The sequence below is a fragment of the Saccopteryx bilineata genome, chromosome 3 (genome assembly GCF_036850765.1).
Source record: "Saccopteryx bilineata isolate mSacBil1 chromosome 3, mSacBil1_pri_phased_curated, whole genome shotgun sequence".
Classification (NCBI taxonomy): domain Eukaryota; kingdom Metazoa; phylum Chordata; class Mammalia; order Chiroptera; family Emballonuridae; genus Saccopteryx; species Saccopteryx bilineata.
In genome coordinates, this window is record NC_089492.1 from 193,360,290 (window position 1) to 193,504,468 (window position 144,179).

General features: G+C 37.2%; 1 non-coding gene and 1 pseudogene across 1 annotated transcript; both read left to right on the top strand.

Annotated features, from left to right (window-relative positions):
• The first annotated feature begins 6,871 nt into the window (after positions 1–6,871).
• Positions 6,872–117,948, top strand: LOC136329961 (small ribosomal subunit protein eS17-like; annotated as a pseudogene).
• Positions 56,850–56,925, top strand: TRNAP-GGG (transfer RNA proline (anticodon GGG)). The gene has a single exon. It is a non-coding gene; the product is annotated as a tRNA-Pro (tRNA).
• Positions 117,949–144,179: the final 26,231 nt, after the last annotated feature.

Consider the following 144,179-nt stretch of genomic DNA (forward strand, 5'->3'; position numbering starts at 1 on the left):
ATTCTTTGTCATTTAGCTCCAAGGCTTCCAATATGTTAAGTCTTTTCTCCATAGATTTTTCCACATCTATTTGTGTTACCTCTCTTTCTTTTGTATCCATAATATTTGATTTCCTCTTTCTTATCGGCATCTGAGGGTGGTCTTATTGATAGCACGCAGGCGCACTCCGTCGCGGCTTGAATGAGCATCACTGCGGTAGCTTCCTCCAGAGCCTCGTCTCTCAGATTCAAGTGATAACAGTCCTTTTGCTTTCAGTTTGTGTGGAACTCCGGAATGCTCTGAGGATAAATTTTTCTGTTTCTAGTTGATAAATTTGTTGTGATTTAGGGGAGAGCTGTCGGACGCGCTTCTCACTGCGCCATTTCCGTGACGTCTCTCAGGGCTGGTCTTAAAGACAGGTGTGGCTAAAGTTTTTGCCCCTGGGCTAGATTAGAAAGAAAACTTTTTTCATGGGCCAGACAAAATATTAAAATTAAAAAATGTTAGATACAAAAATTATTTGTTACAATGAACATGGGACTACATGTGTCTTTACGTATCAATGTTTCTGAGGTTTTGGGGTATATACCCAGTAGAGGGATTGCTGGGTCATAAGGTAATTCTATTTGCAGTTTTTTGAGGAACCACCATACTTTCCTCCATAATGGTTGTACTACTTTACAGTCCCACCAACAGTGGATGAGAGTTCCCTTTTCTCCGCAGCCTCTCCAACATTTGCTATTACCCGTCTTGTTGATAATAGCTAATCTAACAGGAGTGAGGTGGTATCTCATTGTAGTTTTGATTTGCATTTCTCTAATAACTAATGAAGCTGAGCATCTTTTCATATATCTGTTGGCCATTTGTATCTCTACCTGGGAGAAGTGTCTGTTCATATCCTCTTCCCATTTTTTTATTGGATTGTTGGTTTGTTTGTTGTTGAGTTTTATGAGTTCTTTGTAAATTTTGGATATTAGGCCCTTATCTGAGCTGTTGTTTGAAAATATCATTTCCCATTTAGTTGGCTGTCTGTTTATTTTGATATCAGTTTCTCTTGCTGAGCAAAAACTTTTTATTCTGATGTAGTCCCATTCATTTATCTTTGCCTTCACTTCTCTTGCCATTGGAGTCAAGTTCATAAAATGTTCTTTAAAACCCAGGTTCATGATTTTAGTACCTATGTCTTCTTCTATGTACTTTATTGTTTCAGGTCTTATATTTAGGTCTTTGATCCATTTTGAATTAATTTTAGTACACGGGGACAGGCTCATGTTCATTGCAGCACTGTTCACAGTGGCCAAGACATGGAAACAACCAAAAAGCCCTTCAATAGAAGACTGGATAAAGAAGATGTGGCACATATACACTATGGAATACTACTCAGCCATAAGAAATGATGACATCAGATCATTTACAGCAAAATGGTGGGATCTGGATAACATTATATGGAGTGAAATAAGTAAATCAGAAAAAAACAAGAACTACATGATTCCATACATTGGTGGAACATAAAAACGAGACTAAGAGACATGGACAAGAGTGTGGTGGTTACCCGGGGTGGGGGGAGGGAAGACATGGGAGGGAGGGAAGGAGAGAGTTAGGGGGAGGGGGAAGGGCACAGAGAACTAGATAGAGGGTGGCAGAGGTCAATCTGACTTTGGGCGAGGGGTATGCAACATAATTTAATGACAAAATAACCTAGACATGTTTTCTTTGAATATATGTACCCTGATTTATTAATGTCATCCCATTACCATTAATAAAAATTTATTATAAAAAAATGATTTGTTTAAGTAAACAAATTTTTATTATGTAATTTGTTTATGAATAAATGTGAGTGAAAAAAATTTTTATATACAATATTATTTTAATAAAAATATAATTACATATCGTATAATTGTCCAAACTGTATCACAATCAATCAAAACAATATTTAATTAATAGAATGAGCTTGAAGGGGTTATATTGCAAATAAAACAATTATTTTGTTATACAAACAGCCTAGACATGTTTTTAGTTATCAACTGTAGCTATTGTCTATGCTACAATGCCACTTGATTCAGCACACTTGACCACAAAAATAAATTTTTTTTGACCTTGGGTGCGCACAGGCAAACTCCACCTAAAAGAATGTGGGTTTCACATTGCCGCTAAACATCAAACAGTTTATATTGAGTACAGACAAATACAAAAGTTGTAAATCTTTATAATGGAATTTTTTTTAAAAATAAAGAAGTTTTGCGAATTCATTTGACCAATTATTGGAAGTAAACCCTTGATTAGTCACACACGGAATTCTTTTCCGCATATTACTATCTTCTTAAATATCTTTATTTTCGATAATCAAAGATGCTTCTGATTCTGAGTAGCTGAGATTTTAAAGTAGCGGAGAATATTAAAAATTTAATTGTGGGCCGCATAAACTCATTACACGGGCCAGATTCAGCCTGTGGGACGTATATTGGCCATGCTTGGTCTTAATGTGTCCTGATTTTCCTGAGGCTGCTTAGTTGTGCAGTTTTCCCTAAAGCCAGGGAGGATGTTTTTTTCAATTGACTGCTGGCCTAGTTAATTATTTCAGAATGTAGTGACCTTTCTTTGTTCCTAGAGGCTATGCACAGAGGGTCCTCATGTAATAGTCTCAAGCCAAAATTTTTCTATAAAATAGATAGGATCTTAGACCTCTCCTGAAAATCTAGAGAACCCTTTCTTGTCAATGGGCACAGAGGTGGCCAACTTTAGAGCCCAGGTTAAGGCTTCTCGGTCTGGTGATGAGTTCCTCCATGGTTTAGTGAAATTTGTACATACTCATAATTCTCTTTTTCTTAGTCTGTTGCCATAACCAGCTATTACTCTACAGCCCAGGCTGATATTTCTTCATCTGGTGATGCTGTGTAGCTTATTGTTGTGTTGATTCTTCTTCTTTATTCTAATTTAGGTTACATAAGTTCAAACCCCTTTTGATTTTGCCTTGATTATTTTTTATTGTTATTAATCACAACTTTCCCCCTAAAATTTATTCATGAGTAATTGCATCTCTGTATCTCACTTCCTGCACAGACACCTACTACATAAATAAATCCAACCAAAAACTGGAGACTTAGCAGATATATCTAATTCTTAAAAGCAAACATATTAAGGCAATCAAAATGGTGAAAAAAATAATCATGGCCTAAATAAAAGAAAAAAATAGAACAAAACTACAAAGAAAAGAAAAACTAAACAAAATGGAGATAAGCAATCTATCAAATGCTTTAAGCAATCTTCAAGACACTGTTTATAAGGATGTTCAATGAATGAAAGGGAAGAATACATGAGTTCAGTGTAAACGTTAACAAAGTGATAGGAAAAATAAAAATGAAGATAGAAAACATAGAAAAAGAACCAGTTATAAACAAATAATACAGTATCTGAAATAAAAAATATATTAAATGGCCCTTGTAGGATAACTTATTTGTTTAGAATGTCATCCTGATACACCTGTGTTCACTCCTTGGGCTGGGCACATACAAGAATCAACCAATCATAAATAAGTAAAACAACAAATCAAGGCTTCCCTCTCATTCTCATTCTCTCTTTATAATCAATAAATAAAAAATACATTAGATGGAATTAATAGTAGAGGAAATGAAACAAAGCCTGGAATCAGTGATTTGATGGAAAAGCAGCAGAAAACACTCATCAGAATAGAAAAAAGAAAAAAAAAACCCTCTCATCAAAATGAGTGTTTAAAGAGCCTTTGGAACATCAAACATATCAACATTCACATTGTAGGGGTACCAGAAGCAAAAGAGATAAAGCAATGAATTGAAAACCTATTTGAAGAAATAACAATAAAATTTTTTTTCTTATTTGGTGAGGAAAATAGATCTACAAATCAAGGAAGGTCAGAGATTCCCAAACATGATGAAACCAAAGATGTTTACACCACACTTTTATAAGATGCCAAAAGTTAAAGACAAGGAATCTTAAAATCAGCATGAGAAAAGCAGATAGGTATCTACAAGGGAGATCCTATAAGACTGTCAGTTGATTTCTCAACAGAAACTTTCTAGGCAAGAATGGATTAGCACAAATATTCAAAGTAATGTAAAGCAAGGACCCTACAACCAAGATAACTCTACCCAACAAGGCTATAATTCAAAATCAAAGGAAAAAAAGAGCTCCTATACAAGAAAAATCCAAAGGAGTCTGCCAAACCAGTATTACAAGAAATGTTAAAGGAACTTCTTTAAAAATAAAAAAAAGATTAAAAATATGAACAATAAAATGACAATAACTAAATTTCTTGTCTAGTTACTTTAAATATTTATATAAATGGATTAAATGCTCCTATCAAAAGATACAGGGTGACTGAATGGATAAGAGAACAAGATCCATACATATGGCCTATAACAGACTCACTTCACATTGAAAGACACATGCAGATTGAAAGGAAAGAGATGAACAATTTCATTCCATGATAATGAAAATTAAAAAAAAAAAGGCTGAGATAGCAATACTTATATCAGACAAAATGGACTTTTTAAAAATTCTATAACAAAAGACAAAGAAGTATCCAGCAATTCCATTTCTGGAAATACATCAGAAGAAACCCAAAACATTAATTTGAAACAACATATGTACCTGTGTTCATTGCAGGATTATTTACATAGAAACACCATAAGTGTCAATAAATACAGTGTTCCGTAAAGTCATGGTGCACTTTTGACTGGTCACAGGAAAGCAACAAATGATGATAGAAATGTGAAATCAGCACCAAATAAAAGGAAAACTCTCCCAGTTTCATACCTATTCAGTGCAGTTCAATGTGGGCTCATGCACAGATTTTTTAGGGCTCCTTAGGTAGCTATCCCGTATAGCCTCTACAGACTCATCACTGACTGATGGCCTACCAGAATGGGGTTTCTCCACCAAACTGCCAGTTTCCTTCAACTGCTTATCCCACTGAGTAATGTTATTCCTAGGTGGTGGCGCTTTGTTATATATGTGCCGATATTCATGTTGCACTTTGGTCATGGATTCAAATTTAGCAAGCCACAGAACACACTGAACTTTCCTCTGTACTGTCCACATCTCGACTGGCATGGCCATGGGCTGCTCCACTGTATACACAGTGTTATGTCATCATCTGCGCATGTGTACATGCTGCCACATCATCCTACAGAAACTGGGAGGGTTTTCCTTTTATTTGGTGCAGATTTCACATTTCTATCATCTTTTGTTGCTTTCCTGTGACCGGTCAAAAGTGCACCATAACTTTATGGAAACACTGTAAACAAATGGATAAAAAGAAGTGGTGCATATATAAAGTACAATGGAATATTTCTCAGCCATGAAAAAGAATAAAATTTTGCCATTTGCGACCAAATGGATGGACCTCAAATATATTATGCTAAGTGAAATAACTCAGACAGAGAAACACAAGTACAATACAATTTGACTTACATGTGGAATCTAAAAAGCAAACTAAATGTACAAACAAAGCAGAAACAAACTCAGAGATACAGAGAACATTCTGACAATTTCTAGATGGGAGGAGATGGCTAAAAAAGAGGACAAAATTAAGATATGTAAAATTCAAGTGATAAAAATGGTGAAAGAAATGTTAAGTACAACATAGGAAACTAGTCAGTAATATTGTAATAAATATGCATGATGTCAGGAGCATACTAGACTTCTAAGGGTTATTATTTCACAAGTTATATAAATGTTTAGTCACTATGTTTTACACCTGAAACTAATATATTATTGCATGACAACTAAAATTAAATTTTAAAACTATTTTAATATTTAAAAAATTAAAACACAATATCTAAAAATTAGTATTTTTATTTTTTTATTTATTTTTTATTTATTTATTCATTTTAGAGAGGAGAGGGAGAGACAGAGAGAGAGAGAGAGAGAGAGGAGAGACAGAGAGAGAGAAGGGGGGAAGAGCTGGAAGCATCAACTCCCATATGTGCCTTGACCAGGCAAGCCCAGGGTTTTGAACCAGCAACCTCAGCATTTCCAGGTCGACGCTTTATCCACTGCGCCACCACAGGTCAGGTAGTATTTTTATTTTTTAAATTTGTATTTATATTTATTGTGTTAACATGGATTCAAGTGTCCCACTCAGTATAACACTCTCAATCCCACCCCCATGTTCCCCATTACACCCCCTTTGAGCACCTCTGCCTAACTCTCTCCCCTGTTCTCCCTGGGATTTGCTGTCCTGTTATCTGTATCTATGTGTTATATATATATATGCTGCTCACAAAAATTAAGGGATATTTCAAAATAAATATGAAGCAATAAAAAAAAGGAATTTTTTTTTACTAAAAAAGAACATCAGAAAAGCAAGTTACAAGTCAAAGAAAGAGTTTGATTATGCACATGAGATGCAAACTCAATATGGTGATTGAATAGCAAGTGACCTATTGGTAGGGGTGAACAGAAGCATGTCAAACAATGAGAGTGCCACACATTGACTGTTCATAGGGTGTGTGGTCACCCAAGACTGCTAAAACACACTGGCAGTGATGGGGCATGGACAGGATATCATCCAGCAGTTCTTGTAAGATCCTCTGACACTCCTGCTCCAGGGCAACTTCCAGCTCAAGAAGTGTGTGGGAGGCATTGGACAGTTTGTCAGACATCGTCCCAGTGCATCCCAAGCATGTTCAATGGGATTCAGGTCTGGAGAATGTGAAGACCAGTCCATGCGTTCGATTCCTGCCTCCTGAAGCATGTTGTTGATTAGATGCACACGGTGGGGCCTTGCATTACAATCCATGAAAAAAAAGTTATTTTCAACTTTTACATCACAGGGCACTATTATTGGGTGCAGGGCCTCATCTCAATATCTGACGGCAGTCAGTGATCTATCTCTGATGATGTGGAGGTCAGTATGACCACCAACGCTGATGCCAACCCACACCATGACTCCAAACCCAGTGAAGGAGTTCATTTCTTGTATAAAATGTGGATTCTTCCATGTTCCTCATTCATGCCAGATCGGGACATGATTGTCAGGCTGCAGACTGAACTGTGACTCATCAGAGAAGAGGACAGTTGATCACTCATAATGGCAGAGGTGTATTAAGGTGGGTTTAGGCCCCTGGTGCAGAAGAAAACATTGGGTCATTGTTATTAGAAAAAAGTGTAAATCTGAGGTTTTGTGGGGCCCTTCAGAAGTTGGAGCTCAGGGCACGTACCTGGTGTGCCCACTGTTAAACCTGCCTCTGCATAACGGATCCAATTATGATGCTCATCTGCCTACCTTCTAGGTTTTCAGCAGATAACAAAATGTATATCATTGGTCTCTGTGCATGCAGTAAAACACAATGAAGCTGATTTTGTGAGCGCATATCTGTTGTCCAGTGGCAGCAAGAAAATGTCTCCACAGTTCTGTTGAATTGCTGTGCCTGTTGCTTCTTGTCAAGTAGCAGTCAGCTCTTGCTGTTGTTGCAGATAGGTGACACTGCCCTTGTCTTTATACTATGCCAGTCTCTTGAAAGTGATTCCACAGTCTGCTATTTACACTTTGGCATGTTACAAATGTTGCCACTGTCGTCTGTGTTTGACCAGCTTCAAGATGTCTTATGGCTCACATTCAGGCAAATCATGTTCCAGGGGAATTGCAAGGTCTGGGAAATTGCAGGATGTGCACTTTCAAGACCCGGCAACTGACAGATACTCCAGTACTTTCAGTCTTTTGTATAATGTCTTTTCACCAATAAAATAAAAGTTGGTTTTACATCTCATTTGCATAATCAAAAAACTTACTTTGACTTGATGTTTGCTTTTCTGATGTTCTTGTTTAATAAAAAAAATCTAATGCTACTTTTTTTTTATCAAGTCATACTCATTTTGAAAAATTCAGTAATTTTTGTTAGCAGAGTATAATTTCACTATTCTCTTCAATGTCTTTAACCCCATTCCTTCATGCCCCTTCCTTCTAACAGCTGTTCCTCTTTTCCCTGTGATCCCACCTCAGCCTCTATTCCATTCCTTAGTTCATTTTGTTCATTGGATTCCGCATATAAGTGAGATTATATGATATTTGTCTTTCTCTACCTGGTTTATTTCATTTAGCATAATAATCTCTAGGTTCATCCATGCTACTGCAAAAGGTAAGATTTTCTTTTTTTTCACAGCCATGTAGTATTCCATTGTGTATATGTACCACACCTTGTTAATCCACTCGTCCATTGATGGACACATGGGCTGTTTCTAGATCTTGGCTATTGTAATAGCTCCAATAACATGGGAGTGTATATCTTCTTTTGAATCAGTGATTTGGTATTCTAGGATATATTTCTAAAAGTGGGATAGTCGGGTCAAAAGGCAGTTCCGTTTTTAATTCTTTCAGGAAATGGCTTACTGTTCTCCACCATGGCTGCACCAGTCTGCATTCCCACCAGTAGTTCAGGAGAGTTTCCTTTTCTCCACACCCTCTCCAGCACTGATTGTGTGTTGATTTGTTAGTGAGAACCATTCTGACAAGTGTGAGGTGATATCTCATTGTGGTTTTAATTTGCATTTCTCAAATAATTAGTGACATTAAACATTTTTTCATATGCCTATGGACCATTTGTATATCCTCTTTGGAGAACTGTCTATTCAGTTCTTTTACCCATTTTTACCTGGATTGTTTACCTTCCTGGTTTTCAGTATTAGAAATACTTTATAAATTTTGGTTATTAACCCCTTATCAGATGTATTGGTGAATATATTCTCCTGTTGTATACATTGTTTCTTTATTTTGTTAATGTTTTCTTTTGCTGTACAAAAGTTTTTTGTTTAATATAGTCCCATTTATTTACCTTGTTCTTTATTTTACTTGCCCATGAAGATAAATCAGCAAAAATATTGCTATGAGAGATATCAGAGAATTTATTGCCTATGTTTTCTTCCAAGATGTTTATGGTTTCACAACTTACATTTAAGTCTTTTTTCCACCTTGAGTTTGTTTTTGTGAACAGTGTAAGTTGGTGGTCTACTTGCATTTATTTGCATGTACCTGTCCAATTTTCCCAACACTATTGATTTAAGAGACAGTCTTTATTCCATTGTATGCTCTTACCTCCTTTGTCAAATATCAATTGACTTTAAGTATGTGGGTTTATTTTGGGGTTCTCTGTTCATTGACTTTAATCTGTACACTTATTCTTGTGCCAGTATCAAGCTGTTTTAATTACAATGGTCTTGTAGTATAACTTGATATCAGGAAGTGTGATACCTCCCAATTTATTCTTCAGTTTCAAGATTGCTGAGGTTATTCATGTTTTTTTTCTTTTTGGTTCCATATAAATTTTTGGAATATTTGTTCTATATCTTTGAAGTGTTATTTTGGTACTTTAATAGGAATTGCATTGAATCTATAGATTGCTTTGGGTAATATAGACATTTTAATGTATTTGTTCTTCCCATCCATAAATGTGGTATATAATTCCAGTTGTTTGTATCTTCCTTGATTTCTTTTTTTTCAATGTAATATAATGTTCTGAGTACAAGACTTTTAACTCCTTGTTTAAATTTACACCTAAATATTTTATTTCTTTTGTTAAAATAGTAATGGGAATTGTTTCCTTAATTTCTTTTTTTAAAAATTTATTGTTGGTGTATAAAAATGCCACTTATTACTGAATATTATTTTTATACTCTGCCACCTTGCCAAATTCATTTGTCAGGTCTAGTAGTTTTTTGACTGACACTTAAGGTATTTCTTGTACAGTATCATGTCATCTAAAATAATGATAGTTTTATCTTTATTTTTTTTCAATTTGGATGCCTTTTATTTCTTCTTCTTGTCTGATTGCTGTGGCTAGGACTTCCAGAACTATGTTGAATAAGAATGGTGAAGGAAGGCACCCCTATCTTGTTCTGATCTTAAGGATTGCTCATAATTTTTGCCCATTGAGTATGATGTTGCCTGTGGGTTTGTCAGAGATGGCCTTTATTATATTGAGGTATGTTTCCTGCATTCCCACTTTGCTGAGAGTTTTGATTATAAATGGGTGCTGGATTTTAATAAATGTTTTTTGGGGGTTTTTTTTTGCATCCATGGATATAATCCTGTGATTTTTATCCTTCCTTTTTTTTATGTGACAAATGACATTGATTGATTTGCAAATGTTGTGTCAGTCTTACCTCCCCGGAATAAATCCCACTTGATTATGATGTATGTTTTTTTTAATGTGTTTCTAGATTAAGTTTACTGATATTTTGTTGAGAATTTTAGCATTTGTTTTTATCAGGGATATTGACGTATAGTTTTTTTTTTTCTTTTCTTCGTAATGTCTTTAGTTGATTCTGGAAAAAGAATAATGCTTGCCTCATAAAAGAAGTTTAGGAGTATTCCCTCTGTGGTTTTTTTGAAATAGCTTGAGAAGGATAGGTGTTACTTCTTCTTTGAATGTTTGGATGAATTCACCTGTGAAGCCATCCAGTCAAGGATTTTGGTTTCCTGGGAGGTTTTTGATAACTGTTTCAATTTCATTTGTTGTAATTAGTCTGTTTAGGTTTTCTGATTCTTCCAGATTGAGTCTTGGAAGATTGTATCTTTCTAGAAATTTATCCATTTCACCTATGTTGTCCAATTTTGTTTGCCACTATAGATCATCATAGTATTTTCTTACAATCCTTTGTATTTCTACAGTGTCAGTTGTTACTTCTCAACTTCATTTCTAAATTTATTTATTTGAGTTCTCTTTTTTCTTGATGAGTCTGGTGGAAGGCTCGTCAATCTTGTTTACCTTTTCAAAGAACCAGCTGTTGGTTTCATTGATCTTTTGTTTTATTAACCTCTATGTTATTTATTTCCTCTCTGACCTTTATTATTTCCCTCCTTCTACTTCCTCTGGGATTTATTTGTTGTTCCTTTTTCTAGTTCTTTTAGAGGCAGAATTAAGTTGTTTATTTGACTTTTTTTTTTTTTTACTTCTTAAAGGATGCCTGTAATGCTATAAACTTCCTTCTTAGAAATGCTTTTGCTGTGTCCCATAAAGTTTGAGTTGTATGTTCATTTTCATTTGTTTCAAGCAATTTTTTTATTTCTTCCTTGATCTCATTGTTAACTCATTCATTATTTAATAGCATGCTATTTAGTCTCCAAGTGTTTGAATGTTTTTCAGTTTTTCTATTGTCGTTGATGTCTAGTTTTATGTTATTGTGATCAGAAAAGATGCTTGATATGATTTCAATCTTCTTAAATGTATTGAGACTTGTTTTCTTTCCTAATGTGGTCTATTTTAGAGTATGTACCATGTGCACTTAAAAAGAATATATTATATATTCTGCTGCTTTGGGGTAAAAAGTTCTGAAGATACAAATTAAATCCTGTTGATCTAATGTGTCATTTAAGGTCACTGTTTCTATGTTAATTTTCTTTCTGGAGGATCTACCCACTGATGTTAGTCAGTTATTAAAAGCAACTACTATTATAATATTGCTGTCGGTCTCACCCTTTATGTCCATCAAAATCTGATTTATATACTTTGGTGCTCCTATATTAGGCACATAAATATTTACAATGATTATATCCTCCTATTGGATTGCTCTCTTTATCATTATGTAGTGACCTTATTTATCTCTTACTATAGAATTTGTTTTAAAGGCTATTTTGTCAGATATAAGTATTGTGACCCCAGCTTTTTTTTTTTCATTTCTATTTGCATGAAATAGTTTTTTTCATCTCTTCACTTTCAGCCTATATGTATTTTTTGTTCTGAGATGGGTCTCTTGTAGAGAGCATATATATATAGGTCCTGTTTTCTTATCTATGCAGTTAATATAAGTTTTGAATGGAGCATTTAATCCATTTACATTTAAGGTTATTTTTGATATGCATTTATTTATTGCCATTTTATTCTTTAAATCTACAATCCCCTGTCTCTTGATTTTTTTTCTTTGCTCTTTATATAACAGGCCCCTTAATATATCTTGCAGTACTGGTTTGTTTGTAACAAATTTCTTGAATCTTTTTTTATCTGATAAGTTTTTATTTCTCTTTTCATTTTAAATTATAGCCTGGCTGGATAAAGTAGTCTTGATTGTAGCTTCTTGTTTTGCAACACTTCGATTATATTTTATCAATCCCTTCTGGCCTCATGTGATTCAGTAGAGAAGTCAGATGTCATTCTTTTGGGGGGCTCCTCTGTAAATAATTAACTGCTTTTCTCTTAAAGCTTTTAGTATTCTTTCTTTGCCTCTTAACTTTTGCATTTTAATGATGATGTGTCTTGGTGTAGGCTTCTTTGGGCTCCTCTTTAATGGAACTTTCTGTGCTTCTTGAACTTCTGTGACATTTTTCTTCATCAATTTATTAAAATTTTCAACTACAATCTCTTCAAACAAATTATACTTTGTTTATTCTCTCCTCTTTAAGAATCCCTATGATGCAGATGTTGTTTCTATTCATGTTTTCATAGAGCTCTCTTAGAGTTTCCTCAGTCTCTTTCAGATTTTTATTTGTTTTGCTGCATTATTTATGTGCTTATGTTTATCTTGTCTTCTAAATCACTGATTAGATTTTCTGCTTCATCCAGTCTGCTGTTGATTCCTTCTAGTGCAGTTTCCTTTCTGATACTATATTTGTAATTTCTGATGGGCTCTTTTTTATGATTTCAATGTCCTTTTTGATACGTGATATCTCTTTATTTAGGTACTCATTATGTCCATCTATTGTTGCTCTAAGTTCCTTAAGCATCCTAAAAATCATTATTTTAAACTTTGCATCTGGTAGTTTGGTTACTTCCATTTCATTTAGTTCTTTTTCTGGGAATTTCTATCATTGATTCATTGGGTTTGCATTTCTTTGTCTGCTCATTTTGTCTGTGTATTAGGTATCACTATCTGACTTTATAATTTGTTGTGATGTCTTTATGAGGAAGATGGGCTTGATGGTACTGACCTGCAGGCCACCTTATTTCTGTACTCTAGGAAAGCTTTTTAGTTTGTTTTTTGTTTTTATATTTTTTTAAAGTGTGAAGCGTGGAGCCAGAGAAGACAGATTCCTTCATGCACCTGACTGTGATCCACCCAGCAAACCCACTAGGGGGTGATGCTCTGCCTATCTTGGGTGTAGCTCCTTTACAACCAAAGCTATTTTAGTGCCTGAGGTGGAGGCCATGGAGCCATCCTCAGCGCCCAGGCCAACTTTGTTCCAATGAAGCCTTGGGTGTGGGAGAAGAGAGAGATAGAGTAAAAAGAAAGGGGGAAGACTGAAAAAGTAGATGGGCACTTCTCCTGTGTGCCTTGGCCAGGAATTGAACCCAGGACTTCCGTACGCCAGGCCAATGTTCTACCACGGAGCCAACCAATCAGGGCCTAGGAATGCTTTTTGAGGGTAGTATATTCCCTCCTGTTGTATATGAGTAATGAATGCAGTTGGTCCTTTCACATGTATGGTTATTTCTTCAAGGTAGCTGGCTCTGAGAGTTAACCTTAATTGTGTGTATTATACACTGTGCAGTGTCTGTCTAATTGGGCATATTTATTCTCCACAGTGTCTAGTGCTTGCTAGACTCCTCCTTTGTGCATGCTGCTTGTATAGCTAGCTGAGTTCAGTGTTGGTTCTGTCTGTCACCTACACTATCAATTGTGTTAATTCTAGATCTTCTTGCATTGGCATCAGCCATTGTTTGTGACACACTGTGGACTACTTGTCTGTACCTACTGTTCTTTTCGCTTTTCATGTTTACAATTTCTGTGCCTGGTTAGTTTGGGAGGGGTCAACCATTGTATAAGGATTGGCTTACTCCTCCTTAGGGATGACAGCAGCTCCATAAAAGCCCCAAGCTCTGTAAGATTTGCCTCCAATATTCAGCTGTTCCACCTCCTCTTAAGCTCTCTGGTCTTCCCATAAGTCTTCAGTAGAAAGACTGTTGTGTTGGTTAGCCTCATCTAACCAACCCCTCTACATATTGCATGCTTGTTGGGTTAGGGAAGCTGAGGTTGGGAATACAATGTTAGTGGGACTCCATACGTCATGAGTCTCTTGATAAGGAGCTAAGTGCAGGAAATGTGGCCCCTACTCTAGAACCTAATCCCTCAGCCACTGATGAATACTCAGATTTTATTTCTCTCCAGCAAGGTGATCAGTAGGTTCACATCAAATGGGGCCTACAGTCCTCTGTACAAAACATATAGCTGATGTGACCCTGGTCTCAGGGAGTAAGACTGAGACAGTTCTCTTCTGGGGCTGACTGTACCGCCCCCCAGAAAGTGGCTAAGCCCCTTGACCAGATCCAACAATAGGCTCACATTGTAAATGTCCATGCTCCAAGCCTCTCTCCCTTCCTCCTGTGGAACCTAGCCCAGCATGGTAGGATACCTAGCACCCAGGCCAGCTGACTGTGAAGCTGTGAAGCTCCATACTATCTAATGCACATGAGCCACTGTGCTGGTGCTGATTACAAAGAGCAGAACTCGCCTCAGCTGAGGCAGGCATGAGGATCTCTTCCTTAGGATACCACTCTAGTAAGGGTTGTTAGGTCCTGAACCAATGCTTTCTGCAGCTGGCCACTGGATATGCCAGCCCTGGGCCTCCCTTTTAGGAACCCAGTGCAGACCAGTGGGAGACACTACCTGTGACTGGTCCTCAGCAACCTTCTTGGATCTACAAGCAATCCAGAGTTTGTGGCTGCCTCTGCTGGGCCCAGGTGCTCATGGAAATACCAAGCTGAACACCTAGGCTTTTACCCATGCTGAGCCTGGAGGAAGATCTGCTTAAAAGGCCATGATCCCCTGAGTTTCACCTCCTGCAGTCTCTGTTTGCTGGCTGCTTGTTGGGCTCAGCTACTGAAAAATTCTCTGGTAGAGTCTAGAGCTTACGGCTATTCAGGGATTAGGAAGGATGGTGGGTGGGTTTGGCTCTGCTCCTATGCCACAGGTGTCAGTCTGTCCAGAATTTTTCACAGACCTCAGTAGGGTGTGGCCTCAGGAGTCTAGTGGGTGTGGCCTCTGAGACTCAGAGATGTGACAGTTTCTACTGAGTATCCCATTAAGCGAGATTACCAGTCTTAGAATCAGGAGCATGTGGGGGAAATCTTGGCCTCAACACCAGAAAACTGAGTCAATGACATGCCCCCTGCTTCCTGGCTTTTTAGAACAACCCCATTTCTATGATTGGGACAGGAGAGACTCCCAAGGGTGGAGCAGTTGCTTTTCATCAGGCTGATGCTGCAGTCCCAAGAGTGATGGGACTCTACAGTACTGGAGAATGACCCAGCATAGGGTTTCCAGTGTTTGTCCCCCACAGTGTCTCTCCCTGGGCCTCCAAGTTTGCATGCTCCTCATGCAACTCCAGTCCTCTCAGCTCTCCCTCCACCAAAGCCCCAGGTAAGTGGCTATGAACCAGATTTTCTGTGCAGACCATTTAAGATGAAGTTGGCATTTTGTAGAGCTTCATCTCTTTATTGCATACAGAAACTTGTTATTTTCACCTACAAATGTTGTGTTGGTGCCTCTTCTAGGCTCTAGGGCTTTAGGCTGGGGCTCCAGGCCTGAGGCTGAGCAACCACACATTTTAGGGTGACCTTCTCTGCAGTGATAGTCCCTCCAGACCTTCAGCCACCTTTTGCTCCTGGGAATGGGATAGCCCTTTACGTTTCATCCCTTTCTACCAGTCTCGGTGTGGTTTCTTCTGTTATCCTTGGTCATAGACTCCTCTTTGTTTAATACAAAGTTATTTTTTCAAGATGATTGTTCTTAAATTAAGTTGTAACTCAGTTTGGTCCTGGGAGGTGACAGTTGTAATGTATATCTACTCCATTGCCATCTTGGAATCTCACCAGTATTTTTTAATATTATATGTCACTTGAATTTTTTCTTTTTGTTAGTTCATTATACTTTTATTAACAACTTCCAAGTTCCAGGAAGTTTTGAAATTTGAATACCTTATTATATTTATAAGCTTCACTTTAATTTTAATTTAATACATCATGTATTATAGTAAACTATTCCAGAAGGTAACCAGCTCAATTTGATACAATAGATAAATTTTATACTTGGTTAAAAGAACAAAGTTAAGTTTTAATTGTTTCATATGAGACAGGAAAACGGAGTGTAAGCTCTTCATTCCTGATCCCAACTAGTAAGGTTGTTGAGCGTGGCATTATCCCAGATCCCTTGGAAATGGCTAAGGGACTGAAAATATGTCAATGTGTTGCTTAATTACCTGCACCTGTCTATATAAGAATATCTTATGCAGTAATTATGGATCTGGTGCAAACCATCATGCATGGGGCTTTATTATGCTTCAATTTGCCTTCATATCTCAATATAGCCCCAAGGCTACCTTTTGGCTTATGAGCACCCCCATTCAACACAAAATAAATTGGTTCCACTCAAGAAGATTAGAAATGGTGGGAAGTATAATTTCTCCTATTCTTGGCAATAGTGTGTGTGTTATTCTGAACCAGCAGAATACACACAAAAGAAAGAATAAAAAAAGATTTTTTGTTCAACAGAGTTGAAACTCTATCAGCGAACTGGCCCAACACTTACTTCAAAACACATTGACACTCTTTTCTGATTTAGCTCTTCTGGAGTTTGAGAGGCAAAATTGAAGTTAGAATACAAGGAAAAGTTTGAGGTCCTCTCTTGGCAATAACTATATATGCATTTTCATTGCATAAAAAAAACATGCAAAATCAGGATCTCACAGGCTGTGTGAAAAAGGAAGGAAGAAGATGGTTCCAAGTGGAGTTGAAGCTTTTGCTTCTTAGCTTCCTCACATTGCTCCATCTGCCTCTTCTGAGAACTCCCATCTCCCACTGTGTACAGCTGAGTTTCAAGCACTCCTGGTGGCATAATGATTGAGACAAAGATATTTCCTCCAGTTGTCAGTGGTGCCTCTATCTTGAAACTGGCCCAGGAATCACATCCAAATCTCCTTCTTCCCCATTCTTGGTCTCTGTGAACAAGAGGAAGGATTCATCATGTTTTTCATTGATAATCATCTTAGTTCCAGGGCTGTATGTTTGTATATATAAAATATTATTTTTATTTTAAAATGTAAGATCTTTGAAAGATCTTTCTATCAAAGTATGTAACTATTCTTATAGCCAGAAAAGAAGATCACTACCCAGAGGAAGAGTCAGAGTGCTGTGCCTGAATACTTAAAAAGACATTTGGAGTGGGACAGCATCTGCAAATGTTGATGAAAATGGGTTTGGAACTTTTCCTTTGATCAGGAAATAGGTGGACAATAAAGTGTCTCATGTGTGATATTGCCTGCAGCAAACCCACATTCTGAGACCCAGTCATCTTATTACTCTATAAAACACCAACAGAAAAAGGAAGAAAGCTTAAAAGACACTACACTTTCCAATTGCACTTGATCTATAATTTTGAGTTAACCAAAAGTTATCATATTTTTACTTATGTAAAGTGACTGATCATTTATATTTTATATCTTGAACCAGAGACATTTTTGACCAGTGTTATAAAACACACACTGCTATTAAGAGATACAAGCAGATACACACTGCTTATGATCTATATTTTTTTTCTATAATTGTTTGTGAGTATTCAAAGGACAGGAGCCATGTATTTTATTTCTTTGCATATCAGATAGTTTCTTGCTTATAAGAGACACTCAACATGTTTCTTATTAAATAGTAAAGGTGGTATGAACACATCATCAATTACAGAGGCTTAGAGTTGAAAGAAATATTTTATCATCTACATTTGTACTGCTTAATTTCAACATTATCTACTCTAAGACCTATCCATACAAATAGAAAGACTTAAATTTGGTTAGTTTCAAGTCTGATATGTGAATTAGGTCTCTTGATTCTTTCACTAAAATATAATAAAAACAACAGCAACCAAACTTTATAATAAAGCAATATAACTCAATGGAGCAAGGTTCTGATTGAGTAGTAGCAATGTGATTTTGTGGACAGGCATTGCTTGAGTCAAGATGTCAAGGCTGTTTTCTTATTTCAGCCATGTGTACACTGAAGTGGAAAGGGATTCTCTCAGGAGTGAGGATAGTAACTACACATCACAAAATGACTGAGTCCTCAGCAGTTATAACTGTCATTGAGTGTCAGGACAGAGTTCTTTTCCTTAGGAAATCTAAATTTTTAGTAAAACCCTAGCTGATTAAAATGAGTTATTTTTCTTTTGTATTTACAAAGAAGCAAGCAAAATTATAACTGCCATTCTAATATGACTGTTGAATATTGTCTTGGTGGGATATGACACAATATTCTCAAGAGAAGTGTGCTAGATTATCTGTCAGTGGTTGATCCACTTTCCTGCTTATGTTAAGAATGTTTTTGGCGAGGAAAAAGATGGCAGCATAGTAGGCGGATGCACAGACGCCCAGCTCTCACCACCAAACTGGAATACAAATCAATTTAGGAAAAATCAGCATGAAAAACCAACTCTGAACTGCAAGAACAGCTCTCAAAAACCAAGGAGCAAAGAAGAAACCACAACAATCCTGGTAGGGAGTGCCTGAACCTCTTCTGCTTACTGGAACGGAGGGGGAGGGGGAGGCTGAGAGCCCAGAGAGGATCTCAGAGGGAAAAGAGCAGAAACTACTGCTCACAGCCACTTGCCTGGCGACCAGGGAGCGAGGTGCATTGAAAAGTCCAACTATCTACCAAGTGGAAAGGACAGGGAGAGGGACAAACTGTGAGGGGCTAAGGAATGCAGGAAACAAACTAAAGAAGCTGACTCATCCATGCTGGAGGCAGCCATAGCTGGGGGAGGGACTGAACCTTTCACAAACAGAGCTGAAGTGCTTCCGGATGAGAGTTCCAGACATCTATCCAGCTCCAATCAGCGCAACAAGACACAGCTGAAAACAAGAAGTGGGGAGGAGAGGCAGTAACTCAGGACTCCATGGAGATCTGAGATACACCTCCCCCTACTGAAGCTGAGAAAACACCCTGCCCCCAGTGAGATTAGCTGGCTAAAGAGGCCTTCAGAGTCTCAGGTTACATCCATCGCATTCCTGGATACAGTTTCAAGGAAGCCCACTCCTGAGATCAGTAAACAAGACTATCACCTGTTAAGAAAACAAACAAATCAAGGCTTCAAAGCTGCCCAAATTCGAAAGTGGATTACAGATAACAGCTGATACCAACCCAAGAAGACCTAGAAATAACACAATTGAAAACTGGAGGCAGAAAACACCAAACCTAGACTCAACCAACTCTATAAATAAAACACCCCAAAACAGACTATGAGAAGACAAAGGAGTGCAATCCAAATGAAACCACAAGAGACATCTTCAAGAGATGAACTGAGTGATATAGAAATAATCAAACTTCCAGATGCGGAGTTCAAAATAATGATTGTAAGGATGCTTAGGGATCTTAGAACAACAATGAAAACCTAAATAAAGAAATAGCAAGTATAAAAAAGAACCAGTTGGAGATGACAAATACAATATCAGAAATAAAGACGACAATGGAAAAAATTAAAAACAGGATACATAGAGCAGAGGATCGAATCAGCAAGTTAGAGGACAACTGGAATGAGGACATGAAAGCAGAGAAGAAAAGAAAAAAGAGACTCAAAAAGTCAGAGGAAACTCTTGGAGAGCTCTGTGACAACATGAAGAGAAATAACATCCGCATTATTGGGGTTCCTGAAGAAGAAGAAAAAGAACAAGGGATAGAGACTTCGTTCAATCATATCATAGCTGAAAACTTTCCTAAATTAATGCAAGAGAAACTCTCACAAATCCAAGAAACACAGAGGACTCCATTAAAGAGAAACCCAAAGAAACCTACACCAAGACACATCATAATTAAAATACCAAAGCTAAGCGATAAAGAGAAAATATTAAAAGCTGCAAGAGAAAAAAAAGTTGTCACCTACAAAGGAGCCCCCATAAGGATGATATCTGACTTCTCAACAGAAACACTTGAGGCCAGAAGGGAATGGCAAGAAATATTCAAAGTAATGCAGAACAAGAACCTACAACCAAGACTACTTTATCCAGCAAGCCTATCATTTAAAATTGAAGGAGAAATAAAAAGCTTTTCAGACAAAAAACAACTCAAGGAATTCATTACAACCAAACCAATGCTGTAGGAAATGTTAAGGGGCCTGTTGTAAACAGATCAAAGTCGGAAAAGAATATAGCAAAAAAAGGAATACACCTTTAAAGAAGAAAATGGCAATAAACAACTACATATCAATAATAACCTTAAATGTAAATGGATTAAATGATCCAATCAAAAGACATAAGGTAGCTGTGTGGATACGAAAACAGGACCCATACATAAGTTGTCTACAAGAGACACACCTTAGAACAAAAACACACATAGATTGAAGGTAAAAGAATGGAAAAAAATGTTTCATGCAAACGGAAATGAAAAAAAAGCTGGGGTAGCAATACTTATATCAGACAAATTGGACTTCAAAACAAAGGATATACTAAGAAATAAAGAAGGCCACTACATAATGATAAAGGGAGTAATCCAACAGGAAGATATAACTATTATAAATATCTATGCACCTAATATAGGAGAACCTAAATATATAAAGCAGACTTTGATGGATTTAAAGGGCGAGATCAACAGCAATACTATCATAGTAGGGGATTTCAATACCCCACTAACATCACTAGATAGATCTTCAAGAAAGAAAATTAACAAAGAAAGAGCAGACTTATTGGAAACACTAGATCAACTTGATTTAATAGATATCTTCAGAACCTTTTACCCTAAAGCAGCAGAATATACATTCTTTTCAGTGCTCATGGTACATTCTCTAGGATAGACCACATGTTAGGGCACAAAAGTGCTCTCAACAAATTTAAGAAGACTAAAATTGTATCAAGCACTTTCTCTGATCACAACGGCATGAAACTAGAAATGAATCACAACAGAAAAGCTCAAAAATTCTCATTCACATGGAAACTAAATAGCAGGTTGTTAAATAATGAATGGATTAAGAATGAGATCAAAGAAGAAATAAAAAAAATCCTAGAAACGAATGACAATGAGCATACAACAACTCAAAATTTATGGGACACAGCGAAAGCAGTGCTGAGAGAGAAGTTCATAGCACTACAGGCACACTTTCAGAAGCTAGAAAAAGCTCAAATAAACATCTTAACCCTGCATCTAAAAGAATTAGAAAAAGAACAGCAAGTAAAGCCCAAATTTAGTAGAAGGAAGGAAATAATAAAGACCAGAGCAGAAATAAATGACATAGAGGCTAAAGAAACAATACAGAAGATCAATGAAACTAGGAGATGATTCTTTGAAAAAGTAAACAAGATTGATGAACTCGACTCACCAAGAAAAAGAGAGAGAGGACTCAAATAAATAAAATTAGAAATGAGAGAGGAGAAATAACAACTGACACAACAGAAATACAAAATATTGTAAGAAAATACTATGAAGAACTGTATGCCAAAAAACTAGAAAACCTAGATGAAATGGACAAATTCCTTGAAACATACAATCTTCCAAAAATCAATCTGGAAGAATCAGAAAACCTAAACAGACCAATTACAACAAAGAAGATCGAAACAGTTATCAAAAAACTCCCAACAAAGAAAAGTCCAGGGCCCGATGGCTTCACAAGTGAATTCTACCAAATATTCAAAGAAGAACTAACTCCTATCCTTCTCAAACTATTTCAAAAAATTCAAGAGGAAGGAAGACTTCCAAGCTCCTTTTATGAGGCGAGCATAATTCTGATTCCAAAACCAGGCAAAGACAACACAAAGAAAGAAAATTATAGGCCAATATCTCTGATGAATATAGATGCTAAAATCTTCAACAAAATATTAGCAAACCGGATCCAATAATATATGGAAAAAAATCATACACCATGATCAAGTGGGATTTATTCTGGAGAGGCAAGGATGGTACAATATTTGTAAATCAATCCATGTGATTCATCACATAAACAAAAAGAAGGAGAAAAACCATATGATAATTTCAATAGATGCAGAAAAAGCATTAGATAAAATCCAGCACCCATTCATGATCAAAACTCTCAGCAAAGTGGGAATACAGGGAACATACCTCAACATGATAAAAGCCATCTACGAGAAAGCCATAGCCAACATCATACTCAATGGGAAAAAATTAAAAGCAATATCCTTAAGATCAGGAATAAGGCAGGGGTGCCCCCTTTCACCACTCTTATTTAACATGGTCCTGGAAGCCCTAGCCACAGCAATCAGACAAGAAGAAGAAATAAAAGGAAGTCAAGTTGGAAAAGAAGGTGTAAAACTATCATTATTTGCAGATGATATGATATTGTATATAGAAAACCCTAAAGTCTCACTCAAAAATCTACTGGACCTGATAAATGAATTCAACAAAGTGGCAGGATATAAAATCAATACTCAGAAATCAGAGGCATTTTTATACACCAACAATGAACAGTCAGAAAGAGAAATTAAGGAAACAATCCCCTTCACAATTACAACCAAAAAAATAAAGTACCTAGGAATAAACTTAACCAAGGAGACTAAAGACTTGTACTCAGAAAATTACAAAGCATTGATAAAAGAAATCAAGGAAGATACAAACAAGTGGAAGCATATACCGTGCTCATGGTTAGGAAGAATAAACATCATTAAAATATCTATATTACCCAAAGCAATCTATAAATTCAAAGCAATACCAATTAAAATACCAATGACATACTTCAAAGATATAGAACACATATTCCAAAAATTTATATGGAACCAAAAGAGAACACGAATAGCCTCAGCAATCTTAAAAAAGAAGAATAAAGTGGGAGGTATCACACTTCCTGATATCAAGTTATACTACAAGGCCATTGTACTCAAAACAGCCTGGTACTGGCATAAGAACAGGCATATAGATCAATGGAACAGAACAGAGAACCCAGAAATAAACCCACAGTTCTATGGACAACTGATATTTGACAAAGGAGGCAAGGAAATACAATGGAGTAAAGACAGCCTCTTTAACAAATGGTGTTGGGAAAATTGGACAGCTACCTGCAAAAAAATGAAACTAGATCACCAGCTTACACCACTCACAAAAATAAACTCAAAATGGATAAAAAACTTAAATGTAGGCCGTGAAACCATAAGCATCTTAGAAGAAAACATAGGCAGTAAGCTCTCCGATATCTCTAGGAGCAATATATTTACTGATTTATCTCCATGGGGAAGTGAAATAAAAGACAGGATAAACAAATGGGACTATATCAAACTAAAAAGCTTTAGCACAGCTAAAGACAACAAGAACAGAATAAAAAGACAAACTACACAATGGTAGAACATATTTGACAATACGTCTGATAAGGGGTTAATAACCAAAATTTATAAAGAACTCATAAATCTCAACACCAGGAAGACAAACAATCCAATCCAAAAATGGGCAAAAGAGATGAATAGACACTTCTCCAAAGAGGACATACAGATGGCCAACAGGCATATGAAAAAATGCTCAACATCACTAACCATTAGAGAAATGCAAATTAAAACCACAATGAGATATCCCCTCACACCAGTCAGAATGGCGCTCATCAACAAAACAACACAGAATAAGTGCTGGCAAGGATGTGGAGAAAAGGGAACCCTCCTACACTGCTGGTGGGAATGCAGACTGGTGCAACCTCTGTGGAAAACAGTATGGAGATTCCTCAAAAAAACTGAAAATCGAACTGCCTTTTGACCCAGCTATCCCACTTTTAGGAATATACCCCAAGGACACCATAGAACGGCTCGAAAATGAGAAATGCACCCCCATGTTTGTGGCAGCATTGTTCACAATAGCGAAGATTTGGAAACAGCCCAAGTGTCCGTCAGAGGATGAGTGGATTAAAAAGCTTTGGTACATATATACTATGGAATACTACTCAGCCATAAGAAATGATGACACCGGATCATTTACAATAACATGGATGGACCTTGATAACATTATACAAAGTGAAATAAATAAATCAGAAAAAAAAACTAAGAACTATATGAATCCATACATAGAAGGGACATAAAAATGAGACTCAGAGACATGAACAAGAATGTGATGGCAACATGGGTGGGGGGTGGGGGGAGGGGGGATGGTGTGAAGAAGGAGAGAGGGTTTGGGGGAGGGGAGGGGCACAAAGAAAACCAGATAGAAGGTGACAGAAGACAATTTAACTTTGGGGGAGTGGTATACAGCACAATCAAATGTCAAAATAATCTAGAAATGTTTTCTCTCAACATATGTACCCTGATTTATCAATGTCACTGCATTAAATTTAATAAATAAATTTTTTAAAAAAGAGAAGTGTGCTAATTTATGGGAATTTAAAAAAATCTTTTGAACTTTTTTGTAAAAGAAATTTTGGTGCAAACTTTAGAACCAGGCTATTGCACCATGGATAAAGCATTGGCCGGGGATACCGAGGATCCAGGTTTGAAATCCCGAAGTCATCAGTTTGAGTGTAGCAATATAGACACAACTCCATGGTTGCTGGCTTGAAGGTCAAGGTCACTGGCTTGAGCCCAAGGTCACTGGCTTGAACAAGCCATTTATGGCTTGACTGGAGCCCCCCAGCCAAGGCACATATGAGAAAGCAATGAACAACTGAGGTTTTGCAACTATGAGCTAATGCATCTTATTTCATTCCCTTCTTGTCTGTCTCTATCAGTCCCTCTTTCTCTCTTTCACTAAATAATATAAAATAACTAAAACAATTTAAAAATGAACAAAGATCTTATAGACAGGTTTTTCAAAGACGTACAATGACCAACAGGTACATAAAACGTTGTTAAACATCACTAATCACTGGGAAAATGCAAATCAAAATCACATGGGATATCACCTGCAGCTGACAAGACAAGAGACAGTAAGTGTTGGGGAAAAAAGAGAAAAAGAAACCCTTGTACAGTTGATGTTGAGTATATAGATTGGTACAGTAATGACATAAACTGGTATGGGGGTTTCTCAAAAAATTAAAAATTAAATTGCCATATGATCCAGCAATCTCACCTCTGAGTATATATCCAAAAGAATTGAAATAAGTATCTCAAAGAGATATCTGCAACACCATGTTGCATGTTGTGGAGCATTGTTTACAGTAGCCAATCTATGGAAATAACCTAAGTGTCCACTGAAGGATGAATAGATAAAGAATATATATTTCTTATTTTCTTATTACTGAATCATATTCAACCATGATAAAAATAAATCCTGCCATTTGCAACAACATGTTAACACTAGAGGAAATTATGTTAAGTGGAAATAGTCGGACACAGAAAATTCTGAATGGTCTCATTTATATATGAAATCTGATAAAGTTGAGCTCATTGGGGCAAACAGTAGATGTTGGCTGCCAGGAGCTGATAGGTGGTGAAAGGTTAGTCAAAGGGTACAAACTTTCAGTTAAAAGATGTTCTGCGGATATAATGTACAGCATGGTAACGAGATTTAATAACATTGCATTGTATACATCATAGCTGCTAAAAAGGTAGATTTGAGGTGTTGTCATCACCTTTCTCCCCCCCCAATGGTAATTATGTAAGATGTCAGATATGTTAATTAACTTGATTGTGGTGAACACATCACGATGTACACATATATTAAATCATCACATTATATACCTTAAGAATCAACAGGGCAAACAACAGAAAAAGGCCTTCCAATGTATATTACTGCAAACTACAAGCGGGTGTGCTGACTGTCTTCATAGAGCTAAGGAACATTTCAAGACATGCTTCAGTGGTAAGATGTGGTGCCATAGGGAAGCCCAGTGGGTCCTGCCATACATCTACCAATACCCTTAAGAGAGTAGAATCTTAGATAGATTATGTCAAGTCCAATTGGGCTCTCTTTAGCTCTGTTTTCCATCCTACCTTTTACCAGCCAGGTACATCACTTCTTTTAGAGGAACTTTATTTTTCAAATATATCTAGTTATATCATATCCAAATAACTTGTCTCAATGGTTTCTTATATGTGAATATAGAACACTTGAACTTAATGATTCTGAGGCCTTATTTATATGTCAATCATAATACTGTAAAATAAAAATGACAAAGGTGAGATAGTGGACAGTAATTTCCTGTTGCTATATTCATACTAGGAATGCATAGCATCCTCTCACTTATATTCATTATAAAATCCTTTTTGTTCCCCTTTTGTGGGAAAGTGTTGCTTTATATGTGTATGACTGGTGACCATCTGATATTTTTCATGTGTTAATTTTTATTTAATTTCTATCACTTTCAAAAGTATAATAATACAGAAGCTGGTTTGTTACATGCCGTAGTCTTTTCAAGAAGTAGAGGAAATAAAATGCATTACTGAGCTTAGGAATTTTAGCAGACTCATCCTACATTTCATTAGCATTAAAAAATAGAGCCACACATCACTGCATGATGAGACAGACAAGTTTGACTGCTTAAAACAATAATTCTAAAGAAATACTGCTTTATAAATGCTAACAGATTGAGAAAACTGAGGTTGCTCAGTATGTGTTGATAATATTAGATATCTCTGCATTCAGAGTAATAAGATTCAAGTTTCTAGAAAGGAAATAAAAATTTATATACCATTTTATGTGTTTATTATTCAAACAAGTTGATGATTTATATAATTTTCAAGGAAGTATGATTAAGATATAAACTTTCTAAGAATAAGAAACATAGAATATAGGATTTTTAACATGCAAACAACTGAAAAGAAACACATATATAATGTAATAATATAATCTCACATGTGTAAAAAAATGTAATAATATCATGTATCTTGTGTATATGAACATTTGTCTAAACCTGTATATTTTTATGACTAAGATGAGGGCTTGATACTTTTAAATATAACTTACAGCATGCCTAGGTCCATGTTATGTAGGTTTGCCCAGGAAAAAATGTAATATAGTTTGACCTCCATAAAGTGAGAACTGATTCACTTTACATACACTACATTTTCATTTATGTCTAAAACATTGATAACTGCAAGTTATTAGGAATGCAATAATCATTGTTCTTCTCATATTCTATCTCAGTCTACACTTACGAAGCACGCGCACACATGTGTGTGCATATATATATATATATATATATATATATATATATATGCAAGAGAGAGGGAGGAACAGACAGACAGGAAAGGAGAGAGATGAAAAGCATCAACTCATTGTTGCATCACTTTAGTTGTTCATTGATTTCTTTCTCATGTGTGCCTTGACCAGGGGAGAGGGCCTCCAGCTGAGCCAGTAACCTCTTGCTCTAACCAGTGACCATAAGGTCATGTCTATGATACCAGGCTCAAGCCAGCATCCCAGCACTCAAGCTGGTGAGCCTGAGCTCAAGTTTGCTACCTTGGGGTTTCAAACCTGGGTCCTCAGCGTCCCAGGCTAACACTCTATCCACTGTGCCACCACCTGGACAGGCCTTACCATAATTTTTAGGAATGGAGAAGCCTCTGAATAAAAATTGAGAAACAAGGAAAGGAAATGGAAAATAAAATAAATATTGTATTTTTGAGATAATAGTAGGGGAACTTGCGTGAAATGATATACACAAGTTGAGCCATCAACTATAGCTTGGAGCAATACACTTTGATATGTAGGCAGAGAGACACTCCAAAAACTAGATAAGTCAAAGAAAAAATATTGGTAAAGCCAGTAACAAAATATTATGTCTCTACAAAAGAATTGTTGCATTTAATAAAAATAAACACTGTTCTGATAAGATCTAGTGAGAAAACAAATGGAGACTATCTTCTGGCTACTATGTCTTCTGACTTGTATTAGACTAAATATCCCATTGAAAACAACTCTAAAAGCTACAAGTTTTATGACAACAGAAAGTAAAGAAGACAGACAACAGTTGAGAGCTCAATATTTAGGAGGGAGAAAAATGTGATTAAATGAACCCAAAATTCTCTGCCAAGTTTTCTCCTCAATTCATTTAGTAATTTCTCATATTAAGCATCTCAAATTCCACCAGAGAGTAAATAGGTGATAAATCTAAAGGACCATTGACTATATAAGAAATATTCATGAGTAGGTTGGCTTATAATTATCTTTCTTTTGCAATATTTTTATCGGTACTCAGTATTAAGGTAACACCACTCTCATTATTCAAAAGTATTCATAATATAGAGCTTCAATTGAGAGAACGTATTTCAAGAAATTTAGCCTTCTTACAAAAGGTATATACAAAAATAAAAAGTGATGGGTAAGAGAAAAGTTTTAAAACTTTTTGGATTTGAATCTTAGCTGTACAATTTACTATCTGTATAACTTAAGAACATTTGCTAAATCTGAGTCTTATTTTCTATATGTATACAATGAGGATACATATAAAGTTCTCATTAAAATTTACATTGAACGTTAATAGTTCAAATTGAAATTTTTTGTTAAGCAATTAGCTAAATGATTGGCATATATTTAGTAGTTAAAAAATATGAGGCTTTTTCCCCCATTTATCTTTCTTATATTCTTTTGTTCTCTTTCTCTAATGCTTTCAGGTTGAGGTTTCTAAATGCAGATGCTGAGCTGGAGTTTGGAATGTAGTGTCTGTATTAGAAACCTTCACCTGTAGAAGAAAGTGGGGATGCGGAGCAGGACTGGGCAAAGGGAGAAGTTGAACTGAGATGCAGTTATAAAAACTCCTCAGCCAACCCCATTAGTATCTCTAAAATGAATATATATATGTAATATAAAATTGGACTCATATTGGAACTAAGGGGCTCAACCCAGCCTTTAAACTTCTGCCTGGATTACTGATTGAACATGGGCTGTTTTAGGAAGTTTGCACCTTGGGCAAGAATATCCTTTGTGGTGGAAGAAAATCCTGCCCAGACAACTGACACAAGTCTCAGTTGAAGGCATTCAGGTAGACAGCTATGTCTATGTCCATCACATTATCATTTTCTTATCCCTTTCTCTATCTTTCCCATTTTCTCCTTTTTCCATTTCTTTTCTTTCTGTCTTCAGTATACCAAAAAAAAGCCACCAATTGCATTTTCTCCATATCATCAAGTATGAATACTGTATGGCAGGGTTTTTTCACAGTGGACACTCTACCTGAACTGTAGTCAAATTTGCTCATTATAAAATTATTGAGTAGAAAAAATAGGATTATTTATTCCAAATAGTAGTTACCATAATCTTAGAATGTGCCAATTACTTTATTAAAATTTATAGTTATAATCTTAGGCATTAATTGTTGATTTTAAAAATAGGAACCAAAATAAATATACTTTTATATCTTAATTTAATAGTATTAATTTTTATTAATATTAATGCATTAAATTGTGCATAAAATTAGTGCTAGGCTAAAATTTTTAATATGTATTTAATCTTTATAATAGCTATTAAAAGAAATGTAATTTTTTTAAAAAGTATATAGCTATGTTGTTCTCATTTACATAAGTAAAGTTAAATTTAAACAATTGCTGTTATAATTCTTTGAAAATAGTGTTAAAATATGGAAAGTTGAGACTTATTAGTTCTTTGAAATCTTTTAGACTATAAAGATTCTAATGCATTATACATTTTATAAAGTTTTTTGTTACCTAGATTTTTTTTCTGGTGGCTAACTATTAAAATTCACTTTCTCCTTGGTAAAGTGGGCTCAATTAGTTCTTTTCTTATCCCTTATCCCATAATTCAGCTGTGACATGAATTTCTTAAAAATTGATATTTTATGAGAGTAGGAAGAAAAGAACAGAAAGTAAATTTTTAAAAAGTGATAAAATATGGTGAAAAGAATGCAGCACAGCATTTTACATTTGTTCCCAACAAGGCCTCTGAATTAATTCTCCAAGAATTAGCTTATCTTGCATTTTCTCCAGGCCCAAACCCTAAACCCTTATTAATCTTTAAATTCAATCTTAGAGAAAGCTCTTAGGTGAAAATCATGTTGTTTAGGTTAGATGAAAATTTTTATTTATGACACAGATATAAGCATAGTAATAATAATTAGCAGATTTGATTTTGCACTATAAAATCATGTGCATCCAAACTGACAAGTTTGAGCTGAAGGAATGAGTACACACCTGTTTCTTATCTGCTTGAAATGACTCTAATTTAAGAGCTAAGACTAAACATGTGTAGAATATTGTGTGTAACAAGATCCTATATACCTAGGCCATAATGTCAACTGGAGAAATTTACTCTAAGGTAATAGAAAAATTACTGTTCATGTTTATTTCTGCTACTTATTGAGGATTATGTAATTTTTAATTATTTAATAGTTCCCTATAAGGAAAATTCTTAGATTAATCATTTTCTTTGACAAGGAGAAAATTTATTAAGCAATAGTTGGTCTCTATATGATCAGAAACATTAAAAAATATTATGGCTTCAAACTTATTACCAAAGTAATAAAATGCAGCCTCTTTATAGGGCATAAATCGTGTAATCTGTTTTACTTGTGCAAACCATTTAACAATATAGGTTTCTCTGACTCTGAAGTCCCAAGGACTTCGTACTAGCGACGTGAATTAGCCATGGAATCAGCAAAACAAACTTAAAATATAAACAATATACTTTATATTAGCATATTTAACATTATAGAAGAGGAAAGGCAACTTTTTATTATTCAGAGATATCTGTCTGCACTGCTTTGTTATCAGGAAATAGAATAAGAAAATCATCAACCAATGTGCGTTTTCTGAAAGCATCTGCAAAACTTTATTTATTTATTTAGTAAATATTTATTGAAAGTTACTATGGAGTGACGTCACGGAAATGGCGCCGTGAGAAGCGAGTCTGACAGCTCTCCCCTAAATCACAACAAATTTATCAACTAGAAACAGAAAAATTTATCCTCGGAGCATTTCGGAGTTCCACACAAACTGAAAGCAAAAGGACTGTTATCACTTGAATCTGAGAGACGAGGGTGTGGAGGAAGCTACCGCAGCGACGCTCATTCAAGCCGCCAGGGAGTGCGCCTGCGGTGAGTCAGCCCATATACTTGGGAACTGCAAGCCGCCGCGAGAGGCCGACTGCGAGCCGCCGTGAACCCCCGCGAGCTGCCGCGAACCCCCGCGAACCGCCACCGCGAGCGGCCGCCACGAGCCGCCGTGCGCGTGCCCGGTCCGGTTGAGCACCACTGACATTCCCAGTGGCCCGCACACTGCGAGTGGGGGTCGCCGGCGACCGGTGCCCAGAGCGCCCCATTCGCGCGCGTGCCTTGGGCATTCCACGCGCCCAGGGCGCCCTACTGGCCCGCACACCCAGGGGGCTCCATTATCCTGCACCTGGTGCGGTCCAGCCGCCAGCAGCGGGGCGAGCTGGAGAGGCTTGGGAGATTCTCTCCGTGGGCGGGGCACCTCACCCAGCCATTCAAGCTAACAATCAAGCGTTGGAGGAGGGGCGCGCGCAGGCAGCCTAAAATACCTTCGGAAACACAGCTGCGACCCAATCACTGAAATTAGCTTAACCCATAAAATCTGCGCACCCTCGGTTCTAATTGATAAGATCTCTCTCAGTTCAGCGATCCAAGACAAGAGGCGTGATATTTTTTAGTGCCTCTCGCTAAAGGGGCGGGGGCAACTTCTGATTGATAGAGCCTCCATATTCAGGGATAAACGCTAACAAGAAGGACTTGGCAGATAATAAGGTCTATACTACACTAGTCGTAAGCAGAGACTAGTGCCTCTTCTTCCCTGCAAAAACAGGCTACAAAGTGTGGAAAGCCTGGGTTGAGAGGTCCAACTAAATGATAGGCGCTGAACAGTCACCTTGACAACAATTGACTCCCACCCCCGCCTGATTACACTGGAGGCCCTGACTGTCAGAGCCTTTCCCAAAGCCTTGCACTGAGTGGGGATAGAGTGGGGATTTCCCAGCTCTTTGAGCCTCTTACTCCCCAGGCAGAAGCAGTTGCAGCCTTATAACTGGATCACCAGGCTGCTAATTCAGAAAGGGGGGACTAGGAGAGAGAATCCAGGAAAGCAAACTCTCTCATTGTTGGACCCTGCAAACGCCAACAAGCCTTTACTTCCAGCAAGACTAAAGCCAATTATATGACATTGCCATAGAATCCCATCAACTGCAAATCCCTACCTAAGAGTGACACAAGGGCAGAGCCTGGGGTACAGAGTCACTGACTAGGAAGAGGGAGAGAAAAGAAAAAGGAAGAAGTTAACCTCTCAAAATCAAGAAAAACCCACAGACTTTACAACTTGATCCACTAATTTTTTTTTTGTTGTTGTTTGTTTCTTCTATCTTTTTGCCTTTATTTCCTCCACCTCGGTCCTTCTATTCTCTGCCCATCTTATGCTTCCCCTTTCTTGAACTACACTACCCATGAGTGTTGCATTTTATTTTTCTTCTTCATCCTCACCCTCCTTTAAGGTTATACTCCAAAACACTTAACTCTCACTCTCTCCTCTTTTGTTTTTTTTTTTTTTGTCTTGCTTTATTTTGTTTTTTTTCTCCTCCTATTTTGTTTCTTCCTTTGTTTTTCTCTTTTTCTTATTTTTTCCTTTCTATTCGTTTTTTCTTTTCTCATTTTACTTTCCTCCCATTTAATCCTCAATCACGAACAAATTAGTTAATTTGGGACTCAAGGCTTTTTTTTGGCTTTATTTCTCTTTTTTGCTTTTGTTTTTATTTTTTTTTCTCTTGTTTGTTTATTTTTGTGGCATTTTGGGTCCTCCCAACCCAAGGTCTCCATTGTATTTAGTCTTCTCTCCACTTAATACAACAGATTTTTACTTATTATTTTTATTTTTTCTTCTTTATTATTCTTTTTTGGTCCTTTTTTCTGATTCCCTCTTATCCCTCTCATTATATCTCTTAGTTGACCATCACTTACAAGCAAATCATCTTATGCTTGTCTAAGATTTTCTTCCTTTTTTTTTTTTTTACATTTAGTAGGTACCGACTCCCTTTTTTTGCCCCTTGAACTCTTCACCCCAAATCAGGCCCTCCATTATAGGCATGATATTTCCCTGAGGAGGGGAGAGGAGGGAAAGAGAAGAGAGAAAAAAAGGGGGAAATAATAAATTATTACTGTTTTTTTTTTGTGGGGTGTTTTACCCTTTTTTTTTCTTTTTACTCTTTATTAATTCTAATTAGTGCTATCAATAAGACCACCCTCAGATGCCGATAAGAAAGAGGAAATCGAATATTATGGATACAAAAGAAAGAGAGGTAACACAAATAGATGTGGAAAAATCTATGGAGAAAAAACTTAACATATTGGAAGCCTTGGAGCTAAATGACAGAGAATTTAAAATAGAAATCTTAAAAATACTCAGAGATATACAAGAAAACACAGAAAGGCAATATAGGGAGATCAGAAAACAACTCAATGAACACAAAGAATATATTTCCAAGGAAATTGAAACTATAAAAACAAATCAAACAGAAATGAAAAACTCAATTCACGAGCTGAAAAACAAGGTAACAAGCTTAGCTAACAGAACAGCCCAGATTGAAGATAGGATTAGTGAAATAGAAGACAAACAACTTGAGGCACAACAGAGAGAAGAAGAAAGAGACTCAAAAATAATAAAAAATGAGAAAGCCCTACAGGAATTGTCTGACTCCATCAGAAAGAATAACATAAGAATAATAGGTATATCAGAGGGAGAAGAGAAAGAAAATGGAATGGAGAATATACTCAAACAAATAATAGACGAGAACTTCCCAAGCCTGTGGAAGGAACTAAAGCATCAAATTCAAGAAGCAAACAGAACACCAAGTTTTCTTAACCCCAACAAACCCACTCCAAGGCACATCATAATAAAGATGACACAAACCAATGACAAAGAAAAAATTCTCAAGGGAGCCAGGGAAAAGAAGAGTACAACATATAAAGGAAGGCCTATTAGATTATCATCAGATTTCTCAGCAGAAACTCTACAAGCTAGAAGAGAGTGGACCCCAATATTTAAAGCCCTGAAAGAGAGGAACTTTCAGCCAAGAATACTATATCCATCAAAGCTATCCTTCAAGTATGAAGGAGATATAAAAACATTCACAAATACAGAAAAGATGAGAGAATTTATCAACAGAAAGCCCCCACTCCAGGAAATACTAAGGGGGGTTTTCCAACCAGATTCAAAGAACAAAAGAAAACAACACCACAAGTAACAGCTCCACCAAGAACACAATAAAACCAAACTTAAACTGTGACAACAAAGGAAAAAAAGGGGGGAGAGGATGGAGATTAACAGTAGCAAAGGATGATGAAGTGCAGAAATACTTATAAGATAGGGTACTACAATGAATATGGTAGGTACCCTTTTCATTACTTAATGGTAACCACCCTTAAAAAAACCACCACAAAAACACTTGACTTAAAAAAGGTAGCAACAGAGGAAAGAAGTACGGAACACAAACAAACAAAAACAAATGATAGAAAAACAAAAGAGAAGAATCAAACTAGATACAAAACTAACAGAAAGCAATTTATAAAATGGCAGTAGGGAACCCACAAGTGTCAATAATTACACTAAATGTAAATGGATTAAACTTACCAATAAAAAGACACAGAGGAGCAGAATGGATTAAAAAAGAAAATCCAACTATATGCTGCCTACAAGAAACACATCTAAGCAACAAGGATAAAAAGAAATTCAAAGTGAAAGGCTGGAAAACAATACTCCAAGCAAACAACACCCAAAAAAAAGCAGGCGTAGCAATACTCATATTGGATAATGCTGACTACAAGACAGAAAAAGTACTCAGAGACAAAAATGGTCATTTCATAATGATTAAGGGGAAGTTGAATCAAGAAGACATAACAATCCTTAATATATATGCACCAAACCAAGGAGCACCAAAATATATAAGACAGCTACTTATTGACCTTAAAACAAAAACTAACAAAAATACAATCATACTTGGAGACCTCAATACACCGCTGATGGCTCTAGATCGGTCATCCAAACAGAGAATCAATAAAGATATAGTGGCCTTAAACGAAATACTAGAACACCTAGATATGATAGACATCTACAGGACACTTCATCCCAAAGCGACAGAGTATACATTTTTCTCTAGTGTACATGGAACATTCTCAAGAATTGACCATATGTTGGGCCACAAAGACAATATCAGCAAATTTAGAAAAATTGAAATTGTACCAAGCATATTTTCTGATCATAAAGCCTTGAAACTAGAATTCAACTGCAAAAAAGAGGGGGAAAAACCCACAAAAATGTGGAAACTAAACAACATACTTCTAAAAAATGAAAATGAATGGGTCAAAGAAGAAATAAGTGCAGAAATCAAAAGATATATACAGACTAATGAAAATGAAAATACGACATATCAGAATCTCTGGGATGCAGCAAAAGCAGTAATAAGAGGAAAGTTCATATCACTTCAGGCCTATATGAACAAACAAGAGAGAGCCGAAGTAAACCACTTAACTTCACACCTTAAGGAACTAGAAAAAGAAGAACAAAGACAACCCAAAACCAGCCGAAGAAAGGAGATAATAAAAATCAGAGCAGAAATAAATGAAATAGAGAACAGAAAAACTATAGAAAAAATCAATAAAACAAGGAGCTGGTTCTTGGAAAAGATCAACAAAATTGACAAACCCTTGGCAAGACTCACCAAGGAAAAAAGGCACAGGACTCAAATAAATAAAATCCAAAATGAAAGAGGAGAGATCACCACAGACATCATAGAAATACAAAGAATTATTGTAGAATACTATGAAAAATTATATGCCACCAAATACAACAATCTAGAAGAAATGGATAAATTCCTAGAACAATACAACCTTCCTAGACTGAGTCATGAAGAAGCAGAAAGCCTAAACAGACCAATCAGCAGGGAGGAAATAGAAAAAACTATTAAAAATCTCCCCAAAAATAAAAGTCCAGGCCCAGACGGTTATACTAGTGAATTCTATCAAACATTCAAAGAAGACTTGGTTCCTATTCTACTCAAAGTCTTCCAAAAAATTGAAGAAGAAGCAATACTTCCAAACACATTTTATGAGGCCAACATAACCCTCATACCAAAACCTGGCAAGGATGGCACAAAGAAAGAAAACTACAGACCAATATCTCTAATGAGTACAGATGCTAAAATACTAAACAAAATACTGGCAAACCGAATACAACAACATATTAAAAAATAATACATCATGATCAAGTGGGATTCATCCCAGAATCTCAAGGATGGTTCAACATACGCAAAACGGTTAACGTAATACACCATATCAACAAAACAAAGAAGAAAAACCACATGATCTTATCAATAGATGCAGAAAAGGCTTTTGATAAAATACAACACAATTTTATGTTTAAGACTCTCAACAAAATGGGTATAGAAGGAAAATATCTCAACATGATAAAGGCCATATATGATAAACCATCAGCCAACATCCTATTAAACGGCATAAAACTGAGGACTTTCTACCTTAAATGAGAAACAAGACAGGGTTGTCCACTCTCTCCACTCTTATTCAACGTGGTGCTAGAAATTCTGGCCAGAGCAATCAGACAAGACAAAGAAATAAAAGGCATCCATATCGGAAAAGAAGAAGTAAAGCTATCACTTTTTGCTGATGATATGATCCTATACATCGAAAACCCGAAGGACTCCACAAAAAGATTATTAGAAACAATAAACCAATACAGTAAGGTTGCAGGATACAAAATTAACATACAAAAGTCCATAGCCTTTCTATATGCCAACAATGAAATATTAGAAAACGAACTCAAAAAAATAATCCCCTTCACGATTGCATCAAAAAAAATAAAATACCTAGGAATAAACATAACAAAGAACGTAAAGGACCTATATAATGAAAATTACAAAGCATTGTTAAGGGAAATCGAAAAAGATACAATGAGATGGAAAAATATTCCTTGTTCTTGGATAGGAAGAATAAATATAATCAAAATGGCCATATTACCCAAAGCAATATACAAATTTAATGCAATTCCCATCAAAATCCCTATGAGATTTTTTAAAGAAATGGAACAAAAAATCATCAGATTTATATGGAACTATAAAAAACCCCGAATAGCCAAAACAATCCTAAGGAAAAAGAATGAAGCTGGGGGCATTACAATACCTGACTTTAAACTATATTATAGGGCCACGATAATCAAAACAGCATGGTATTGGCAAAAAAATAGACACTCAGACCAATGGAACAGAATAGAAAAGCCCAGAAATAAAACCACATATATATGGTCAAATAATCTTTGATAAAGGGGCCAACAACACACAATGGAGAAAAGAAAGCCTCTTCAACAAATGGTGTTGGGAAAACTGGAAAGCCACATGCAAAAGAATGAAACTCGACTACAGCCTGTCCCCGTGTACTAAAATTAATTCAAAATGGATCAAAGACCTAAATATAAGACCTGAAACAATAAAGTACATAGAAGAAGACATAGGTACTAAAATCATGGACCTGGGTTTTAAAGAACATTTTATGAACTTGACTCCAATGGCAAGAGAAGTGAAGGCAAAGATAAATGAATGGGACTACATCAGAATTAAAAGTTTTTGCTCAGCAAGAGAAACTGTTATCAAAATAAACAGACAGCCAACTATATGGGAACTGATATTTTCAAACGACAGCTCAGATAAGGGCCTAATATCCAAAATTTACAAAGAACTCATAAAACTCAACAACAAACAAACAAACAATCCAATAAAAAAATGGGAAGAGGACATGAACAGACACTTCTCCCAGGAAGAGATACAAATGGCCAACAGATATATGAAAAGATGCTCAGCTTCATTAGTTATTAGAGAAATGCAAATCAAAACTAAAATGAGATACCACCTCACTCCTGTTAGATTAGCTATTATCAACAAGATGGGTAATAGCAAATGTTGGAGAGGCTGTGGAGAAAAAGGAACCCTCATTCACTGTTGGTGGGACTGTAAAGTAGTACAACCATTATGGAGGAAAGTATGGTGGTTCCTCAAAAAACTGCAAATAGAACTACCTAATGACCCAGCAATCCCTCTACTGGGTATATACCCCAAAACCTCAGAAACCTTGATACGTGAAGACACATGTAGCCCCATGTTCATAGCAGCACTGTTCACAGTGGCCAAGACATGGAAACAACCAAAAAGCCCTTCAATAGAAGACTGGATAAAGAAGATGTGGCACATATACACTATGGAATACTACTCAGCCATAAGAAATGATGACATCAGATCATTTACAGCAAAATGGTGGGATCTTGATAACATTATAAGGAGTGAAATAAGTAAATCAGAAAAAAACAAGAACTACATGATTCCATACATTGGTGGAACATAAAAATGAGACTAAGAGACATGGACAAGAGTGTGGTGCTTACCAAGTGTGGAGGGGGAGGGAGGACATGGGAGGGAGGGAGGGAGAGTGTTAGGGGGAGGGGGAGGGGCACAGAGAACTAGATAGAGGGTGACGGAGGACAATCTGACTTTGGGCGAGGGGTTTGCAACATAATTTGATGACAAAATAACCTAGACATGTTTTCTTTGAATATATGTACCCTGATTTATTAATGTCATCCCATTACCATTAATAAAAATTTATAAAAAAAAAAAAAAAAAGAAAGTTACTATGATCCAGAGATTATTCTCAAGACTTAAAATTCACTGATGAACAGACAGATAAGCACCTGCCCTTTTGTAGTTTACACTCCAGTAGGAGACAAAGAAATAAAAAAGCAAACAAAGTCAAATAAACAAGTTAATGTAACATGTAATTTAGGTTATGATAAATGCTGTATCAGATTGATTTTAGTCAAAGTTCCAAAAGAACCATTATCTAAGACAAAAACATGGGTGATTGTGTCCTTTAAGAATTTAACTAGTACATGTTCAATATGAAAGAGTTTGGAGGATGTAAGAAATTCAGTGTACATGAACATAAAAAACATAACAGGACAGACATCAGTAAAGAAGAAATTATAAGGCCATGGGTAATTATTTTCTTTATATCTATAACATGACTTCTGAATATGATTCCAACCATTTCAATCACTAAAGGCAGTCAGAAATATTCTCTCCAGAAATATATTTAAGTATGACAGTTACCGAAAATGACCATATAAGTCATTGTATCACACAGTCAAATTAAAATTTTGAGGAATGATCAGACTGGAGAAGCAAGTTTCATTAAACAGAAGCCATGCTGGCTCCCTTACCCAGAAACAACCACATTATGCAATGGCATGCCAAAGGAATTAATAACTGATGGGTGATCAGATCTGCTCAAAGTAGTTGTAATCATTTGCTGCTTACAGTACTACATTTTTACAAATAAAAAGGCTTTGCTGTTGCCAAATTTGTAATTACTTTACTTAATAGTGATGACATGTGTGCCTGTTCTTCAAGATCTCATGCTGATGTTTTTGTTGTTGGCTAAAAACCAACCAGTACTTTGAATGTTTGATAAAATTCGCTGGTATAGCCGTCTGGGCCTGGAATTTTATTTTTGGGGAGGTTTTTAATGGTTTTTTCTATTTCTTCTCTACTGATAGGTCTGTTTAGGCTTTCTGCTTCTTCTTGACTCAGTCTAGGAAGGTTGTATTGTTCTAGGAATTTATCCATTTCTTCTAGGTAGTTGAATTTAGTGGCATAAAGTTTTTCATAGTATTCTACAATAATTCTTTGTATATCTACGGTGTCCGTGGTGATTTCTCCTCTTTCATTTTGGATTTTGTTTATATGAGTTCTTTCTCTTTTTTCCTTGGTAAGTCTTGCCAAGGGTTTGTCAATTTTGTTGATCTTTTCAAAGAACCAGGTCCTTGTCCTATTAATTTTTTCTATAGTTTTTCTGTTCTCTAATTCATTTATTTCTGCTCTGATTTTAATTATCTCCTTTTTTGGCTGGTTTTGGGTTGTCTTTGTTCTTCTTTTTCTAGTTCCTTAAGGTGGGAAGTTAAGTGGTTCACTTGGGCTCTCTCTTGTTTGTTCATATATGCCTGAAGTGACATGAACTTCCCTCTTATCACTGCTTTTGCTGCATCCCATAGATTCTGATATGTCGTATTGTCATTTTCATTAGTCTGTATATATCTTTTGATCTCTGCATTATTTCTTCTTTGACCCATTCATTTTTTAAAAGTATGTTGTTTAGTTTCCACATTTTTGTGGGATTTTTTTCCTCTTTTTTGCAGTTGAATTCTAGTTTCAAGGCTTTATGATCAGAAAATATGCTTGGTACAACTTCAATTTTTCTGAATTTGCTGATGTTGTTTTTGTGGCCCAACATATGGTCAATTCTTGAGAATGATCCATGTACACTGGAGAAAAATGTATACTCAGTCACTTTGGGATGAAATGTCCTGTAGATGTCTATCATATCCAGGTGCTCTAGTGTTTTGTTTAAGGCCACTATGTGTTTGTTGATTCTCTGTTTGGATGACCGATCTAGAGCCGTCAGTGGTGTATTGAGGTCTCCAAGTATGATCGTATTTTTGTCAGTTTTTGTTTTAAGATCGATAAGTAGCTGTCTTATATATTTTGGTGCTCCTTAGTTTGGTGCATATATATTAAGAATTGTTATGTCTTCTTGATTCAGTGTCCTCTTAGCCATTATGAAATGGCCATTTTTGTCTCTGAGTACTTTTCCTGTCTTGTAGTCAGCATTATCCGATATGAGTATTGCTACACCTGCTTTTTTTGGATGTTATTTGCTTGGAGTATTGTTTTCCAGCCTTTCACTTTGAATTTGTTTTTATCCTTGTTACTTAGATGAGTTTCCTGTAGGCAGCATACAGTTGGATTTTCTTTTTTAATCCATTCTGCTACTCTGTGCCTTTTTATTGGTGAGTTTAATCCATTTACATTGAGTGTAATTATTGATACTTGTGAGTTCCCTATTGCCATTTTATATCTTGCTTTCTGTTAGTTTTGTGTCTTGTTTGATCCTTCTCTTTCGTTTTTCTATCTTTTGTTTTTATTTGGTTGTATTCCATACATCTTTCCTCTGTTGCTATCTTTTTTATCTCATGTGCTTCTGTGGTGGTTTTTTTCAATGGTGGTTACCTTTGAGTAATGAAAAGGGTCCCTACCCTGTTCATTGTAGTGAACTATTTTGTGAGTACTTTTGCACTCCATCGTCCTTTGCTACTGTTAATCTCCATCTTCTCCCCCTCTTTCTTTTTGTTGTTGTCACAGTTTAAATTTGGTTTTATTGTGTTCTTCTTGGAGCTTTTACTTGTGGCTCTGTTTTTTTTGTTGTTCTTTGTATCTGATTGGAGAACCCCCTTTAGTAATTCCTGGAGTGTGGGATTTCTGATGATAAATTTCCTCATCTTTTCTGTATCTGTGAATGTTTTTATTTCTCCTTCATATTTGAAGGATAGCTTTGATGGGTATAGTATTTGTGGCTGAAAGTTCCTCTCTTTCAGGACTTTAAATATTGGGTTCCACTCTCTTCTAGCTTGTAGAGTTTCTGCTGAGAAATCTGATGATAATCTAATGGGCCTTCCTTTATATGTTGTATTCTTCTTTTCCCCGGCTGCCTTGAGAATTTTTTCTTTGCTGTTGGTTTGTGTCAATTTCATTATGATATGCCTTGGAGTAGGTTTGTTGGGGTTAAGAAAACTTGGAGTTCTGTTTGCTTCTTGAACTTGAGGCTTTAGTTCTTTCCACAGGCTTGGGAAGTTCTCATCTATTATTTGTTTGAGTATGTTCTCCATTCCATTTTCTCTCTCTTCTCCCTCTGATATACCTATTTTTCTTATGTTATTCTTTTTGATGGAGTCAGATAATTCTTGTAGGGCTATCTCATTTTTTTAAAATTTTTTAGTCTCTTTCTTCTTCTCTCTGTTGTGCCTCAAGTTGCTTGTCTTCTATTTCACTAATCCTCTCTTCTATCTGACCTGTTCTATTAGCTAAGCTTGTTACTTCATTTTTCAGCTCGTGAGTTGAGTTTTTCATCTCTGTTTGATTTGTTTTTATAGTTTCAATTTCCTTGGACATATATTCTTTGTGTTCATTGAGTTGCTTTCTGAGCTCCCTAAATTGCCTTTCTGTGTTTTCTTGTATATCTCAGAGGAATTTTAGGATTTCTATCTTGAATTCTCTGTCATTTAACTCCAAGGTTTCCAATATATTAAATTTTTTCTCCATAGATTTTTCCTCATCTAGCTGTGTTACCTCTCTTTCTTTTGTATCCATGATATTCGATTTTCTCTTCCTTAATGGCATCTGAGGGTGGTTTTGTTGATAGTGTTAATGAGATTTAATAAAGAATAAAAAGTTAAAAAAATAATAAAAAATAAAAAAATCGAAAAGAGTTGTTTTTTTAAAAAAAAATTAATAATGAAATAAAGAAAAAAAAATAAAAATTAAAAAAAAAGAAAATTATTTCCCCCCCTCCTTTTTTCCTCTCCTTTCCTCTTCCCTATTTCTTGAGAAAATCTTGTGGTGGACTGTGAATTATAACAAACAATGCCTGTGATGGAGGGCCTGAATTCGGGAAAAGTAATAAAGGGGCAAAAAAAAAAAAAAAAAAAAAAAGAGCGTATGGACCCACAAAAAGCAAATAAGGAAAAAATTTGGGGTCAAGAATAAAATGATTTGCTTTTAGGTGTTGGTTGTCTAAGAGTTATGATGAGAGGAATAAGAGGAAAATGGAAAAATGGGGGGACAAATTAAAAAATTACTATTGTATTTAGTGGAACAAGAACTAGATAATATGGAGAGCCAGGGCTGGGATCACTTCTAGTGAGTTAAAAAGGTGAAGTAAAAACCCAGCAAAATGCCACAAACATAAGTTTGAGTCCCAGATAAGATAATTTGTTTGTTATTGAGGTTTGAATGAGAGGAGATGTAAAGGAGAAAGGTAGAAACTAATATAGAGGGAGAAAAGAAAGAGAGAGAGAGAAAAAAAGAGGGAACCACTAAAAGAAGAAAAAAGAAAGGAGAGAGAGAGAAAGAGTTAAGGGTTTTGGAGTGCAACCCTCATAGAGAGAAAGGAAGAGAAGAGAAAAGATAATGGGAGATGTAACACTTATGGGTAGTGTAGTTCAAGGAGAGGAGAGAGTAAGACCGGTAGAGAGTTAATCGGCCAAATTGGAGGAGGAAAAAAAAGTATCAAGAATGAAGATAAGAGAAACAAACGAACAAATATAATAAAATGGGATAGGTTATAAAGTCTGCAGATTATTCTTGATTTTGAGAGGTTATCTTCTTGCTTTTTCTTTTCTCTCCCTCTTCCTGGTCGGTGACTCTGTACCCCGGGTTCTGCCCCTTTGGCACGCTCAGGTAGAAGTTTGCAGTTGATAAGTCTCTATGGCAATGTCATGTATTGTGCTTTAGTCTCGTTGGCAGTTGAAGCTCATTAGCATTTATAGGCTCCGACAGTGAGAGAGTCCGTGTTCCTGGAGCCTTTCTCCTAGTCTTTCCTTCCTCAATTAGTAGCCTGATAATCCAGCTATGGGGTTGCTGCTGCCTCTGCCTGGATAGTAAGAGGCTCAAAGAGCTGGCAACTCCCCACTCTATTTCCACTCAGCACAGGGTTCTGGGTAAGGCTCAGTCAGTCAGAGCTGCTAGCATAATCAGGCGGGCTTTCCACCCACTCAAAGACCTCTGGCTCTGCCACTCTGTCCGGTAACACAAGTGGGCACCCACTTCCGGGGCGCTTGGAGGAAACTCTCACTCTCTGTCTGCGACCAGGATATCCGGCCAGCAGTCTTATGCTCTGAGTGAAACCCCCAACCGCAGGGAAAAGTTGCAGCGTTGGAATTGAGTCTCGCTCCGTCCCCATGCGTGGCTTTTGCAAGGCGCTGGGGTGGCCCGAGATTCCGCTTTGGCCCACACAAAGGCCCCTGACTCTGCTCCTCTGTGCAATAACACAGGCGCGCACTGCTGAGGCACTCGGAGGAATCGCTCACTCCTTATCTGTGCGCGCAAACCAGGATATGAGGCCGGCCGTGTTTCCCTCTGAGTGAAACACCCTGCAGCACGAAAAATCTCCACCTTTGGAATTAGTTCTCACTCCCTCCCGTGCATGGCTTTCCCAGGGCGCTGGGGCTGCCCAGAGACTCTGCCCTCGGCCCACAGAAAGGCCTCTGACCCTGCCTCTCCGTGGGGCAACACAGGCACCCACTTCCGCGGCTTAGGAAGAAATCTCTCTTCCACTAACTGCGCACCGACCAGGAGACCGGGTAAAATGGCCGCTCCGCTTGTCTTTCTTTGTTTGGGTTTGGCGCGAGTGTTAGCTTGTATTGCCCGGGTTGCCACAGGATCAGATTTTCCTCGGCTTGGATCTCTGAGCCACAGCCTGGTTCGGCCGTTTTTGCTGTGGCGGCCTGGATCTATTCACCCCCTTTGCCCGCCTCAGTTTCTATATTCACAGTTACCAGAGAAAGCCGCCCTGTTTAGGTTAGTGAGGAAGGCGGAGCATTTCTTACTCCCTATTTCCTTCGGGGTTTGGTTATATATTTAGCCAATTTTTCACTCAACCATACCTTTGGGTGTATTGTGAAGCATCTGGAAGCTCCAAGTATAGGTTTTTCTGTTTCTGGTTGAAGATCTTGTTGAGTTTTGGGGGAGATTTATCGGTATCGCTTCCTACCCCACCATTACTCTGACTTCCCCACCCAGTAATTGAGATAACTTTATTTCTGTCTCTGTCCCTCTAAAGGATGAAGTTTTTAATTCCCTTTTGTTTTTGTCTTTGAAAAGTAAAAAATTTAAACCTTACATTTTTTGAAGGGCTTTGCTTGAATAACTTTACAATATCTTAAACACAGGTTTTTTTTTAAATTGTCTGTGGTTCCATGTGATTATTTTAGATAACAACCTTGAAATGACAGTCTACCACTATATGGAGATTAATGTGCATGTATATGTATATTCCTATGACAAAGTGCTTTTCCTGTAGAAAGTAGGGCCAAGTTTCCCCCAGTGACTTCATGATTTTCTGGTAGTAAGTTTCAATATTAGGCCAGTAATATAGGGCAACCATCCTGTAGTGGTGCCATAATGGGCTGAGTGAAAATTACTTCCATTATTGTCTATAATGAACAATAATGATTATAATTTGTAATTAAGTCTTTATTTTGGCTTTAAATAGTAAAAAATAATCCTATGAAGATAGTAAACATAGAGAAATATATATTATATATAATATTCCAATATTTACCACTTTCTGCATTCTTTATTATTACTTTTTAATCCAATTTTATCTGAATTATTTTCCTTTACTTGGAAGAATTTTATTAAACATTTATTATAGTATAGGTTTGCTACTAATTTTCTTAACTTCATGTGTGTTTTAATAATTCTTTATTTCATTTTTATTCTTTTAAAAAGGTTTTTAATTTATTGAATGTAGAGAGAGAAGAGATAATGATTTGTTGTTCTATTTATCTGTACATTCATGGGTTGATTCTTTTTTTTTTTTTTTTTTGTATTTTTCTGAAGCTGGAAATGGGGAGAGACAGTCAGACTGACTCCCGCACGCACCCGACTGGGATCCACCCAGCACGCCCACCAGGGGCGACGCTCGGCCTACCAGGGGGCGATGCTCTGCCCCTCCAGGGCATTGCTCTGTTGCGACCAGAGCCACTCTAGCGCCTGGGGCAGAGGCCAAGAAGCCATCCCCAGCGCCCGGGCCATCCTTGTTCCAATGGAGCCTTGGCTGCGGGAGGGGAAGAGAGAGACAGAGAGGAAGGAGGGGGAGGGGTGGAGAGGCAGATGGGCGCTTCTCCTGTGTGCCCTGGCTGGGAATCGAACCTGGGACTTCCACACGCCAGGCCGACGCTCTACCACTGAGCCAACTGGCCAGGGCCTCATGGGTTGATTCTTATATGTGCCTTGACCAGGGATCAAAACTGCAACCTTGGCATATCAGGACAATACTTTAACTAATTGAAATTCCTGTCCAGAGCTCGTTTTTATTCTTGAAGTTTATTTTTTCTGTTTACAGACTTATTTATAAAGTAATTTTGTTCTTTCGGTATTTTTTTCTTGTTATATCTTTGCATAATATCTGATAAGGACTCTGATGTCATTCTAAACTTTTTTTTAAATTTTATTTTTGTATTTTTCCAAAGTGAGAAGCGAGGGTGGGGGGGAGGGGAGGGGAGGCAGACAGACAGACTCCAGCATGTGGCCAAATGGGATCCACTCAGCATGCCCACCAGGGTGCGATGCTCAGACCCTTCTGGGGTGTTGCTCCACTGCAACCAGAGCCATTCTGTTGCCTGAGGTGCAGGCCATGGAGCCATCCATACTCAGCGTCCTGGCCAACTTTGCTCTAATGGAGCCTTGGCTGCAGGAAGAGAAGAGAGAGACAGAGAGAAAGAAGAGAGGGAGGGTGGAGAAGCAGAATGGTGCCTCTCATGTGTGCCCTGGCAGGGAATCGAACCCAGGTCTTCCACATGCCAGACTGATGCTCTACCACTGAGCAAACTGACCAGGGCTTCATTCTAATCTTCATTATACTATGTAGTAAGTTTTGTTTCTCTTTATCATTGGTTTTCAAAATTTGATTATAACGTGTCTTTATCTGGTTTTCTTATGTTCTTTTTGGAACTCTTTCAATTTCTTTAATATATAGGTGGATAAATTTCATAAAACTTGAAAATTTTTATTTTCTATTACTTTTTATCCTCTCTCTTCCTCAGTCAATTTTATGTTAAATATTTATTAATTTTAATTTATTGTGTTAACATGGATTCAAGTGTCCCCCTCAATATAACTCTCTCACCCCCACCCCCATGACTCCCATTACTACCCCCTTTACTCCCCTCCTCCTAAAGCCCGCCTCCCTTCCCTTTGGGATTTGCTGTCCTGTTATATGTATCTATGTGTTAGTATATATACTATAAATTCACTATCCCTTCACCTTTTCTAATTCTATCCCCTCAGCCCCCTTCCCTCTGACAGCTGTCCCTCTCCTCCCTATGACCTGCCTCTGCCTCTATTACTTTCCTCAGTTCACTTTGTTAATTTGGTTCCACATTTAAGTGAGATCATATGATATTTGTCTTTATCTGCCTGGCTTATTTCACTTAGCATAAAAATCTTCAGGTCCATCCATGCCATCAAAAAAGGTAAGATTTCCTTCTTTTTCAAGGCCACATAGTATTCCATTGTGTATATGCACCACTCCTTTCTAATTTCTCATTCACTGACAAGCACTTGGGCTGCTACAGATCTTGGCTATTGTAAACAATGCTACAATAAACATGGGGGTGCATTTCTTCTTTTGAATCATTGATTTTGTATTCTTAAAATAAAATCCTAAAAGTGGGATACCTAGGTCAAAAGGCAGTCCCATTTTTAATTTTTTCAGGAAATTCCATACAGTTCTCCATAGTTATATCTTTGGAGATATATGGGCTGCACCAGTCTGCATTCCCACCAGCAGTGCTTTTCTCCACACCCTTGCCAGCACTGATTTTTTGTTGATTTGTTAAGGAGCACCATTCTGACAGGTGTGAGGTGGTATCTCATTGAGGTTTTAATTTGCATTTCTCTGATGATTAATGATGTTGAACATTTTTTCATATTTCTATTGTTAATCTGTATGTCCTCTTTGGAGAAGTGGCTATTCAGTTCTCTTGCCCATTTTTAAAATGGATTGTTTACCTTTCTTGTGTTGAGTTTTAGAAGTTCTTTATAAATTTTGGTAATATTTACCCCTTATCAGAAGTATTGGCAAATATGTTGTTTTTCTATTTTGCTCATGGTGTCTTTTGCTGTGCAAAAGCTTTTTAGTTTGATATAGTCTCATTTGTTTATTTTGTCCTTAATTTCATTTGCCTATGGACATAAATTGACAAAATATTGCTATGAGAGATATCAGAGAGTTTACTGCCTATGTTTTCATCCAAGATGTTTATGGTTTTATGACTTACATTTAAGTTTCTATTCATTTTGAGTTCATTTTTGTGTACACTGTAAATTAGTGGTCTACTTACATTTTTTTTTGCATGTACCTGTCCTATTTTCCCAACACAATTTATTAAAGACACTCTTTTTACTCCACTGTATGCTCTTACCTCTTTTGTCAAATATCAACTGACCAAAAAGGTGTGGGTTTATTTCTGGGTTCTTTGTTCCTTTCCCATAATCTGTATGCTTATTCTCATGCCAATACCAAACTGTTTTGATTGCAATGGTCTTGTAGTATAACTTGATATCAAGAAGTGTGATAAACCTCCCACTTTATTTTTCATTTTTAAGATTGCTGAGGCTATTCATGTTTTGGTTTTTTTTTTTTTTTGTTTTTTTTTTGGTTCCATATAAATTTTTGGAATATTTGTTCTATATCTTTGAAATATGCCATTAGTATTTTGATAGGAATTGCATTGAATCTATAGATTGCTTTGAGTAATATAGAGATTTTAATGATGTTTATTTTTCCTATTCATGAAGACAGTATATGCCTCCACTTGTTTGTGTCTTCCTTGATTTCTTTTTTCAATGTCTTATAATTTTCCAAATACAAGTCTTTTACCTCCATGGTTAAATTTACTCCTAGGACTTTTTTTTTTTCTCTTGCAGTAATGAAAGGGATTGTTTCCTTAGTTTCTCTTTCAGAGAGTTTATTGTTGGTAAATGAAAATGCCACTGATTTTTTAATATTAATTTTATATCCTGCCACGTTGCTGAATTTATTTATTTGGTCTAGTTGTTTTTTGACTGAGACTTTAGGGTTTGCTATGTACAGTATCATGTCATTAGCAAATAATGATAGTTTATTTATTCTTTCCCAATTTGAATGCCTTTTATTTCTTCTTCTTGTCTGATTGCTGTAGCTAGGGCTTCCAGAACTATGTTGAATAAGAGTGGTGAAAGGGGGCACTCTTGCCTTGTTTCTGGACTTAAAGGGTTTGCTTTTAATTTTTGTCCATTGAGTATGATGTTGGCTGTGGGTTTCTCATAGATGGCCTTTACTATATTAAGGTATGTTCCCCATAATCCCAGTTTTTTGAGAGTTTTGATCATAAATAGTTACTAGATTTTTTTCAAATGCTTTTTCTGCATTTATTGATATTATCATGTGATTTTTATCTTTCCTTTTTTTATGTGATGAATCACATTGATTGAGTTGCAAATATTGTACAAGCCTTACCTTCCCAGAATAAATCCTATTTGATCATGATGTATGACTTTTTTAATATATTGCTGTTTCTGGTTTGCTAATATTTTGTTGAAAATTTTAGCATCTATGTTCATCAGAGATATTGGTCTATGGTTTTCTTTCTTTGTAGTGACTCTATCTGGTTTTGGAATGAGGATCATGCTTGCATATAAAAAAAGCTGAGAAGTCTTCTTTTCTCTTGCATTTTTGAAATAGCTTGAGAGGGATAAGTGTTAGTTCTTCTTTGACTGTTTGGTATAATTCGCCTGTGAAGCCATCTGGTTCAAGACTTTTGTTTGTTGGGAGTTTTTTTTTTATAACTGTTTTTCAATTTCATTTGTTGTAATCAGTCTGTTCTGGTTTTCTGATTCTTCCAGACTGACTCTTGGAAGATTGTATATTTCCAGGAATTGAATCCATTTCACCTAGCTTGTCAAATTTTTTGACATTTATATCTTCATAGTATGTTCTTACAATTTTTTTTATTTCTGCATTGTCAGTTTTTACTTCACCCATGTCATTCCTAATTTTATTTATTTGAGTCCTCTCTCTTTTTCTTGATGAGTCTTGTTAAAGGTTTGTCAATCCTGTTTACCTTTTCAAAGAACCAGTTCTTGGTTTCATTAATCTTTTGTATTTTTTTTAGCCTCTATGTCATTTATTTCTGCTCTGATTTTATTATGTCCTTCCTTCTACTTCCCCTGGGCTTTGTTGTTCTTTTTCTAGTACGTTTAGGTGTAGGGTTAAGTTATTTACTTGAGCTTTTTCTTGCTCATTAAGGTATACTTTTAATGCTATGAACTTCCCTCTCAGGACTTCTTTTGCTGTGTCCCATAAATTTTGAATTGTTATATGTTCATTTCCATTTGTTTCAAAAAAATCTTTTTATTTCTTCCTTGATCTCGTTGTGAACCCATTCATTATTTAATAACATGCTTTTTTAGCCTCCAAGTGTTTGAATGTTTTTTGGTGTCTCTATTGTAGTTGATTTCTAGTTTCATGCCATTGTATTCAGAGAAGGTACTTGATATGATTTGAATGTTCTTAAATTTATTGAGACTTGTGTTGTGTTCTAACATGTGGTTTACCCTAGAGAATGTACCATGAGCTCTTAAAAAGAATGTATATTCTGCTGCTTTGGGGTAAAAAGTTTTGAAGATACTAATTAAATCCTGTTGATCTAGTGTGTCATTTAAGGCTACTGTGTCTTTTAATTTTCTGTCAGGAGAATTTATCCATTGATGTTAGTGGGGTATAAAAATTCCCTACTATTTTAGTGCTGCTGTTGACCCAACCTTTATGTACATCAAAATCTGCTTTATATATTTAAGTACTCTTATATTAGTTGCATAAATATTTACAATGTTTATATCCTCCTGTTTAATTGCTCCTATATCATTATGTAATGACCTTCTTTATCCCTTACTATAGTCTTTGTTTCAAAGTCTATTTTGTCAGATATAAGTATTGCTACTCCAGCTTTTTTTTTTATTTCCATTTGTATGAAATAATTTTTTTCATCCCTTTACTTGCAGACTATGTGTATCTTTTGTTCTGAGGTGGGTTTTCTGTCAACAGCATATGTACAGGTCCTGTATTCTTATCCATGCTGCTATGCTATGTCTTTTGATTAAAACATTTAATCCATTTACATTTAAGGTTACTATTGATATGTATTTATTCATTGCCATTTTATTCTTTAAATCTAGAATCTTCTTTTATTCTTTAAATCTAGAATCCTCTTCTTCTAAATTTTTTTTTTGCTTTTTTTTTTTTTTAGAATAGGTCCCTTAATATTTCTTGCAGTGTGGGTTTGGTTGTAATTCTTTGAGGTTTATTTATTTATTTATTTATTTTTCTGGAAAACTTTTTATTTCTCCTTCAATTTTAAACATTGGCATTGCTAGATAAAGAAGTTTTGTTTGTAAGTTCTTGGTTTGCATCACCTTGAATATTTCTTGCCAATTTTTTCTGGCCTCAGTTGTTTCTGTTGAGAAGTCCAATGTCATTCTTATGGGGGCTCCTCTGTCAGTAATGAACTGCTTTTCTCTTGAAGATTTAATTTTCTTTTTTTTCTCTTAACTTTGGCACTTTAATTAATACTAGAAAGCCTGGCGGTCATACGAAATGACCGCTGTTCTAGATATTATAAATTGTAATTAAAATGATTTGTGCAAAAGTGTCTGCTAATTCAAACTGAATTACCCAGGGCAGGCGGCGAGGATGCCCCTTTGCTTACTGCCCCATGGGATTTCCCCCTTCTACTTGCTTAATTGCTTAAAGTAGAGTGCAATGAAGGAAACCATTGGTGGTACATTTCTTAAGAGCCACCGCTAGCTCAAATAAAGGTGATTTAAATAATAAAATGTTAATTCACATGTCAAAGATCTCTTTGTACACAACATTTCTTGTGTAGATCTTTCCATCATTTTTAAGCTCGCCTTGCAGAGGACCATCAATTATTTTTAATTTTACGTCCATTCTTTCACGAACTCTTGAACAGGCAACATAAAGTTGACCATGTCCAAATGCAGGCTCAGGTAAAAAAATGCCAACACGCTTAAGCGTTTGGCCCTGAGACTTATTGATGGTCATAGCAAAGGCAAGTTTTACAGGAAATTGTCTATGTCTCAATTGAAATGGCAACCCTGTTTGAGATGGAGCCAAATCAATTCTTGGAATGACATGTATTTTACCTTTAGAGGAGCCAGTCAAAGACTTAGCTATTATGACATTATTTTTCAATTGGAGAACCTCTAGTCTTGTACCATTGCAAAGACCCCTTCTAGTGTTAAGATTTCTTTTTTTTCATTTTTCTGAAGCTGGAAACAGGGAGAGACAGTCAGACAGACTCCCGCATGCGTTCGACCGGGATCCACCTGGCACGCCCACCAGGGGCGACGCTCTGCCCACCAGGGGGCGATGCTCTGCCCATCCTGGGCATTGCCATGTTGTGACCAGAGCCACTCTAGCACCTGAGGCAGAGGCCACAGAGCCAACCCCAGCACCCGGGCCATCTTTGCTCCAATGGAGCCTTGGCTGCGGGAGGGGAAGAGAGAGACAGAGAGGAAAGCATGGCGGAGGGGTGGAGAAGCAAATGGGCACTTCTCCTGTGTGCCCTGGCTGGGAATCAAACCCGGGTCCTCCGCATGCTAGGCCAATGCTCTACTGCTGAGCTAACCAGCCAGGGCCTGGTGTTAAGATTTCTTAACAGCATAATAATTGCTCCAATCTTTAACCTCAATTTGTGAGGTGGCATGCCAGAAGGTGGGACTATTTGAATGCCATGGCAACTTCACCCCATTGGGTAGTACAGTTACGCAAGCAACCAATAAGCTATCGGCGGCAGACACTTAAGCTGCATATAATAAAGATGATGTGTCTTGATGTAGCCCTCTTTGGGTTCCTCTTTAATGGGACTCTGTGCTTCTTGAACTTATATGACTTTTTTCTTTATCTGTTTAGGAAAGTTTTCAGCTATGATTTCTTCAAACATGTTCTCATCCCTTGTTTGTTCTTTTCTCATTCATGAACTTGTATGATATGGATGTTGTTTCTCCACATGTTTTCACCGAAGTCTCTTAGAATTGCCTCAGTCATTTTGAGCCTCTTCTTTTTGCTGCTCTGCTTCCATGCTTTCCCATATCTTGTCCTCTAAATTGTTGATTCAATCTTCTGCTTCATCCAGCCTGCTGTTGATTCCTTCTAGTGCAGTGTTCTTTTTGATATTGTATTTGTCATTTCTGACTGGTTCTTTTTTTATTATTTCAATGTCCTTTTTGATGCTTGCTTTATCTTTATTTATGTGCTCATTATGTCCATCCATTGTTGCTCTAAGTCCCTTGAGCATCCTAAAAGTCATTACTTTAAACTCTGCATCTGGTTGTCAGGTTACTTCCATCTCATTCAGTTCTTTTTCTGGAGATTTCTCTTGTTGATTCATTTTGGTCTTATTTCTCTGTCTGCTCATTTTTTTTCTGTGTCTTACATAGCACTGTCTGACTTTGAAATTTTTGTTTTGTCTTTATAAAGAAGATTGGCTCAGTAATACTGACCTCCAGGCCATCTGTTTTTCTTGTTCTAGGAATTCTTCTTAAGGGTACTATTTTTCCTTTTCTTGTATGTGTATTAGATGCAGTTAGTCCTTTTATGGGTACAGTTATCCCTTCAATCTAACTGGCTCTAAGGGTCAACCTTGATCATAAGTATAACACACTGTGTCATGTCAGTCCTGTTGGGCACATTTATTCTGCACAGTGTCTGGTGTCTGCTAGTCTCCTCCTTTGTGCATGCTGCTTATGTAGCTAGCTGAGTCTAGGGTTGTTGCTGTCTGCCACCCACTACCAGTGTGTTGGCTCTAGTTCTTCTCGGGTTGGTGTCAGCTGTTGTTTTAAACCTTCTGTGGGCTACCTGGCAGCAGATACTGCAATTTTTGCTGTTTGTGTCTGCATTTTCTATGCATGGGTATTATGGGAGGGGCCAACCTGTGTATAAGGATCAGCTTCCTCCTGCTTAGAGATTACAGCAGCTTTGTAAAAGCCCCAAGTTCTATATGATTTCTCTCTACTTTTCAGCTGTTCCTCCTCCTCCTCTTGCAGCTGCCTGTCTTTTCACAGAGTTTTCTGTAGTAAGACTATAGTGTAGACTTGGATTGGCCTTACCCAACCAACCTCTCTACATGTTGCACACTTGGTGGTTTAAGGCAGCTGCAGCTATGAATTCAACATTAATCGGACCCCCTTCTTCAGGGTTCTCTTTGTCAGTAGGTCAGTATAGCAAATGTGTCCCCTACACCAGAGCTTAATCCCTCATTCACTGCTGGATAGTCAAATTTTATTTCTCCCCAACATGGTAAGCAGCAGGTTCAGAACAAGTGTGGCTGACTGTTTCATATGCTGAAGTTCTTTCAGCTGATGGTCTCAGGGAGAAAGATTGAGAGAGTTTTTTCCTGGGTCTGACTGTGCCCCCTCTCCAAGGATGACTAAGCCCCTTGACCAGACCCAAAAATAGTCTTACAGGGACCCACACATTAAATGTACATGCTCCAAGCCTATCTTCCTTTCTCCTGTGTAATCTAGCCCAGCAGGGCAGGATATATAGAGCCCAGGTGGTCTGACTATAAATCTCCACCCTATCCAATACAGATGAGCTCCTGTGCCGGTGCTGATCACAGAGAGGGAAATTCGCTTCAGCTGGACCAGATATGAGGAGATTTTCCTTAAGATACCAATATAGCAAGGTTTGTTAGGTCCTGAACTGATGCTTTCTGCAGCTAGCTCTTGGATGTACCAGTCCTGGATTTCCCTGTCAAGAACCTGGTGTAGAACAGTGAAAGACTGCCCGTGACTGGCCCTCACCAACCTTCTTGAAGCTGCAAGCAATCCAGAGTTTGTGGCTGCCTCTATCAGGACCAGATGCACATGTATATACCAAGCTGCACACCTAGGCTGGCTTTTACCCACACTAGGCCTGAGGGAAGGTCAGCTTAATACTTCAAGTTTACCTGAATCCCACCTCCTGCAGCCTTTGTCTGTTGGCTGCTTATTGGGCTCAGCCACTGAAAAAACCTCTGATAGAGTCTAGTTCCTGTAGCAATTCTGGGATTAGGAAGTGTGGTGGGTGTGGCTCCCCCCCTTGGCCCCAGGTGTCAGTTTGTGCAGATTTTTTTCACAAACCTTAGTAAAGTGTGGCCCTAGGAGTTGTGTGAGTGTGACCTCTGAGACTCAGAGGTGTGGTCTGCCTCCTCTCTGTACAGTTTTCACTGAGTCTCCAGTAAGGTAGCAGTACCAGTTATAGACTTGAGAGAGTATCGGGGGGAGCTCCAGTCTCAACACCAGAAAACGGAGTCACTGATTCCCCCCACCCTGCTTCCTAGTCTCTCAGAACAGCTTGTCACCATGACTGGGGTATGAGAGACTCTGGAAGGTGAAGGCAGAGCAGTTGCTTTTCCCCAATCTGATGCCTCACCAAGAAGATGCTCTGATCAAGAAAGATGGTGACTGCAGCATTGGAGAATGACTCAGCACAGATGTTCCGGTGGCCTTCCCCCATAGTGTCTCTCCTTGGGCCTCCAATATTACACTCTTCTCACACAACTCCAATCTTCTCAGCTCTCCCTCCTTTGGAGCCAGGGTAACTGGCTGTGAATGAGATTTTTCTGTGTGGGCCCTTTAAGATGGAGCATTCATCTCCAAGAGCTCTCTCTCTCTTTCTCACAGACAGAAACACTGCCATTTTCACCACCAAATACTGTTTGGTTACCTCTTCTAGGCTCTGGGCCCCTAGGCTGGGGCTCCAGGCCTTGAGATGAGCACTTACATCTCTCAGGACAACACTTCCCATGGTGAGAATCCCTCTGAATTTTCAGCCACACTCACTACTGGGAGCAGGGATGCATTTTCCACATCTCAGTTCTTTCTACCCAGTCTCAGTGTGGCTTTTTCTGTGATCCTTGGTTATAGAATCCTCTTTATTTAGTTCAAAGTTGTTTTTTCAAGATGATTGTTCTTAAATTAAGTTATAATCCAATTTGGTTTTGGGAGGTGGCAGTTGGAATGTCTGTCTACTCTGTTGCCATCTTGGAATCCCTCATTCATTCTTTTTTTAAATTATTTTTATTTATTCATTTTAGAAAGGAGAGAGAGAGGGAGAGAGAGAGAAAGAAGAGAAAGAGACAGAGAGAGAGAAGGGGGGAGGAGCAGGAAGCATCAACTTCTTATGTGCCTTGACCAGGCAAGCCCAGGGTTTCAAACCGGCAACCTCAGCATTTCCAGGGCGACGCTTTATCCACTGCGCCACCACAAGTCATGCTCATTCATTCTTAACAAGACTCTAATGACATGATGTTAGTATATTATCCCCAAAAATCACTGATGTAAAGTTTATTTTTTTAGGAGATTTTTCTCTGTGTTCTTCATTTTTGATAGTTTCTATTGCTGTATGTTCAAGTTTGTTGATCTTTTTTATTGCAATATATAATCTGTTGATGGTCACATCTACTGTATTTTTTTCTAGATATACTATTTGTTCAAGCTCTTAAAGTTTCATGTAGAATTTTTAAAATACATTTTATTTATCTCTTTATATGTTCATGTTCTTCCATACCTTCTTTAATCTGTACTACATACTTATAATTTTTGAAAAACTGTCTTTATGACCTCATTCCAATATCTCTGTTATTTCTGTAAATTGACTTTTTTTCTCACTGTAGAATTATACTTTCTGCTTCTTTGGATGCTGCTTAGTTTTTATAGGATGCCAGACATAAAATTTGCATGGTTTTATGCTTTATTTAGTTATGTTTCTTTAAATAGTATTAAAGTATGGTCTTGCATAAAGTTAAATTATTTGGGGCCAGTTGAGTTTTTCCCAAGATTTTTCTGTTTTGCTTTTTTAGTGTTGTCCAGGGCAGCCTTTAGTCTAGGTTTGAGTAAACCCCAGTATAACAGTGAAACCATATGGTTAACACCATCTGATTGATGCTCCATGTATTTAATTTAGTCTCCTTTCTGGCTGTTGGAAACACTGAATATGCCCATTCTTCTAAGAGTACTAGAAATTTTTCAGCCTAGTGATTTGTTGTTGTTCTTTTCTCCATCCTTGGGTAGTTATTTCTTATGCATGATCTGTTTACTGTATCACTCAAAGACTTAATGGCATTCCAATAAGTGGGATCTTCAGAATCTTCAGAGTTCTCTGTGTGTAGCATCTTACTCCTCAGTATTTCATCATACAAAATTTATCTACCTTGGCCTTCCCAAACTCTAATTTCTCTCCTACATTCAGCAAGACTGTTGGCATCAGTTTTAGCTCCCTTTTCTTTCATTACAGCCTGTATTAAGTATCAAGGTAGAAAACTTGGGAATATATTTTATTTTTGTCTCAGTGGTGACAATCCTGCACCACCAGCTGTCCAATATTTAAAAATAGTTGTGGCCCTGGCTGGTTGGCTCAGTGGTAGAGCATCGGCCTGGGGTGCAGGAGTCCTGGGTTCGATTCCCACCCAGGGCACACAGGAGAAATGCCCATCTGCTTCTCCATCCCTCCCCCTCTCCTTCTTCTCTGTCTCTCTCTTCCCCTCCCACAGCCAAGGCTCCATTGGAGCAAAGTTGGCCCGGGCGCTGAGGATAGCTCTGTGGCCTCTGCCTCAGGCACTAGAATGGCTCTGGTTGCAACAGAGTGAAGCCCCAGATGGGCAGAGCATCGTCCCCTGGTGGGCATGCCAGGTGGATCCCAGTCAGGTGCATGTGGGAGTCTGTTTGACTGCCTCCCCATTTCCAACTTAAGAAAAATACAAAAAAAAAGTTGTTTTATACATTTCTTTATGGTTAAGTTATTAAAGAAACAATGATAAGACATGTTTAGTTAGCATAATTGGGAAGTCTCAAAATTATTTCTACATTATTTTCAGTGAAAAACTATCAGCAATAATTTGTTATATTTTATTTTTGCAGGTTCGCTATAAGAAATTTTATTTAAAAGTCTGAAGGAATAAAAATGAATATATGTCATTTTTAATAACTACCTTTTGTACTATTCATTAATTTTGGTGGTTAGTATTTCTAAGTGATACATAAGGGAATTGAAAGCATTGATAAATCCTTATCAAATCCAAAATAAAGCCAAAAAATAAGTTTCACAATAAAAATTAGCTACAGAGAATACAAGGGTATAACTTGTTTGCATTTAGCCAAGGAAACTTGAACACACCTTAAGGAAAGTGTGCTTTTTGAGATACACATTAAAGAAAGAAGAGATAAATATTTAACAAAGGGTATGAACAATTAGGTATGTGAAAGTTTGACAGAGGTGAAGCTATTTTAAAGGGGAGAAGTTACAGTTATTACAAAGAAACTGCCCTGTATGGCTTCCTCCTTGAAACTCTGGAATATTTTCAGTTGGAAAAAAACCCTTTGGGCTAGATCAAAACAACAAAAAAAAAATGTTTTCAAAGCTAACAGGAAAACAGGCATCCTGACCACAAAGACTGATGCTAATAGACTATCTGAAGATATTGAAACAAAATTAGTAACCACCTATGTATACTAAAGAGTAACTCAGTTAATTAGCACTAGCTCAGTGGTAGAGCGTCGGCCTGGCGTGCGGAAGTCCTGGGTTTGATTCCCGGCCAGGGCACACAGGAGAAGCGCCCATCTGCTTCTCCACCCCTCCCCCTCTCCTTCCTCTCTGTCTCTCTCTTCTCCTCCCACAGCAAGGCTCCACTGGAGCAAAGATGGCCCAGGCACTGGGGATGGCTCCATGGCCTCTGCCTCAGGCACTAGACTGGCTCTGGTTGCAACAGAGCAATGCCCTGGATGGGCAGAGCATCGCCCCCTGGTGGGCGTGCCAGGTGGATCCCGGTCGGGTGCATGCAGGAGTCTGACTGCTTCCCCGTTTCCAGCTTCAGAAAAATACAAAGAAAAAAAATTATTTCTATTATTTATGTAATTCTTCCCTTTTTTTCTCATAAAAATTCCTGCCCTCACCCTGCAATCAGGACAATATTTGTGTATCTGCTGGAATCTGTTTCACAAATTGCAATTCTTTTTGATCGCAAATAAACACTGTCACCTATCATTTTGTCTTTGTATTTTTAGGATAACAAGAAACACATTTCAAATTTATAAAACACAAAGGCCAGAAGGGGGACAAGATGGCCACAGAGTAGGCAGACACACCAACTCCCACTTCCTGGAACCAAGGTGGAATACAACTTAAATCTGAGAACACTCATCATGAAAGACATGTTTTGGACTGAACTTGGAAGATTTGATAGCCAAGGACCTCTGAAGAACTCACACTAAGTCTGGTAGGAAAAGTAAAGATGCTGGGAGCAGGGAGCAGTGCCTGGGAGGAACTTTTGCGATGGGGAGGGCTGTCCAGCAAGTTGCAGGTCCTTATCCTCCAAACTGAAATCCCAGCCTAGAGCCCTGGGGCCTGGAAGAGGCTTACAGATTATATTTGGCTGAGAAAAAAAAAGCCGAGACATGACACGGTTTGAGAGAAGGAGACAAGACTCTCAGACCCAGGCTCCGTATTAAAGGAACTGCACAGAGAGTCTTGCTCACAGCCACTTTCCCGGAGATCCAGGAGGACACCCTAACCCCTGGACTGAGTCACTCCCCAAATTTAAAGTGAACCAGCATCACCAGCAAATGAAAAAAAGTGCCTCATCCAAAGGAGGCTCCCCTACCCTAGCTAGAACAAAGGCGCTTAGAGCCAGGTACCATGTTAGGGACACAAACAGAAAGTGCAGAGGTCTATGTTACACCACCCATCGCACTGCTGAGTGATTGCCAGGGCAGACAGGACGGAGGCAGCAGGGCAGGCTGTGGAGGTTTGAGCGGGCATGCGCAAGCCAGCATGCAGAGCTGGAAACTGCCATTGCCACTGGGGAAACTGGGCTCACACACAGCTCTGCTTGCTGACTGGCCCACCCTTGGTGGGGCGTGGAGTCCAGAGAGTCAACAAAGGGAGAACTGCAAGTGCAGGTGAGCCCGCCAGTGATGGCAGAAGTTGCTTGGCTGCCACGGGGATTTGAGCAGCTGTGCAAACCTTCCTGGGGCTGGGCGTGCCCTCTGTGGTTATCCAAGCAGAGGCAGCGTGCCAAGCGGTAGCTGAGGGGAAAAGCACACGCATGCATGAGCCTCCCAGGGACAGCAGAAATCACTCCAGCTACTGCAGGAATCCAGGTGGTAAGGAAACCGACTGGGGGTGGACATGCCCTCAGCAGTAAACAGAGCACAGACAACCTTGGTGGTGATCTGAGAGGGTGCATGTGACCCCACCCCCCAGGCAGCTGCTGAGATCTGAGCCTACAAAGGAAGCCGGGTAAGTCCAAAAAGGCATGCGGGCACATGTGAGACTGACCAGGGTAGCGGTGGTCATGGAGGTGGGCTGGAGCAAGCAGCACCAAAGCCCAGAAGCCCCAAGCAGCAACAAAGGTGGTGGCCTGGTAGACAGACCACACAATGGGAGCTAAACTGTCTGGATAGAATGATACCTGTGGCTAAGAAGTAGGCCACATCTAATACCATTACTAATCACTGAATTACAGTACTGAGCCCAACAAGTAGCCAGCAATAAAATACAACAGAAAGTGGATTTTAGGGGAATTTGAACTTTTAAAGTAATGTCTCCCAGTCCAAGAGAAGATAAAATCAAGCCTAGGCATGCAGCTGATATTTACAGTAGCACCTGGACCCAGCAGAGGCAGCCTGAAGATCTGGATCACCTCTAGCCCCCAAAAGGTGAATAAGAAACAGAGTCAGTGTCCCCCACTGATCTGCCCCAGGCCAGAAGCAAGGAAAGTCCAGGGCAACACAGATAATATGGGAAACAGAGAAGTGCAATCCAAACATACCAACAAGGAAACACCAGAAAATGAGCTGAGTGAGATGAATATAAGCAAACTAACAGATGCAGAGTTTAAAATAATGAGTATCTGAATGCTAAAATATCTTAAAACAACCATGGATGGTCACAGTAAGCACATAAATAAAGAAATAACAAGTATTAAAAAGGATATTGAAATAATAAAGAAGAACCAGTCAGAAATAATAAATACAATATCTGAAATGAAGACTATACTAGAAGCAATTAAAAGCAGGCTAGATAAAGCAGAAGATTGAATCAGTGATTTAGAAGACAAGATAAATTAAAACACAGAAGTGGAGCAGCAAAAAGAAAAGAGAATGAGGAAACTCTAAGAGAACTCTGTGACAACCTAAAGAGAAACAACCTCCGCATCATAAAAGTTCCTGAAGAACAAGAAAAAGAGCAAGGGATAGAGACCTTATTCAATCAAATCATAGCTGAAAGCTTCCCTAAATTGATGCAGAAAAAAGTCACACAAGTTCAGGAAGCAGAGAGAATTCCATTAAAGAGAAACCCAAAAAAATCCATAGCAAGACACATCATAATTAAAATACCAAAGCTAAGTGATAAAGAGAAAATATTAAAAGCTGCTAGAGAAAAAAGGCTATCAACTACCAAGGAGGGCCCAAAAGGATGACACCCAACTTCTCAGAAGAAACACATAAAGCCAGAAGGGAATGGCAAGATATATTCAAAGTAATGCAGAACAAGAACCTACAACCAAGACTACTTTGTCCAGCAAGCTTATTGTTTAAAATTGAAGGAGAAATAAAAAGCTCAGACAAAAAAAAAAAGCTTGAGGAATTCATTACAACCAAACCAATGCTACAAGAAAAGTTAGGGGACCTGATATAAACAGTACAAAGGGGGAAAAGAATATAGCAAAAGAGGAAGATAGCTTTAAAGAATAAAATGGCAATAAACAACTACATATCAATAATAACCTTAAATGTAAATGGATTAAATGATCCAATCAAAAGACATAAAATGGCTGCATGGATAAGAAAACAGGACCCATACATATGCTGTCTATAAGAGACACCTCAAAACAAAAGATACACATAGACTAAATGTAGAAGGATGGGAATAATATTTCATGCATATGGAAATGAAAATAAAGCTGAGGTACCAATACTTATATCAGACAAAATGAACTTTAAAACAAAGGCCATAGTAAGAGAAAAAGAAGGTCACTACATAATGATAAAAGGAGTGATTCAACAGGAAGAGATAACCATTATAAATATCTATGCACCTATCATAAGAACATCAAAATATGTAAAGCAGACTTTGATGGATATAAAGAGTGAGATCAACCTCAATATTATAATAGTAGGGGATTTCAATACCTCACTAACATCACTAGATAGATCCTCAAGAAAGGAAATTAAGAAAGAAACAGCAGACTTAAAGGACACACTAGATCAACTGGATTTAATAGGTATCTTCAGAATCTTTCACCTTAAAGCAGCAGAATATACATTCTTTTCAAGTTCTCATAGTACATTCTGTAGGATAGACCACATGTTAGGGCACAAAAGCAGTCTCAACAAATTTAAGAAGATTGAAATCATATAAAGTACTTTTTCAGATCACAATGGAATGAAACTAGAAATCAACCACAACAGAAAAATTAAAAAATACTCAAACACATGGAAACTAAATAGCATGTTATGAAATAATGAATGGGTTAACAATGAAATAAAAAAAAATTAAAAAAATTTTAGACACGAATGATAGTGAGCATACAACAACTCAAAATTTATGGGACACAGCAAAAGCAGTACTGAGAGAAAAATTCATAGCGTTACAGGCATTCCTTAAGAAGCTAGAAAAAGCTCAAATAAACAACCTAACCTTGTATCTAAAAGAACTAGAAAAAGAATAGCAAGTAAAGTCCTGAGGTAGTATTAGGAAGGAAATAATAATTATCAAAGTGGAAATAAATGACATAGAGGCTAAAGAAACAATACCAAGAGCTGGTTTTATGAAAGGGTAAATAAGATTAATAAACCTTTAACAAGACTCACCAAGAAAAAAGAAAAAGGACTCAAATAAATAAAATTGGAAATGAGTGAGAAATAACAACTGACACAACAGAAATACAAAATATTGTAAGAAAATACCATGAAGAACTGTACGCCAAAAAATTACACAACCTAGGTAAAATGGACAAATTCCTTAAAACATATAATATTCCAAAAATCAATCTGGAAGAATCAGAAAACCAAAACTAACCAATGACAACACATTAGATAGAAACAGTTTTCAAAAAACTTTCAGCCCTGGCCGGTTGGCTCAGTGGTAGAGCATCGGCCTGGCGTGCAGTAGTCCTGGGTTCAATTCCCGGCCAGGGCACACAGGAGAAGTGCCCATCTGCTTCTCCACCCCTCCTCCTCTCCTTCCTCTCTGTCTCTCTCTTCCCCTCCCGCAGCGAGGCTCCATTGGAGCAAAGATGGCCTGGGTGCTGGGGATGGCTCCTCGGCCTCTGCCCCAGGTGCTACAGTGGCTCTGGTCGCAACAGAGCGACGCCCCGGAGGGGCAGAGCATCGCCCCCTGGTGGGCAGAACGTCGCCCCCTGGTGGGCGTGCCGGGTGGATCCCGGTCGGGCGCATGTGGGAGTCTGTCTGTCTCTCCCCGTTTCCAGCTTCAGAAAAATACAGGAAAAAAAAAAAAACCTTCCAAAAAACAAAACCCTGAGGCCTGATGGCTTCACTGGTGAATTCTACCAAATATTCAAAGAAGAATTAATTCCTATCCTTCTCAACCTATTTCAAAAAATTCAAGAGGAAAGAAAACTTTCAAGTTTCTTTTATGAGGTGAGTATAATTTTGATTCCAAAACCAGGCAAAGACAACACAAAGAAAGAAAATTATAGGCCAATATTATATTCCTGATGAATTTAGATGCTAAAATTCTCAACAAAATATTAGCAAACCAGATCCAGCAATACATGAAAAAAATCATACATTATGATCATGTGGGATTTAACCTGGGGAGGCAAGGATGGTACAACATTTGTAAATCAATCAGTGTGATTCACCACATAAACAAAAAAAGAGAGAAAAACCACATGATAATTTCAATAGATGCAGAAAAAGCATTTGATAAAATCCAGCACTAATTCATGATAAAAACTCTCAGCAAAGTGGGAATACAGGGAACATACCTCAACATGATAAGGGCCATCTATGACAAATCCACTGCCAACATCATAATCAATGGGCAAAGATTAAAAACAATCCCCTTAAGATAAAAAACAAGGCAGGGGTGCCACCTTTCACCACTCTTATTTAACATAGTATTGGAAGTCCTAGCTATAGCAATCATACAAGAAGAAGAAATAATAGGCTTCAAAATTGGAAAGGAAGAAGTAAAACTATCATTATTTGCAGATGATATGATACTGTATATATAAAACCCTAAAGTCTCAGTAAAAAAATTACTGGACTTGATAAATGAATTCAGCAATGTGGTAGGATATAAAATTAATACACAGAAATCAGAGGAATTTTTATACACCAACAATGAGATGTCAGAAAGAGAAATTAAGGAAACAATCCTCTTCATTATTGCAACAAAAAACAATAAAGTACCTAGGAGTAAATTTTACCAAGGAGGTTAAAGACTTGTACTCAGAAAATTATAAAACATTGATAAAAGAAATCAAGGAAGGTACAAACAAGTGGAAGCATATACTATGTTCATGATTAGGAAGAATAAACATCATTAAAATGTCTATATTACTCAAAGCAAGTTATAAATTCAATGCAATACCAATTAAAATACCAATGACATACTTCAAAGTATAGAACACATATTCCAAAAATTTATATGAAACCAAAAAAGAACACAAATAGCCTCAGCAATCTTGGAAAAAAAAGAATAAAGTGGGAGGTATCACATTTCCTGATATCAAGTTATTCTACAAGGTCATTGTACTCAAAACAGCTTGGTACTGGCATAAAAACAGGCATATAGATCAATGGAACAGAACAGGGAACCCAGAAAATAAACCCACATCTTTATGGACAATTGTTATTTGACAAAGGAAGTAAGAGTATACAATGAAGTAAAGACAAATGGTGTTGGGAAAAGTGGACAGCTACATGCAAAAAAATAAAACTATATCACCAACTTACACCATTCACAAAAATAAACTCAAAATGGATAAAAAACTTAAATGTATGTCTTGAAACCATAAGCATCTTAGAAGAAAACATAGGCAGTAAGCTTACCGACATCCATCGCAGAAATATACAGTGTGTCCGTAAAGTCATGGTGCACTTTTGACTGGTCACAGGAAAGCAACGAAAGACGATAGAAATGTGAAATATGCACCAAATAAAAGGAAAACTCTCCCAGTTTCATACCTATTCAGTGCAGTTCAATGTGAGCTCACGCACAAATTTTTTAGGGCTCCTTAGGTAGCTATCCCGTATAGCCTCTACAGACTCATCACTGACTGATGGCCTACCAGAATGGGGTTTCTCCACCAAACTGCTGGTTCCTTCAACAGCTTATCCCACCAAGTAATGTTATTCCTATGTGGTGGTGCTTCATTGTAAATGCGCTGATATTCACATTGCACTTTGGTCACGGATTCAAATTTAGGGTGCCACAGAACACACTAAACTTTCCTCTGTACCGTCCACATCTCGACTGGCATGGCGGTGGGCTGCTCCGCTGTATACATGGTGTTACGTCATCATCTGTGCATGCGCACATGCTGCCACATCATCCTACAGAAACTGGGAGGGTTTTTCTTTTATTTGGTCAGATTTCACATTCCTATCATCTTTTGTTGCTTTCCTGTGACCTGTCAAAAGTACACCATGACTTTACGGACACACTGTATTTGCTGATTTATCTTCACGGGCAAGTGAAATAAAAGACAGTATAAACAAATGGGATTATATCAAACTAAAAAGCTTTTGCACAGCTAAAACAATATGAACAGAATAAAAAGACAAACCACACAATGGAAGAACATATCTGACAATACATCTGATAAGGGGTTAACCAAAATTTATAAAGAACTTATAAAACTCAACAGCAGGAAGACAAACAATCCAATCAAAAAATGGGCAAAAGAAATGAATAGACACTTCTCCAAAGAGGACATACAGATGGCCAATAGATAGATGAAAAAATGTTCAACATCACGAATCATTAGAGAAATGCAAATTAAAACCACAATGTGATACCACCTCACACCAGTCAGAATGGTGCTTAATAACAAAACAACACATGATAGGTGCTGGCAAGGATGTGATGAAAGGGGAACCGTCCTGCACTGCTGGTGGGAATTCAAGCTGGTGCAGCCACTGTGAAAAACAGTATGGAGATTCCTCAAAATATTAAAAATGGAACTACTTTTTGACCCAGCCATCCCAGTTATATATATCCCAAGGACACCATACACTGACTCAAAAATAAAATGCACCCCCATGTTTATGGCAGCATTGTTCACAATAGCGAAGATCTGGAAACAGCCCAAGTGTCCATCATGGGACAAGTGGATTAAAAAGCAGTGGTACATATATACAATGGAATACTATGAGGCCATGAAAAAGAAGAAAATCTTATCTTTTGCAACAACATAGATGGACCTAGAAACTATTATCTTGAGTGAAATAAGCCAGGCAGAGTAGAAAATACATATGACCTCACTCATTTGAGGAATCCAAGGAACAATGTGAACTGAGGAATGGAATTAAACCTGAAGGGAAGGGGTGAGGGAGCAGTTAGGAGGGGGTAAGGTAGATGTTGAAGGGAATACAGGGAAGGGGGCATGCATTCGAGGAGACACTAGAATCTATGTAAACACAGTAAATAAATTTAAAAAAAACCCACAAAGGCAAAATATATAAAACTATGAAAGAAGATGATATATTTGTAAAACTGTCATAAATTTAGATTACTAAAAACCATTTGAGTCTGTAAAAGAAAAGTAGCAAGAATTCTTTCATCTTTATTCCTAAAATCTCTTTTTAATAATACTCAATCCAGCAATACTTACGTATACCAAACTAAATTATTTTCTAATTGTTTTACAAATAAAAATAAATCTTATACTTTCAACAACGTTTGACCTTCTTAATGGCTGGATCTGGATAATAACTGAAAAAGGTCCTTTTCATTCCTCTGTATTGAACAGAGTGACAAAGTAATCACAAAATAACGTATCCCTATTATGCCATATTATATTAATTGTATTTTTATTGTTTGTTTTTTTATATCACTGGGTGAAAAATAATTAAGCTTTCAAATGATATTTTGCTGGAAGTTTCAGAATTTAGACAAGGGCAAAAATATTGTACTGTGGCTTTTTTCCCAAAAAATTTAGGTAATGATTTTCTTTGATTTTTTTTAAGGCAACAACCATTCTTTTGAGATACAGAGGAATTCCTGATAAAATTTTATGGCATCTTTGTCTTTGATACCCTTCTTTCTGGTCCAAACAAACTAAATAAAGATAAAATATCTCAGAATTAGCTGTTAGAACAGGTGATATTTGTAAAGTTCTTAAGGCTTATGAATAATCCTATATCATATCAGTTTAATTTTTTCCTCAGATTCTTCTATTTCTTTTATATACTTCCTTGATCTTATTAGATCTAAGTCTAACATTCAGAACATGCTCCATATGCTGATTCTATCACTGAAATAAAGAAGTGTTTCCTGCATTTGGAGTGTTTAGGAATCCCTATGTTTTATTGATATGCTTTCTTTTTTTGTTTTGTCTTATAGCCCCAAGGATTAAGGCTCAGGGCTTTCTTTAGGTTAAATGTCTTCTTTTATACTCTAATGTGCAATTGCTTTAGGACCCAACTTTAAATTCCAGATGAGTATAAGCAAAGATTTTTTTATTACCTACGTTAGGAAACTTAATGGAGAAGTAAAGCAAAGAACAATATTTCTGAACCATCCCTGTAGTTTCATGGCAATGATTAATTTCACTAGCCTAGTAGCAGTTTAATTGTATTTTTTCCCTAGTCTGTGTAAATTCCCAACCACAATATGTCATCTGCTTTTTTAATTCTATTTCTATGTATTTTTAAGGTAATAATAATTTTAAAAAATTTCCTACCCTCTTCTTGCAAAGAGCTCTGAGCTACTCAGAACAAAAGAGCAAAGAAGCTATACTTGGTAATTTTATCGACATGCACACACATGCTAGTTGTGTCACCTCTGTCTGCAATTGTCACAGGTAAGTTATTTATTTCTCCAAACTTGTTTGCCCATCTGGCTTATTCTGCAATGAAAAAACATGTTTTAGATGGCTTAGCTAGAAGTTTTATCTTATTTTAAAGTGTTTATCCTTTTTTTCAGGTGCAGCACCTGCTATTGTTTATGTTGCCTGAGATTTTAATCATAAGGTTTAAGACAGAAACGCCTGTGAGATAGGGCACATAAGTTGTGGATTTTAAAATATGGTGCACCTCAGTATACAGATCAGATGCTAGCTACTGGGAAAGGCAGCTTATAAGGAACGTGATATTTTATTATAGATTTATAAATTCACAGTAAAAGATAGCTTAATTAAAACATTTAAGAGATAACTAGCATAATATTAGACTTTTAATGAGTATTGTTACAAAACTTAAAATAGTCTCAAAGAATACAGCTAACAATATCAGAATTCTGCAGAACACAGCTTTTAGTGAAAGTTTTTCCTCTGGTTTGGCTCTTTAGATTATAGCCAAAACACTATGCCTTTGAATTAAAATAATGCAATGTAATATTGTTTAATTTTGATTTCAATATATATTGTGACTGTTTTGATAATATGACAGAGTTGAACAGAGTGAGGAGGAAACCATTTTTGACTTAGGAAAACTGTACTGATAAATCCATCAATGGCTAGGTTTGATAAAATAGTTAAATATGTAAACATTTATGTAAATATAAAAGGTTGGCCCTGGCCAGTTGGCTCTGTGGTAGAGTGTCAGCCTGGCATGTGGAAGTCCTAGGCTCAATTCTTGGTCAGGGCACACAGAAGTGAACATCTGCTTCTCCCTCCTTTCCCCCCTCTCTCTCTCTCTCTCTCACTTTTGCAGCCATGGCTCAAATAGTTTGAGCATGTTGACCCTGGGTGCTGAGGATGGCTCTGTGGCCTCCAACTCCAGTGCCAAAATAGTTTGGTTGCCAAACAATGTAGCAGCAGCCCCAGATGGGCAGAGTATCGCCCTGTAGGGTGCTTGTCGGGTGAATCCCGGTTGGGGTGCATGCAGTACTCCGTCTCTCTGCCTCCCTGCCTCTCACTTAGAAAAAAGTGAAAATATTCTTATCACCAATTATGTTAATTTATCCACTCATTTATTTAATACCTACTGTATCCCAGGTACCCTTATAGTCTCTGAGGATATAGAGTTGAACAAAAGACACATTTCCTGCCATCATGAAGTTAAATTGTCATAGTTAAAAAAGTCAAACACTACAACAAAAACTAGTATATACATACATATACAAAGGCAGATAATGACAAATCTTTATGAGAAAGGAAGTATAATAAAAAAGGTGGAGGCTTTTAGGGAGGTAGTCAAGGCTATTTCAGGTGGATTAGAGAAAGTTCTCTAAGGAGATGCAGTTTCAGTGCTGATTTCCGGAACGGTGTGAAAAAGTCGTCTTCTTATCTATGGGAAGAAGTTCTCATGCAGAGACATTAGGAACTGTAGATGCACTAGGAGAAAATGTGCCCGGGATGATGTGAAGAGCAGTAAGAGTCCCATAAGACTGGAGCACCGTGAGCTGTGGAGCTGTAATGACAGAGGAGAGTGTTGCTGAAACCAGGGCAGTTGGTGAAGCACCCTGTAGTCCACAGATGAGACTTTCAAATTGGTGGTAACTATAGAGTTGAGTGGAGAGTGAGGAGACTTTAAAAATTTCATACAACAGTTAGTCAGAAGATAAACTTGTACATGGGAGACAAGAGTAGAAGCAGGGAGACCTACTAGGAAGCTAGTACTTTTGTAGCCCAGATGTGGATGACCCTGAAAATAGTAAACAGGATAACCCTGCATTACTACAGTACCTGTTTTACTAAGACTTAACATCTTGGGTCATATCCTATAAATAAAGCACATTAAGTTGGGGTTACAGAAAAGATGACCTCTTTCTTAGTACATATAACTTCTTAATATGTGTGTATATTTACACACTGAAATAACCCTTATGTCTTGGATAAACTGATAGACAATACATGTGCCTTGTAAAACACACACATACAAAAACATTAATATTTCTGTAGAAAAGTGTATGAATACTCTTATTCAATAGTATAAAAAAAGAAACATAAATTGTCTTGTGTCAGTTTAGGTTGTCTTCCCACAAAATGAGTAATGAGAGTACTTTAGATTTCCAGAAATTTTGGACTTTAAAATTTCAGATCTATCACTATGAACCTATTTAATGACTACTACACCTATTTATATAGAGTCACTGTCAATATTGCTCATAACACTACACAAATATAAGGTAACCTTTCATTAGGAAGGATTATCTTAATAAATATTTCAACTGACCAAAACATGAATCAAAATTAATAAAATAAAATAAATGCATATATCTATAAGAAGACCTTGCAAACCCTCACTTTCTCATGTGGACACTAAAGAGCAGCAGAATATGCCATCCCAACATGTGCTACTTCGATGTAGGCACTTTGAAAAAGAAGCAGATGCAGGGAGAGTCTTTTTCTAAACTCCTCTTATTGCCTAAAGATTGCCACTGAAAGTTACTCAATTGTTGGAGATCCCCTCCTTGGTAGTTTCTTCAGTCCAGGAAGATTAAGTCTTGTCACCAGAAGAATATATCAGGAGTTCACATCATTCTCAGGCAAACCTTGTCAGAAACTATCATACTTCCCTCTTATTCCTCAATTGGTTCATTCATCATTCCTAAAAAAAAAAAAAAAAGTCATTCATTCTCCTTTAAGAGGCCTATATTTTCCCTTCCCTTTTCCTGTTGAAATGGTATTTAATACTGAATTATGAAGCTTTGAATTATTCATGTTCCCTTGGATATATATACAAGAAGTAAACACATGTGCATCTATGTATGTATATATGTAATACATGTTAATCTATCTTATTACAGGGATCTCAGATAACTCATAAAAGTAGAGGAAAAATTATCTTCTCCTCTACAACCCCAAACTTATGAATTTAGTTATATTACATATTGTCAGTATGCCTGAAGCCCAGGAGGGAAACTTATCTTATTAGACTTTCCTTTATTTTCCCCTAGTATAAAAAATCAGGATTATTAGGCCATATCTTCCTTCTAAAATTCAAACTAAATCATTTACATGTTTGGTAACCAAATGATGAAGGATTTCAAAAAGTGGATAAAGACAAGGGTTTCAGTAAATGTAGAAGAGATATTTTTCAGTATAAAAACTTTCTGGAAATCATCTAAATTGTACACTTGGTAGGTTCTTATTTTATATGCAGGACAGGGCAGGAGACAATCTGGGCTCATTTCTGAAAGATATGTCTAATATAGAGCTTCTGGTAGGGAGTCTGGTTGGCAGATTACCCATTCTTTCCACTCTCAGAGCCTCAGACTTGATTGCTCTGAGTGACTAAGGACCTCCATAAACCCTTAGGGCAAGAACATGCTGATCTCCCCCAAAGACAAAGGCATTAGAATCTTGGCTTTTGCTGGCAGGGGTCTCGGAGTTAGGAGGTAGGAATGAGCAATCTATTTATATATAACTATGCCTACTCACTAGTCAATCTGATTAACAAAATTCAACAAACCAAACTATACCAATGGAAATGCTTTTTTGAACACATGAAATGTAGATACACTTCTGATTGGATTTTTAAACTGTCATTTAGTCATGTCAAAATTATTCAGTCAGAAGCACTTAAATCCTATTTTCTCCTGCTCTGGGATTTCATTTAGCACCTTTATCAGTCCAACATGAATAGTCTACAAGATCAATGCTCCTTTTTAGCATATGTCTCAACATTGTATATCTTATTTTATACATGATTCAAACTTTACTGATGGAAACACACTTACATAAACACAACTATACAATTATAAAATATCAAAAAACTACTCTTTCAAAATAATTCCAGGCCCTGGCCAGTTGTCTCAGTGGTAGAACGTCGGCCTGGCGTGCAGAACTCCGGGTTCGATTCCCAGCCAGGGCACACAGAAGAAGCGCCCATTTGCTTCTCCACCCCTCCCCCTCTCCTTCCTCTCTGTCTCTCTCTTCCCCTCCTGCAGCCAAGGCTCCATTGGAGCAAAGATGGCCAGGGCGCTGGGGATGGCTCCTTGGCCTCTGTCCCAGGCACTAGAGTGGCTCTGGTCGCAACAGAGCAACGCCCCAGAGGGGCAGAGCATCGCCCCCTGGTGGGCAGAGCTTCACCCCTGCTGGGCGTGCCCGGTGGATCCCGGTCGGGCTCATGTGGGAGTCTGTCTGACTGTCTCTCCCCGTTTCCAGCTTCAGAAAAATAAAAAAGTAAAAAAAAATAAAAATAAAAAAATTCCATAATACTTTTTTTTGGTCCTAAAAAAGTATGGCTAATGTTTACCAAACTGTGTCTGTGTCTACATACAAGTATGTGTGGTTAGGTCAGCTAATCTATTTTACAATTTTTTTCTGACTTGTTAGAACTTGTAACTTCTCCCAAAATTATTGTGTTTTTTAACGTTTTTTATTACAAGAACTTTAATAAGGCATCTGAAGCCTTTCAAGTTAGTTTTCTTACCTATATAAAAAATGCCTTGGGTGTGAAAAAACCAATTTATTGTCAACTCAGTCATCATCCAGAATAGAAACATTTATATTTTGATTCTTCTGTATCACAGTGCTTTCTCTCTATTGATGTAGACAAAAGTGTAGTACTGCTATGTTAATTTTTCAGAATCACCATGGTAAACTAGTGCTAGAGACACAATTCTCTATGGTTACAGAGTAGGAAGATAAAATTTTCTTAAGAAGGGGTTAGGAAATATTAAACTATATGCATCATTCACTAATCTGTAAAAGAAAAAAAGGATATTTTATTTGAAATTGTGAAATTACCTGACAATTCACATGCAAAAAAAATAGCAAAGGACTAGAAATAAAGAAAAGGAAAGAAATTTTAAAAGAAAACCGTTATGCAGTTAAATGCTGTTTTACTTTCTAGACCATTATGAAGAAACATTTTTAAGATTATGGACTTGTATGTTTTTGCAACACTTACTTCAGATTCTTCTAAAGAATTAATGTATTCCAACACCTTCTTTGGTATAATAATAATAATAATCCTTTGGTAAAGGGAATTTTATTAGTTTTGAAAATAAAAACTGACATCACATCACTAATGAGATGTGATGTCTGTAGTTTCTGTAGACAATTTTGGCTTCTTCATGGTGCTGGAGACATAATAGTTTGTGATAATCATTTTATATACATGCTTTCTCCTTACATGATTCAAAGCATTTTCTATTTTATAATAGAATTAATTTTTCTAAATTTTCCCAAGAAATGAGACCCAGGGCATGCATTACAAGTTTAAAAATAATTTCTTATTGCTATAATTAATGGGTTAATGGCTATATTGTGGTAATAAAAATTACCACATACTGGATGGCTTAAAAATCAGAAATTTAGTCTGACCTGTGATGGCATGGTGGGTAGTGTCAATCTGAAATGCTGAGGTCGCTGGTTCAAAACCCCAGACTTACCTGGTCAAGGCATGTATTAGAAGCAACTACTACGAGTTGATGCTTCCTGCTTCTCCCCCACTTCCTCTCTTTCCTCTCTCTAAAATCATTAAGTACATTCTTTTAAAAAATTAGAAATTTATTTTCTCACAGTTCTGATTGGATTTTCAAGATCAAATTAACATGATTAACCAACCATTCTGGGGCACCTCTCCTTGGCTTGCAGATGACCACCTTTTCCCTGTGTTTTTATATGTTCTTCCCACTTTTTGTGTTGGTGTTCTAATTTCTTTTTATAAAGATATTAGTGGTATTGTATTCAAATTCACACCAAATGACCTTATTTAACTTTAATTACCTTTTTAAAGAACTTATCTCCAAATAGAGTCACATTCTGATGCATTAGGGTTTAAGACTTCAACGTATAAATTTTTGGAGAACACAATTCAGCCAATAACTGGTGAAAAAAATGTGCTTATACAATGGAATATTACTCAGCCATAAGCATTGATGATATATTGCCATTTATGACAGACAACATGGATGGACCTTGAGAATATTATGCTAAGTGAAATAAGTTAATCAGAAAAAGATAAGAACTGTATGATTTCACAAATATAGTGGGATATAAAAGTAAGACTCGTGGACATAGATAAAAGTGAAGTGGTGACCAGAGGGCGGAGACTGGAGGGAGGGGAGTAAAGAGGGACAAATACACGGTGATAGAAAATGACTTGACTTTGGGTGATGGGCACACAATACAATCAACAGTTCTAATATTATGGAGTCATTTACCTGAAACCTATGTGCTTTTATAGACCAATGTCACTGCATTAAATTTAACTTCTAAAAAAAACTAAATAAGTTTGTACAAAAAATCAAAGAATTAACTAATCTTTGTGAATTTCATCACCTAAGTTTTCTGGAAAGAGTGCCATAAGTGTTTATGAAAATAGAATCCTCATATATGTTTGTGTGTCTGTCTGTATGTCTGTTTCATAAGCCTACAGCAGAGTACTTGAGCAAAAAAAGTGGAAAAATCAGTGATTTTATATGACTTATTGATACTTCTGAAAGACTTAGAGAGAAAGTTAAAGAATTAACTTTGAGTACATCCTAACATTTTCAATACTGGTCTGTCACTGCAATTAAAATAATTTAAGAACAATTAGACTGTGAACAGAGTATGAACAAGCAGTGCAAACAGACCAGCAGGTAAGGGTTCACTCTTTGCTTTTGTCTGCATATCAGACATACTGTCATAAAGTGAGAAGCAATACTACAAAAGTTACCATTTACAACTTATGGAAACAAAGACTCAGAGAAAACAAAAGCTTTGTTACTATAATTAACAGCAGAATCAAAACCAAAATCTAAGTCCCAGGACAACTATTTCTCTTGTCTCACCTTATTATGTTCTCTTTATTAAATTAACTCCAAATTCTTTCTTTCTTTAATGATTTGATTCCTTGGTTATCAAAATCCTTGTGCAATAAACATTTTTTTTTTATTCTTTACATACTTTCATACCTATCTTTGGCTTGAAAAATTACCCCCGCCCTGCACCAGATGGGGGTAGGGGATGTTTTTCAATCCAAGGGTCCTTTCGTTGTCCCTACAGAAATTGGCACCTTAGTCGGGATTTTTGATCAAAAGATTCCTGAGGTACTGGCTGATTTGCTCAGTGGTAGAGCATCAGCCCAGAATGTGGATTTCTAAGGTTCCATTCCCAGTCAGGGCACACAAGAGAAGCAACCATCTGTTTCTCTACCCCTACAGATTTATTTCAAGTGAGTGACTTGTTCTTGTTTTTGGTTTTGCTTTGTATAATTTCTAGGGGGAAAAAATGAAAGATCTAGTCTCAAGCTGCCATTATGTTTCTCTTTAATCCTTGGAATTTTTACAGTATTTTTCTTTTAACCTCAACATATCATTGTCTTCTTTCTCAACTCTGGTTCTCTCTGTAGTATATTATGAATAATTTCATCACCAATTTTCTACCTACATAAGCTATAGAAATCTGTTCCAGTCTCTATATATCAAAATAAATGATTTGTTTTGCTATTTACTCAAAAAGAAAAGAAAAGAAAAGAAAAGAAAACAATACCCAATATTCTTTCTGCCCTTTATCTCTGCATACCCCTAACTTGCACCTATTTGGAAAACTCTTCTAAGATCCTCTAGCACTCTGTGCGTGCTTTCTCTTCTCTGTCATTCTCTTTTGCTGAACATATTCAGAATGAAATGTCTCCTCTGGGGATCTTTTGTTGATTCATCACCAGTACCAGTGAAATTAGCTGTTTGCTCCTTTATTAGTCATTCTTTTATCACAGTACATAGCTGTTTTAATATCTAGAGAGCTTAGTACATTTGAATGTAATCCTTTCTGAATTCTTTGTTGTGCATTGCGACACCTTAGTTGTTCATTGATTGCTTTCTCATATGTGCCTTCACCGCGGGCCTTCAGTGGACCGAGTAACCCCTTGCTCAAACCAGCAACCTTGGGTCCAAGCTGGTGAGCTTTTGCTCAAACCAGATGAGCTCGAGCTCAAGCTGGCGACCTTGGGGTCTTGAACCTGGGTCCTTCCACATCCCAGTCCGACGCTCTATCCACTGCGCCACTGCCTGGTCAGGCCTTTCTGAATTCTTTATCCCTGATATAATGTTAGCTTTTTCATGGTGCATCATAAGTCTGCAGTGTAGCTAGTGTACAATTAAACTGACTTAACTTATGCCACTGAGTAAGATTATTTCTCTCCCTCTAGTTCTGCATCCAGAATATAATGTTGAGTAAAATTATTTCTTTTGTCTAGTTTCCCATCCAGAATAAAGGCTCTTTAAAATTTGGGATTTAATTACTTTTATTATATTATCCAAAGAGACTTGAATATCTCCTTTGGCATAGTATGCCCTCCAGATACCTCTGACTAGAGTTCTAATCATTTTTTTTTCCTCTGAAGTGAGAAGCAGGGAGTCAGAAAGACAGATTCCCACATGCTGCCGACCAGGATCCACCTGGCATGCCCACTAGACGGCAATGCTCTACCCATCTGCAGTGTTGCTGCTGCAGTTAGAGCCATTCTAGCACCTGAGACAGAGGCTATGGAGCCATTCTCAACACCTGGGTCAACTTTGCTCCAATGGTGCCTTGGCTGTGGGAGAGGAAGATAAATGTAAAGAGGTAAAGAGAAAGGAGAGGCAGAAGGGTGGAGAAGCAAATGGGTGCTTCTCCTGTGTGCCCTGACAGGGAATTGAACCCAGGACCCCAGGACATTGGGCTGATGCTCTACCATTTAGAGTTCTAATCTTTTATTGAAAGATGGAGAAACAGTGTATCACTGAGAGTAAATGACATAGACAGCAAACCTATGTTAGGGACAAATGTAGAAATATATTTCCTATCTTTTAAATCAGTGGCCCCCAACCTTTTTTGGGCCATGGACCAGTTTAATGTCAGAAAATATTTTCACGGACCAGCCTTTAGGATGGGATGGATAAATGCACAAAATAAAATTATGCAACTGGTGTAAAAACTGTTATTTTAAAATATAATTGTCGAACTTACAAGACAAGCATCAAGAGTGAGTCTTAGATAGATGTAATAGAGGGAATCTGGTCATTTTAAAAAAATAAAACATTGTTCAGACTTAAATATAAATAAAATGGAAATAATGTAAGTTATTTATTCTTTTTTAGTGGACAAGAATCAAATGGCCCATGGACCGGTACCAGTCCGCAGCCCAGGGGTTGGGGACCATTGTTTTAAATTACACCTACTCCCTGCTTTTATCTCCATTTTTGCCAGTCAAGAGCAAGGGTAGAATAAATATAGTGAATGTTTAAAGAAAAAAGGAAAGAGAAGGGGGGAAAGGAGAGCTTTTAAAATAAATTCTTTACTCAGAAACCTTCTGAGTATCAAAAAGAAAAGAGCTTCCATCCCATTCTCACATTTCTCTTAAGGTGTCTACCTTGTGTAATTTTTTCAGTAGAAAGGTATTTGCAATTGTTGACATTTTGAAGACATGCCTAAAAATTAATTACATTTAATTTTTCAGTTACCACTATTGCTACATAAAATGTTTCTATGATATATCATCATATGCATTCCTACTAATGCCACTTGAACTGAATTATGAATAGTCAATTTATTAGATGACCACAAATAAACAAAGATATAACAAGAAATATAAATTTGCACCTGTAACAGAGATTCTAAATGGAAAGTCTATCTTTAGTAGCTAAGAAGATGAATGAGTAAAAATATGAGAGATGCAAATAGTAAAGTTAATTACACAATAAGATGATCTTATCAGACATGTGATGAAGATAAATTCTATTGCATGTCAGGAATATCATGTTATTGCCTCTGATATAACATCTTGTTAATGTTATTTCTATGGAAGCAGTAAAAGAAATTGGACTACTAAAACCGGAAAATAGATTTAACAATTACATGTAACAAAAAAAATTAAGATTTCACTGAAATATGTGCTATATTTTAGCATCATGCTAATTACTGAGAGTTAGTGTTTAGATAATCTATAAAATGCAGATGAATAAACAAACCTTTAAAATAAAAATTTTATCATTATTATTATTACAAGTAATAAAAATAATGCATTTATATTGATATCTTCATAGAAAAATGTAAGTTAAGGCTTTCTGTTTTGTTTTGTTCTAGAAGATGCATTTCAATTTTGAATCAAGAGAGCCTCTTTATCTTCACAAATTTGTGTAAAAACATTAGCATTGATAGCTTATGCTTATGCAGGCTTTAATAATTTTAATGGCCTCCATTAACTGATGCAGATAGGCCAGATATTGTTTATGCCTACTTATTTGGATGTAAAATAGTTTTTAATGGGTATGTAAAGCTTGAGTCTTCTGTTTTGACTCTTCTCAAACAACTTCCAGAGAAGATGATGATACCCATACCTCATTATGTGTAAGTATGTCCGTGTTGGTGTCTATGCGCGCATGTGTATGGGAGGAAATATTGACAGTCCTCAATAGCTTCTTACTTCAACTAACAAAACCAATTTATGTCCCAAAGGGATCCAATTTTTTTCTCTTCTTACTCTTACTTTGTATGAATGGTAATAACTGAATAGAATTTTTCCTTCCACATTATTTTTCTATTTCTAAAATTATATAGAAAATAAAGTCAATTACCCATGTAGCTGTAATTATGAGTAAAATAAAATGTAAATCAACTTTAACTTTATTTATTCTGCTGTGAGTTGATGAAAAAGAAATTACAGAATCACACTTTTTATCTCTATTCATCTAATATGAAATAAAATCAGTTCAATGTCTTTTCAACATAGGACTGTAATCAGTTCTATTCTTTGATATTTAAAACAAAGTTTATGAAGCTCAGATAAAAGATGTTGAGAAATGTAAGTGACAAGAATTAATACCAATTTTTTGTGTGTGTCAGAGTGAGAGAGACAGAGAGAGGAACAGATAGGGATAGACAGGAAGGAAGAGAGATGAGAAGTATCAATTTTTTGTTGCAGCATCTTAGTTGTTCATTGATTGCTTTTTCATATGTGCCTTGACTAAGGAGCTACAGAAGACCAAGTGACCCCTTGCTCAAGCCAGTGACCTTGAGGTCAACCTGGTGAGCCTTGCTCAAACCAGATGAGCCCATCCGTGCTCAAGCTGGGGACCTCAGGGTTTCAAACATGTGTCCTCCACATCTCAGTCCTATGCTCTGTTCACTGCGCTACCACCTGGTCAGGCAATACCAATATATATATTTTTTTATTCCTGAAGACAACATGATAGAGTTTTCTAATATAAAGAAGAAATCATAAAAAAGACTTCACAAAATGGCTAGATTTTTAAATGTGAATTTGACTTAATAAGAACAGGTTAAAGTAAGTCTGTATGTCTGTTCTTCTGCCAATACCATGCTGTTTTGATTATTGTAACTCTGTAGTATAATTTGAAGTAAGGTAGTTTGATATCTCTGACTTTCTTTTTTCTCAAGATTGCTTTGGCTACTCAGGGTTATTCTGTGTCTTTTTCAATTTCTTTAATAATGCTTTATAGTTTTCAGAATATAGCTCCTTCCGATTCTTTGTTAAGTTTATTCCTAGGTATTTACTTTTTAGTGCAATTGTAAAAGAAATTGTTGAGTTCATTTTCCAAAGTTTCATTATTGGAGTATAGCAAAGCAACAGACTTTTATATATTAATTTTGTATCTTGTGACTTTACTGTATTGTTTTATTGTTTCTAATAGTTTTTTAGTGGAGTCTTTGGAGTTTTCTATATACAGGATCATGTCATCTGCAAAAAGTGATATCTTGAGAGACCTGAAGATGGCAGTGGAGTAGGCGGATGCACAGATGCCCAGCTCTCACCACCAAACTGGAATAGATATCAATTTAGGAAAAATCAGCATGAAAAACCAACTCTGGACTACAAGAACAGCTCTCAAAAACAAAGGAGCAAAGAAGAAGCCACAACAAACCTGGTAGAGAGCACCTGAATCACCCCTGCTTACAGGAATGGGAGGGTGAGGCTGAGAACCCAGAGGGGATCTCACTCCAGGGAAAAGAGCAGAAAGTACTGCTCACAGACACTTGCCTGGTGACCAGGGACTGAGGTGTGTTGAAAGGACCAGCTGTCTCCCAAGTGGAAAGGAAAGAGAGAGTAACAGATTGTGAGGGGCTAAGGAATGCAGGAGACAACCTAAAAAAAGCTGACTCATTTGTGCTGGAGGTGGCCATAACTGGAGGAGGGACTGATCCTTCCCCACAACACAGTACTGAATTGCTTCTGGATCAGAAGTCTCCAGACATCTCTCCAGCTCCAATTAGTGCAACAAGACACAGCTGAAAACAAGAAATCAGGAGGAGGGGCAGTAACTCAGGTCTCCATGGAGATTTGAGATACACCTCCCCCTACTGAAGCTGAGAAAACACCCTGCCCCCAGAGATATTAGTTGGTGGAAGAGGCCTTCAGAGTCTCAGGTCACAACCATCACATTCCTGGATACAGTTTCAAGGAAGCCCTCTGCTGAGAACAGTAAACAAGACTGTCACCTGTTAAGAAAGCAAACAAATCAAGACTTCAAAGCTGCCCAAATCTGAAAATAGCTTACAAATAATAGCTGTTACCAACCCAAGAAGACCTAGAAATAACACAACTGATAACTGGAGGCAGACAATACCAAGCCTAAACTCAACCAGCTCTATAAGCAAAACACCCAAACACAGACATAATGAAAAGACAAAAAAGTGCAATCCAAATAAAACCACAAGAGACACCTTCAGGAGATGAACTGAGTGATATGGAAATAATCAAACTTCCAGATGCGGAGTTAAAAATAATGATTGTAAGGATGCTTAGGGATCTTAGAACAACAATGGATGATCATTATAAACACCTAAATAAAGAAATAGCAAGTATAAAAAAGAATCAGTTGGAGATGACAAATACAATACAATATCAGAAATAAAGACCACAATGTAAGGAATTAAAAACAGGATAGATAGAGCTGAGGATCGAATCAGCAAGTTGGAGGACAACTGGAATGAGGAATGAAAGCAGAGAAGAAAAAAGAAAAGAAACTCAAAAAGTCTGAGAAAACTCTTAGAGAGCTCTGTGACAACATGAAGAGAAATAACATCCGCATCATAAGGGTTCCTGAAGAAGCAGAAAAAGAACAAGGGATAGAGACTTTATTCAATCATATCATAGCTGAAAACTTCCCTAAATTAATGCAGGAGAAAATCTCAAAAGTTCAAGAAACACAGAGGACTCCATTAAAGAGAAACCCAAGGAAACCTACACCAAGACACATCATAATTAAAATACCAAAGCTAAGCGATAAAGAGAAAATATTAAAAGCTGCAAGAGAAAAAAAAGCTATCACGTACAAAGGAGTCCCCATAAGGATGACATCTCAACAGAAATACTTGAGGCCAGAAGGGAATGGCAAGAAATATTCAAAGTAATGCAGAACAAGAACCTACAACCAAGACTACTTTATCCAGCAAAGTTATCATTTAAAATCAAAGGAGAAATAAAAAGCTTCCCAGAAAAAAACAAATCAAGGAATTCATTACAACTAAACCAATGCTGCAGGAAATGTTAAGGGGCCTATTGTAAACAGAACAAAGTGGGAAAAGAATATAGCAAAAAAGGAATACAGCTTTAAAGAATAAAATGGCAATAAACAACTACATATCAATAATAACCTTAAATGTAAATGGATTAAATGATCCAATCAAAAGACATAGGGTAGCTGCGTGGAAAAGAAAACAGAACCCATACATAAGTTGTCTTCAAGAGACACACCTTAGAACAAAAGATACACATAGATTGAAGGTAAAAGGATGGAGAAAAACATTTCATGCAAACAGAAATGAAAAAAAAGCTGGGGTAGAAATACTTATATCAGACAAATTGGACTTTAAAACAAAGGATATAGTAAGAAATAAAGAAGGCCACTACATAATGATAAAGGGAGTAATCCAACAGGAAGATATAACTATTATAAATATTTATGCACCCAATATAGGAGCACCTAAATATATAAAGCAGACTTAATGGATTTAAAGGGTGAGATCAACAGCAATACTATAATAGTAGGGGATTTCAATATCCCACTAACATCACTAGATAGATCTTCAAGAAAGAAAATTAACAAAGAAACAGCAGACTTATTGGAAATACTAGATCAACTTGATTTAATAGATGTCTTCAGAACCTTTCACCCTAAAGCAGCAGAATATACATTCTTTTCAAGTGCTCATGGTACATTCTCTAAGATAGACCACATGTTAGGGCACAAAAGTGCTCTCAACAAATTTAAGAAGACTGAAATCGTATCAAGCACTTTCTCTGATCACAACGGCACGAAACTAGAAATGAACCACAAAAGAAAAGCTCAAACATTCTCAAACACATGGAAACTAAATAGCAGGTGGTTAAATAACAAATGGATTAAGAATGAGATCAAAGAAGAAATAAAGAAATTTCTAGAAACAAATGACAATGAACATAGAACAACTCAAAATTTATGGGACACAGCAAAAGCAGTACTGAGAGGGAAGTTCATAGCACTACAGGCACACTTTAAGAAGCTAGAAAAAGCTCAAGTAAACAAAATAACCCTGCATCTAAAAGAACTAGAAAAAGAACAGCAAGTAAAGCTCAAATGAAGTAGAAGGAAGGAAATAATAAAGATCAGAGCAGAAGTAAATGACATAGAGGCTAAAGAAACAATACAGAGAATCAATGAAACTAGGAGCTTGTTCTTTGAAAAGGTAAACAAGATTGATGAACCTTTAACTAGAATCATCAAGAAAAAGAGAGAGAGGAGGCCTGACCTGTGGTGGCGCAGTGGATAAAGCGTCAACCTGGAAATGCTGAGGTTGCCGGTTCGAAACCCTGGGCTTGCCAGGTCAAAGCACTTATGGAAGTTGATGCTTACAGCTCCTCCCCCCTGTCTCTCTCTCCTCTGTCTCTCTGTCTCTCTCTCTCCTCTATAAAATGAATAAATAAAATAAAAATAATAAAAAAGAGAGAGAGGACTCAAATAAATAAAATTAGAAATGAGAGTGGAGAAATAACAACCAACACAACAGAAATACAAAATATTGTAAGAAAATACTATGAAGAACTGTATGCCAAAAAACTAGACAACCTAGATGAAATGGACAAATTCCTTGAAATATGCAATCTTCCAAAAATCATTCTGAAAGAATCAGAAAACCTAAACAGACCGATTACACAAAATGAGATCAAAACAGTTATCAATAAACTCCCAACAAAGAAAGTCCAGGCCTGATTGCTTCACAACTGAATTCTACCAAATATTCAAAGAAGAACTAACTCCTATCCTTCTCAAACTATTTCAAAAAATTAAAGACGAAGGAAGACTTTCAAGCTCCTTTTATGAGGCGAGCATAATTCTGATTCCAAAACCAGGCAAAGACAACACAAAGAAAGAAAATTATAGGCCAATATCTCTGATGAATATAGATGCTAAAATCTTCAACAAAATATTAGCAAAACAGATCCAACAATATATGGAAAAAATCATACAACCTGATCAAGTGGGATTTATTCTGGGGAGGCAAGGATGGTACAATATTCATAAATCAATCTATGTGATTCATCACATAAACAAAAAGAAGGAGAAAAACCATATGACAATTTCAATAGATGCAGAAAAACTTTTGATAAAATCCAGCATCGATTCATGATCAAAACTCTCAGCAAAGTGTGAATACAGGGAACATACCTCATCATGATAAAAGCTATCTATGAAAAACCCAAGCCAACATCATACTCAATGGGCAAAAATTAAAAGCAATCCCCTTAAGGTCAGGAACAAGGCAGGAGTGCCCCCTTTCACCAATCTTATTTAACATGGTCCTGGAAATCCTAGCCACAGCAATCAGACAAGAAGAAGAAATAAAAGGAAGTCAAGTTGGAAAAGAAGGTGTAAAACTATCATTATTTGCAGATGATATGATATTGTATATAGAAAACTCTAAAGTCTCAGTCAAAAAACTACTAGACCTGATAAATGAATTCAGCAAAGTGGCAGGATATAAAATCAATACTCAGAAATCAGAGGCATTTTTATATTCCAACAGTGAACAGTCAGAAAGAGAAATTAAGGAAACAATCCCCTTCACAATTACAACCGAAAAAATAAAGTACCTAGGAGTAAACTTAACCAAGGAGACTAAAGAATTGTACTTGGAAAATTACAAAGCATTGATAAAAGAAATCAAGGAAAATGCAAACAAGTGGAAGCATATATCGTGCTCATGGTTAGGAAGAATAAACATCATTAAAATGTCTATATTACCCAAAGCAATCTATAAATTCAATGCAATACCAATTAAAATACCAATGACATACTTTGAAGACATAGATTACGTATTCCAAAAATTTATATGGAACCAAAAAAGAACACAAATAGCCTCAGCAATCTTGAAAAAAAAAGAATAAAGTGGGAGGTATCACACTTCCTGATATCAAGTTATTCTACAAGGTCATTGTACTCAAAACAGCCTGGTGCTGGCATAAGAACAGGCATATAGATCAATGGAACAGAACAGAGAACCCAGAAATAAACCCACAGCTCTAGGGACAACTGATATTTGACAAAGGAGGTAAAAAAAATGCAATGGAGTAAAGACAGCCTCTTTAACAAATAGTGTTGGGAAAATTGGACAGCTACCTGCAAAAAAATGAAACTAGATCACCAGCTTACACCACTCACAAAAATAAACTGAAAATGGATAAAAGACTTAAATGTAGGCCGTAAAACCATAAGCATCTTAGAAGAAAACATAGACAGTAAGCTATCAGACATCTCTCGGAGCAATATATTTGCTGATTTATTAATATCTCCACGGGGAAGTGAAATAAAAGACAGGATAAACAAATGGGATTATATCAAACTAAAAAGCTTTTGCACAGCTAAAGACAACAAGAACAGAATAAAAAGACAAACTACACAATGGGAGAACATATTTGACAATACGTCTGATAAGGGGTTAATAACCAAAATTTATAAAGAACTTGTAAATCTCAACACCAGGAAGACTAACAATCCAATCAAAAAATGGGAAAAAGAAATAAATAGACACTTCTCCAAAGAGGACAGACAGATGGCCAATATGAAAAAATGCTCAACATCACTAATCATTAGAGATATGCAAATTAAAACCACAATGAAATATCACCTCACACCAGCCAGAATGGTGCTCATCAACAAAACAACACAGAATAAGTTCTGGTGAGGATGTGGAGAAAAGGGAACCCTCCTGCACTGCTGGTGGGAATGCAGACTGGTGCAGCCACTGTGGAAAACAGTATGGAGATTCCTCAAAATACTGAAAATTGAACTGCCTTTTGACCCAGCTATCCCACTTTTAGGAATATAACCCAAGAACACCATAGAACAGCTCCAAAAGGAGAAATGCACCCCCAATGCTGTTTGTGGCAGCATTGTTCACAAAAGCGAAGATCTGGAAACAGCCCAAGTGTCCGTCAGAGGATGAGTGGATTCAAAAGCTTTGGTACATATATACTATGGAATACTACTCAGCCCTAAGAAATGATGATATCGGATCATTTATAATAACATGGATGGACCTTGATAACATTATACGGAGTGAAATATGTAAATCAGAAAAAAACTAAGAACTGTATGAATCCATACATTGCTGGGACATAAAAATGAGACTCAGAGACATGAACAAGAATGTGATGGCAATGGGTGTAGGAGGGTGGGGGGGAGGGGGGATGGGGCGAGGAAGGAGAGAGGGGGTGGGGGAGGGGAGAGGCACAAAGAAAACCAGATAGAAGGTGACAGAAGACAATTTGACTTTGGGGAAGGGGTATACAGCACAATCAAATGTCAAAATAATCTGGAGATGTTTTCTCTCAACATATGTACCCTAATTTATCAATGTCACTGCATTAAATTTAATGATAATAATAATAAAGTGATATCTTTACTTCTTTTTTCCCAATATAAATGCCTTTTATTTCTTTCTCTTGCCTGATTAGTCTGGCTAAATCTTCTAGCACTATGTTGAATAAAGGTGGGATAGTGGGCAGCCTTGTCTTATTCCTAATTTTACAGAAAAAGTCTTCATTTTTTCACCATTTACCATGATATTAGTTGTTGGTTTGTCATAATGACCTTTATTATGTTGAGGTACTTTCCTTCTATACCCTTTTATTAAGTGTTTTAAGCATAAATGGATGTTTTAACTTATTAAATGCGTTTTCTGCATCTATTGATAGGATTATATGATTTTTGTTCTTTGTTTTGTTGATGTGGTTGGTGTATTATGTTGATCAATTTATGTATGTTGAAACATCCTTGTGTTCCTGGAATGAATCCCACTTGATCATGATATGTTATTTTTTAATGTATTGTTGTATGCAATTTGCTAGTATTTTGTTTAGGAATTTTGCATTGGTATTTATTAGAGATATTGGTCTGTAGATTTTGTTGGTTTGTTTTTTTTTTTCTTGACAGACTTTGGTATTAGGGTCATATTGGCCTTATAAAATGTGTTAGGAAGTATTGCTTCTTCTATTTTTGAAAGGTTTTCAGAAAAATAGGTATTGAATCCTATGTGAATGTTTAGTAAAATTCACTAGTGTAATCATCTGGTCCTGGACTTTCATATTTCGTGAGGTTTTTGATAACTCTTTCTATTTCCTCCCTGATTATGGTTCTATTTAGGTTTTCCTTCATGTCTCTCTAGGAAGATTGCATAGTTCTAGGAACTTATCCATTTCTTCTAGATTGTTAAATTTGGTGGCATATAATCTTCCACAGTATGCTTTTGTATAATTATGATATTTGTGGTGATTTCTCCTCTTTCATTTCAAATTTTGTTTATATGAGTTTTCTCTTTTTTCCTTAGTGAGTCTAGCTAAGGGTTTTTCAAATTTATTGATCTTTTCAATGAACCAACTTTTTGAGATCTTATTTTGTTCTATGGGTTTTTTTGTTGTTGCTGCTCTTGTTCTCTATTTCAATTAGTTCTGCTCTAATTTTCACTATTTTCTTTCTTCTTCTGACTTTGCATTGTCTTTGTTCTTTTTTTCTAATTCTTTAAAATGTGATGTTATGTTGTTTACTTGAGATGTCTCTTGCTTCTTGATATAAGCCTGTAATGATATAAACTTTTTTTATTACTGCTTTCACTGAATCCCAGAAATTTTGGTATATCTTGTTGTCATGCTTGTTTTCTGTATATATCTTTTGATCTCTGCTTTTATTTCTTATTTAACCCAGTCATTTTTTAGAATTATGTTGTTTAATTTCCACTTTTTTGGTGGGTCTCTTTACTTCCTTTTTGCAGTTGAATTCCAATTCCAAAGCCTTATGGCCAGAAAATATGCTTGATATAACTTAAATTTTCCTAACAAAAACTAACATCAACAAACTCATTTATTTTTATTTCATAGAAATAAACTGAGGTTCTAACTGATCTTTGCCCTTAACAATCTGTGTAGTTTGCTAAATAATATTACTTCTGTGAGTCTTGGATTTTCATCTAAAAATGAGGAGAATTCAAACATCTATAAGACCACTTCTAAACCTCAAATTTTTTTATTTTAAACAGTTGTCTCAACTCTATAACTATTGTTTCATGAACATATAGAACTCCATGATCTTTCATGCTTTTATATTTTGAAATTTTTAATGGGGCGACATCAATAAATCAGGATACATATATTCAAAGATAACAAGTACAGGTTATCTTGTCATTCAATTATGTTGCATACCCAAAACCCAAAGTCAGATTGTCCTCTGTCACCTTCTATCTAGTTTTCTTTGTGCCCTTCCCCCTCCCCCCTTCACTCTCCCTCTCCCCCCTCCCCCCATAACCACCACACTCTTATCCATGTCTCTTAGTTTCAATTTTATGTCCCATCTACGTATGGAATAATGCAGTTCCTGGTTTTTTCTGATTTACCTATTTCACTCCATATAATGTTATCAAGATCCCAACATTTTGCTGTAAATGATCCGATGTCATCATTTCTTATGGCTGAGTAGTATTCCATAGTGTATATGTGCCACATCTTCTTTATCCAGTCATCTATTGACAGGCTTTTTGGTTGTTTCCATTTCCTGGCCACTGTGAACAATGCTGCAATGAACATGGGGCTGCATGTGTCTTTACGTATCAATGTTTCTGAGTTTTGAGGGTATATACCCAGTAGAGGGATTGCTGGGTCATAAGGTAGTTCTATTTTCAGTTTTTTGAGGAACCACCAAAGTTTCTTCCATAATGGTTGTACTACTTTACATTCCCACCAACAGTGGATGAGGGTTCCTTTTTCTCCACAGCCTCTCCAATATTTGCTATTACCTGTCTTGTTAATAATAGCTAATCTAACAGGTGTGAGGTGGTATCTCATTGCAGTTTTGATTTGCATTTCTCTAATAACTAAAGAAGATGAGCATCTTTTCATATATCTGTTGGCCATTTGTATTTCTTCCTGGGAGAAGTGTCTGTTCTTGCCCTCTTCCCATTTTTTTATTGGATTTTTTGTTTGTTGCTGAGTTTTATGAGTTCTTTGTATATTTTGGATATTAGGCCCTTATCTGAGCTGTTGTTTGAAAATATCATTTCCCATTTAGTTGGCTTTCTGTTTATTTTGTTATCATTTTCTCCTGCTGAGCAAAAACTTCTTAGTCTTGTGTAATTTTTACCTTCACTTCTCTTGCCTTTGGAGTCAAATTCATAAAATACTCTTTAAAACCCAGGTCCATGAGTTTGGTACCTATGTCTTCTTCTATGTACTTAATTGTTTCAGGTCTTATGTTTAGAACTTTGATCCATTTTGAGTTAATTTTAGTACAGGGGGACAAACTAGTCCAGTTTCATTCTTCTGCATGTGGCTTTCCAGTTTTCCCAGCACCATTTATTGAAGAGGCTTTCTCTTCTCCATTGTGTGTTACTGGCCCCTTTATCAAAAATTATTTGATTATATATATGTGGTTTTATTTCTGGACTTTCTATTCTGTTCCATTGGTCTGAGGGTCTATTTTTCTGCCAATACCATGCTGTTTTGATTGTCATGGCCCTATAACATAGTTTGAAGTCAGGTATTGTAATGCCCCCAGCTTCATTCTTTTTCTTTAGGATTGCTTTGGCTATTCGGGGTTTTTTATAGTTCCATATAAATCTGATGATTTTTTGCTCTATTTCTTTAAAAAATGTCATTGGAAGTTTGATGGGAATTGCATTAAATTTGTATATTGCTTTGGGTAATATGGCCATCTTGATTATATTTATTCTTCCTAACCAAGAACAAGGTATGTTCTTCCATCTCATTATATCTTTTTTGATTTCCCTTAACAATGGTTTAGAGTTTTCATTATATAAGTCCTTTATATTCTTTGTTATGTTTATTCCTAAGTATTTTATTTTTTTTGTTGCAATCATGAAGGGGATTATTCTTTTGAGTTTGTTCTCAATTGTTTCATTGTTGGCATAGAGAAAGGCTATTGACTTCTGTATGTTAATTTTGTATCCTGCGACCTTACTGTCTTGGCTTATTGTTTCTAGTAGTCTTTTTGTGGATTCTTTTGGGTTTTCGATGTATGGGATCATATCATCTGTAAAAAGTGATACCTTTACTTCTTCTTTTCCAATTTGGATGCCTTTTATTTTTTTGTCTTGTCTGATTGCTCTGGCTAGAACCTCTAGTACCACATTAAATAAGAGTGGAGAGAGTGGACAACCCTGTCTTATTCCTGATTTAAGGGGGAAAGCCTTCAGTTGTGTGCCATTTAATATGATGTTGGCTGATGGTTTATCATATATGGCCTTTATCATGTTGAGATATTTTCCTTCTATACCCATTTTGTTGAGAGTCTTAAACATAAAATTGTGTTGTATTTTATCGAAAGCCTTTTGTGTGTCTATTGATAAGATCATGTGGTTTTTGTTCTTTGTTTTGTTGATATGGTGTGTTATGTTAACCATTTTACGTATTTTGAACCATCCTTGAGATTCTGGGATGAATCCCACTTTATCATGATGTATTATTTTTTTTAATATGTTGTTGTGTTCGATTTACTAGTATTTTGTTTAGTATATTAAGATCTGTATTCATTAGAGATATTGGTCTGTAGTTTTCTTTTTTTGTGCCATCTTTGCCTGGTTTTGGTATGAGGGTTATATTGGCCTCATAAAATGTGTTTGGAAGTATTGCTTCTTCTTCAATTTTTTGGAAGACTTTGAGTAGAATACGAACCAAGTTTTCTTTGAATGTTTGATAAAATTCACTGGTATAGCCGTCAGGGCCTGGACTTCTTTTTTGGAGAGGTTTTTAATGTTTTTTTCCATTTCTTCTCTACTGATAGGTCTGTTTAGGCTTTCTGCTTCTTCTTGACTCAGTCTAGGAAGGTTGTATTGTTCTAGGAATTTATCCATTTCTTCTAGGTTGTTGAATTTAGTGGCATAAAGTTTTTCATAGTATTCTACAATAATTCTTTGTATATCTACGGTGTCCGTGGTGATTTCTCCTCTTTCATTTTGGATTTTGTTTATATGAGTTCTTTCTCTTTTTTCCTTGGTAAGTCTTGCCAAGGGTTTGTCAATTTTGTTGATCTTTTCAAAGAACCAGCTCCTTGTTCTATTAATTTTTTCTATAGTTTTTCTGTTCTCTAATTCATTTACTTCTGCTCTGATTTTTATTATCTCCTTCCTTCGGCTGGTTTTGGCTTGTCTTTGTTCTTCTTTTTCTAGTTCCTTAAGGTGGGAAGTTAAGTGGTTCACTTGGGCTCTCTGTTGTTTGTTCATATATGCCTGAAGTGATATGAACTTCCCTCTTATCACTGCTTTTGCTGCATACCATAGATTCTGATCTGTAGTATTGTCATTTTCATTTGTCTGTATATACCTTTTGATCTCTGCATGTATTTCTTGTTTGACCCATTCATTTTTTAAAAGTATGTTGTTTAGTTTCCACATTTTTGTGGGATTTTTTTCCTCCTTTTTGCAGTTAAATTCTAGTTTCAAGGCTTTATGATCAGAAAATATGCTTGGTACAACTTCAATTTTTCTGAATTTGCTGATGTTGTTTTCGTGGCCCAACATATGGTCAGTTCTTGAGAATGATCCATATACACTGGAGAAAAAAGTATACTCAGTCACTTTGGGATGAAATGTCCTGTAGATGTCTATCATATCCAGGTGCTCTAGTGTTTTGTTTAAGGCCACTATGTCTTTGTTGATTCTCTGTTTGGATGACCAATCTAGAGCCGTCAGCAGTGTATTGAAGTCTCCAAGTATGATTATATTTTTGTCAGTTTTTGTTTTAAGGTCAATAAGTAGCTATCTTATATATTTTGGTGCTCCTTAGTTTGGTGCATATATATTAAGAATTGTTATGTCTTCTTGATTCAGTGTCCCCTTAGCCATTATGAAATGGCCTCTTTTGTCTCTGAGTACTTTTGCTGTCTTATAGTCAGCATTATCAGATATGAGTATTGCTACACCTGCTTTTATTTGGATGTTATTTCCTTAGAGTATCGTTTTTTAGCCTTTCACTTTGAATTTGTTTTTATCCTTGTTACTTAGATGAGTTTCCTGTAGGCAGCATACAGTTGGATTTTCTTTTTTAATCCATTCTGCTACTCTGTGCCTTTTTATTGGTGAGTTTAATCCATTTACATTTAGTGTAATTATTGACACTTGTGAGTTCCTTATTGCAATTTTATATATTGCTTTCTGTTAGTTTTTTGTGTCTTGTTTGATCCTTCTCTTTCATTTTTCTATCTTTTTTTTTTTATTTTGTTGTATTCCATACATCTTTCCTCTGTTGCTATCTTTTTTATCTCATGTGCTTCTGTGGTTGTTTTTTCAATGGTGGTTACCTTTACTTAATGAAAATGTTTTCTACCCTGTTCATTGTAGCACACTATTTTGTGAATACTTTTGCACTCCATCGTCCTTTGCTACTGGTAATCTCCATCCTCTCCCCCCCTTTCTTTTAGTTGTTATCACAGTTTAAATTTGGTTATATTGTGTTCTCCTTGGAGCTTTTACTTGTGGCTCTGTTTTTTTTTTGTTTTTGTTTTTTTTTGGTTCTTTGTTTCTGATTAGAGAACCCCCTTTAGTAATTCCTGGAGTGGGGGTTCTGATGATAAATTCCCTCATCTTTTCTGTATCTGTGAATGTTTTTATTTCTCCTTCATATTTGAAGGATGGCTTTGATGCGTATAGTATTCATGGCTAAATGTTCCTCTCTTTCAGGACTTTAAATATTGGGGTCCACTCTCTTCTAGCTTGTAGAGTTTCTGCTGAGAAATATGATGATAATCTAATGGGCCTTCCTTTATATGTTGTATTCTTCTTTTCCCTGGCTGCCTTGAGAATTTTTTCTTTGCCATTGGTTTGTGACAATTTCATTATGATGTGCCTTGGAGTAGGTTTGTTGGGGTTAAGAAAACTTGGAGTTCTGTTTCCTTCTAGAATTTGAGGCTTTAATTTTTTTCACAGGCTTGTGAAGTTCTCAGCTATTATTTGTTTGAGGATGTTCTCCATTCCATTTTCTCTCTCTTCTCCCTCTGATATACCTATTATTCTTATGTTATTCTTTTTGATGCAGTCAGGTAATTCTTATAGGGCTATCTTATTTATTTAATTTTTGTGTCTCTTTCTTTTTCTCTCTGTTGTGCCTCAAGTTACTTGTCTTCTATCTCACTAATCCTCTCTTCTATCTGGCCTGTTCTATTAGCTAAGCTTGTTACCTCGTTTTTCAGCTCGTGAATTGAGTTTTTCATCTCTGTTTGATTTGTTTTTATATTTTCAATTTCCTTGGAAATATATTCTTTGTGTTCATTGAGTTTTTTTCTGAGCTCCCTAAATTGCCTTTCTGTGTTTTCTTGTATATCTCGGAGGATTTTTAGAATTTTTATCTTGAATTCTCTGTCATTTAATTCCAAGGCTTCCAAAATATTAAATTTTTTCTCCATAGATTTTTTTTCTCATCTAGCTGTGTTACCTCTCTTTCTTTTGTATCCATGATATTCGATTTTCTCTTCCTTAATGGCATCTGAGGGTGTTTTTATTGATAGTATTAATGAGATTTAATAAAAAATAAAAAGTTAAAAAAATAAAAAATAAAAAAGTTGTTTTTTTTAAAAAAAATTAATAATGAAATAAAGAAAAATAAAATAAAAATTTTAAAAAAAGGAAATTTCCCCCCCCCCTCCTTTTTTCCTCTCCTCTCCTCTCCCCTCTTTCTTGAGAAAATCTTGTGGTGAAGTGTGAATTATACTGTATTAAATAGAACAAACAATGCTTGTATGAGAAGGCCTGAATTGGGGAAAAGTAATAAAGGGGCAAAAAAAAAAATTGGGCCTTAATTTTCATCATCATCAGTGTTAGTATTTTTCATAATAAACATCTATGTAAGCTCCTGGATATAGTGATATATATCTAAGGAAAAACAGAAGCGTCACTAGTCCCCTACCACAATAATTTATAACTTCTCTCTCTTTCAGGTTCTCTTCTCTCATCCAAGTCAGCAGTGATGGGTGATATGATTTTAATGACATTGTCTTACTCATCTAATATAGTAGAATCAGCATATAAGAAATTTCTGCTTAGATTTCTTTCTTTTTTTTTTTTTTTTTACAAAGACAGAGAGAGAGTCAGAAAGAGGGACAGACAGGAATGGGCAGACAGGAACGGAGAGAGATGAGAAGCATCAATCATCAGTTTTTTGTTGCGACACCTTAGTTGTTCATTGATTGCTTTTTCATATGTGCCTTGACTGTGGGCCTTCAGCAGACTGAGTATCCCCTTGCTCAAGCCAGTGACCTTGGGCCAAGCTGGTGAGCTTTGCTCAAACCAGATAAGCCTGTGCTCAAGCTGGCAACCTCAAGGTCTCAAACCTGGGTCCTCTGCATCCCAGTCTGACACTCTATCCACTGCGCCACTGCCTGGTCAGGCTCTGCTTAGATTTTTTGATGGCTGTAATAAAGTTATATTTATTTCAAAGATGTTTTGTCTTCTTTGACAGTATTATTATTGTCAATGAGAGTAATCAATGACAATTTACAAGTCTTATTATTCATATAAAAGATGTCTTCGAAGGTCTCAGAAGGAGGTGGTGTAGTGATCAGGTATAAGAATTTTAAAACTATACAGTTCCCTGTTAATCTGAACAAATGCTTTTATGCTTTTTTTCTTAACTTGAAATTCAGATAATAGTGTTTTTTCAATTGACTTATTGAAAATATAAAATACAAATTTGTGTGTAAAATTCTTAGAATACTGGTTATAAGTAACCACATTATAAATAACATACATTAAGGTTAGTTTTAATTATCTTAAATATTAGATTTATTAATAAGAATATTATTATTGTTCAACATTTTGTGATGGCTTAAAAATAATAAAAGGACTTGCTGATATAAATAGTAAATACTAGTAAGAATAGAGTGTTTAAGGAATACCTTATTCCATACTCAATACTATGGAAATACCACTTTATATAATTTCATAAATAAATAATTTGTGTGTATGTGTGTGACCGAGACAGTCAGAGAGAGGGGAAGATAGGGACAGACAGACAGGAAGGGAGAGAGATGAGAAACATCAATTCTTTGTTGTGGCTCCTTAGCTGTTCATTGATTGCTTTCTCATATGTGCCTTGATCATGGGGCTGCAGCAGACCAGTGACCCCTTGCTCATGTCAGTGACCTTGGGCTCAAGCTGGTGAGCCTTGCTCGAACCATATGATCCCATGCTCAAGCTGGCGACCTCGGGGTCTCAAACCTGGGTCCTCCGCATCCCAGTTCAACGTTCTATCCACTGTGCCACCACCTGGTCAGGCCCACTTCATATAATTTTATGTAATTTCTTTAGTCAAGGGGTTTCTTTTATGTCGAATGCACGTTTCCATTCAACCAATCCTCAAAATGAAGTTCTGGAAAAACAATATTTTAGCATTAGCCTTCAGGAAGTATTCTTTCACAAAGATTCATGGTACATTGCCTCCAGTGAAAATTTTCATCATTGACCTGTACAGTTTGCTGTATCATAGCCACATTTCTTTTACAGACTAGCACTTGAGAGCACATTCTAGGAGCAAATTTACATTGTGCATTTAATAAAATCTGCAATATGATGCCTCATTGCGTCAAATAATGTGCATCTTAGAAATTAAGCCCTGGATTTATAGCAAAGAGGTATAGGGCTAAAGTCACAATGCTGGCTTATTGTCCAGGGCCTGGACTATATCACATTAAGGAACTGCCAGCATCATTTGTAGTGATCCAGGAAGTTGGAAAGAAAGACATAATCTGCTCCTCTGGCCAACAGAGCTTTAATAGGCTGGCCTTTCATTAAGTGAATTCCTAAATGTTGACCAAATTCTTTTAGACAGAAGCAGCTAATGGCTTAGGGTGCATGTGATGCACTTGCTATTACATAGACAGTGATTAAGAAACAACAACAACAAAAAGCCTTCAGGCTTCTTTCCCAGAGTGTTCACATGCTGGAGGGGAGGCTGGGCAGAAACATTTCTTCAGTGGTTTCTTTCATGTCCCAAGAAGTATGGTCATGTGTTTTAGTTTAGCTGATACATTCCAGTAAAATAATTTTCAAAGAGACAGGACAAATAATAGGAGTTTTACATATGGTGGCTGTGCATGTCACATGGAGCTAATTTTCTCATACACAATATATTTGTTATTCCATAAGCTGAATATAATTCATTTAAGGTCCTCTTTATTTAATTTTACCTATTAAACTAATGAAATGGCCCAATGAAGTCTTTATGGTCAATATAATTTGGGTGAGTGACTTAGTCTACATTTCCTTTAGGATATTAAAGATGTATCATTACCCTACCAGTCTTTTTTTCTCTCACAAAGCTCAAGAAAAATAAAGTATCCCAAGTCTGGATAACATTATTATGTTTTTAAAAAAGCATTTTGATGTAAAAACTTAATAGAGAAAATAAGCTTTATTTTCTTTTTCTTGTGTACAAATATAATTACTAGCAAATAATTTTCTTTATTTATCATGGTGCTAATAGCAGTTGTCAGCTGCCATTTGTCTACCTGAAAATACTTAATAAACATGCATTTGAATGCAGAGTCGCTGCTGAGGAAATTTAACTGGCAGCTTAAGGAATGGCATACCCTGCAACAGCAGGAGATAAAGAGACACTGTCTGTTATATAGAATTTTTTTTAAGCAAAAGAGCAAGTTAATGTGTCTTTTTTTTCTGTTGGTAATTAATCAAAATATCAAGACGGCATTTTAACCATTTTTTTCAGATCCATAGCACTCTGACTCACAATGTGGTACAGTTTTCACCTGCTTTGCACTTGTAAGAGGTGGTCTGGCATAACTGCATGTGAATGATGTGTCTAAATGCCAAATGAAAAAACCAGGCATTTTTTTTTCTGTCAAGGCAATATAGTTTTGAGAAACAATATGATACAGTTATTAACCAGAGCTAGTACAACTCAAAGATGTACTAATAAGCAAAGCAGTCTCTTCAGCATTGCAGGAAATGCAGCCCAATTAACAAGGGTCAAAATGCAGGGCGTCAGCATCGTTATGAAAAATGCTAACACTGGCTGCAGCTAAGGCTGCAGAGAGACCAAGAGTAATGAAAGTAGGCCCTGGCCGGTTGGCTCAGTGGTAGAGCGTTGGCCTGGCGTGCGGGGGAGCCCGGGGTTCGATTCCCGGCCAGGGCACATAGGAGAAGCGCCCATTTGCTTCTCCACCCCCCCCTTCCTCTCTGTCAATCTCTTCCCCTCCCGCAGCCAAGGCTCCATTGGAGCAAAGATGGCCAGGGCGCTGGGGATGGCTCCTTGGCCTGTGCCCTAGGCGCTAGAGTGGCTCTGGTCGCGGCAGAGCGACGACCAGGGGGGGCAGAGCATAGCCCCCTGGTGGGCAGAGCGTTGCCCCTGTTGGGCATGCTGAGTGGATCCCGGTTGGGCACATGCGGGAGTCTGTCTGACTGTCTCTCCCCGTTTCCAACTTCAGAAAAATAGAAAAAATAAATAAATAAATAAAAATAAATTAAAAAAAAGAGTAATGAAAGCATCAGTCTGAAGTCCTATTGTCTTTCTGGAAGCCTTACATTTACATCCTCAGTTAAGCAAATAAGCAACTGAAACTTTCCAATCCTGACTCATCTGTGATTTCTTATGATTCCTAAACGGGGTAAAGCATTTCCTAGAACAGCGGTTCTCAACCTGTGGGTCGCGACCCCGGCCGGGGTTGAACGACCAAAACACAGGGGTCGCCTAAAGCCATCGGAAAATACATATTTATTAGACAGTACATTTTTAAATAAAATATGTATTTCCGATGGCTTTAGGCGACCCCTGTATTTTGGTCGTTCGACCCCCGCCGGGGTCGCGACCCACAGGTTGAGAACCGCTGTCCTAGAAGGAGGCACTCAATTAAATAGGTGACTATGGGCACTATCAAATGTTAACACATTTGAAATAATTTTCCCAGTCTTCAGTTTTTCTTTTCAAGAGTCATTAAAGTGAATGTTCATTAGCTTGACAAAAAGGGTCATGTGGGAAGGGCAAATATTTGCATTTCCAATTTAATGTGTTTTTCTAATTTTGAAGGCTTCTATTTATATAGAAACAACTTAAATCTACACAGGTTATCTATATTATCTGATTTGCTAAGTTTCAGTATAATATATTTTACTATCCAATTTTGAGAAAAATATTTTTATAATGAATTCAGTAACCATACAAGGCCTACTAATTTAGAGTGAGCTCAGAAGAAAACAAAAATAAAAAATGACTAATTTCTTTCTTTCTGCCTTGCATGCTGCAAATCCTCCTATAGTAACTCCAGTTTGTAAGATTAATGAGACTCCTCAGATAAGCACAGTGCAACGTTAAGAGCCTAGTTCTTTAATCAGGACACAAGTTCAGGAATGACAGCTGCCTTCTAGCTCAGTGCCTTTGGACAGGTCAATTTTTCACCTGCAAGACAGAGTATGAGCTAAATTATTTCTGTAAGCTTTTTTTCCCCAGCAAGGAAGAAGGAAGGGCAGAGCCACAAAGTGTGGAATAGCAAAAACTTTATTTAGTACAATGCTTCCCGGATGATGTTCTCTGGTCCAGGGGACAAGGCCAGAGGAGTTGCATGGAGGAAACTGCGTGGGGGAAATTTAAAGGGTCGTTAGGGTGGATGGGCTAATATAACGTGGTGAAATTTCATTGGCTGACTCTTTTCCAAAGGACTCCTGTAAGTTTGTTTTGGCGTGCATGGATGTGGGTGGTTCTAGCCAAAGTTCCTGGGTCTGGTTCATCACGTGACCTTCCCCCACTGCCAACCAACCTCACATTCCAACATTTTATGTTAGGTAGGGTGCCGTTGTTCATCTGGCTACTTCCTGCTGGTAAGGGTGCCATGGGGAGGGGAGGTTGGAATGTGTTGGCTTTGAAGGGATTCGTGAGGGACATCTGTTTGACCGTGATTAGAGAAACTTCGTGGATGCGTTCCTGTAAGAATTTAAAAAAGAGGAGTAAGTATGAGTAATATGTTGATAATTAGAAGAGGACTTAGGAAGAGGCAGCCCAGGTGAGGATGGGTGGCTGCCACCAGAAGTTAAGCGGGTTGTAGAAGGAGAGGTCCTTGTGCAGTTTTTCTTGCAGACAATGGAGGACCCCGATGCTTTCTTCCATTGGGCCAGTCTCATTGAACAGCATTGCTCCCTGCTTTAACTCACTCTGGTGGCAGGTTCCCGGTGGGAGGGACAGGAGCAACAGGGGGATTTGCAAGGCCCAACATTTTGGTGAGCTGGAGATTGGTAGGGCCCAGTGGTTCCAACTGCCAGCGGACCTGCATGGGGACAAGCTTGAGGTGAGAGACATGGTACCAAGGTGTTTGTCCCAGGAGTTTGGCTGCAGTAGGAGTAGTCAATATTACTATATGGTGTCCCATCCAAACTGCATGTCAGGGGTGGCATGCAAAGAGAAAAAGAAGGGGTCTCATCTGCTCCCATAACTGAGACCTGTGAGAGAACTAGAAGTCCAGAGTATGATGGCAAAATGGAGAACGTAGCCCTCGTGTCCATAAGAAATGAGGTGGACTTACCTGCTAGTTGCAGCATTACTCAGAGCTTGGTGAGGGTGATGGGGGTCTCCAAGTCTGGGCTGCGTCAGTCGTCCATGAGATGTAGGAGTTAGAGCGGTGGGCCCGCCTGGCTGGCTTGACCTCTCATTTGGGTGGCATGTCCTCCACGTAAAGGCACTGAGGAAAAGCCTGTTGCCCAAAAGGGGCAATCACTCCTCCAGTGACCGGGCTGCTTGCATTCAGGGCAGGGCTTACTGGGCAGCCACGGGCAGGGGCACTGTCAGGACCAGTGACCCTCCTTGCCACATTTAAAGCAAGCTTCTGGTGGGGTTCCTGTTTGCGGCCCGAACTTGGGTCAGGCACCTTCTATGCCTTGCCCCTGTTGCTCTGCCAGCCTCAGGGCTGTCACAAGAGCCTGGGTTTGAAGTGCTACCTTATGCTGCATGTGGGCCTGGCAAACAGCCTTGGCCTTTTTCACTAGCTGTGATCATTAAAAACTTTAAATGCCATATTCATAGGTCTTAGATAAGGATTTGGAGGTTGAAAATAAGAGGAGGGGGGTTTCTGGGGAGTCCAGCACCCAGATCCAGCCAGAAACACTGGAGCCAGAGGCAGGACAGGGCCAAGCCTTCCTGCAAGAAGATTGGGGCTGAGCCGTGGGGTCAGGAACCCTGCAGACCGGCATGAGGGTCAATGGCCAGTGGAGGAGGGCCTGACAGGGGAGGGGCTTCAGAACAGAGTGGAGAAGGAAGGGGCCCCTGGCCAGCAGGGAGGGGGCTTCCTGGAGGGAAGAGACTCGAATGGAAGAGGTCTGCGAAGGGACCAGAGAGGGGTCCCGAGAGAGGGGCACCCCCGGGGGTCAGACAGGAGGGGGAGAGAGTTGGGGGTTGTGCAGGAGAAAAGATCAGAAGTGGAAGGTTTAGATGAAGTTTCTCTAGCCAAAAAGGGCCTGTGCCGTGGAGCAGGCGGCACAGAGATTAAGACGGGAGTGCAAATACTAGAAGCTGTGAATGTAAGGGATCTCCAACCAGTTCCAGTTCTTTTGGCAATAGTTAAATTTGTCAGGATGTTAAAATTGAAATTTCTGTCAGGAGGTTACCTGGTTTGATTATCCAGTGGGTTCTGTGGCCTGGCCACAGTGGAGAAGAAGATCAGTTTCTTCTTCTTTAGGGAGAGAGAGATTTTAGATAAGGCACTCCAGGAGTGTTTTAGGTCAGGTTTGGATCCCTTTGCCTCTATGGTCACCCTCAGTTCTTGGAGTGGTCAGAGATGACAATTGGCATCCTGCGATTTAAGCTCTGGCCAACAGATGGTTAGGTGGAGTGGGAGTGTCCAGGATGTCTCCATGGGCACACATGCACTCGGAATGGATAAGAAGTTCCTGACACAGCTGTGATTTTGGACAGGGAGTCTTGGCAGAAAGAACTGAGGGGAGGCTGGAGGCAGGAGACTTACTGCACCATGTGCCAAAGTGGGTGGAAAGTCGGAGATCCTGGTTCTTCCTAGGAAGAAAAGGGGAGAGGAGCGGCCCCAGCAGGCTTCAACTCCTCCCTGGTTTCAGCACCAAATGTAAGATATTTTTCCCCACCGAGGAAGAAGGAAGGGCATAGCCACAAAGTGTGGAGCAGCAAAAGCTTTATTTAGCACATTCCGCCTGACGAGGTTCTCTGGTCTGGGGGCAAGGGGCCAGAGAAGTCACGTGGAGGAAATTTAAAGGGCGGTCAAGCTAATATGACGTGGTGAAATTTCATTGGCTGACAGATGGTTGCTCTTTTCCGAAGGACTCCTGGGAAGTTTCTTTTGGTGTGCATGGTTGTGGGCGGTTCCAGCTGAAGTTTCCTGGTCTGGTTCCTCATGTGACCTTCCTCCATTGCCCACCGACCTCACAATTTCTAATGTTCCTTTCCACTCTGAATTCCTACCATTTGATGATGTTACCATGAGCTTGAGAATCATAATAAGCCATAGTTTTTGTTTTTAACCTCACACATATTCTGTAGAGGTCAGTGGAGATAAGTAAAACTAGTCCTCTAGTAGGAGGCTCAGCATACTGGCAAGCAAAGGAGAATTCACTTCTCCACCAAATGAACAGGGCCCTGGAAACAAATCATTTTTAGGTCACCAAACACACTTTATATATATAAGTTGACAGTCTTAGAATGCCAAAAAATTCTATTAATAGACACAATCACTTTTATTGATAGTACTTATTAAAACAACAGTTTTTCAATATAGGTTATAGGCAGAAGTTAATATGATGTGTTATTTGATAAACCTTAATTTTAATTAGTTAACTTAATTAATTTTATTTCAGAACCTTTGATGTTTTTCTAATATATTTCCTAACTGTCATTATATAACAATAACTAGAAGAGCCATTTAATTCATGCATTCACTGTTATATGGCAGAACTAAAGATATATTTTTAAAATGTTTTTCAATTACAATCGACATGTAATGTGTTTCAGATCCAGCCCAAAAAAAGCAGCAAAACCAAACAAAGCAAAACTGTGGCTGACCTCAGGACCAGCTGCATTGACTAATGATCCCCTGCCTTGGCACTGACCGATCACTGAAGACCATGACCCTAAATGGACACATCTGGAGATCTGATGAATATTCTATTGAGATCTTTCTCTGGAATCCCAATTAAACTCCCTACCCTTAAAAGCCCTGAGGACCAAAAAGCTAGCAAGCTCTCCTGTCTAAGAGCACACTCACACTTTCTTCCTCCTCCTCTTCTTACTCCCAGGCATGATTTCCTTGCTTCTCTCTTTCTCCTAAACTCAAAGGGACTCCTCAAAACTTGTATCCAGGACAATAGTAGGCAATGATAGCTTGTCCTTGGCTAACTCCTTCATCCTGTCTCCAAGGTCCCCTTTTCTCTGACTTTCCAGTGACCCAAAGCAACCCCTCTAGGCCCATTTCTTTCCCATAAGAGTTCTAGAAAGCCAAAGCAGTCCACCTAGGATCTCTTCTGTTGCTTCTTTTATCCTAGGCCCTTCTTTGTTTCACTGTCCTTAGCTTTAATAAATGTCCTCTCAAAATAACCTAGACATGTGTTGTGAAATCTTTCCTGCATGATGCCAACAGCCCACATACTACTAGTCAGCCCTAGGCAGACCGTCTTTAAGCCAGGTCCCCTTTTTAGTAACAAACTGGAGGCCTTGTAAGGTATTATGCAAGTGAAATCTAGGTAAATATCTTTAAAATACCAATCTACCAAAATAGAATAAGATGATATCTTTAGAAGACTCAGAATATCTAAACTTTAGTACTAGATCTTCTATTTACAGCTATATAATCTAGAATAAATAGGTTATAATTATTGTTTATTGATTAACAGAATGAACATCAAATGGGAAAATACACATGACAGTACTTTGAAAATTATAACCTCCTTTACAAATAAAAGGCATTATATAGCTATATAAATGAATGCTTATTAATTAGGAAAAATACTTTATTCCAAGAATATTATATTCATCCAATCTGTATTTATTTGGATCACTAAAGAGAGCAACAGCAGTTTTTACAGTGTTACCTTCACAAGTTTATACTTATAATATCTTCCTTAAACTGTTACAGTCACAGGAAGACCCAGATCCATCTTATATATATTTGGCCAAACCCATCATCAGTGAAGGGGAAATAATTCATTTAATGATAATGGCCTTCTTCAGGTGACTCTATAGCAAAGTTCTCATGGCAGAGAGTGATAAAAAATATATAACAAGTATTATAATATGAAAATAATGTGTTATTTGTAATCATTTAATTAAGATTAACAACTCTAAATATACAAGGTTTTATCACTTTTTTCTATATTCAGAAAATTCTCTTAGATATTCTAGACAGTATTTTAGACAATGATTGGTAATTTTAGATATAAGAACAAAATCATTCAGGCCCATATTTCCTTTACAGACTTTAATGACCCAGATTAGTTGTAGAAATACATCAGATTTTTTAAAATTACAACTGTTTTTCCAGTTTGTCTAAAAGCAATCACAGCCTGCCTAAAGATTTTTTCTGCTTTTTTTTTTACAAAATATTTATATATATATAGATACATTTTCCCTTATCAAAATAATTATTCTTTTTGTTAAAGTAGTATCAAAATCTTAACTGAGTTGAACACATGTTATATAAATCTACCTGTAAGAATTTTGCCATAATTCTCTCAAAGTATTTGATTGCTCTCATATAGTCTCTTTCTAGAAAATAAAGTATAAGTCTTAATTTTTCTCTTGTTTTTGTGACAGAGACAGAAACAGATATGGACAGATAGACAGAAGAGAGAGAGATGAGAAGCATCAAATCTTCATTGCAGCTCCTTAGTTGTTCATTGATTGCTTTCTCATATATGCCTTGACCAGGGGTCTACAGCAGACTGAGTGACCCCTTGCTCAAGCCAGCGACCTTGGGCTCAAGTCAGTGACTGTGGAGTCATGTTTATGATTCCACACTTGAGACAGTGACCCTGTGCTCAAGTTGGTGAGCCTGGGCTCAAACTGGATGAGCCCACGCTAAAACCAGTGATCTCGGGGTTTTGAACTTGGGTCTTCTGTGTCCCAGTCCAATGCTCTATCCATTGCACCACTGCCTGGTCAGGCTATAAGTAGGTCTATAGTGTACTTATGAATAGAGCAATTAATTTTGGTTCAATAGCACTTTTTTTATGAAAAAGCAAAGTAAATACTCAAATTGGTAATTTTATCTACAGTTTATGTTTGTTTATATACCAGTTCTATATATGGTGGGATCCTAGTTTGATTGGATAGTCAAGATGTTCAATTACAATTCATCCTGAATTAGTATTTTTTAAAAGAATAGTTTCAGTTTACAGAAATAGGAGGAAAATGCACAGAGATTTTTTACATACTTCTCACACTCACAAATGCACAGCCTCCCTCTCTATCAAGATCCCTCACCCGAGTGAGTGGTACATTTTTATAATTGATGAAACTGCAATAAAATATCATTATCACTCATAGTCCATAGTTGACCTTAGGGTTCACTTGTTTTTTTCTTTCTTTTTTTTTTTTACAGGGACAGAAAGAAAGAGTCAGAGAGAAGGATAGACAGGGGCAGACAGACAGGAACAAGTTGAGAAGTTGAGATGAGAAGTATCAATCAATCATCAGTTTTTCGTTGTGACACCTTAGCTGTTCATTGATTGCTTTCTCATATGTACCTTGACCGTGGGCCTTCAGCAGACCGAGTAACCCCTTGCTCAAGCCAGCGACCTTGGGTCCAAGCTAGAGAGCTTTTTGCTCAAGCCAGATGAGGCCACACTCAAGCTGGTGACCTCAGGGTTTTGAACCTGGGTCCTCCATATCTCAGTCCAATGCTCTATCCACTGCGCCACCGCCTGGTCAGGTGGGTTCACTTTTGATGTTGTACATTCTATGAAATTAGACAAATACCTAATGGCATGTATCCAACATGACAGTAGCCTACAGAGTGTATTAAAGGTATTTTCATTGCCCAAAACATCTTTTGTGCTCTGCCTATTCATCCCTTCTTCCACCCCTCAAACCCTGGACACTACTGATCTTTTCCCCGTTGCCGCAATTTTGCCTTTTACATAATGCTATATAATTGGAATCATATAGTAATATAGCTTTTTCAGATTGACTTCTTCACATAGTAAAATTTATTGAAGTGTCCTCCATGTATTTTCATACTTGTTTTTTTTTTATTTTGGCACTGAGTAATATTCAATTTTCTAGATGTGCTACAGTCTATACATTCACCTACTGAAGGACATATTGGTTGTTTCCAAGTGTTGGCACAAACTAAGCTGCTATAAATATCTGTGTGCTGATTTTTGTATGGACATAAGCTTTCAATTCCTTTTGGTATGTGTGCCAAAGAGCACAATTGCTTGCTTATAGGGCAACAGTATGCTTTGTTTGGTAAAAAAACACTAAACTTTCTTCCAATGAGATTGCACCATTTTGCATTCCCACCAACAATGAATGAGAGCTTCTATTGCTCCACATCCTCCCCAGAGTTTGATGTTTCAGTGTTCTGTATGTTGGCCATTCTAATAGTTGTACAGCAAAATCTAATTGCTATTTTATTTTGAATTCCCTTGATGATATATGGTATGGAGTCACTTCTCATAGCTTATCTTTTGTATCTCTTCTTTAGTGAGATATGTGCTCAAAATTTTGACCATTTTTTAATTAAGTTTTTTTATTGCTGAGTTTTAAATGATTGTTTTTTAAAATTATTACTTGCCATCTTTGCATTGCAACTGATAGATTAAAAAATAATTTTTACCAATATGTATTTTGGAATATTCAAAGCACTAGGCATATCCCTATATGTTCATTGATTAACATGTATGAAGAACTCACAGTGTTTGCAAAGAAAATTGAGGTTATTTATTGTGTTAATTTTTGACGCCTCGATGCATTGCAGAGCAACCAAAGGACATTGCTGGGAAAATGAGGATTTGAGAAAAAATTCTTTACTCATGTTGAATTTAGCCTATCTTTCATAGAAAGACTTATAATTTCTGGGTTTACTATAGAAGCTCACAGTGCATAAAAGGCCCCCTATAGAAAAAAGCTTACCTTGCCAAGTTGATACAAGGATATAAAGTACTGTGCCAATCTTTTTGTGCCAAGGTATCTAAAGTACACTTACCTCCTACCGACCACAGTGTAGAACCCTGACAGGTTGTACACTGCGCCAGCTCTGGCTCAGCTATCTTTTAAGTTTCTTTTTTATAAAATAAAGAAAAGCAAAATCAGGTGCATGTGAGTTACAACTGCAATGAACTTACTTAACAGTTGTGTATTGTCAGGTAGATTTTTGCCCTTGAAGGGGTATCAAGCATTTTATATGTCCCTGGTTTCAAGGCAGAATCAATCCCAGATAAATGGGAAAGTGGATCAGTTTACTTTTGTGAACTTCTATTCAACCATTTTTGGCCCTTTTTTCTCAGAAACTTACTACCCTTAGGTACTTAATAAGCCTGACTAGGAAGGACACAGCTGAGTGAGCATCAGTCTGGGACGCTGAACACCAAGGTTCAACCCTGAGGTCACAGCTTGAGCGTGGGCTCATCCAGCTTAAGTGTGGGCTCACTAGAGTGTGAAATTGCTGGCTTGAGAATGGGATCACAGACATGACCCCAAGGTCACTGGCTTGAGCCTAAAGGTCTCTGGCCTGAAGCCCAAAGTTGCTGGCTTGAGCCCAAGGTCACGGGCTTGAGCATGGGGTCACTGGCTCTGCTGTAGCCCCCCAGTCCAGGCTCGTATGAGATTAAAAAATAGTTTTTACCAATATGTATTTTGGAATATTCAAAGCACTAGGCATATCCCTATATGTTCATTGATTAACATGAACATATATATATATATTTTTTTTTTCCTAAAGCCAGGATTGCAGAAAAGGATTTGAGACATCTGTGATGTCAGCCTAATCCTTATCTACATGAAAAGCTGCAGCAAGTTATTTAATACATTAGAGGTCAAACAGTCTCGTACAATTCCCTTCTGATCCAGGAGCTCACTCAGTTTCATCCCTGGCCTCAGTTAACTGTCTTTGTTAAACAGGAAAGTCCCAAAACATCAGTGATAAAGGTTCATTTCTGGTTTATAATAAAATATCAGCATTACATTGTAACATTTCAATCCTCATCAAAGAATTTCTTTAGCCTCAATATGTGCATGGATGCAGCATATTTTGGGGGAGAAAAAAATATAACATTAGTAGTTTGTAAATAAAATTTGAGTAAAATATACAGTAAAAATAAACAAGAATTTCATTCCTTTGTAAATGTTTATGAATCCCAGATATGTTTGACAAGTGATTTTCAGGGACGAGGACCTAACTTTAATTATATCTTTCTTTTTTTTTTTTTCAGAGACAGAGAGCGGGATAGATAGGAACAGACAGACAGAAATGGAGAGAGATGAGAAGCATCAATCATCAGTTTTTGTTGCGACTCCTTAGTTGTTCATTGGTTGCTTTCTCATATGTGCCTTGACCGTGGGGCTACAGCAGACCAAGTAATCTCTTGCTCGAGCCAGTGACCTTGGGTCCAAGCTGGTGAGTTTTGCTCAAACCAGACAAGCCCGCACTTAAGCTGGCAGCCTTGGATCTCGAACTTGGGTCCTCCGCATCCCAGGCTGATGCTCTATCCACTGTGCCACCACCTGGTCAGGCTAATTTTTTTTTTTTTGTATTTTTTTTCTGAAGTGAGAAACAGAGAAGTAGATAGACAGACTTCTGCATGCACCCTATTGGGATCCACCTGGCATGTTCACTAGGGGTTAATGTGCTGTCCATCTGGGGCATTGCTCCATTGCAACTGGAGCCATTTTAACACCTGAGTCAGAGGCCATGGAGCCGACCTCAGTGCCCAGGCCAACTTTGCTCCAATGGAACCTTGGCTGGGGAGGGAAAGAGAGAGATAGAGAGAAAGGACAGGGGCAAGGGTGGAGAAGCAGATGGGTGCTCCTCCTTTGTGCCCTGGCCAGGAATCGAAAACAGGACTTCCACACACTGGGCTGACGCTCTACCACTGAGCCAACAGACTAGGGCCTAATTGTATCTTTAATTTTTTGTTACTTTATTCAAGCAATATATATACATTTCTATTCTTTTTTAAAAAGTCCTGCTAACAACTTCTATTTCTATTTCTTTCCCTTAGAGATAACTACTGTTATGATTTGGCAAACACACTTCCAATTTTTTAGCATACATGTTGCAAATGGGGTGAAACAATTTTCATTCAGTGCTTTTTTTCTTTTACTCTGATCTGTACAAGACATTCAGAGTGTAACTTTAACTATGACAAAGTATTTTTAAACATAAAAGTAGTACTCTTGAAGTGAAGCAATGATATCTGATTCTTTCAAACTACAAACCCAATGAAAATAGAAAATAATGAAAAGGAGAGTCAAGGCCATATATTAAGTTGGAGCAATTTACATTTTTAATAACTTTGAAAGGTTAGGCTGTGTCATATTTTAACTGACTAGCAACCCCTCAGTGTCTGTTTCTTTCTTTATTTGCATAAGCAATTGACAGCTCATTAAGAGCTCATTAGGAAACAGTGAAGATGCTGTGATGGGGAAACACAAAAAATGCAGTACTGAGAAAAAAGTCATTTACGAATGTCCTCAACGTTTCACAAGAACAGCAAATATTTTTATATTTGATGGTGAAGGTAAGTAAGGTCTATATATTTATAAAGCACAAAAAGATGATAGTATTACCATCCATTATAATCTTAATCTCTTTACCATTTTTTTTTTATTCAGTGAGAAGAGGGGAGGCAGAAACAGACTTCCGCATGCAACCCAACTGGATGCACCCAGCAAGCCCACTAGGGGGCATTGCTCTGATGCTACAGAACTCCATGCTACATAGGCCATGGAGCCATCCTCAGCACCTGGGGCCAACTACCTCCAATTGAGTCATGACTGCAGGAGAGGAAGAGAGAGAGAGAGAGAGAGAGAGAGAGAGAGAGAGAGAGAGAGAGAGATGAGTAGAAGAGGTGGAAAAGCAAATGGGAGCTTCTCCAGTGTGCCCTGACTGGTAATTGACCTTGGGACATCCACATGCTGGGACGATGCCCTACCACTGAGCCAACTGGCCAGGGCTTGCCTCTTCACCTTAATAAGACGATATAGGTGATAAAATCTGTAATTATAATTTTATCATAAAATAAAAAGTATAAAAATTTAACATTCCCAAACTGAGTTTTCTTTTCCTTCTTTTCTTTTACCCAAATTTTATCTATCTGTCTAACCAACCACTTACCTATCTATCCTTAAAGTCTATCTTGGATAAATCAAATAATGTATTGTTAAGAATTGTCTATATGTGGAAGAAAACTTATATGCTTCTTCCAGGAAAAAAAAAGGTTTTAAATTAGTTCTTTTTACTTATTAATACTGTCTGAACCCAAACAAAGTAGGCAAAAATAAGATCTTCTTTGAATAAATGTTTGCCTGCTTGCTTCTAAATTTCTAGATACCAAAAACCTATTGCAAAGTGGAAGGCAAACACACACTGGTATGATGGCTATTCTTTAGCTTTTATATTGCATTTTGTAAAATGCATGAATGCAAAGCACTTTTAAACAATCAGGAATCAATGCTAAGGAAGTGGTGGGGACTCTGTTATTTCTGTTTTAATTTATTTCAGTGCTGCAGACTTCTGCTTGACCAGATGTTGTAGAGTTTCAAAGTCTAATCTGTTCATGCCGTAGCCATCTGATAAAGGGCACTTTACCAATGAACAGTAGTCACACCTTCAATCTACTTTTATAAATTTTAGATAACCACATTTTATAAGACAGTTCCATTTGAGAGAGAGACAACTAGGCATATTCATCCTCTTTCTTTCTATGTGACTTTGTTGCCATTGGAAGAAAAAAAAATTGAGAACTCCAGTTTGTACTTAGGCCATTTGTATGTTCTTTATTGAGGTACGTTTGAATGCCCAATTTGGTCTCAATGGCATGTCCTTTGTAACATAAAATAAAACATGATGCTCAAGAAAAGTAGCAACATACACATCCAAGTCCTTTCATAGCAGTTGGTAAAGCTGAAGCCTTGCCTGTCTGTGTGGCAGTTTCCCTTTTCTTTCTTTTCTTTCATTCTGACAAGTAGCCATTGTACCCTCAGTGAGATCTTCAATATTACTTTGACCTCAGCTCATCAATCTGCCTCAATTGGATAATGATCTGTAATCACTTTCTTTCAGGGGAGTCTATAAATTTGCCAGGGCCCCATTCTTTTCTGAAGGACTCCTTATGTTCATTCCCATTTGTGCAAATGCACCCTCCTTTACAGGGCTAAATAGCCATGTACATGGTCCATTCTGTGAAGAGGCACTGGGCGAGTCTCTGTTGATTTTCCATGCTCTCGTTTATTAAAGGAGACTAAATCTGACATGCTGGGATGCAGTGGGGGGTGACTAAGCTAGGCCACATCACAAGCTGCGCTTTTCTCATTAAAACTGACCCATCTTTAGGTCACTTTTTGCCATCCTTGTAATAAATGAGTTTAATGTTTACTGAAAAAAAATTATAAAGAAAGGAACTTGGAGATGGGTGGGTAAAGGAAAATGGTAGAAAGAAAAATTCACCACTTCTAAGTCTTAGGGATATACTTTGCTAGCAGAAAATAAAAATAACTCAAATATAATTGTTATCTCAAATAATCTCTTATGGTTCTTTTGGTTTCCCATAAAACAAAAAAATTCTTAGACCCTACTTTTCCCCAGTGTTCTCTCTACTCTTCTTATTAAGTAGAGTGAAAGGCTCTATAACTGAGACTAAACCTACATTTGCTGGGGGACCATGTGGTGAAGACAAAGGCAAAGTTCATGAGCATTTAAGTGACTTCAGAGTGTTTGAGGATTTGATTTAATATTATATGGACCCCAAAAGATTCATGACCACAGCCAAATGGAACAAATAAACACACACACACACCAAAAAAAATTAAATAAATAAAAAATAAGGAAAAAGAAAGAAGACACCTAGAACATAATCTAAACTGTTCCTCTGTTGAGGGAGGTATAAAACTCATTTTGGTCATTTTATTTCTAACACAAGATGAAAAGGTGTTCTATGAACAGTGAGAAGGGCAAAAATAAACACATTTTAATCAAAACAAATGTTAATATGAGCAAATGAACTAGATAAGCAGTAAGGTTCTATTCTTTAGATCACATATACTGGTAACAATGATTTTCAAAAAGACAAACAGTTTCCTGAATTTCTGTGCCAAATTTGTTTATAGTAAACCAATGAAGAATTTTTTATTAGGTTTAGGGAGAACAGTTTAGGAAAACAATCAGAGTTATCACAGGATTGGCAAGCGGATGGCAGAAAAAACAATTTTTAAAAATTTGTGATTTGTACCTTCCTGTAGGAAAAAAAATGCCCATTTATTCTTCACATTGCTGTACTTATTTGCCTTTTTGAACTTTAAAAATAAAGAAAAAACACTCATGTAACTACACTGTTTAAGAAATTGACATTTATGATATTAGAGTTGAATACTGAAGTATTCAAGTTCAGTGTTAATAAGAAAAATGAACTTTTTTAGTCTAGTAGGGTTTTATTATTTATCATGGATTTTTTTTTTATTTATTCATTTTTAGAGAGGAGAGAGAGAAGGCGCGCATGAGAGAGAGAGGAGAGACAGAGAGAGAGAAGGGGGGAGGAGCTGGAAGCATCAACTCCCATATGTGCCTTGACCAGGCAAGCCCAGGGTTTCGAACCGGCATTTCCAGGTCAACGCTTTATCCATTGTGCCACCACAGGTCAGGCTATTTATCATGGATTTTAAAAGGCCTGATGAAACCCTTTGAAGTCATATAGTCAACATGACTCTGTCATAAAAAAAGAGTCTAATACTGAAAGTGGTTAAATGCCATGTCTGATAGGGTTGCAGGTGGGGGCCATGACCCCCTCCTCCCTTAAGTGTACAAAGGGACACTGACAAACTGGATGTTCCAGGGAACTACCCCCTGGGCATCTGAGTGACTAACCTGGATGTGGAAAGTCCCCTGGCTTACTTATGGTTAATCTTACATAAATCGCTGAAAGCTACATTTTTCCTTAATGACTACCAGCCCTCACCCTCAAATCCCCTATTTCACCCTACCTGTTAGAGAACCGGTTGCTGATTTCCACCTTAGGAGTCAGACCGGCAGATGACCCCCTAATAAACTTTCTTTCCTGAACTCGGGGTCCTCCTTTGGACAACCTTGCAGTGTCTAGGGTTTTATAGTTCTCATAGGGGCTGGATCAAGACTGCATCCCATGGTGCTTAACTACTTTTCCATTGATTATTCTGTCTCATCAAGGTTGTCTTCTGGGGAAATCTATAAAATGTTTCTGCAACTCAAAAACCTTGTTAATTTACATACAAATAAATCTTGTGCCTAGGTTTTGCCATCATGTAGTGAAGGAAAACAAACTCTGTATTATAACTGAGCTCAATTTACCAGTGGAATATCACACACTGGAAAAACAGTTATTTTAATATTATTAAAAAATATTTTGTCATGCTTATAAAATGATCATGCATAAAACAATTTGACAATTTCAAGTACTGGACTCAAAAACACGCTTAAGCTATTTTATGTTACTAATAGCCAATGAGTAGCATTGCTTTGCATCAGTTATACGCCATTATTATTCAAATTATAAAATATGTCATGAAAGTCTAATTTTTTTCTACTGTGATTATTTAGCTAAACAGGTAATTAGGGAATTATGAAAACTATAAAACACACCACCTATAATAGTATACATATTTTGTAAGACTTTTCTAAAAAAAGTAAACTTGTTTCTTAACCTTATGTATTGTCTGGAAAAAGCCCCACACACATAGGTTAGTATCAGTTAGAAATTTTTTCAAAAAAATGATTGACTTAGAAAATGAGCAGAAATTTTGTAGTCCTCCTGTTACAAGACTCTTAAGATTTTCCTTCTTATTTTTATAGTAAAAATAATCACTGTCCCTGGTTGATGGCTCAATGTTTAGAGCGTCGACCTGGCGTATGGATATCCCAGGTTCTATTCCTGGTCAGGACACACAGGAAAAGCGACCATCTGCTTTTCCCCGCTTGGTCTCCCCTTCTCTCCCTCTTCCCTTCCCACAGCCAGTGCTTGATTTGTTAGAGCTTTGGTCCCAGGCACTGAGGACAGCTTCATTGGTCCCAGTGCATCAGCCTTCAGATGCTAACTATAGTTCTGTACTCAATCATTGTTTCCAGATGGGGGTTGCCAAGTGGATCCCAGTTGGGGAACGTGGAAATCTGTCTCACTATCTCCCTTCCTCTCACCTAAAAAAAAATAATAATCACCATTTTTATTAAAACTTTCTTAGGTGCAAATAGAAATCACAAAATATTCCTTTTATAAGAAAAAAAACAGGTCCATAGAGTTGATGCTTGCCTAAAGTCATATAGTTGTTAAATAAGAGCAGTAGAATTTGAACCTTGGTCAATCTAGCTCAAAGGCACATATATTTTCTACTATCTGTGGTACCTTCCTTATTAAATTTTTCAATATTAATTTGTTGCAAATATGCAAAATAAATATATATAAATTGAAATTTATTATTATTATTTTTTTTTGTATTTTTCTGAAGTTAGAAACAGGGAGGCAGTCAGACAGACTCCCGCATGTGCCCGACCAGGATCCACCCAGCATGCCCACCAGGGGGTGATGCTCTGCCCATCTGGGACGTTGCTCTGTTGCAACCAGAGCCATTCTAGCGCCTGAGGCAGAGGCCACAGAGCCATCCTCAGTGCCCAGGCCAACTTTGCTCCAATGGAGCCTCGGCTGAGGGAGGGGAAGAGAGAGACAGTGAGGAAGGAGAGGGGGAGAGATGGAGAAGCAGATGGGCACTTCTCCTCTGTGCCCTGGCCGGGAATCAAACCAGGGACTCCTGCATGCCAGGCTGACACTCTACCACTGAGCCAACCGGCCAGGGCCTTATTGTTTTATTTATTCACAGTTATAGACAATATGGACACAAAAATGATACAATAGAAATTTTTGTCTTAAAAATAACTCAGAACTGTTCTCTACTTCATTTAATAGTTCATCAAAGGCTTCTCAATATTTTATGCATTTTTTATTATTTTAAATAGTTGTTAACTTATTACTTAGAGCAGGGGTCCCCAAACTTTTTACACAGGGTGCCAGTTCACTGTCCCTCAGACCGTTGGAGGGCCGGACTATAAAAAAAACTATGAACAAATTCCTATGCACACTGCACATATCTTATTTTAAAGTAAAAAAACAAAACGGGAACAAATATAATATTTAAAATAAAGAACAAGTAAATTTAAATCAACAAACTGAACAATATTTCAATGGGAACTATGCTCCTCTCACTGACCACCAATGAAAGAGGTGCCCTTCCAGAAGTGCAGTGGGGGCTGGATAAATGGCCTCAGGGGGCCGCATGTGGCCCGCGGGCCATAGTTTGGGGACCCCTGACTTAGAGAGTTCCTCATACTCTTTTTACCACAAAACTCTTTTTTAAAGATATATTAGTAAACTGGAAAGTATGTGATTAGAGGCCATGTTTCATAATTCTTTTTATCCCCAGTCTTGTTTCAGTATGCATGTATCTTATGTTGTTTTTGTTTTTGTTTGTAACCTCAAACAATGGCTATAGGCTTTCCAGTAGTCTGTTTGCTATCAAAATGCCCTGGGAGCCAGATTGCTGTAAATGTTTACATTTCGACTGTGAATTATTTAATCATACCTTTATCTGTCCTAATATCTCTTCCAATCCATCTATTGCTCTCCAGAGTTACTCTTCTAGACTATTGTTGGGTCCGATCTTTACCTCTACCGTAAAACAGTTTTCTTTCCTATCAAGAAGCAAAGTTGTCCCCTCCTCTTCTAACTTAAGCTAATACATAGGAACTTAAAATATTTCTTGCTTTATACATAACTGCCTTGCACTTTCTGAGAGCATTTTTGCACAACTATGCCATTTGTTCTCACCTTCCTATTTTGTTCATTTGCATATTATTTTGTTTGTTTGTGTCTAATGTGGTTTAAGTGAAACATCCCAGTAAACACAGTTTTCAGTAGCTACTATAGAATTGGTTTTGTTTCATAGCCTTCTTTAGGTTCTTTGTTTCCTGATTCAGAGAGAAGAATGGCGCTAAATTAATTTTGAGATTATTCAGTTCCTCCTTGCCACTGTTTTTACTTTTTTTTTTTTTTTTTTTTTTTTACAGGGACAGAGAGAGAGTTTGAGAAAGGGATAGGGACAGGAAGCGAGAAAGATAAGAAGCATCAATCATTGAGTTTTTGTTGTCACACCTTAGTTGTTCACTGATTGCTTTCTCACATGTGCCTTGACCATGGGCCTTCAGCAGACCGAATAACCCCTTGCTCGAGCCAGCGACCTTGGGTCCAAGCTGGTGAGCTTTTTGCTCAAACCAGATGAGCCCGCGCTCAAGCTGGCGACCTTGGGGTCTCAAACCTGGGTCCTCCGCATCCCAGTCCAACGCTCTATCCGCTGCGCTACTGCCTGGTCAGACCTTGCTACTGTTTTTGTTTCCATAATGAGGCTAGGAGAGGTTGAGTGATGTGTTTGTAGTATTACATTAGATCCTGGACCAGGTACCTCTCCATGTTATATGAGCAGAGTACAGTGCTTAGAAGAGTGCTTTCTACTAACCACTGTTATTTCTGACTATTAGCCAAATTCCTTCGCTACTTTTTTTATTGTTATTTGTATTTCTTTAAATTTCATAAGTAATATATGTTTTATTTTCCTCTTTGAAAATGTTTGCCATAGTCATCTCCAATGTTCTTTTCTTCATGGTATTCAGGGGTATTTTTAGGTTCCCAGTTAATTGTTCTTTTCAGAAAACTTTCTGTTAATTAATCCTAGCTCCTAAATAATGAATATAAAGTCACAAATATAAAGACCACAGCTTCCATTAATAGCACAGTTGGGATTTTTTTTACTTTGAGCAAATGAGCAGATTGGATAAGAAGAAAACTCCTGCATCCTTCCAAGATGATTTTTAAGCAACAGTAAAATAATATGGACAGCTGGAGAAAAAAGCAAAGCTTTGCCTCATCCATGTGGCATTGGTTAGCCTCTTTTAGTTATGCCTTAGATTTTTGTTTGATGTCTCATTTGTTGCTGTTATTTTAATTAACTGAGATTGGCTTGAGTAATAGGCTTCCAAAACAAATGACCAATTAGCTGCTGTGGCAACAAGAGGGCAGTATTCTCTATGTGCATTGGTTTGGTCTAGACAAGTCACTGAACCCAGGTCTGAATATTAGTTTTTTCTCTAACAATCTATGTGGATATCAACAAGCTAATGCCAGTTTCTGAATTTTCTTTACAGTAGATCCTAAACAGGGATAATACTATCAATGTCACTAGCTGAAGTACAAATAAATGAAATACAGTAGATTGAAACATTTCTCCAGTATCTGGCATAGCATTTCCATGTCATGAATATTGACTGTGACTGGTATTTTTACACTTCTTTATAGAGTACTATGTGAAAAGTTTGCTAATTATACACTTGTGTGAATATTATATAGTTGTTTCTACAGTAATCTTTGTTCTTCCTCTGAGCCATTGCACCTCACTCCTTATTGATATAAAAGCTTAGAAAAACCTGTAGTAGTATATGCTCTGCTAGACTTGATAGCCATTGAGAATGTGGGAACATATGTTAGGTGATAACACCTGGCATATAATAATGACAACAAATACTTGTTGAATGAATGACTAAATACATTCAATTGTATTCTGTTCATGCATAGATGTACAAGAGCTTTCTTGCCCTTGCTATAAAAAAAATAAAACTCTTTTTTTACATATTCAAAAGAGCCTCTTCTTTAATCCATAACTTAGAAGCATTTTTTATTATCTTAAACCTCAGAAAATTATTTTTTACAATCAACTTTAAAATGTTGGTTAATGATGGCATATGAATGTAGAAGTGGTGTGATATATTAGAATGAAAAGAGAAGGGATAAAGAGAGAAAGAGAACTGATTCCAAGTTATGTTGCTGTTTTCTCGCATTTAAAAATAATGTGTGCTACCTTTAATGTTCAGAATGGCGAGAGCAAGAGAAGTTATTGAGGAAGATGCCTTGGTTCTTGGACTGTCATTTGGACTTGTCTTTTTAACAAGATGGACTGTGCACTAACTAGTTTAATGTATATTTAAACTGGAAATATTATCTATATTTGTCCCTTAAAATATTAATTTGAATATTTTGAGAATTTTGGAGTTGCTTGTAGGAAAGGAACTAGATTTGGAAGGTAATGTTCAAAGTCTTCTAAAAGACTTCACCAACAGCTATTTCTATAGCTATAAATAACTCTATATGAGAATTCTATAGTAATTGTATCAGTATAATGCATTTTCAAAGGAGGCTCCTTTTTGTGTCTCTGTTTCTCTCTCTTAATTTCCTCACTTTCCTCTTAAAGAAGACTCACTCAGATTGACTTGATTCAAAACAGAGCTCTTGGACAATTCCATTCTAGCTAGTGGTCAGTGTCCTAAAAATATATATACATTTTCTTTGTGTGTCTCATATTTATTCTTCTAAGTGATTAATGACTAAAAGCTTGTTTGTTTCACTTTATAGAAATTTTATTATTTAAATGTTTATTTAAAGTTAATTTTTAATTAATATTTGTTAAATGTTTAATGACATTGAGAAAAGATAGCTGGGACAGTTGAGTAGAAAAGTCAGTTTCTTTCAATCTTTTAATATTTTATCTGTGACAAGAGATGACTAGTGAAGCCCGCCCAGGGGTAGTTTCTAAACTTGGTACTCCTAGTTCATAGAACTCCAGCAGCTCATCTGTGTCACAGGTGCATAGGAGGGACAGCTATCTTAAAAGTCCTGGGAAGAACCTATGTCATATTTTTTCAATATCAACACTTAATACAATTTCAAGATAGGCAGAACTGTTGAAGAATAAAAAATAAAGACTTCATCTGAGAAAAAGTTAGGACACAGGCTCATATAGAGTTTTACATTGAGAAAGACTCAAGAGAAAGTTAACGCCCTCTTTGAGAATCCCAGATGGCAACAGGTTAGCTGGATGGACATTCCACTCACCTCCTCCCAGAACCAAACGGGAGTTATAGCTAAATTTAAGAACAAACATCCTGAAAAACCAACTCAGTACAAAATGAAGAGGAGTTCATAACCAAGGAGCCACGGAAGCCACACTGAGCTTGATAGAAAAGGTGGAGATGTGAAAAGGCCTACCCAGCTCCCAGGAGCAAGCAGCAGCTGAGGTTCCAGAGGCACTCTGAGCTGTGAGGGAAGTTTTCAAAATCTGCCATAAACTTTTAGTATAAGCAGTCAAAGATTAGTAAAAGTATAGAAGATCATGATTAAGGAACCTTATTTTTTACTGGGTTGCCACCAACTTGTGCAACATTCACACCAAGACCATGGAGAAGGTGGGCAGGGTCATCACCAAGAAGTACTACACGCACTTGGGCAATGACTTCCACACCAACAAGTCTGTGTGCAAGGAGATCACTTTTATATCCAGAAAAAAAAAATGCAGAATCCGAGAGATCCCGTGAGAGGTGGCTCCAACATGCTACAGGAAGAGGAGACAGAAAGGTGTGATAATTATGTTCCTGAGGTCTGAACTATGGACGATGAAGAAATCATTGAATTTGATCCTTGACGCTGAGGAAATGCAGAAGCTCTTAGATTTTGTCAGACTTTCTAACCTGTAGGTCACTCAGCCTATAGTTGAAAAGAATTTCAGAACACCATGTTTAAGTATCTGCTGTGATATAATATTTTTAATAATATATGGGCAAAAAGAAACAAAAGAAATCAAAAACTTGATCTAAGTAACATATCTAGAACCCTGTACCAAACAGAAAAAAGTTTCTATTTGAAGATTACATAGATCTCACAAAGACTGATCACATACAGTGGACTCCTCATTGCCTTTTTAATGACTGAAACCAGTTAGAGAATATTTTCTGACCACAGTGGAGATAAGCTAGAAATCAATAACAAAAATAATTTTTTAAAAAATATTCAGCTATTTGGAAATGAAGCAATATCCTATGTGTAAAAGTATAAATGACCACAAAACAAAACAAAATATTTTAAACTGAGGGCATAATAAGCAATTTTAATATCATGTGTTTACAAATGTAGAAGAAATTAAAATATTCCTACATAAAAAGCAAGTTTCTGAAAGAACTGTGAGAAAAAAATGGAGAATTTGAATTATTCAAATCAGTTATAGCAATTAAAACTATAATTGAAAACCCTCCCACAAAGCCAATCCTAAACTCAGATCACTTCAGTAGCTAATTCTCAAAATACTCAAAGTACCACTATTCAAAGCATTTTATGAGGTCAGCACAACCTTGACATGAAAATCCAAAAAAAGATTATAATAAACAAAAGTCTTAAATTTAATTGTCTAAATAAAAAAAAGTCACAGACCAATCTCTTTCATTATCATAGATATATAAAACTAAACAAAATGTCAGAAGACCAAATTCAAAGATACATAAAAATTACAATACATCATGACCAATTTAGGAGTGGTTTTTTTTTTCTCTTAGAAGGCATTTGACTTAACAATTGATGAATTACTATAATGTATCACATAAATAGGAAACAGAAAAATTATATATGGTCTTTAAAATAGATGCAAAAATAGATTAAATTTAACATTCACAATACCAATTTTTAGAAAGTAGAGATTGAAAAAATTTTATAATCTCATAAATTTATTCACAATAAACTTATATGGAGAATGTTTAGAGGACAGCTGTGATTGGCTCCAGCCACCCAAAACCATGAACATGAGCAGTAGGAAATGAATGGATTATAATACATGAGAATGTTTTATATTTTTAACATTATTATTTTTTTATTAAAGATTTATCTGCGAGCCAGATGCAGCTGAGGAGCCACGGTGCCACTTCACCCACAAGTGTTGTAAGGTCCCAAAACTACAGAATTAATATTAATATTTTAAGAGGCTTGAAGAACAATTTATTAATTTGGGTTAAGGTGTGCAGAGAAACTGTGAGAATAGTCTCTGTACTGTGTGATTGGCATAACCAGGATGCCCTTGGCATTGTATTGTAAATGTAAAGGGGAGGAAAACATGGATTCCCAGACATTCCACCACACCTGTGGGGAAAGGGGTGAATGGCTAGCCAGGTGCAGGGAAAGAAAAGCCAAAACAAATCTTTTCTTATAGTAAAGAGCCATTTGCGGACATTTGTCCCCACGGAAACTACCTCTCCTATGTAAATGCATGTGGTTAGTACATGTGACTCTGGACAGAGAGATGGTGGATAAACACTAAGAAATATAAGAATGCCTTTTAATATGTAAAGAGACATCTCTCTACCATTGTGTTGACTTATAAATTTTGTTTTCTCCAAAATGATGTATGGCTTGCAAATTGAACATGGTCCTATCATGTTAAAGAACATATGACTATAACCAATAGTGATAAAGGGCTCCTAATTGCAATTTTTTCTTCTGTACTTCCCACTTACAAAACTATAAAAACTAAATAGAACAAAGGGCCAGAGCGCTCTCCCTCAGACTTCTGTCAGAGTTGCTGCTGCTCGGCCAAGCTAGACAATAAAGCTTTGGTGTGTAATCGACGGATTTTGTTCATGTCTTCAATGTTTCGAGTCCCTCCGGATTAGGCTTAACACAGCCATCAAAAAGCCACATCTGGCTCGCCTGCCATAGGTTCCCAACCCCTGGTCTGCTGGTTTCTAGATATATTTACTATGTGATAATTTATCTATCTGTACAGTTCTTTTCAAACTCCAAAACACCAGCTTTCTTTTTTATTGCTCCAAAGTAAATGCCTCTAAATGCTGCAACATAAAAAAAAATCATCAATGTAAAACATAATCCTGATCTTGGAGTGTGTGTGAGTTAATGTGGGGGTTGGGCAAGGAGTTAAGGTGGTGTTAGGGTTGAGCAAGATCATAGAATCAAGGGAAAGCAGGAAGGTTATTAGAGTATTGGTTTACTTTATTATACATAATATCAATACCTAATTTTAATGTATAAGTAACTAAAAAGGAGCATGAATTTAATAACCTAATACTTTCCATCCTGATTGTGGGTATATGATTCAAAATCATCTAGTTATTAAGCAATAAAATTTGGTTTTAGGTAATAATGAAAAGCAAGAATGGTTGAAGTCAGCTAACATTTTATGTTTAACTATGTTCCTTTGGTGCTCATTGCTTAAGAAGCCAATATACATCCTAAAGAATATGTATTTGTAAGAACTAAAGTATTTTTAATGAATAAATCCCAAATTATTCTTACATTCTGTGTTGGGTTTTAGACCTAGGGTTACGTATATTTTTCTTTGTTGAATAAAAGCGATAAATAGAACAATGAGTCCTGGGTTAGGTGAAGAAAACTTATAAATTGAGAGCAGCTTTGGTTTTTAAAGTTCTTATCCTATTTTTTAATTTATGAAATGTTAAAGGCTGTTTATTTTTTTAAAAAATGGAGATATAAATTTATTGTAAGTGGTGACTATAATGACAATAGGGATATATTTTCAAAATAGTCTCTCATACTAATTGAAATGGCATTTAATTATTAAATTTAATTATTTTTATTTATTCAGAAATAGTACCAAAAAATTAGAATACATAGTAAGGTGTCATTCCACAAATCATACTCCTATAATCCAAAGTTACTTGGGAAAAGAATTTAAAGCATAAAGAATAGAATCTACATTGCTTACCCAACACAATATGTTACTTTTCAATCCATAGTTACCTTCCTTGATATATGATGTGTCAAGCCTCATAATACAAATAGCACTTTTAAATACTGTATCATAGCAAAAAATTTTACTGACCAAATCACTTATCTCAGAAGATTACAAAAGAAGCACAAATTTGAAGGTGTTGACTGTAAATATTCAGAGATTCAAGAAAATACTTGAAACTTCTTTGTCCTATTATACTTAGTCTTTTTTATTTTTCAAAGGCAAGCTGCTTGCTCCATTACAATTTTGCATCCTGTCAAAACTTTTTATTTGTCTGGAAGCTGTCAACTTCCTATGTAAAAGAACAGTATGATGTTCTCTTTTTACCACCTAATTATTATTATGTTAGACAATGTCTTTATTCCTAAGTGGTTTGGGGTAATTGATTAGGTTGTTTCATGTCAGGAAAAGCACAGATGTAAGACCAGTGGAGACAGTGCTGAGACAAAGGCTTCCCTCCACTCTCCAGGAGGCAAGAGGCTTACAGTGAGGCTGTGCCGGCAAAACAAAGCCTTCTTGTGGTGGGTGGTCCATTGGGAGGTAATTGGAGATCTGCAATATGTCCACTACAATCAACAAAAAGATACAATAGCTTCTCTGTAGGGAATTGGGGGTGAAGAATTTGTTTAAATAAAATTGCAAAGTTGTCAGAATGTAAAAGCTATTCTCAAATGTTCTGTGCATTGTCTAAGAGAACAGAGAATGGGAATAATTTACTCTCAGGCCAAAGCCCTGATAAAAAGAAAAGTTTCACTTAAACAGTATAATATAAAATAAAATCACACACATCGGCAACTGTCAACATTTCAGTGGCATGCAGCAAATACTTCCATGAGGTACTTCAAAGTAGTTTACAACTCTAAAGTTTCATTCTTATGCTATTGCCCCAACAAAAGAATTAGATAATAAAACAGTTAATAGCCTTTTATTTATTTTATATTTCAGTGCTAGATCTGATTATTAAAAGTAAAAATATCCATTGGAAGGAATAGTTATGGAATAAAAATGTCAGTGGTACTTATTCTAAAGTTTCATTAATAGGGTATGTTAGTTGGTTATCCTTGCATTTTTTTTTATAAACCAACAACATAGTGATATGTGGATATGGAAATTATTGGAGGTCCTTGGGCACAAGCCTCTAAAAAATTAAGTCAGGGCTAAACCAAATCCTGTTCAGAGAAAGTAAGAATGGATATTGTGGTCCTAGGCAAAGTCTCCAAGTCTTTAGGTGAATGGTGCTCACTGACACCCAGGGATTCTTCATTTGGGCAGTAAGAAGAGCAGCCAGGGCTACTAACTGCACGACAGGCAAGAACAGAAGTTTTGAGAATACAACACTATTTTTCCTACCACAACAAAATCAATCCCTTAATCTAAAACCATTTCCTTTGACATTCTTTTCTTTCCTCTTTGGTGCTAGGGTTTGCAGAGTGTTTATAGTTTTATAGGATAACAGGACCATTTCCTGTTGTGTTCTTTAAGTCTGCAATGAAAAAAAAAAAACTAAAAGTAATGAACAAATGGAAACAGGCTAAGGAAACTTTTTAGTATTCCCTATCTCTTATTTCTGTTGGTACAATAAATCTTGTTTTGAAAAATATATCTAAAGGAAAGCGTTCTCTATTTTGCTTTGAAGTAAGGTGGTCTTCCATTAGGTAGTGTAAATAGGATGCTGTAAACTCATGCCAGCCCATGGGGTCACAGGAATATTTGTTCTGGATGCAATTACATGATCAAGTTGCTTTCCTCAAGTCAACATGTTGATCCATACAAGAAATAATACAACCAGGAAAAAATTGTTTTTGCAAACATCTATATGTAAAAGAGCTTATGGAAAAGTTCAGAGTAGAAAAGTTGCCGTCTTTCCAATGTTGAGCAGAATCCAGTTCATAATAACTTTCCCTATGCACAGATCTCTTTTGTTGTAAAAGAAGAACAAGCACCATATGAAGGTGTCCCTTACATATGACTGGCAATGTCATTCCTCTTCCAAAACTGAATGTCCCCTAAGCAGAATAGAACAGCTCCTCGAACTGTGAACAAACACTGCCCATTGAGCTGGGGGATACTGGGTGATTTATCAATGATAATTTTAAGCACAGATTCTCCTTATATATGATTTCAATCAAGAACTGACTTTTATACTTGTTGTATAAGCTTTTTTATTGATAATAAGATGTATTTTTTCTAATAGTGGGAAAGAGAAAAGCTTCCCATCGCTCATCCCATCATATCCAGAGTACTGAATTATAGATTATCTAAGATGAACATTTAATAAATGGTATATGTTAACTATTAGTTTTAGGAAATACTAAAGTACCAATTTAAGCCAGCAATAATTCTTTTTCTAATTACAGAAAACCACTGATATATATCATGAATATGAAAAATATAAGAGTGTAAAATAAGGAAAACTAAGGAAAATGTAAGAATAAATTGACATTTAAAATATATTTTAAAGCTCTAGTCATTAAAATTTCAAATTTCAAATTATTGAAAAGAAATAAGTTTGTAGCTAAATTCAAAAGTGGTACAGAACTGGCCAGCTGGCTCAGTGGTAGAACATCGGCAGCCCAGTGTGTGAAAGTCCTGGGTTTGATTCCCTGCCAGGGCACATGGGAGAGGCGCCCATCTGCTTCTCCACCCTTCCCTCTCTCCTTTCTCTCTGTCTCTCTCTTCCCCTCCCACAGCCAAGGTTTCATTGGAGCAAAGTTGGTCCTGGCGTTGAGGATGGTTCTGTGGCCTCCAACTCAGGCACTAGAATGGCTCTGGTTGCAGCAGAGCAAAGCCCCAGATGGGTAGAATATCACCCCCTGGTGGGCATGCTGGGTGAATCCTGGTTGGGCCATGCGGGAGTCTATCTCTCCGCCTCCCCACTTCTCACCTCAGAAATATACAAAAAAAATAGTGGTTAAAATCTCCATTTTGAAATAAGGATATGCCAATAAGCTAATGTCATCCCCAAGCCCCATACTTGCTCAATATATATTGATGTTAATTACAGACTTAGTTCATGGAATAGGAAAATGACTTAAAAATTAACAAAATTCTTCTAGCCTCTATTTCACTTATATTTCTTTAGCAAAGTACCTCTAGATATAATCCTCTGCTTGTAGTTTTGGAATATTAGCTTTCAATTTAATTCTGTAACTTCATGTACAGTAATTTCCTTACAACACACTTTGTATTTTAGGCAGCAATTTTGATGAATAAGAATTGTTTGCCTTCCTTATAAGAAGACTTCATACAGAGTCCCACGTGACACAGAAAGATAATGTTTTCTAGGGAGATATTTTCAAACTGCAATGCCTTAGGCAAAGTTGCCTGGAGTCTTCTTGAGATCTTGATGGAAGAGATAACTCCAGGGAGGGAATGCCTCTTCAGTGAGGCAAGATGCCAACATGAAGAAGAGGAAAACACAGCATCTCCTGTGAATTTAATCTCAGAGCTGCTGAATAAGAGGTTACCAGACTATTATCATGTTCAAATCTAGCAAGGTCGCTCACTGTTCTTTTGGTAAAATACTACTGCTCAGTTTGTGGCTGGGACACATGCGTTGCTTTGAAAGCCATGGAGTTGGAAAACAAAGACTTAAAAGCATCAACCATTTCTGTTGCAGCTTCCACTCTAAGAATGTCTGTGGAACAATGGAGAGAAGGCAGCTCAGTACCCAAGCTGCATTTTGATGTGGGCTTCTGCTGCTGATTACTCATGTGGGGAGCCCTGCTCGCCTGGTCGTGACTCACTAGTGCCCTTTGATTAAACACAGACATGGATTCAGTTACCACAACATGCACGGGCTTTGCTGTGCTTCTTCCTTGTCTCACTTCCTGCTTCAGAAATGAATTCCCACAGTCCATAGTCATTCTATCAGTCCCATGATGAATGCTTAACTGAATTGAGCAAGGAGGGTTGTGCTTTCTGATACAGTTGGGCGGCTTGGAAATGGAACTTGGAGCTCTTGATCCTAAGGCTGATCTTGTCAGCACTCAGGTTTGACAAGCACAACCAACCACAGACAATGAAGATGAGAACAGCTGATGAAGGGATCTCAAATATGTCAAAGCCTCCTTTGATTAAAATTTCACCTCCCCTTTGTAGTCCTGAAATGTCTTAATTTATAATTTTTTTAGACATTTATATGTATATATAGTCTGAGTCTGCCAGCTTCGTTGTCTGCAACTATCTCTTGCTGTTCAGTGTGTTTCACAAGATCAGAACCACATTTGACTTGGTCAAAACCCCCAAAGTGCTAAATGAGTACAGGTTAAATCATTTCAGAAATTTACCTGTGTACAGGCCTCTCTACTTTCTTTAAAAATCTTTTGTTAAAAAGATTTTATTTTTCTTTTTTAGAAAAAGTGATTAAAGGACATCTGCTTTAAGGATGTCTTCTACCATAAAATCATAGAATTTCAGTCAAAAGGCAACCTAGATGTCGTCTGTTTAATTTCCTGCCCATTGCTAAAATCTCTTCCAGCGTAGATAATAGTCAGCAACTTCTATAGTGGTTGGAAACTTTTATTTTATTTTATGGAATTTAAGTCTACTTCTTTATAATTTCTACTCATTGATCTTAATTTTGGTAAAGGAACAGTAACAATAAAAAAGGTCCTGCATAGTGTTCCCTTCCCCTTTGTTAGATTACACAAAGCACTGGTGGAATGTTCCTGAAATGTCCTTTGTTAATTTGTGTGGGAGAAGCTGAGAGTCCTTTTCTTTAGGACACACAGTGATATCACAGTGACACGTCAATCATGAGTCCTGTCCCCACCAGGACTTGGTGGAGAGAAGGAAGAGCACAAATTATGCAAAACTAATTAGTTACTGATGTCTAACTATAAAATTTGTTTGTTGAAAACTACCAGATTTATTATACTTATCACAAATCATAATACTTTAAGAGAGTTTAGGAATTTTTAAATAAAATATTAAGGTGTCTGTCATTTTGATTACTCAGCATTTATTACATATTTCCTTTATTGTGACAGAATGCTGATTGGGGAGCTATTAGGTTTCTCTAGTCTGCTATAGTTTGTCCCCTTTGGTTTAGAGTCAGGTAACCTGAGTTCAAATTCTCATTTTGCTATTCAATTATGTAACCACAATTAAGTTAATTTACTGGTCTGAAACTTAATATCTTTATCCGTAAAGTAGAAAAGTGTCTAACTTAGAGCATTAATATGAGAACGTTATAAGGCAAATACCATACAGTGCCTAGTACCACATCTGGCATTATTAAATATTAATTCAGTTCATTCACATTTTAGTATAGCTGAAATGTCCCTATCCAAGACTGTTTTTAATAAGTGGAAAGATATTCCTATATAATACTTCTATACATTTCTATTAAACTCAATTCAATTTAACCAAAGTCTACTTAGCTCCTACTATATGTCAGACTCACTGATACAGTGATTATAACAAGATTTAAATTATTCTGAGTATTTATTGTGCTTCAGGCACTGTGTTAAGAGTCTCATTGTCTCACATACTTGATTCTCACAGTAACTATGGGTAAATAAGGATTTTATTCAAAATACTTAATAAGTCACATCATTTTGTAAGAGTGCAATAATCAGAGCTCAGGGAACCCATTTCACAGAAGAGAAAATTAAGAATGTGAAATATTAAATTAACAAGTGGCAAAACTTTCAGGGCTGTCTCACTGGAGTGTAATGAATGTATTAATTTTGTTAATTATGATAAATTCTTCCCATCACTGTGGTGTCCAGTCCTTATCTTTCTCTTATTTTTGTGTTCTGATCCATAGCACATTCACAGACCAGAGCATCCAGAAAGCTTTGGGTCAAGTGTTCAAAGCAACCAGTTTCTTTCTTCTTTCTCTCTTTCTTTCTCTCTTTCTCTTTACCTTCTCCTTCCTTCCTTCCTTCCTTCCTTCCTTCCTTCCTTCCTTCCTTCCTTCCTTCCTTCCTTCCTTCCTTCCTTCCTTCCTTCCTCCCTCCCTCCCTCCCTCCCTCCTTCCCTTCCCTTCCCTTCCCTTCCTTCCTTCCTTCCTTCCTTCCTTCCTTCCTTCCTTCCTTCCTTCCTTCCTTCCTTCCTTCCTTCCTTCCTTCCTTCCTTCCTTCCTTCCTTCTTTCCTTCCTTCCCTCCGTTTCTTTTCTATTTTTAAGTCAAAAACTTCCATTGCCTCCTTTTGTCATGCCGTTAAAGGTTTAAGCATCTTTTAGCACCTGTTGTTATTAGAAGGAATTCAGCAGTCCCAAAAATAAAGCTCCCACACTGGGCAGTGGCGATCTCAGACCGCTGCGGCAAGACCCTCGCCGTTCTGCTGAGATCCTGCCGCTACCTCGAGTGCTTCTTATGTTCATTCTTTCTTCGCTCACGTTGTGTGTGCTTGAACGTCTTTTCCAGGTCAGAGCTGGGCTTATAGAGTATAGAACGAAGGTCCAGGATATGACTTTATTTCTACCACTTATATCTGAGAACACAGGTATACAGGACAGTCTGACACAAATCTTGGGTGTACCCAACCCTTAATTAAGGACTATTAATCAGCTTCACATTTTCTCAAATTTACATCTCCATTCCAAATATTAGCCTGGCATTGGTCATTGCAAATAAAAATGGCTTGTTTACAGGGAAGAAAAAAAGAGTGGAAGAATGAATTTTATGGGTTAGGAAATTGCATTAATAATAAGCTGAAAAATGTTTGACTTGTATGATAAATATTCAGATAGAATTTGGACATTGAGAATCATGTGTTCATTTGCCTATAAAAATTAATATCAAAGGATAATATTATTGCCTAATTCTTCCCAGACATGATCCCTATAGCATCATATGCATCTCAGAATATGAGTTCTCTCATGTGTCTACAAATGACTAAAAACCTCAAGATCAGTTATGTTGTTCACTTTAGTATGCCTATCAATCCACAAGAGAAACATTCTGTTGTCTGATCAAATGGTGCCAATTTAGTTTGTCCTCCTTGAAATGTGACATGACCCTCAAAGCAGTGACATGTTTTAGAGGCCATCAGAAGGATCAAAACATATTCAAGAGTTAAAACATCACAGGGATTATAAACACATTGTAAAAAGTCAGAGAACAAGAGTGTCTGGAAAAAGGAGCTGAAGCAACCCAAAAGTCACTACTTTAATCTTATTGTTAAGTCAGCTTTACTTATATATTTTTTCTGTATAGTTAGGAGTAGCCATCTCTTAAAAATATGAGCATTTCATAATAAGCTATTCTAATCATGATGCTAAAGAATTTCAGTAGAGAAAAAATGAGAATTACATCTTGACCAATTAGATACTGGGTCAAAAATGAAAGTTCATTATATAACAGCATTATCACCATCCAGTGTCTCTCGCTTACAGTGTATTGCAACAAAGTGAAATCTATTTCAGCTGTTACTTGGCAATGGCTGTTATTTATGAAACATAAAAAGATACTGAAATACAAAAGGGCTTGAAAAGACCAGGGTAAGATCAGATAAAAAAAATGAGAATGAAACAGGCATCCTGGGACGGTAACCACTCTGCCATATACTGACAGGGAGGTTGTATATTTTTAGAATATAGTGAAAGGAAGGGTGCTTTTACTTAGATTTTTATGGTTTACCACGAGATGCAATTTTCTGGCCTTATATGCAGTTGTAACAAAAGTCAGAGACGTTTTATGATAGCTGCCACAGTTCATAAATGATGGGATACACTAAAATATTTATAGAACTGTAAAATCTTGATTTCTCTCTGGTTTAGCAGATGGGGTCCTAAAACCAGTTCCCAGACTGTCACATTTCTTCACTTTTTGATGACAAAGAAGCCTGTTATCAGTTTTCTTTTCTGGAGATCAAATTTACTAGTGTGAACAAGGTCACACTTTCAGCCAATTATCTGTATTTAAAAAATAGCAATTAAGAAAGCTATGAACAGAAGCTGTAATTATTCCATACATAGTTCTTGGTAGGAGGCACTGGGACAGTGTAGAGAAGATACCCTCTGGAGTACTTTTCAGCTGTTTTGTTGTCTTCATTCCTGGGAAAATTCACTTTTAAAACTGTATCACTCATAGTGATAAGACTCATGTCAACATTATGATGAGTTTATTTTACTTATTGTTGTGATTACATCATAAGGTATATAAATGTTGAATCACTATGTTGTATACTTGAAACTAATATAATACCATGTGTTACCTATACTTTAATAAAAAAAAGAAAACACTAGTCTATTTAGAATTAAATTTCTGCTATCGTGTGTGTGTGTGTGTGTGTGTGTGTGTGTGTGTGTGTGTGTGTGTGTCGGTGCTTCCTTTTGGGACTGTATATTCTAGGATAAAAGCATTTGTCTGTGTAAGGTCACCAAATTCAAGTACTCGTTATAATGCAGAGAAACACATGCAAACTGAACATTGGTCATGATAATAAATTCACAATGAAAAATTGCTGATGCTATTTTTCTAATTTTAGGAGATGGACCAATCAAAGAGATGGAAATACTCATACAAATAAGTTTACATGAAATTTACTTAAGAAGAATTATAGGAAAAATGTCCAAATCCAATTTCAGGCAAATAGATGAGATAGAAAGGTAGAAAGAATAGATAGATAGATACATAAGATAAAAACATAATTGTGCCTGATCAGGCGGTGGCACAGTGGATAGAACGTCGGACTGGGATGTGGAAGAACCAGATTCAAAACCCCGAGGTTGTAACTAGAGACCATGAGCTCATTTGGCTTGAGCATGCACGGGCTTACAGCTTGAGCGAGGGGTTGCTGGCTTGAATGTGGGATCATAGACATAATCACATGGTCGCTGGCTTGAGCCAATGGTGGTTTGAGCCCAAAGGTCGCTGATTTGAAGCCCAAGGTTACTAGTTGAGCCCAAGGTCACTGGCTTGAGCAAGGGGTCACTCACTCTGCTGTAGCCCCCTCCCCCCCTGGTCAAAGCACATATGAGAAAGCAATCAATGAACAACTAAGGTGCCCCAACAAAGAATTGATGTTTCTCATCTCTTTCTTTCTGTCTTTCCCTGTCTGTCCCTCTCTTTGACTCTCTCTCTGTCAAAAAAAAATTGTATAAGTGCAGTTTGTAGTCAAAATTTGCAAATTTTTAATTTTCTCTTAAGAAATATTACTAAAATTGATTATACAAATCCCCTAATTAAGATCTGTACACTAATAGTAATCCTTTTGTTTATAAAAGTAATCATACATCTCTCCTAATGTCTCCATTTTCCATCAAATAAAGTATATACCCAAAGAATAAAATCTTTTGAAATAAAAACCCTTATACATGTGTTCATAGATGGAAATAATGATAAAATTAATCTACTAGTGGTGCCCAGCATTAACAAAGAGCATGGAAACTTTTAGACCTACTGAATCCAAATTTCAAGATAGTCAGAGATGAGAAAATTGCATCATACAACTCAGTCCCAGAATGATGAAAATGACTAAGTTCGTAGATCAAAGACTTATCTCATTTCTTTGATGCTCGATGAGGTTGCAGCTTAGTAATTAATTATGTGTAGATGAGCTGGATATTTTATTTTTTATCTATATTTTTATAATCTTCCTTAATGTGATAATACATAATGACTTCAACATAACAATTTTTATTTAACAATATGACTTGGTGCTATTATTTAAGTATGGAAAATAGTAATATGCCAATATCTACCATTACAACCAAGATATTAGGTATTTCTATAGAGCTTATTTGAAAGAATTTACTAGAAGGAATGAAAACAGTGTGAGAAAATGTTTAGGGATCTACCATCTAAAATCAACAACATAAAGAAAATAATGGAAATAAGTAACAGTCCTATTGCTGAAGGAACATTTTGAAAAGACATTGGTTAACTCCTGGAAGGAAATGTTTAGGTCCCTACATTGGAGGTCTTTAATTCAATGAAATTCTGTTTTGATATAACTTGGGAAAATAGAAATACCTGCCGAATAAAAAACACAGTGTGCACTGTAGAAAAACAAAAAAGGTAAATGGTAACTTCCAAGCATATTTATTTGGTGTTAGTCAATCCCAAGGGGGGCGGTTAGGCTAAAAATTCCATTAGCAGAGAGATGAGCTGAAAGGGTTTAAAGCTGTAATTCACTGTGAAGGGTGCTTGTCAGAAACCCACAGAGAGTTAAGTAATTATCTTAAATGATGTTGCTCTGATCACAGGATAGAAAGTTTTGGTAGAATGAACATGAAAAAACTGTTTAAGTGAATTCAAAAATGGGTTTTCAAGATCATGTTCCTAAATGAAGATTAACACAGTGACCTTGATAGCTAGGAACATTAATCATTTATGTATCTATGACCTGATTTGCCCACAGAAATGCTTTTGAGGAAATGACGTGGGAAGTTCAAACCATTGCCTCAGTTTTTTTTCAGTTTGCTATCACTACTCAAACTTGTAGCATAGTGCTCATTTTCTCCTTGTTAGTGGCTATGGACACACAGTAAAGGGTTAGAGGCCAAATTGTAACCCCAATTATTCAATGTATCACTGATTAGTCATGATGCCTCAGAATAAGCAGTCAGCCTATCGGTCTTCCTGATTTCATCTACATAGGGAAAGCAAGTAGATAACTACTCTTTGATGAGTGTACCCATGGGTCTGACCAACTTGGCAGGTTTAAAACTAACATGGGCTGTCATATAAATATTAACACAATTATGCAAAGAATGCATGGTAGTTTGTATGTGACCTTTCTTCATTACTGTAACATCTGCCACACTTTACAGAAGCTACCCTGAAGATAAACCTGAAATATTATACTTATCCATGAAGAAATGCAAACAGATTACAGACTAGAACAATCAAGAAAAGAAATAACAATTTCTTAATAAGACACTAGCTTTCTAGTAATTTAAATTTTAAATAAAAAATGTTCTCCATAAAACTCAAATGTCATTACTTAGTTTTGATCAAGAAAATGATGCCCCTTCCACAAATCACACACAAAAATGTTGCACCTCTAACATTAAATATATTGAATATTTTACATTTCTGTTTCTCTTTGCTCTATAAAAATCAATGATTATATTTAGTTTTTTGATTTATATAGTTTATATTTGACACAATAGTCCTTTCTCTTAGAAATATAAAAATAAATATTTTTATTTTTTTATAGCCTAGGTAGGAGAACAGTGGTAAACAGAATTCTCAGATGGCACCCCAGATTCCCACCTGCTGGTGTACATGCCTGTGGAGTCATCTCTCCTTCAGCACATGTGATTACCAGGTTACCTTACATGAGCAAGGTGGTGAGATAGTCACTTTCATGACAACATTGTGTTACATAAGACTCAGAGCAGACAAGGGAGAATTTCTGCTTCTTGTCTTGAAGAAGAAAGAGAAGTCATGGTTCAAAGGAATGCTGATAATTCTTAGAAGCTAAAAGAAACCTTTAGGTTAATAGCAGGCAAAAAGTAGGCACTATAATCTTACAACTGCAAGTCTTCTTATTGTCTGAGTGGCCTTAGAAGAGGGTTCTGGCCTGACCTGTGGTGGCGCAGTGGATAAAGCGTCGACCTGGAAATGCTGAGGTCGCCGGTTCGAAACCCTGGGCTTGCCTGGTCAAGGCACATATGGGAGTTGATGCTTCCAGCTCCTCCCCCCTTCTCTCTCTCTCTCTCTCTCCCTCTCTCTCTCTCTCCTTCTCTCTCTCCTCTCTAAAAATGAAAAAATAAAAAGAAATTAAAAAAAAAAAGAAGAGGGTTCTGAGCTCAGGTTAGATGATAACACTATTGGACACCCTTATTTTAGCCAGAAAAGATTCTGGATAGAGGCCTACCTAACCCATACTAAACTCCTGACCTCGTAAAATTGTGAGGTGATAAATTTGCACATTTTAATTTTATTTTTTTAATACTTTATTCATTTTAGAGGGGGGGGAGTAGGAAGCTTCAACTCTCATATGTGTCTTGAAGAGGCCAGCCCAGGGTTTTGAACCGGCGACCTCAGCATTCCAGGTGGACACTTGATGCACTGCACAACCACAGGTCAGGCTTTATATATTTTTAAATTTTTTTAAGACTATTTATTTTAGAGAAGAGAGAGAGAGAGGGAGTTAAACCTCTAGGTGTGTGGCTCTTTATCATGCAGTGATAGAATGCTAATACAATGCTAAGCATTTGTTGAATAAAGTTACTTCTTTCTTTTGTTCTACTTTCCTTGAAACCACTGTGGATGAGAAATGCGTAGGGCAGAGGAAGATGGGGGAGCAATGTGTTGGAACTCCTAGAGCAGAAAGAATCTGCTCTTAAGCATAAAAGATCAAAAGAGGGGAAAAGTACAACTTTGCATATTAAAATTACATTTGGAAAAAAAAAAGTATATCAGCTCAAGAAGATACTCAGTTTTAATTATGTTAAAACAATGCTGCAGTTGTGCCATATAAACTTCAATTTATTATTTAATGATACATATAACAGTAGTAGACTAAACACAATTTTGATAAAAGCTGTAAAAATCGACAGTTATAAAGAAACTACTACTTTTCCTGCCATTTGTGTGTTTTTAGACATAGGCATGCATAATGTAGCAAAATATACCTTTCCTGTTGCATTTTATTCTTAGTAGTTACAGCACCAGTATTTTTCCCCAGTTGTTACCCATTTTTCAAAATTAGTACTGTTAAGCCTAATCTGGAGTGACTCGAAACATTGAAGACAGGAACAAAATCCGTCGATTACACACCAAAGCTTTATTGTCTAGCTTGGCCAAGCAGCGGCAACTCTGACAGAAATTTGAGGGAAGCACGCTAGCCCTTTGTTCTACTTAGTTTTTATAGTTTTGCAAGCTGGAAGTATAGAAGCAAAAATTGCAGTTAGGTCCCCTTTATCACTATTGGGTATAGTCATATGCCCTTTAACATGATAGGACCATGTTTATTTGCAAACCATACATCATTTTGAAGAAAACAAAATTTACAAGTCAACACAATAATAGAAAGATGTCTCTTTACATATTAAGAGACATTCCTATATTTTCTAATGTATATGCACCATCTTTTTGTCCAGAGTCACAAACATTAACTATATGCATTTATATGGGAGAGGTAGTTTCCACGGGGACAAATGCCTGCAAATGGCTCATTACTATAAGAAAAGGTTTATTTTGGCTTTTCTCTCCCTGCACCTGGCTAGCCATTCACCCCTTTCCCCAGGTGTGGTGGAATGTCAGGGAATCCATATTTTCCTTCCCTTTGCATTTACAATACAATGCCAAGGGCCATCCTGGTTTTATGCCAATCACACAGTACAGAGATTATTCACAAAAATTCTCTGCACACCTTAACCCAAATTAATAAAATGTTCTTTAAGCTTCTTAAAATATTTTTTTTCTTTTTTTTATAAATTTTTATTAATGTTAATGGGATGACATTAATAATTCAGGGTACATATATTCAAAGAAAACATGTCTAGGTTATCTTGTCATTAAATTATGTTGCATACCCCTCACCCAGAGTCAGATTGTCCTCCATCACCCTCTGTCTAGTTTTCTCTGTGCCCCTCCCCCTCCCCCTAACTCTCTCCCTCCCTCCCTCCTGCGTCCTCCCTCCTCCCACCCCTGGTAACCACCACTCTCTTATCCATGTCTCTTAGTCTCGTTTTTATGTTCCACCAATGTATGGAATCATGTAGTTCTTGTTTTTTTTCTGATTTACTTATTTCACTCCATATAATGTTATCAAGATTCCACCATTTTGCTGTAAATGATCTGATGTCATCATTTCTTATGGCTGAGTAGTATTCCATAGTGTATATGTGCCACATCTTCTTTATCCAGTCTTCTATTGAAGGGCTTTTTGGTTGTTTCCATGTCTTGGCCACTGTGAACAGTGCTGCAATGAACATGGGGCTACATGCGTCTTTACGTATCAATGATTCTGAGGTTTTGGGGTATATATCCAGTAGAGGGATTGCTGGGTCATAAGGTAGAAGCCTCTTAAAATATTAATATCGATTCTGTAGCTTTTTGTACTTTACAACACCTGCTGGTGAGGTGGCTCAGTGGCTCCTCAGGGCTCCTCAGTACTTTTATTATTTATTTATTTATTTTTATTTAGTGAGAGGAAGGGGAGGCAGAGACAGACTCTTCCATGTACCCCAACCAGATGCAGGTGACAAACCCACTAGTGGGCAATGCTCTGCCCATCTAGGGTTGTTGCTCTTTGCAACCAAAGCCATTTTTCTAGCACCTGAGGTGGAGGTCATGTAGCCATCTTCAGCACCTAGGGCCAACTCGCTCCAATAGAGCCATGGCTGCAGGAAGGGGAGGGGGAGAGAGAGACAGTAGAAAGAGAGAGAGAGAGAGAAGTGAGAAGGGGAGGGGTAGAGAAATAGATGGGTGCTTCTCCTGTGTGCTCTGACTGGAAATTGAAGCTGGGACATCCACACGCTGGGCCAATGCTCTACCACTGAGCAAACTGGCCAAAGCTCAAAGTTAGTACTTTTAAACTATTAAAAGAGGCTGTATATTTATTCATTTTAGCGGCCATATATTTATTCATTGTGATAAATTATAATCCTCCTCCTCTATTGTTGAGCATTTAAACAATTTCAAAATGTTCATTCCTGAAAACAATACTACAGTAAATGTATGTGGACCATTCGAATGATTCTGGATTTTTCCTTATGATAAATTATGGAAAGTGTAGTTATTATAACATTTGCCACAAACCACAGAAGTTATCCTAAGATAAGTACCAAACACAGATGACTTGCCTATAAAACCACCTCAGCAGATATTTTTAGAGCCATAATAAAAAAATGACAAATATCTTACTTTCCAAAAAAGTTTAATTGCTCATTAAGGAAGCATGACATTTCATCTAATTATATAGCAATAGGCAATGTTACTGTATTCTTGTACCTATGTGTGGAAATAACAGAAATGTGTTAAGAATGTTTTATAATAATAAAAGTAATAAAACCCTATCATATTTTATTATCTGTACTTATGTACATTTCTATGTGTGTATTCTGTAATTGGTTTATAATATATATAATTGGTATATTTCTGTAATTGGTTTATAATAATGACATCTTTTCATTTTTGGACAAGGGCTCAATTATAACTTCTACTAGCTTCTAGGAAACCGTAGTTAAACTTCATAAGCTTGCATCTCTCATTTTGATGTTGCTTCTCAAATGCAGAGCCTAAACTGATCATTTCAAGGATAAGAAGAATTTTTCTGCTCTATTCTTTGTTGGTAGAATTAATGTTCAGGTTAGTGATTTTTGGAATGATTGCAAATGTCACTATGTCACTCATAGAACTATCCTGATACTGAAGATAAGCCAGTGTTGTTTCATATATTATAATTATTTACCTATTTATCATTAGAACTGAATTGAACACAATGAAATATCCTGGAGAAATATGAAAAGAAAAAGAGGAGGAGCAGAAGGAAGAATAAGAATAATAAGAATAAGAATGAGGAGGAGGAGAAAGGAGGAGAAGGAGTAGGAAAAGAAGAAGAAGAAGAAGAAGAAGAAGAAGAAGAAGAAGAAGAAGAAGAAGAAGAAGAAGAAGAAGGAGAAGAAGAAGGAAAAGGAGGAGGAGGAGAGGGAGGAGGAGGAGAAGAAAGAGGAGGAGAAGAATAAGAAGAGGAAGAAGAAAAAAAAGAAGGGAAAGAGGAAGGAGAAGGGTGAAGTGAAGGGGAGGTGAAGAAGGGGGGAAAAAGAGAAACACTTAGATTTTCACAGGCACCAAAATTATGGGAAATTTTATTGCTTTTGTATTGCTATTAGGGATACATTTCTTTCCATCCAAGTCTAGCAACATCATTTCTCAAGAGTATGAATCGAAATACAAGAAAAATTTTCCCATTGGTTTCCTCTTGACCCTTGTGAGATATTTAAACACATAATGATAATGATAATGATAATAGAAATGAGCATACCAATGGTATTTGCACTGCTGGTATAGACTAAACACTTTTATTTAGGGCGCAATTAGGACATGAGAGATCAATGTCATACTGTCATAAAGTATGGAATTCATTCTTTACCTTCTTCGCATTCCAATTTAGGGGTTATGGTGATTTCTACCCAGAAAGTTGTGATCAGCAATTCTGATTGTTTATAATTTTAATGATATGTGAATGGTCCAGTAAAAGCCAACCCTTCTACTGCATTAAACCACCTTTCACTTAGACTTCCTCAGGAACTGTGCATAGCTGGTAAATCAAATTGGTTATCATTCTATTCCAGAGAACATGCAATAATTTACATTTATATGCCAGCAATTTTTTTATAAATATTTATTTTAATGGGGTGACATCAATAAATCAGGGTACATACATTCAAAGAAAACATTTCCAGGTTATCTTGTCATTTAGTTCTGTTGCATATCCATCACCCGAAGAGAGATCATCCTCCGCCACCCTCCATCCAGTTCTCTCTGTACCCCTCCCCCTCCCCCTCTCCCTCCTTCCCCCCCCATAGCCACCACACTCCTGTCCATGCCTCTTAGTCTTGCTTTTATGTTCCACCAATGTATGGAATCCTGCAGCTCCTGTTTTTTTCTGATTCGCTTATTTCACCCCACACAATGCTACCAAGACTCCACCATTCCTCTATAAGAGATCCGATGTCACCATTTCTCCTAGCTGAATAATATACCATAGTGTATATGTGCCCCATCTTCTTCATACAGTCCTCTATTTTTTTTACAGTGATTAAAAGCCTTTAAGCAAACTCTTGGCCAATACAGCAAGAATCCCTAAAAGAGTAGTGTCCTTAACATGTTCCCCAAGTCCAAGTTGGCCCCATCACCATGCCAAATCCCTGAAAAATGCAACCCAACCACAGTTCAGTCTGTTACGAGCTGTCAAAGGGAGCAGGAGTCCAGGAAATTTCCCCACAGGAAAAGTCCACATGGCACTGGAATTGTTGTCACCATTCTATACTTTGCAGCTCATGTCCAAGTCCCAATGACCGCTGCTTCTAGCTGGTAATGATTCAGGTAGACTGGAAAAAGCCATTTGCAGCATGCGTGGATATAGAGCTTCTATTCTCCTCTGCCGGGAGAGTTGAGACCAGGTTGCTTTTCCCTGGAGCTCTGCGACTGTGGCCTGGTAAAGAGAACCTTGGGATACACTAAGCTGGGTGGCAAAGGTAAATTCATAATACAAGTTGGCAAAAGGAGGAAAGAGAGCTCTAAATTAGGAGTAGATCCCTGCCTGAAATATGAGTAGGGCATTGAGGTAGAAGGGATAAAGGAAACACTATATATTAAGCAAAGCAGCAGAAAATAGGACTATCAACACCCACAACAGAGATCTTTGAGGGAAGAATAAAAAACCTGACTATTCAGGCCAAACATAGTTAAGTGGCCCTTGTGCGAATGAGATCAGTTTACCTGCTTCTTGGAAGAAATACCCTAGGCTCGTCCACAGTGTCGTAGATGGGGCCGACGGCCCTAGGCACCTTCAGCTTTCAGTGGCAAACCCCAGCTTTCTGGACAAGGTTAGGTCATAGGTGGCTGGAGCAGGGCTGGAAGAGACTGAACCCTTCCTTAGAGGAGCGAGGGGGAAGCCCACCTTCCAGTGTCCCTGTTTCCTCACAGCAGAGGCGTGTAAGCCTGGCAGGCTTTAGCTCAATGACCTTCCTTTCCACTATTGAAACAGGACCCAGATGGCATCCTATGAGACCCCTTTGGGGTGTTGGAGCCTTTAAAGGTGTATCCTAAAAGCAGGTAGTTCCCCTGATCTCTATTGGGCTTTTTCTGCCTCTAGGTATCTTAAAAGCCATTCTCAGAAGATCTCGCTGAGGGGTTTGAGGATCCCCATCCACCTATATAAATCTTTTCCATATATCTGGAGCTATTTGGAAAAAAGACAGAAGAGTGTTATTAGCTAGATCTAATAAAGAAGGTAGTAGTTTGCAGGCGAAAAAGATTTGGTGTCTCCTGTTCATCAGCATTCAAAAGAAATGTAAATTTCTTTTTTTTTAAGTAAAAAGCATGATATGGTAGACCCGTCGGAGTCATCGGCCTGGTGTGCAGGATTCCCGGGTTTGATTCCTGGCCAGAGCACACAGGAGAAGCGGCCATCTACCTCTCCACTCCTCCCCTTCTCCTTCCTCTTTGTCTCTCTCCTCCTGCCCACAGCCAAGGCTCCACCAGAGCAAATCCACCCTGGGCACTAAGGATGGCCCCATGGCCTCCGCCCCAGTTGCTAGAATGGCTCCGGTTGTAACAGAGCAACATCCCAGATGGGCAGAGCATTCCCCCCAGAAGCATGCCAGGTGGATCCCAGTCAGGCATATGCAGGAGTCCGTCTGACTGCCTCCCCATCCCCATCCTCAGAAATATAAAAAAATAAATAAATAAAAGAAAAAATACTAAAAAAAAGGGGGGGGGCATTCCCTTGTGCTAAAGCTCCAGGGAGCATGGAGTGAGCTTGAGTATGTCCTATGAAACATGGAGCTCTATGTTTACATATAAGTTTTTGAAGAAGGAGGAACTGCTGAAATAGTTTATCAGCATTTGTCCCTAAGACAGCAGTCTTTATAGTGGGGACACCATACGTAAATATTTGCTGTCTGTCTATAGATTAAGGGAGGAATATGGCAAATGCTGAAAAGCCATAATCTTTGTGCCCCTCCCCTCCCCCAACCCCTTCCCTCTCCTCCCCCCACCCTGTAACCCCAACACTGTTGTTCATGTCTCTGAGTCTCATCTTTATGTCTCACCTATGTATGGAAACATGTAGTTCTTAGTTTTTTCTGATTTACTTCTTTCACTCAGTATAATGTTATCAAGGCCCATCCATGTTGTTGTAAAAGATCCTATGTCATCATTTCTTATGGCTGAGTAGTATTCCATAGTATATACATACCAAAGCTTTTTAATCCACTCGTCCTCTGATGGACACTTGGGCTGTTTCCAAATCTTTGCTATTGTGAACAATGCTGCCATAAACATGGGGGTGCATTTCTTCTTTTCAAACAGTGCTATGGTGTTCTTGGGGTATATTCCTAACAGTGATATAGCTGGGTCAAAAGGCAGTTCGATTTTTAATTTCTTGAGGAATCTCCATACTGTTTTCCACAGTGGCTGCACCAGTCTGCATTCCCACCAGCAGTGCAAGAGGGTTCCCTTTTCTCCACATCCTCGCCAGCACTTATTCTGTGTTGTTTTATTGATGAGCACCATTCTGACTGGTGTGAGGTGATATCTCATTGTGGTTTTAATTTGCATTTCTCTAATCATTAGTGATGTTGAAAATTTTTTCATATGCCTATTGGCCATCTGTGTGTCCTCTTTGGAGAAGTGTCTATTCATTTCTTTTGCCCATTTTTGGATTGGATTGTTTGTCTTCCTGGTATTAAGTTTTACAAGTTCTTTATAAATTTTGGTTATTAACCCCTTGTCAGACACTATGTCAAATATATTCTCCCATTGTGTAGTTTGTCTTTTTATTCTGTTCTTATTGTCTTTAGCTGTGCAGAAGCTTTTTAGTTTGATAAAGTCCCATTTGTTGATCCTGTCTTTTATTTCACTTGCTTGTGGAGACAAATCAGCAAATATATTGCTGCGAGAGATGTCAGAGAGCTTACTGCCTATGTTTTATTCTAAGATGCTTATGGTTTCACGGCTTACATTCAAGTCTTTTATCCATTTTGAGTTTATTTTTGTGAGTGGTGTAAGTTGGTCTAGTTTCATTTTTTTGCAGGTAGCTGTCCAGTTTTCCCAACACCATTTGTTGAAGAGGCTGTCTTTACTCCATTGTATTGTCTTACCTCCTTTGTCAAATATGAGCTGTCCATAGAGCTGTGGGTTTATTTCTGAGTTCTCTGTTCTGTTCCATTGATCTATGTGCCTGTTCTTATACCAGTACCATGCTGTTTTGAGTACAATGGCCTTATAATTTAACTTGATATCTGGAAGTGTGATACCTCCCGCTTTTTTCTTCCTTTTCAGGATTGCTGTGGCTATTCGTGTTCTTTTTCTTGGTGAGTCTTGTTAAAAGTTCATCAATCTTGTTTACCTTTTCAAAGAACCAGCTCCTGGTTTCATTGATCCTCTGTATTGTTTCTTTAACCTCTATGTCATTTAATTCTGCTCTGATCTTTATTATTTCCTTCCTTCTGCTAGCTCTGGGCTTTACTTGCTGTTCTTTTTCTAGTTCTTTTAGATGCAGGGTTGAGTTGTTTATTTGAGCTTTTTCTGGCTTCTTAGGTATGCCTGTAATGCTATAAACTTCCCTCTCAGGACTGCTTTTGCTGTGTCCCATAAATTTTGAGTTGATGTATGCTCATTATCGTTTGTTTCTAGGAATTTTTAAATTTCTTCTTTGATCTCAATGTTAACCCATTCATTGTTTAATAATGTGCTATTTAGTTTCCAAGTGTTTGAATGTTTTTCAATTTTTCTATTGTGGTTGATTTCTAGTTTGATGCCATTGTGATCAGAGAAAGTGCTCGATATGATTTCAATCTTCTTAAATTTGTTGAGCCCACTTTTGTGCCCTAACATGTGGTCTATTCTAGAGAATGTACCATGAGCGCTTGAAAAGAATGTATATTCTGCTCTTTTAGGGTGAAAGGTTCTGAAGATATCTATTAAATCGAGTTGATCTAATATGTCCTTTAAGTCTGCTGTTTCTTTGTTAATTTTCTTTCTTGAGGATCTATCTAATGATGTTAATGGGGTATTGAAATCTCCTACTATTATAGTGTTGCTGTTGATCTCACCCTTTAAGTTTATCAAAGTCTGCTTTATATATTTAGGTGCTCCTATATTAGGTGCGTAGATATTTATAATGGTTATATCTTCCTTTTGGATTGTTCCCTTTATCATTATGTAGTGACCTTCTTTATCTCTAACTATGGTCTTTGTTCTAAAGTCTATTTTGTCTGATATAAGTATTGCTACCCCAGCTTTTTTTTTTTTTTTTTTTACAGGGACAGAGAGATAGAGTCAGATAGAGGGATAGATAGGGACAGAAAGACAGGAATGGAGAGAGATGAGAATTATCAATCATCAGTTTTGCTTTGCAACACCGTAGTTGTTCATTGATTGCTTTCTCATATGTGCCATGACCGCGGGCCTTCAGCAGACTGAGTAACCCCCTGCTCGAGCCAGTGACCTTGGGTCCATGCTAGTGAGCTTTTTGCTCAAGCCAGATGAGCCCGCGCTCAAGCTGGCAACCCCGGGGTCTCGAACCTGGGTCCTTCCGCATTCCAGTCTGACGCTCTATCCACTGCGCCACCACCTGGTCAGGCTACCCCAGCTTTTTTTTCATTTCCATTTGCGTGAAATTTTTTTTTTCATCCTTTTATCTTCAGTCTGTGTGCATCTTTTGATTTAAGGTGTGTCTCTTGTAGACAGCATATGTATGGGTCCTGTTTTCTTAGCCACGCAGCTACCCTATGTCTCTTGTTTGGATCATTTAATCCATTAACATTTAAGGTTATTACTGATATGTAATTTTTTATTGCCATTTTTTTTTCTTTAAAACTGTTTTTCTCTTTTGCTATATTCTTTTTTTCCTTTGATCTGTTTACAACAGGTCCCTTAGCATTTCTTGCAGCCTTGGTTTGGTTGCAGTGAAATCCTTGATTTTTTTTTTTTGTCTGTAAAGCTTTTTATTTCTCCTTCAATTTTAAATGATAGCCTTGCTGGATAAAGTAGTCTTGGTTGTAGGTTCTTGTTCTGCATTACTTTCAATATTTCTTGCCATTCCCTTCTGGCCTCAAGTGTTTCTGTTGAGAAGTCAGAAGTCATCCTTATGGGGGCTCCTTTGTAAGTGATAGTTTTTTTTTTCTCTAGCAGCTTTTAATATTTTCTCTTTATCATTTAGCTTTGGTAATTTAATTATGATGTGTCTTGGTGTTGGTTTCTTTGGGTTTCTCCTTAATGGAGTTCTCTGTGCTTCCTGAACATGTGAAACGTTTTCCTGCCTTAATTGGGGGAAGTTTTCTGCTATAATATGATTGAACAAAGTCTCTATCCCTTGTTCTTTCTCTTCTTCTTCAGGAACCCCTATGATGCGGATGTTATTTCTCTTCATGTTGTCACAGAGCTCTCTTAGAGTTTCCTCTGACTTTTTGAGTCTCTTTTCTTTTTTCTGCTCTGCTTCCGTGCCTTTATTTATTGTGTCCTCTAACTCACTGATTCAATTCTCTGCTTCATCCATCCTGCTTTTAATTCCTTCCATTGTGTTCTTTATTTCAGATATTGTATTTGGCATTTCTGTCTGATTCTTTTTTATTATTTCAATGTCCTTTTTTATATTTGTTATCTCTTTATTTAGGTTTTCGTAATGGCCATCTTTGGTGGTTCTAATATCTTTGAGCATCCTAACAATAGTTATTTTAAACTCTGCATCTGGTAATTTGGTTATATCTGATTCACTTAGGTCCTTTTCTGGGGATTTCTCTTGGTTTATTTGTGTTGTATTTCTCTGCCTCCGCATTTTCTCTTCACAGGAGTGGCTGTGATCACATGCTCGGGTGCACAAGGGTTAGTGGCCTTGGCCTTTGCCCCGACCCCGTGTGTGACATTGTGCTCGGTCCTGAGGGCACTGGCGAGCACCTTTGCTCAGCTGCGGGTCTCTGCCTGTTTCAGAGCTTTCGCCCTGCCTTTGCAGGATGATCCCACTCAAGGAACAGCTGCTAGCCTTGGATCTACCACCAGGCAGGGCTGCGTGCCCAATCTCAGCTCCATAGCGGAACTCCTCCTCTTCTGGGCTTTTGGCTCCACCCCCGCAGGAGGAGCCGGCTACCAAGTCAGACCGCAAGCCTGGGTTGCACGGGCGGGGCAGGGATGTGCTCCTCTGCCCTTGCTCAGGGGCTGGTTTCTACTCTTTCCGGGTTTCCCGCCCTTCTCCCAGAGGCTGGATTACAGGCTGCCAGCAGCTGAGCTTGGCCGCTTTTGCATGCCCCCTTCTTCCCAGCTGGGCAAGATTGAGCTCACACCTGAGCCCAGTGGTGGCCAGCCGGCTTCCAACCCTGCCAGCAGAACCGCGCTTTTGTCTCCCGCTGCTGCCCGCCCTCCGGCGCGCCCTCAGCCGCGTGGGTGGGGGCGTTGCAGCTCGGACCCTAAGACTCACTACTGTAGACCTGAAAGCTCCCTCCTTCTATGGGACTCTGCTCTGAATGCCGCGGGGGAGCTTGTTTGGCTGCTCTCCTGCTTCCCTTTGCTGGTATTGCTGTTTCCGGGGGAAATATTCACTTCAGCTTTGGGGAGTGACTCGTCCCAGGGATTAGGGTGGCTATCTCCCAAAATGTTTCTCCCTATGCCTCCTAGATTGCATTCTCTTCCTGTTACTGTGGTTCCCTCCCCTCTCCCTCC